Raw genomic sequence first — 134,392 nt, forward strand, 5'->3', positions numbered from 1 at the left:
CTATATATTTTTTAATCGAATTAAATACATGACATGCTGATTAATTCATTGAATTAATCACAATTAATCGCATACATCATTATTTGCTAAGGGCCCCCAAATAATGATTATTCATATAAATAATGCAGAAAATTTTAAATAAATTGCATTATGGTGGCAGCATTGATTAGACAATACAAAAAGTGGCTTAAGAACTCAAAATATTGTTTGTTTTATTCTCACATCACTGAACAAGCCTACAAATGATAGTAATCTGTTTTGCACTACTTTTAATTGTCGCTCTATGTACATGTGCGTGCCTGAGCACCTCACTGATATTCAGCATCATAAACACCCCATTTTTAGGATGCTGTGTCAAGTTAAAAGTAGTGGAAACTTTGAAAATCACGTCTCAAGATTCCTGCATTCTATTGTGTTTCCTCCTCAGTGAATGGTTCTCATTCTGTTGCTGCGCTGCTTGTGAGGTTTGTTGAGATGCGCTGCCACCTATTGACATGGCTCGTAAAAACAGATGTAATTCAAGATGGAATTGCTCATATGGTAGGAAAATCTGTACTTTTATTAACAGAATTTAAAGTGGGCATGATTAAATGTGTACATTTTTTAATGGTTTATTTTTTATAAAATGTATCGCACTACATTAACGTGTTAAAACGACAGCCCTAATAAAAAAATAAATAAAAATAAAAACTCCAAAAAATTTTCCATGTTCAGAAGACTTTTCATTTAAAAATACCATATTTCAGCAAATCTGAATAAATTTAAGGTGGTATAATGGTGGATATAACAGTTTGGTAGGTTTGGTCTTGGCTGACTAGATCTGCAAACGCTGCTTCTGCTGCTGCAGAGCATGTACAAAGACTTGCTACTGCTAAAATATTGTAGTACATATATATATATATTTATACCACGGCTCTGTTGAATGCTTGATTCTGATTGGTTGACAGATATTCTAATGTGTGCAATTATTTTCCAGTAAACACACAGCTATGAAGTAGTTCCAGGTCTTGACTGCATAAAGGTTCCATTTCACTTTGCCAAATTATTTCAGTTATTTAAATGAGCCGTACAGACTACCACAACAAAATAAACAATTAAAACAGACACTGGTTAAGTACATCGAATAAGAATGACAAACAATGTCTATAATATTCTACATTTATTTCAATTTCGGTTGAAAAGCACCTTTGCACTCCTCTTTCTCTCATCTCACCCACACTTACACACACTGACATATACATGCAACATTACACACGCATTTACTCGCGAGCGAAAAACAGAGCCGTCATATCAGCGCACACCCGCATCTCATTGGGGTTAAAAACAGTTGTTAATGTTTACAATAGAAAATCTATATATAAAAATGGTGACACTCGCTGCTCCTGAAAAGTGTGCTTAAACTTACATCTTGGTGATTTTGAAGCGATATTACTTCTGACGAGAGCTGCAACAATTAAAGTTCAGTTTCTCAGTTTCTCTCTTTCGATCACTCAAACACAAACTCTCACACACATGTACAAACGCACTACCTTATTACTCCAGTAAGTGCTCCAGTAAAGCAGTGCAAGCCTTGCAATCCTTCATTGCTAGTTCTAATGTGATGTTTTCGAACTAGCAAATGAAAGCTCGGACTACACACTACAGTAAAACCAGCATTCCTTTTTGCCAGTTTGATGGAGAGAGAGCCACATGCGGCCGCTGTGTGTGTGTCTATGTGTTTGTGTTTAAGTTGATTTGAGTTCATTTATGTTATTAAAAGTTACGTTTACTGTTCAGCCGGTTGCCGCCTCCTCCTTGCCCACCTTACCCAGTTACATTGGTGCCGAAACCGGGAAGGACCCCTGGCCTGAATCGGGCGGGGAAGGCTTGTGATGAGGAGGAGGGTGTGGCCGGGCCGTGAGGGTGCACAGCTGGTGCTGAGTCAACTAATCAGTGGGAGAGAGAGATAAAGGGGAGCCGGAGACGCCAGTTCGGGAGAGAGAGAGACACACACTGCCACTGTGTGTGCGTCTATGTGTTTTATGTTATGTTCAGTTCATTTCTGTCATTAAAGTTTATGTTGATTGTTCAGCCAGTTCCTGCCTCCTCCTTGCCAATCTTTTACATGTTACATTGGTGCCGAAACCTGGGAAGGAGGAGGGATGCGCTGTCAAGGAGTCCTCACCGCTGCCATCTGCCAGGGGAGCAGCCACGGCCGTCTGCCTGGGGACGGAGGGGTTGCTGCCGGCTGCCGAGAGTTGGAGGAACCGATGTCATCCGGCGAGAAAGGGGAGGAGCCATTCCGACTGCCCACCTTACCCTGTTACACAAATGTACTGCATTTTACCATTAAAATATTATATCACTATTTTTGTAACATTACAGAAATAAAATTTTCAATGCAACAAAATGTCCTAAAAAATAAAAATAATCATAATAATTTAATAAAATATTACAATAATTTTTCTTTTATAAAAATAATAAATATTAATAAAATAATAATTATGTATTGGTTTTGGGGTGAAATATAAACATAAAATACAATAGCAAATACAAATTCAACCAATTATGTGCATTTGTGCTTTTTCAAATGTACTTCAAAATGTAAATAAAATATCACTATTTTGTGTCAAATTACTGCAATAAGAGTTGGTTGGGGGGTGGGGCTGGTGGCCAAATACCCACTTACAACACTTTTGCTGCCGTTTTTACAGAAACTAGTTATTATGGTTATTATTATTATTATTATTATTATTATTTAATAAAGGAATAATTTTGCATTTTAGAGTACCACTGTGAAACAAAGCAACACCCCTCTTTTTATTTTTTAGGTTTTGTGGGCAATTGGTGTGTTTGTGTGTGTTTGTGTTTGCAAAGACTATATGTATAAACACTTAGTTAAGTGCAGAGATGCAGCAGGGTTTTATTTGTCTGATCAGGAGTCTAAACGCCATACTGACACCATAATTACATGATTTATGTCATTGTGTAATTTTAAGACAGCCGTGCACCTCTCTTTTTCTGATTCATGAGGTAACGCACAGAAGTGGCTTTTGAGGGCACATCAAATGAATTACCTTGATTCATCCGCTTGATGTTTGTTTAAATAAATGCACTGTGATCAATCTTAAGCTCTTCACCAAAGTTTGTTCGGCTCCAGACAGACTGAGGGAAGGAGCCAGATCTCCACCAGACTGGATCTTCGGAACAGAATCAAGTCCTTTGTGTCCTTTACTCACCTCAGCCAACACTCTCTAAGAAAAGAATTCCGAATCAGAGCTTGCTTCAGCTGAATGTGTGTTTGTGTGACTACTTTGTTTCCAGTTCTATGTGGTGAGGCACACGACCTCAAACACATTACCAAACTCTGCCAGTTCCTCAAGGGGCCGACAAAATAGGTGTGCAAACTAAAAATAAATCTGTTACTGTGCAGCGGCAGTCAGTTTAGTCACTAAGGAGGTTTTTTTATTCTCCAGCTGTACTCGGCGGGTTTTGCCTCATGGTTTCCAGGCATACATTAATTATAGCGCTCACAGGAAGTGCACTGCCTTACTGCTGACTTACTGCCCTTCCCTGCCACTACTCTGAGGGGGTTTTAAAGTTGTCATTTAATGCAGAGATGGGACTGAATGCTGCATATGCAAATTGAAGATACCTTAGCTGGTGTCGAAATGAAAAGGAGGTGATTCATTAATCACTGAGGTGTGTGAAATCATGATGTGTGAAAGTGATTTTTAGTATGAAGGAATTCTGGGTTTGTGGAGGCCCTCCGTAGGGTGCGACTCAGTGTGTGTGTGTGTTTGCTGGAGGGCAGACTTGCCTGCCACTTGGTTCGATGACAGTATCTCTTCATATCTGGACACAGTGCCTACATTGCCACGATAATATTTCTTTATCTCAGGCATTCCGGAGATGCTGCTTAGCTCTCCTCAGAGCGTTCGCGCAGCAGTCACCCACACTCACGGTCGTCCTTCATCTAACCCGTCTTACTCTTCCAGGAGTTGACCCAATTGTTTACACCTCTCATGTTCACTCTGTATCAGTACACCCCGCTATCACCTGCTATGATGCAGTAGATGCTGCATGTGGTAATATAAAATTGAACACACTTACATTAGTGTCCAAGCTAACATAATAGTGTATAAATATTATTAACAAGCAGTTGTTTTGCAAATGTACAGCAGTGTTTCCCCCTACCGTGCTATAAAATCATCCAATCAGAACGTACTCAGTGTATCATTACACAGCCGACTGCACAGCCGGCCAAACGAAACTAAAACAAATGCTGCATATCAGACATGCTCCAATGCATGTATGATTCATCTGGCTGTGCAAACTGTTTCTTTTAAGGTGTTTGCAGAATGCCTCCAAGTGCTGGCTGTAATTGCGCACTGCTTCATGCACCCCAGCCAAAAACAGGCTCATGTGCCACTGAGATTGTTTTGAACTGGAAAATGATATCAAACCAAACACAACACCTGAAACCATATGAAATGAAATTAATCATGTTACTGATTTGAAAACACAAGCCATGCTTGGAAATGTATTGCAGCTCTGCAGCATTTGCAGGTAACATTTGACTGTGTGTGTGAAGCAGAGAAACAATTTTATAATTAAAATTAAGGAAACACTAAAGAGTACCTTTTGAAAAATGTGTGGACAACTTCTTGAGATGTCTATACCTAGATTTTCTCCCCAAAAAATTAAATGAAGAATATGATTTCTATGCCAGAATCATTCCTAAAGTGTTAAATTGCAGAATTCCTACACTACCCACAATCCGGAAGTGAAATACAGAGCCTGTGATTGAAATTTTACAGGCTATCGGAGGCTAGCGAGGTACTACAGCTAACTACCTAGCTAGCAACCAACCAATCAAATGTTAACATTATAGGAAGTTGCAATGAAAAAGCATAAGACAGTAGGCTAGCAGTATTCATGAAAATACAAAAAAATAAAAAAATAAAAAATAAAAACACACACACACAAAAAAGATTTGATTTGCAATGCTTCATGAGATGAGTAGTTTTTTTAAAGATTTTTTTCTCCCCTTTTCTCCCCAATTTGGCATGCCCAATTCCCACTACTTACTAGGTCCTCGTGGTGGTGCGATTATTATATTCCACGCACAACTTAACACGTGCCCCATTGAGAGTGAGAACCACTAATCGTGACCACGAGGAGGGTTACCCCATGTGACTCTAACCTCCCTAGCAACCGGGCCAATTTGGTTGCTTAGGAGACCTGGCTGAAGTCACTCAGCACACCCTGGATTTGAACTCATGACTCCAGGGGTGTTAGTCAGCGTCAATACTCGCTGAGCTACCCAGGCCCCCAGTAGATTAGTTTTGGAGTAGTTTTCTTATGAACACTGTTAAAGGAATAGTTCACCCAAAAAAGGAATTCTCTCATTATTCACTTACCCTGATGCCAACCCAGATGTTTATGACTGTCTTTCTTCAGCAGAACACAAATGAAGATCTGTAGAAGAAGACAGAGCTCTGTCAGATCCTTATAATGCAACTACACAGGTGCCAGAACTTTATCCGTCCAAAAGTCACATTTAGGCAGCATAAAAGTAATCCACACGACTCCAGTCAATCAGTGAATGTCTTCTGAAGCAAATCGATATGTTTCTGTAAAAATAAATTGATAATTAAAACGTAATTAACTTTTAAAAAGTGCTTCCTGCCAGCAGTTGACACATCAGGTACAGTAGCTGCCATGTGATGCTAGCACGTCAGCGAGTTCACGCGAGAATTCGGAGGTGGTGCCTAATTACAACAGAAGAATGAATGTCAGCCAATTTAAAGTTAAAAACGTTTTAATTACCCTTTCCCTAACCCCAAATGTCTATGGAGGTGTCGCCCCCTTTTGGAGTAACCCCACCCTCTTCTGGAGAATCCACGCCTATTTTGGAGATTCCATCCCCAACTGGAGATCTCCGGCCTGCAGCTATACCTACTTGTTGAAACTGGAGCTCACACTTGCCCAACTGTACCAAAAACGCTTCCAGTTTTGGCCACTGGGGGCAGTGCTTCTAATTTCAGTAAGCACAGAGCAATTTTAGCTGAAGAACTTTTAACCTTCTGTAACCAAATTCACAGTGAGATCAGTCTGCACGAGCATTCAGTTGAAGCCACAATACAGCCCTTAAATGACACTCTGCGACCCAACCTGACAGATACTTTACAATTTTAACCAACTGTACCCAATACCAAAAATTTCTCACTCTTTTGTTTTTTATTATTATTACTACTATTTCTGAGTGAGTAGACCCAGACAAAAAGATTCTCACCAGAAGCACATTTGTGTTCCAAAAATGTTTTTTTCATTATGTACAAACCCAAAGATAGTGCGAAACTATAGCTTTGGGTTGGATAGTAGACCTCTAGTGTGTGTGTGTGTGACACAGAGCATTGCTGCTGCTCTAGTATGGCAATCTGACAGTAGGATGATGATTATTGTAAGGATAATAGTCTGCTAGTGTCAGACCCTCAACAAACATCTGACACCATCCCCTCCTCTCCATTCCTGCCCTAACCACCTCCCGGCCTGAGAATGATGGAGGGAGAGATGAGAGAGGAGGAGACAGAGAGAGTGAAGGAGGAGAGGGAGTGTGTGAAAATGGCATGCTCAGCTCTTTTGGTCTGAAGATGTGCGACCATCTGCAGGAAGACGGTGCACGTCTGGATGTCATTTGTCCAGTGTGGAGTGATGTGATGTGATTGTGTATGGGTATGTGTATGTGTGTGTGAATGCCAGCAGCAGTTCTGTAGATGATGTATGTGTTTCTTCAGTGGTGTGATTTGTGCTGTGCTGTGGGGGAACTACACTCACTGACTATCTCACGCACCGCAACTGCATTGCAGGCACAGAAATACCACAACCAAACACACTTATTGAAACCACACTACCATACACGTGCACTACAACCACACACACTCACAACAGACACAAAAACACACATGCAATGCAACCACACGCATCTGCACAATGGCCACATACACACAAATACACTAAACCCCTCATAATACCCATCACAACCACACACATGTCCCATGACCAACAAATTATCACCTATATGGGCTTTGTCCACAATAGTCTACTACAAAACGGACTATTTCTGCAGCATATAGTATAGTATGTGTACTGTGCATAGTTTGTGAATATTCTGAATGCACAAAACCCAACCTGGTCCCATAGAATCCCATTTTTATTACCTACATTTTTACATTGGTTTTATTTACATATGGCGGCAGTTTCCTGGTGGAATGTACTCTAGATGTTCTAAAAACAACTTTTATTCACTTTCACACAAATCACATTATAAGTTCAAAAACACTTTTCACTCTGTTCCTCACATAATGCTATCTTATGACAGCTGAACACTTTTACTATAGCGCTTGACTTGTAAGGAGACACATTTTATAATTAAAGATACAATCAACTGATAGGGTGTTGTACTTGTGATGTGTTTTTCATCTCACATTTGCTTTATATGAAACTATCGGTTAGGGTAAGGTTCAAGGTTTAGGGGTAGGGAAGTCGGTTTTGTTAAAACTTGATAGAGCATTAACCTTAAAAACCTCATCTGTTTGGGAGAAAAATTAACTCGCTTTTAGAGCCACACAGTGAACATTTCACCTCGAAACTGTCATGATATGTGTAATGAACCACATAATATAATTTTACAAAAATGCTGCCACGGACATGCGACAAACGTTAGAAGGTTGCGTGACAGCAATATACCATACAACTGTAATGTTGTGTAAAACAGAAGACAGTATTCATTGCAAACTGTGCAGTACACTGTAAGCAGTATGCTATTCTATTACAAACATAATCATAGGTCTTCCTCACCTAAGAGCTGTGTGTGAATAACTATGGGTGCGTCTCAATCAGTTTCCTAGTTCAGCAGTCAGGGCACTGATCAGTGAGTCCACCATTTTTAGGGCTGTCTCATTCGCAAATTCGTTCCAGTGCACTGAAACGTTCGCTCCCACAAAAAATCCCACAATGCATCGTAAAAACCAGGGAGCATTGTTGCTCAATATATTTCCTTACCAGAAACGTCATCATGTCTTCTGAAGTCTTTCAAGTTGTTAGATGACAAGAACAAGTGTAAACTATGAAGTCCAAGCCTTATTTTCTCTTTAAAAGAGATGTAATTTGTAATGTTTTTCATTCAAGTCATCAATCTTTTAAATATTTGAATTGTTAAAAGAAGGTTTAAAATACACTCTATATATTTGTATTTCTTTATTTATACCATTTATCTGTTACATTTGAATATCTTCAACAAAAATGAATGATAGTGTCATTTATATAGTGGTGGTGCTGATTAATAACAGCTGCGCTTCAATGCACGAGCTCATTAACGTGTTGCAGGTGATTGAGTCATAAGTGTCCCAATATTCAGTGGATCATACCCTTACCAGTGCCCGTATTCATGTTCACGATATACTGATTCACGACATAGGGATCTAGGGAGCTGATTGAGACACAGGGAAAAACATAGAGACATTTTAATGGAACAGCATCTCATTCAAAGGAATGATCATTTCTCCCTAAATTAAATGTGCAAAGCAATATTTTGTGGGTTAAGGAAAGTCACCTCTGTGCTGGTCATGTTTAGTTAGCAGAAGGTTTATAATTGATACAGTATATCAGCCAAAAAGAGTGTTTTATTATGTAGCGCTAGCCACTAATGTGCTGTCTTGGAGTGACATAATTCACACGCTTTTCACTGCACCAACATACAAGTGCTGAAACTACAGCTTAAGGAAAATAAATGACCAAACTAATCCAAACAGACTCATTATATAGGACATCAAAACACATTTTAGTTTTATACACCTATGCTTCTAAACATGGCTTTAAAAACTCATTAATCAGTGGAATGAGAGAAAGAGACGGGTAAAAAAGAAAAAGAAAACTTGTGGTAGAAGCACTTGTGTGCATGTATGTATAGGTGGTTGTTATTTGTTTTTGTGGTTGTTAGTGGTGTGAAATCATGTATGTATGTGTTTGTGCATGTGTGTAATTGTTATTGGTGTGTTTATGTGGTTAAATGTTTTATTTAATTTGGTGCGTTTGGTTGTCCTGCCCAGCGGTGCCAAAACGATCATCTCTGGACTGGCAGGTGATAAATAACACTCTCTATTATGATTAATACTTTTCACCAGAAAGAGAGAGAGAGAGAGAGCAAACAGTCTCAACTAAAACAACACAACTGCCAAACGAGCAGGGAATAATTGTTGCAGTCCCACGAACTAAGATGGAGAAGGAAAAAATAGTCGAACAGTATAGCTCTCGCTCTTTTTCCCTAATGTATCATTATACTACACATTAAACCCATTCTCATCCTTTATTGCTCTTATAAACATAACGAGAGAGAATATAAGAAAGTTACGGCTCAACAAAAGCTATTTTTGAACTGAGTATATTTACTTGAGCATATTTGGGAGTATAAAGCTGACAGCTTGTTTAAAGGAATATTTCTTCTTTTAGTGCTTAGTAGGGCTGTCACGATTATAAAATTCCTCACACAATTAATTGTCAAACTAATAATTTTAAAGCGTTTATGGCGATTAATTGACTGGTTTAGGGCATTCACGATTCTGATGATTAATTGTCATACAAACTGTCATATTTCCGAAGGTGTGATTCATTCAGCAAAAGAAGTCTTTTTTTTTTTTCATATTCAACTTGGAATTATGTAATGAAATTGGGATATATGATTTACTTTAAGGCAGGTGTCTTCAACCTTTTAAATGCCAAAGACCCCTTGGTTGGTAAAGATACTGAGCAGGGACCCCTGTTACATACATACAGAACAGAAATGAAGATTTTTAGAAGAATATCTAAAACAGATCAATATATAATTCCAATTTTTTTTTTTTTTTACTGAAAATCTACACTTTCTACTAGGTCAAAGGTTGAGATTTATGGCAAAAAAGGACTAAAATCTGTTCCTTTTTACTGCCTTTTATATACTTTTTGGACCTTCAAGGTTCTGGTCACCATTTACTTGCATTGTGAGGACCAACAGAGCTGAGATATTCTTCTAAAAATATTAATTTGTGTTTTGCAAAAGAAAGAAAGTCATACACATCTGAGATAGCATGAGGGGGAATAAATGATGAGAGAATTTTCATTTTTGGGTGAACTAAGCCTTTAAAATCTTGACGTTTGATTAACGTCATTGCCAATTACCGTCTCTTTGAGCTTTCAAGTCCTGCCTGCAAGAACTGCCTGAGACTTGAGAATAACAAGTATATTTTCATTGATCTCTGCTTAAAAGTGTAAAAATGTGCCAAATTAAGAAGGCTTTTGAGTTAATACTGATAGATTAAGGGGCCGTTTACACGACAACGTTTCAACTAAAAACGGGAACTTTTTATGCGTTTTGGCTGTTCGTTTACACAACAACGTCATTTTGGGGCTTGAAAATGCAAACTTTTGAATATGGGTTTCAAAGTGCAAGTTTTTGAAAACGATGCCGTTATCGTCTCCGTGTAAACATACAAAAACGCGAATTTGTGAAAACGATGACATTCAGTCTATAGGCATGCGCGCGAGTACTTCAAAACAACGCGCGAGACATTCAAAACTACAATGGCGGACTACAGGACTGTGTTTGTGCTGCTCAAGATTTTGAGTTTATTGACGCTTCTCCAGCAAAGTGTAGATTTACTGCATCACTACTATGACCAGCAATCGCCATCTTCATTGTTTGTATTCACCGCTCTGTGGAAGAATGCTTATGTGCACAGGCGCGTAATGTTTCTTTACAAAGTGACATCGCCAACTACTGGCCTGGCATGCATAATACAGTGTTTTTAGTCATTTTCGTGGATTCGCTGTTCCTGTCCTGTGTTTAATAAATTGAAGTTATGTTAATATGTAAGAGGGCAAAACACATCTATACACATGGTTATGGAAATAGACCAAAATGTTCTTGTCTCCTTTAGCATACTGATATTAATGTATTTTTTTGGATTATTTCATTATTGAATATGCATACATATGCTATTTAATATTTATTAAATTGAGCATTTGTATCTATCTATCTATCTACCTGTCTGTCTGTCTTGCTGCAGCTCATTGCAAAAGTTATGTGCACACTTATTAATTGCATAAAGCCAGCTGTTCAGACCAGAGCTTAACATCACGAGAAAGCTCTTGACATGTTTGTGAGGCTTCCCACATGTCCTGGAAATCCTGGAAAACCTGAAATTTAGAAAATTAGAAAAATGCCTAAATGTCCTGGAAAATATTTTAGTATGATAAAATTGTTTGATTGTGTCACTGACCATGTACAAATACTGATATAGTGCACTTTCTTTTTTCGTTCCAACCACATATTTAGAAAAAAATAATAATAATTAATTCACACCTCGAGGTGGTAGCCTGGTGATGCGGCCTTTACACCACGGAATGTAAATTAATTTAGATTAATTCAACAATCTGAGTCTGCTTATACTGACGTTACCTCATGCAGGGCTCTGTGATTTCCTTGATGCAGGAAACAGATGGAATCACTGAATTCAGTCATAAAAATTGCATTGCAGATTGTCACGGAATTTGACATATTTGGGATGAAAATGTATGTTTTAATGCACAATTAATCAAATGAAAATCTAAATATGTCCAAGTGTGATTATTAAACTGCAAAAGGCTGCAATTCAATTAAATATAGAATCGGCGTGTGCTGGGTGTTTCAAAATCAATATGTGAAGCTGGCTGCTCGTATGCTGAAAACACCTCATCATGAGCATCATGCGCTCTGGGTGTTTGTATGTGTGAAGTAAAAGTGGACAGAGCAGAGCACTCTGAAGCACGCAGCACATACAGACTATATATTTATTTGAATAAACTCATAGTTTTGGGGGGTTTAATAATCACACCGGCCATGCAGCGAACTGCTTATCAAGAGGTGAGAAACTACCGTAAAAACACATAGAAACGCAAACATAAAAGTGCGATTTAAATGGACACTTAAAATAAAATAAAACGATCATGTTTGATGCATTTAAATAATAATAATGTATTAAAGCAACATCTCACATCTGTGACTTTCTTTTGTGCAGCACTTCATTTGACAAAAATGTCTCCAGTCTTGTTTCGGATTGTGCTATGAGGATTTTGTAGAAAAGCACTTCATTTGATAAAAAGAATGCAATTTTGTGTTGAAAAGTGGAATTAAAATAGTTCTATTTTCATTTGATAAAAATGTTAACATAATTTTTTGATTAGACACCATTTTGATGATGAAATTTATTTGAACTGTCGAATACAGAATTTTGAAAAAATAACCTCCAGTAACCACAATTTTAATGGCCTCCCGTGTGTTTTTACTTTAATATTACAACCGTGTAGCACATGAAATCTCCTGGAAATGTCCTGGGAAATTGTGCCTTGAAAAGAGTGGGAACCATGGTTTGTATGCAATATGCATCAGACGGTCAATGAATGACACATGTATATACCGTCTGAGGTTGAGACTACCTGTTGAATGTTGGTGAGACGGCAAAGTTCTGAATTGGCCAGAATAAGCTGTAATGTGGATAAATAATGCAGGGGAAAGAAATGCAGGACGAGTAATTAAAGCAAAATCTTCTCTTTAAGGAATGGTGGTATTGAAAATGAACTTTCTTTCAAATATAAGCTGACCGTTTGATAGTTGCTATGTTGTCCCTGTGTGATTTATTATATAAACACAATTTATCTCATTTCCGTCCATCCTCTTGTCTTCGACTTCTCTCATCAGTTTTGAACGTCTGAGGTCCACACAATGACCCAAGCCATCCATCCCAGAGCAGATCCTCGCTTTAACCCCAGTGTCTGGTCCAGAGAGTGACCTCAGCAGGGTGAAGCAGTGGTCACTGAAGCCCTAATGAGTTCACAGTTTCTCAGCTGAAATGAAGGACTGCTGATTGAACTGTGTGTGCAAGAGCTTCAGGCTACAGGCCGAGCTTTGTGCTCACAGTGCTGCTGTCCAGTGTCACGTAGAGGGCAATGTTGTGGCAAGATGACCTGGATGAAGCTTGAGGGTTAAGTGGTGTCAGGGTGCATGTTCAGCCTCTTCAGCAGTCTGCCTGTAGGCAAAGCTTGAACCCGGCACTCTGAGATGCTGGCAATGTGGTGCCTGCCTTGACTGAGCATGATCAGATAGTGACTAGAGTGATCTCTAGTCAGCCAACAAGAAATGTCTCAAATCATCAAAATATAGGCTTTGTTAGTTGCAAAGCATGAAAATGTGGCCATAGCTATTTAACATATTATTCTGAGACTGTGAGCACTCAATAGAGTGTGACAGTCTGGTTCTGGAGAGAAAAAAATCCCTGATAATTCATGATTGTTTCAAAACCTGTGAGCTCCAAGGCTGTTAATCGATGGTAAATGCTCCTGTTAAAGCTATCAGTCCATGCTAATTCAACATTTTATTTCTAATTATATTTAATAGCGGAATTCCTGGTTAAGAAATGTACTAGCCATGATCCAGCAGTCAAAAATCCACCCATCAGAAAAAATGCGGCGAACAGAGCATGCTTAAACAACCCAGCAGCGACTGCACATTTCCATGACGCACTGTAAATGATGCATTTGAGTTGGTCTTCCTACACTCTCAAACTACTTGTTTATACTGTAAATATATCTGAATATTTTGTGATATACTTTTAAATATATTGATTCTATACTTATAATTTACAACTTTAAACAATAGTTTTATATTTCCCCACCCAAGAATCAGATCAGCACTTGGTAAATGACCAATTCTTCAACTTTTACATTTACAATCACCATTACTATTTAAAGTAATTAGGGCTAGGGATTTGAACAAGCCCTGGTGCGTAACCTGTTCTGCACATTTGTGCAATAAAAGTGTATGAGGCCTCAAATCATGTGGCTTGTTGAGGAGGCGACTTGCATGGCAAGCACCACTTACATTTACCTCAGAAAATGTAAGAATCTCACCATGAAAGCCAGAATGTTTTCTGACTACTGATCATTTTCAGGTGCATGTCTGTGCAGGACGTGTCATGTCAGTGTCTGGCTCCTGCCTCACTCCTATCTTGTCCTATCACAGTTTAATCAGGAGAACTGCTGCTCTTCTCTTCACAAGAGCTCTTATACCATGCTCAGTCTGTCTGAGTCACTTTTATAAACTTGTAGGGCTTAAAATCTAAAACGGCACCTGTTGTTGCTGGCTTTATGGCACTACTGCAGGAAATCTGAAGGCCAAGAGTGAAGAAATCTGAAGATCTGCAGGCTGCTGTGTGTGCTTGGCTGTGTTCAGAGTAGCATACTTATGTAGTATATGTATAGAGTCTGTACTTTATCTATATGCATAGAATACCTGGATGACTACTACATTTGCTAAAATGTGCAGTACTCAACAGAGCACACTGGGACACTGTTTTTCCCAATCCAGTGCACTCAACTTGACATTCCATTTCTAGTGTAACAAAACTAGCAGCAATAAGAAGCAATATCAACCATTATTTTTAACATCTCTTGTTTGGACTGATTATTTAATCATTTTACTTTATTTGAGATATTTTGCTTAAAATTGCATTCAGAATGCAAAATAACCAAAATGATAACTAAACTAGTGATCAGCTGATATGCATTTCTTATTGGCCGATGCCAATATCTAGAGAGCAGGGTGGCCGATAGGTGAATAAAATGCCGATAAATATAACATTACACAATTGTTAAAAAAATCTATTTGCTTTCATTTAGTGCTGTTTACTGTACACACCAAATCTGTGGCGATTTTGCGAGACGAACCTCTGACGGAAGGTCTATGCACACAGTCCGTAAAAAAATTAACTAAAAACTATTTCACTCCTGTACAGTAGGTGGCGCTGTTGCGGTGCTGTTGTTATGCCAGTCTCCTGTCTGCACCTTCAGCTGTTAGAGATAAATATAATGAAGGCTGTTAAAGCATTTAATTACCTAATTTGGCATATCTGTTTCATTATGTTCTTTCCATGGTGTTGGTGCATTTTGAGGAGTATATAATCAGATTTTTATGCGAGTGAGATGAGTAAAGAACGCTGTTGCAAATTTATTTGCACATGTATTTTGCTATGAGTAGGCCTATATTACAATCGGACACCTGAAGCCAACTTCTCTTTTTATAATGCCTGGATTAATGCCTGCATAATATAGCACAAGTTACAGTGATATAAATACACATGGAATAATGTACTTTAAGAATAACAGGTATATTATAAAATATGATGCATATTAAAGAATATAAAAAATACCTTGGCTCTCGGGCTAAAATTATTGCAATACTTTGTTATATTACACTTGCAATAAAAATAGAAATGTGGTTCCGCAGTTCGGTTGTCTACAGTAAAATATAACACTTTTTCTGGGATTTTCTACAAGCTCAGTGCAAACGAATTGCTGAACCTCGCTGCTATTTTTAATGTCATGAGAATATGCACAGTGATATACATATTAAATAATGTACATTAAGACCAAAAACCATAAGCATACTTTCAAAAACAAAACAGGTTTATGTTTGCAGTTAAAAGGGTTCATGAACTGCAATCATTTATTTTTAAGTATATAATGTGTATCAGCTGCATGTATGTTGGTGCCAGCTGATCAGCACCACCAGCATGCTGGACTGAGCAGCTGCAGTGACTGATAAAAAGCTCTTATCTCATTGGTCAGTCAGTTTTCATCACAGTCCGAAGAAACAAATATCGGAACACTCTCCGTAAAAACAACCTTAGGATTGTCAGCAGATGATCTGTTGGACCCAGTGTGCATAGCGCAATAGGAATGCATTGTTACCATAGAAAAACTTGTTCGGAATGAACATTCGAACCGAAAAAAGGGACTTGGTGTGAACAGGCCTTTAAACTTAGAAAAACCGAAGACAATAGAAATACAAAATATTTGTACAAAAGTGACTTTTTGGTTTTGTTTTTATTAGAGAAACATCATTTTAACCAATGAGGCATTGTAGCCAAAAAGATTCAAAATGGTTAATGCATAAAGTAATATTCTTGTTAAAACTAATTAAATGAACACCAGGATGTTATTTACCAACATGAATGAACAGGATATGCAAAAATTACAACTTCACTCACTAGCTTTTTGGAACTCAGTTGATTTTTGTAATAATCCTGAATTATTATTGGGGAGTCAAGTTGCAATTATTATTACCCAGTCAAGTTGATTATTATAGTATAATATTGAATTTATTAATATTTGTTTTATACAATATTAGTATATTTCTGTCATGTTTGCTTCACCTTTGCCTTCTGTAAAGCTGCTTTGAAATGGTGTGTGTTGTGAAAAGCACTATACAAAAAAAATATGAATTGACCTGGAGCCCGTCACACTAAATTCTTGATCCAGATGGACAACTTTGATCCAGGCTGATGTAATATGTGCTTCACAGGAAGAAATCGCTGGATTTGCGCCATTGTTTACTTCTGGTCGCTCTCCAGTGCGCATCCATGTGAGGAATTAGTCCACGCTGCCTCTCACGTGACGTAAGCGCACTGACATGTTCAAATGAAAGTAAAACCAATGAAGTTGCAAACAGCTTTTTCTTGTAAGCAGATCGAGCTGCACTTCTGATTGTACCGCATCAGTAAGCGCACTGGCATGTTTACGCGAGAGGCAGCGTGAACTGATTCACTACATGGATGCGCACTGGAGAGCGACCGGAAGTAAACAATTATAGTGAAAAGGACTTAAATATTCATCTGTTTCTCACCCAAAATGCTTTAGAAGATTGTATGGATTACTTTCCAGACCTGAGATATTCTTCTAAAAAATTGTGTTTGTGTTTTGCAGAAGAAATAAAGTAATACACATCTGTGATGGCATGAGGGTGAGTAAATGATGATAGAATTTTTCATTTTTGGGTGAACCATCCCTTTAATTGAGACTTTGTTGCACACCAGCCTTTTGTGGCAACATACGCAGTCATCCACACACTTCAGATGGCCCCTACTCATGCAAGCGAGCAATTTTAAAAAACGAATCAACCAAACAGAAAAATTTATTGGCTAATAACAATAATTGAAAAATACCAAATATATCGGTCGACCACTAAACTGGACAACACTTGTTGAATAAAACATGCTGTTTAAAAGTTCATCACTGCATAGCACATACTGTTTCACATACTTTTTAAAAGTTGTAGGCAGTACACAGTATATATAGTGCAGTATGCAGTACACTAATATTCAGTTCCAAACACAGGCCTTGTGTGAGTGTTTTCGAGGGGTTTTCTCTCCACAGAAGAGGCTTTGTATCACATCAAAGATGAGGAAGTTCCCAGACGTTTCTCTCTGTACTGTATGGCTTTAATTCAAATTTTGCTAATGCTTCAAGTTCAAAGTGAAGGAATACAAAAACTTTGGCATCTTTAACCTCCCAGTGCCCTTCAGTGCACTTATTTATTAGCGTTCAGCTAATGATGATGATGATGAAGATCATTATGTTGGCCAACCCAGAGCTTTCATCATCAGCATACATTTGTGAGTGCAGTTTTCTATGAACAGTATAAGGAGGAGACACACCACTCATTGAAAAATGATTGGTAGGAATCATAATAAGTTAGGTTCCGAGTGGGATACTAGCTGGCTGAACAATTAATTAAAATAAAATCAAAATCATGATATGATATGATGTAGGCTGCAATTTAATTAAGTTAAATTAAGAGCTTTTCTCTGCATTAGAAGGCCATTGTCAACTCTACTACAAACAGAAACATCTTCCCTTTTCCGCAAAATAAAAGCTTACGCCAAAATAAAGACCTGCATAGATATCCCGCATGCGGGTTAAAAAAAAATTACATAAATATGGTACTGTTTTATAATTATAATAATTGTTGTTGTTGATATGATACAAAAATGCATTTACATAATAATTTCTTAATAAAATGTATTATTTGGTTCCAAAATACAAATATATATATATATGACTGACCTAATAAAATTGCTTATAAACCTCTCATTATGCTATATTATCACCAAATATTAGATTAGATCTTTTCGTCAGCTTTTTTTCTTTCAGTTAGGACAGGTTTTGTGTGGAATATATTGATCACAGGCCTCACTGACCTGAGCTCATATACCTCTTAATTTAAGTGAAAAAAGCATTCTTTATGGGTTATTTTGACTTAATTAAATACCAAATTTGTTTTGAAGAGCTTTTATTTTGTAAAAAAATGGCAGAAAGTCACACTTGTGGTGTTCCCGGTCAAAAATGACTGGCCATTGAAAATTAATGGGGAAGATCACAAAAAAAAAAAAAACAAGACTTATTTTTATTTTGAAATTAACCAGGGCAAGTGGTCTAGTGTTATGATCAAAGATGTGATCAAGAGCCTCTTGCACAGAGAACTGCTTGGTCATTGTGCTGCCACAAAGTTAATGATGAGCAAGGCCCTATGAGGCTTTATAAACCTTAGCTTTAGGAAAGCTTCTGTATATTAGTAAACATTAGCCACATTTCCAATATCGGGCTAAATGAGGGCGTATTAGTGCGTGCCAGGGCCAACTGCGTTCCCATTGTCACTTCCAGGGCTTCATCGTTCCTCCTCGGGGCTTTCTTGGGGCAAACGGCCAATGGTCTTTGGCCCGCTGATTACCCTTGGGCCAAACAAGGCCAACCAGGGATTGAGGCGGGCACAATGTCAAAGGCGGAGTTTCGTGGAACTTGTCAGGATATGTATCCAGCGAAAACGGTACAGGTTCAGGAAAAAAAAAATAATACAAAAATGCAGGCACAATACAGATCCGTTAAAACACACAATGGACAAAGCGGTGCCCAAAGAAATTACTTTCCATGGTTCGGTGAACTTTCAAAGATGGTGTGCTGGGACATCGTCCTGCTGTTAGTGGAGACCACTAACTCGGGACATCATGGCAGTTACAGTCGATGAGTTTTTATCACAAATTATCTTGCTACCTAGCTAATGTTTACATTCAATATAAACTCGATATTCTAGATCAGGGGTTTTCAAACTTTTTGATGCTATGGACCCCCAAATATGATGATCCTCTTGCAAGGGACCCCCAGACTGCTTTCGGGTCCTTGAATAACATATAACGTTAAGGGGCAGTAACACTACACTTAGCGCTCCATTCCCTCCCATTCAAACGCATCCGAATGCAGCTGAGTGAAAATGTAAGCTCATGCGAAAAAATTTCCTACTATATTTCATACCAAAGTTCAAGCTTGGTGAACTCTGAACTATGAATTTGTATGACAAGAGGACGCGCGACCAATAGGAGACCGAAACTTCACACGCTGACCTCTTGGCTCAATTCAGAGGATACATGTTTCAAAGCTGTGAGATTTATTGTTTCAAGAAAGTGAGTAGACTATATATTTGGACATTTTTAATATAAGATTATTTGTTATTTGTGATTTATTATTTACTTACACCAGAAGCCCTCCCGCGTGACATCATATCCTGGTTCGTTGTGCTCTCCGAAAAATTTGCATGCTCAAAGACTAGTGTGACCGCCCCTTTTTGCATGATAAATGATAATGATGATTATTTTGCTAAAAAACTTTATCACGACTATTAATCATGATTTTTCTGCCCTTTTTTTATTACAGGGCTGCATGATTTGGACAAAAATACTGTTGCCACTGCTCTGATATCAATTCAAGGTGTTTAAACTACAAACTATTAAATTATCTGACCAAAATTAAGTCATGTTTTGCCCATGTTTTACTTCCAATATAAGAGTTTCTCTGTAGGGTTTTCACACTTAAATTCCCTTTAAAAAATAATTTATTATTATTATTATTATTATTGTGATGAGGAGGAGGGTGTGGCCGGGCCGAGAGGATTCATGCCGGGTGCTGAGTTTCCCAATCAGTGAGAGAGAGATAAAGGAGGAGCCGGAGATGCCAGATATAGAGAGAGGGACACACGCAGCAGTGTTTTGTGTGTGTGCTTTTGTTATGTTTCAGTTCAGTGTTTTATGTTGAATTAAAGTCTTTTTGATTGTTAATCTGGTTCCTGCTTTCTCCTTTCCCAATGAACGAGAGGCTTGTCTGCCACAATTATTATTACTGCAATAAACAATAGTAATATATTTTTGTAATAATTTAGCAGGCAGAAATGCTATCCGGTCTAAATCCTTTATTTTGATGGTGAAAAAAATTATGGAAGTGTGTATGTTGCTTCTGTTGACTACAGCTTTGACAGGCTCTGGTGCTCCATCCAAACATGGGAAAATGCTCCCATCTCCTCCTTGGTCCACAAAACCCTGGCGCCATGGGTTTATTTTAGATTTTTTAAGCCTTTGTAATGACCAAAGATACTTGAAATGACACAAATGTGCAATTGAAGTAAATCTGGAGCACTTTTTAACGTGCGCACAAACTGAACTCCGAGCACAGCTGTTCTGAACTTCTGTATAGTATATAATGAGAGCACGAGATGAAATTCATGTCGATCGAGCACAGAACTGCTGTAACACCATGCTGCATATGAAGTTTATTCAGCATACTTGCTGCCTAATCTTAATGGCATTTAACCGACAGCGCTGTTGAATGAATGGAACTCTTATGAAAACGGGTCTCAGAACAGTTTGAAAGACACCTGATTTTCATCCTACCTCTGTATAGTCTCCGAAAGCAGCATAATCCATCTTTCTAATGTGAGCCTCATGTAATAAAAGCAGCGCACATACGATACATGCAATACTCAAACTACTGCAGCTCTGTATTTCAGCGTATGCGCAAATGTGAAAATGATTGGTCAGTGGCGAACTTCTGAAGAGAGCGTGACTGGTCAGTTAGGGTTAGGATTAGAAAAATAGACTTCAAAAGAGCTTGTGATTTGGTCTGTCATCCATAGACAGCCTGTAATAAAAATGAGTAACAATTTGCAACTTTACCTGGCTAATAATTTCTGTTTGCTAGCTCACTAATATCACAGACGGTTATGCTTAATTAACCGCGAGAGGCAGAAACCGTGATCGCAGTTAAAATACGATTAATTGTGCATTCCTATATAATGTGCTTTTTTCCCCAGTTTTTTCTGAAATTTTCTGCGCACCCCCTTGTAGCCTCCAGGGGGTCCGCGGACCCCAGTTTGAAAACCCCTGTTCTAGATAACTAGATAACATGATACCTCAGCTTGAGCTTCCCTTTTGCTTGAGACATGGGTGAGGTGTGTGACGTTGGCACCAGCTATTGGCCCCGGCTGGCCAGTTGATAGCCCTGGCTCGCACTGCACACTAGTGTGATAAATAGTACAGCATGTTTTCATATTTTATTTAATATTGCCAAAATTATCCACAAATAATGCTTCTTCACTCAAAAATGAGGTGCATAAGCTCAGGTCAATGAGGCCTACAATCAGAAAGTTCCAAAAAGAAATACAAAATATGTTCTAATTGAAAGAAAACAAGTTGACAAACAGATCTAATCCAATTTTTGGTAATAATATAGCATAATGAGAGATTTAAAAGCAATTTTTAATAGGCCGGTCATTTTTGACCGGGAACACCAAAAGTGTAACAAAGTGGAAAAAAAAAAAAAATAGTTAAATATAAATTTAAAGTCTGTATAAAATTGCCTGAGGCATTACAAAGATGGCTGACAATTGAAGTGACTTGTTTTAACAGGACCATAGTTTGGTTCACTCTGTTGCTGCATGGCAGACAAAAACCAGTGGCCCACGAGCCAGAAAGTTAAAACGAGGTAAAAAAAAAAAGTGACTTCACAGGGTAAGCAGGGTAAGTCTTTCTTGGACATGAAATTATCATAGATTTACCAAATTCTATATCATAATTTTACCAAAGAGATATACACCTTCTAATGCAGTGCTGATTGAAAATAAGGTTTAAGTGGTTTACGAGGACTTTTTTTTAGGTTACAAACTGGTAATTACAAGGGTATTATGCTATAAATGTAGTTTATGAGGACATTTCTAGTGTACTCATAATTTAAATCGCTAAAAAAACATACTAAACGATGTTTTATTGAAAATGTAAAAATGCAGAAAGTTTTTTGTGAGGGTTAGGTTTAGGGGATAGAATCTATAGTTCGTACAGTATAAAAATCATTATGTCTATGGAGAGTCCTCATAATGATAGCCACACCAACATGTGTGTGTGTGTGTGTGTGTGTGTGTGTGTGAGAGAGAGAGAGAGAGAGAGAGAGAGAGAGAGAGAGAGAGAGAGAGTGAGAGAGGTACTGTGCCTAGTGTGAGGTCTGAGGTTGAAAATGAAGTGTACAGGGAAGCTCTCTGGTCCACATCAGCTGCTGGCATTTTTGTAACTACATTAAATAAACCCTCGGAAGGGCTCAGTGATGCATTTTTATTATCACAATTTATTATACACTCCCCTAGCTAACCACAGGTCCAACTGTCATTAACACATTAATTAGAATTTCCCCACTTCGTGTGTGTGTGTGTGTGTGTGTGTGTGTGGGTGTGTGTGTGTGATCATGCTTGTGTGCAGGTGTGTGATCATGCTTGTGTGCAGGTGTGAAATTAACCTTACCTGCTGCTTCCATGAACCACTACACCAGCCCCCCCACCCCCACCCCCCACACACCTCATCATCTTTAAATTCTGCATTGTCTCATAAAACCTGCATATCTTTCTCTTTCGTGTTTTGAAGAGATGGACATACAAACTAAATTAACTGTTGGTGGGTGGGATGGGCACATCATAAACCTTATCAGCATGGCTCATGAATAATAATTAAGTTATGTAACATTTGCTATTGGGTCTTACCTGATTTGCTAAAAGGCAGGTAGGTGGGCACTAGCCATATTAGGAATGCTTTACCGCGTGCACATTTGTTTAGTCCATTGCCGATGCAACCAGTTGGCAGATGTTTACGCTTAAATCTCTTACAGTTGTTGTTCTACGTTACCAGCTACCAGCTTGTATTGTAAACAGTGATGCTGTCTACACTGGATGCGACCACCGTGTTGAGGAGCTCTGACAATTTACTGTATTTGTCCACTGGCATTAGGTGAGTGGATCTGAGCAGGCGTTTTCAGTTCATTATATGCAAGAATTATATACACCCCTGAATAAAAACATGCAGCTTTTGACCTCATATTAGATCCATATTTCATCCAACTGTGATTGCATTAGAGCTGTTTCACCTGTAGTCTTAACCCATGGTTTACTTTTTGGTTTGTTAGTAGCTGAAAAGGCATCTATGTAAATGAGCAAAGAGATGTGTTATCTGATGCTCAGACTTTCTGTAATGTAAGATTGTTCACATACTTTTTCACTCACTCAAGTTTTCACTCACGCTGTGCCCTATTGTAGCTGAAGTCAAGTCATTTACAGTATTTACCTCATGCCTCTCCCTGTCCCTGCTCAGGGACAAAACTTCTGTGTAGAAGACAAAGGAGGTTACACACAACTCCTCCTGTCTCAGTTTGCATAACAAAGTTCTTTAGTGCTTTAGACTCACTCAGTCTCCTTCTCTTTTTACCTCCCTCCACACAGTCACCTCCTCACACTGACCTACCCTGACCTTATTGTAATAAAACAATGTTATAAAATACCCAATTGATCTTTATAAAACCATCAATGTGCTTTAAAGAACAAAAACAAACAAAAACAAAAACAAAACAAAAATAAACTGATCTGAAGAACCTATCATGTAACATTTCAGTGACTCAATTCTTTTGACTCCGTTCACCAAAAAGATTCGTTCAGATTCGTTCACATAGTAGATGCCGACAAATGATGATTTTTAATTAACTGCACTGAACCAAAAGCACTGAGTTATTCACAACCAGAACCTTTATTAAAATGTGCATGTCTACAATTCTACTAAGAGACTTTGGCACTGCAGGGTGTTTAAGCATCATAAGCGTTTCCCCACAAATGACAACAAAGCATATCTATCATACTGTGATTTGCAGTGCATGACTTTTTTTTATCAAGCAATATATATATATAAAAAAAACAATACTAATCTAAAAAATAATTATGAGTTGCAATAATGTCCGTATGTCATTGTAATGTGTGGTCATCACTCACTTTTATTCATACGTAATTCATCCGGCCCCTTTTCTTATTGACGAACTGGACGAACCACATGCAGCTTCTCCTCTCATTCAGCCAGTCAGCAGATCCTCGTTCATGATGATTGATTTATTCATATTGTTCACAAACAAATTTATTAGTATATTCAGCTCGTTTGTGAACGAGATGACCAACTGGTTCAGTGAGGGGTGTATTGTTCATTGGGTCAAACCAATGATATGCTCCTTCATATGAAAATCCACCAAAGCTTCAAAGCTCGAGCTTCAAACTAGAGCTCATTGGCTTTAAAAGGGAGAGTGCAAGAAATTGGACTCTAAATCAAAGGTGAGCTCTGCTACCATTTTATGGTTTCAACTAAGTTTCACAGCACTCACTTTTTCACTTTGCCTCAAAATTACATTCAGATTCTGTCTAATTATATTCATTAGCATGCCAAGCTTCTCAAAAGAGCAATGTTTTTTCTCAAAGTAAAGAAGGCTGTCTAAGATTTATCATGATGGACCTCTATGAAACAGTGAAAAGTGTGAAGAAAGTTACAGTGATCTGAGTGATAGATATTGCTTTCAAAGAAAAGAGCTGATTGATTTTGCTTCGAGTGTTACAGTTCGTAATTATTGCAAGACTGGCTGTGTGACAGAGTTTTCACAAAACTGGCCCATGCCCTTACATTAAAGGCCTTGCTGAACAGAAAGAGAGAGAGAGAGAGAGTGCAGGAGAACACCTTAGAGCAAGCCCTGGAGAACACATGGAACAGTGAGAGGAGTTTTTCATATTTCGTCTGATTCTGCCACATTGGAGACTTTTTCTGGTTTCTCTGCTCACACAGGTCATCTTTTGTGAGTTTTGAACTGTGAACCATGCATACATGCTTTTTTTACCTTTGAATAATGGATCATTCAGGTCATTTGAAGTATCACAGTGACCTCTTAATCTGAGTCTCATACATTTCCTCTCCACCCTCAGTGAACATAACCTATTAGACATCAAGAATCCACTTCATCTCAACACCAACTACCCACTGGTGTTCCACAAGGTTCAGTACTCAGACCACGTTTGCTCTCTCTTTACACCAAATTACCTCATGACTTTTTTTTTTTTTATCATTCTTATAAATGATACTCAATTCTTTCTATCTCACCCTGTCAACCAAGTATCCTAATGTATCACTATATGACTGGCAAGCATTTCTGCTTGGATAAACATCCATCATCTGAAGCTCAATTTATTGAAAACCAAGCCTTTTAAGAACCACTCCTTTCAATACTTTGTCTGTCATTTTAATAGACCACACAATCATCTCACCCACACAGAAAGCCATAAACCTAAGTGTCACGCTGGACCATGACCCATCATTTACACACAAAAATCGAACCACATTAAAGACATGCAGTGTCCTGTGGAACATCTGTCAAGACCTTTTCTTACCATAGAATCTACTCTGGTTGATACAGCCTGGATTCTGGTAAAGTTCCCTAATCCACTCTCACTTACTGCATCTCATTCTTGGCTGGACTTTCAGTGTGTGCAATGGAAGCCTCAACAGCTTATCCGGAATGCTGTAGCCCAGTTGATTCAACTTTTCCAGGCATCCCAGTATATTCAACTTTCCCATTACTGTCACATCACACCACTGCAACACTCCCTCCACTTGTCTAATTGTGCATCAGCAGCAGCATGTCCACATGACATGCATGTATGTGTATTTTCTAGCAGTATCAAGTTTTTGTACTTGCTCTGCAGCAGCAGCATAGCAGATCTAGTCCACCATGACCAATATCCTATCAGTATGTCATACCCTGTCGCGAGATTGGAAGTGAGAACCCTAATGCAGAGAATCAGTTACGGTATTTATTGTAACAAACCAGCATACAAAGAAACAAAGTCCATAATCCAAGGACAGGCTGGAATGGGAGAGTGGAGATAGTATAGGAGAGTAAACAGAAAACCAGGTGATGAAGTGAGCAGATAAATCCACAAGGAGAGTAAATATGGAACCAAGGGAAATATTATCCACTAAACCCAAGCACAGCGTATCTGACTGGTGGAACTTAAACTAGAGAAAAAAAAGAGCTTACAATGACCATTGTCAAGGCATCAGAGATAGCGTTCTCCGTGTGGCACCTGCAAAACAGAAGAGGGAAAGGGAAACACACAGGCACATGCAGCAACACACAGTAAAACAGAGAGTGAAGAAGGGGCAGTGCAGACAGGGTCATGTCATACCCACTTTAACATGCTAAATCTTTCAGAGAAGTATATTTATAATCTAAATTTCTCTTGATTTGTCCGCCACCTTGGATTTTTTTTCCCCACCAAGCTCATCACAGTGCATAATGGGATTGATTACCCAGAGAAGGATACAATGCTATCTTAGAATTTGGCCAAAACAAGTTATGTTATGAGGCATCATAATTACGATACCTACCTTTTGGAACAGCCTTCAGGTTGGGAGTGCACCTAAGATTTTAAATGTCCCCCTCTGGAGGAAGCTCACTATATTTTGGAACAGACCCTTAGCCTGCTTAAGCTTTGTCTGTCGTATGAGCTCCAACCAATCTTTTCCTGTTGGGAGAAATTGCATGGTAATTGTTGGTGCTCGTGTGGTTGCAGATATTAGAGTTATTACGAGCAGCTCTGAGCAGCTTAGGACTTCCCCGTTGGCTTGAATTTGTGAGGTGTGTGGGGTTAAACGAAAATGATTTGACAATCTGTTTGAAGTTGACCAATCAGGAGGCAACAAAAACCACAGATGAACATAATTTGAAAGGAGCAATAAACCCTGTACGATGTGTCATGCAATGTCTACCATGACATGGTCGTCAAAGATTTTACAGAGGATCTTTTAAGAGCTACAGCTGTCAGGTGAGTTGTAGTGCGTAGTTCATGGCTAGCTAGCTATGTTGTTTGCAATTTCTACAGGGATTTTAATTCATTCACACGCAGCCTAGTTTGGTAGATCATGTTGATTATTGGCACGCTGGTAGAATTTAACATTGCTGTTTGTTTTCTGGTAATTGTTTATACAGTAGACAATGACATAAATGGTAGATGAAGTCATAACTAGAATAGTGCAAAAATGAATGATATTGCATCAGAATTCACCGCGTCTATACGATTTGCTGGTAAACTGACTCGTAACGTGCAGGGGCTCACGCCCTCCCAAGCGTCAGAACTCACACCATGTACGCCCGGACTAAGACTGTTCAAATGTCTGTCATTGCACTTGTGTCACTTTCAGAAAGGGAAAAAGAGGGATGGAGGGAGAGAGAAAGAGAGAGAGGCAATGCACTGACCTTAATGTAAAACTCTACTTAATCACACTGCAACCAGATCAATAGAAAGTCCTGGGTGGCCGCCCGTGGTGCTGTTAGCAAAAGCAGCTTTGCAAGGAAGGAGAACTACTTTGAATAACCTTCATTCTTTTTGAAGCAATGCCCCCAAAACACTGACCCCGTATATTGTCTAAAGGCATTCCTTTGGACTGTTGATGGCCAGTTTTTCTCTCAGATCTTGAAGTTTCAGTTCTTGACTGCAGTTGTCTGCATGTTTGCATTTGTGGGTACGTAAGGAGACAGTTTGGTTTTGTGGCTGAATGCTCTGTATTAGCAGATGGAGGTCAGTTGTGTTACACATACTTGGATGCAGATTGTGAGAGTGATGTGGTACAGTGTGCCAGTAGGGATTGATGATGTGCTACAGCTTCCCAAGAGATGGACTAGGACCTGTTTGAGTGAAAGGAAGACATGTTCTGATGATCCAGAAGAGAGACAGAGCTGGACATCAGAGCATGTCTTCCTTTCACTCAAACAGGTCCTAGTCCATCTCTTGGGCTGTGTTTGAAACCTTAATAAGGTATCCTTCACTGCCCATGAAAACCCACAATCCTGTTTATGCAGTTCAGTGGGCGGTTGTAAACATAAAAATGTCATCTGAATGAGCTGTCAGTTAATTTGTATGTGGAATTTGTTTCTATTTATAATTCTATTTCTACCAAGAAATGAGCCTTGTAGTTGTTAAATATTTGCTTGGTTATCTTTATAATTTGTTTTTGTTCATCTGAAATGACATTATAGTGCCTTTGAAGTCTGACACCAATTTCCTTAAGGCTGTGCCTCAGTATTGCTGCCCAGTCAGTCCATGATTTAACACAGTGGTCCTCAACTTTTTTGACTTCAAAGGCCCTCTAGTGATCCCTGGCCCCCTGGTTGAGAACCACCAATTTAACAGTGTTTTTTTTTTTTTTTTTTTTAATGAAGGTACGATCTAAAGAAAATTGTTTCTGACCATTTCTAAGGCACCATGAGAAGGCAGCATTTTTCACAGCCAAGATGAACCATCATACAAAATTCTGCATTTAAAACACTGAATGACCTCTGGCAATGGAGCTTGACAGCAGTGATAACGAGGCACAATAGACTCCAGGTGAGTATCATCATGCGCTCCCAGCTGTGTTCTGTACAAGTACCCAATGGCAAGCTTCCTTTTCATCCTGTATGACACAAACACAACACTTCACCTCATTAGGTTTAAACCACATGATAAAATAGATGCTGTAGACTAATGTGGGTCTAACTCTAGGGCTTACATAGTTACATTAGTCACTCTACCCAGTATAACCCTAAAACACTGCTTCAATCTGTCAGCATACTCGTGTTCAACATTGCTCTGCCATTCTCATCTTTACTATATATTATACCATTGTAAACAAATAATAAAAAGAATGAATACATTTCAATGATATACAGGCCAATATTTTGTGTAATTTCTGTACCACTAGCTTCATGAGGATGGATTGCAAAAATAATGACTCTTTCCAAACAGGTTTCAGAACTCAGAACATTGAGCCAATTTTGGTCTATTTTCACTGTGTCGGGATGCTCAAACAAACAGATAAATGTTTTGGAAGTGCCAACAAGTGACAGTTTTTGAATTTTTCAGGGAATCAAATTACAAATGGCTTACTTATTGTTGTTCACAACTTAAACTCAGATAAAAGAAAAATATTTTAACATTGAAGAAATTCCACACTTCACCTTTAACAGAAATGTTTGCTAAACATCTGTGATTTTATAGCAGGAGTTTCTCATGCATGAATTACTGTATCAAGTCTTTCTTTGCTCTGACATTATATCTCATTACTGTACCCAGCTCAGTAGTCCAGTTACAGTACAGTACTGATGAAAGATATCACATGTATGTGTGTTAGAGAAAGAGAAAGAGAGATATACACTCAGAGAATGAATGAATGATAGAGACCGAGTATCACAGACAGAGAATGGTTGCACTTTCACCAAACAAAGCCACTCAGTTTGTAGCAGTGGCAAAGTACTGAAAGAAATCCATTGTGCTAGCTCTGCCTCAGCTCTGACAGAAATTAAATTGTGTCCAGAGACTTTGTATATAGCAGCACAAGGTCTGAGACAATATTGCCAGTGGCTCAGAGTCTGCTGTCTTCACAGAGATCTCTCTGTGTTTGCAAAAACAGACCATACTACCTCATTCCTCTATGGGAGGGGGGGGGGGAGTGTGCTCACTTAACTCTGACACAAAGTTCCCCATATGACTATCTGGAAATACTTTTAACTTGATTTAATTTTTCAACAATGTTTATGATGAGGGATTGTAGACATATTAACAGTGGTTCAGCCCATGCTGTTTGTTGGTTGACCCGTAGGTTTACTTTTGATTAGTATTTAGACTATATTATATTTCCTTTATGACTTTGCTAGATTAAGCTCTTTCTTTCATGGCAGGATCTCTGTCAGTCTTTCATGAGGTCTGGAATCAACAACATTATAATGTACTTATAGTTTTCTCCACCAAACAGGAAATGATATGCTGGTGTTTTTTTACGTATTTAAAACCGTCCTCTCATCTAAATATCCAGACCTCACTCATTATGAGCACACTATTGCAATAAACAAAATAATAGCAGTATTTTCACTTGCAGCGCAGATGTACAGGTAGATGCGAGGTCTTGTCTGACTTTCTTTTGTACTGAATGAATTGGAGCAGCTGTGCTGAAAAACTCACACAGCAGTATAAACACACAAAGACACACTGATGTAATCAGCAGTGACAAGAGAGACTCACAGATCACAGACTGAAGCGAGAGAATGAGTGATGATAGTGGGAATAGAGTTTATAGCTTTATATTAAAGTAGCACAGAGACATGGTGGAATAGACAGAGAGACCACAGAACAAGACTGATTACACTGAGAGATAGAGTGAGTGTGTGGTAGGCAGGCTGCAGTAGAGCAAGGAATGTTGGCTTAGGGCTGGGCGATATGGCAAAAAAAAAAAAAAAAAAACTTAGGACAATTCAGGATTCATGTCAATTTTTAAACTTTTAAGTGTAGTAAACTAAAAAGTAATTCAATATGAATTAATTTTTTTTTTTAAATTTATTTATTTATTCTAATATTTAGTTATTAGAATGTAAGGCAACCTGGTAAGAGAAATCAAAGTTTTATTCATTATAGAAAACATAGGTGTGCAAGAAATGTTATCTCAAAAGTACTCATCACAAGTAAATCAAACCATTTGCATGTATAATCATAAACCCCTGCAGATAAAATCCAAGACATCATAAAATTCAGTCTAGACAGGTTTTTTTATTTATTTATTATTTATTTAGATTTGGAAATTAACTTATGGATGTGAAAAAAAATGGACATGGAATAAGGGGGGGAAATGCTGTGAAACTTACAAAACTTTGAACTCTGAGACATCTGTATGGTTTCCATTAATGCTGCATGATTGATTGAATTAAGATTGAAATTGTGAAATTACTACTCCACAAAAGGCTGCGTTTTAAAATCTACTAGTCTGCATTCATCTTTAGTCAGAGCTAAAAGGGTTTGCGGTACATGCTGAGCAGCGGAGCAAATATGAGATTCAAATTGCAAAGTTTTTCAAAATGATCACTTCCCAAATGTTGGCTATAGATGCAGTAAACTTGAAACACGTCACTGCTCAAAGCAATAATTAGTGCGTTCGTGAAGTGCACGTAACTGTCAAAAAAGAAAATTTAAAAAAAAGTCCAAACAAATTGAATTAATCGATAAAATCTTCCAGCCCAATGTTAACAGTATTTTGTGCTTTAATGCATTGCCTTGTGTTGCACTGATTATGCTGTGCTATTGTGCTGGTCTGCGCTGTTTTGTTGTGCTGTGTTGTGCAGTGCTGTTCTGTTGTGCTTTTCTGTTCTGTGCTGTTGTGCTGTTATGTGCTGTGTTGTCTGAGTTTTGCTGTTCTGTGTTGTGCTTGCTGTGTTGTGTTGTATTGTGCTGTGCTGTCCCTGCTGAAAAGACCAACATTGCTGGTTCCCAGTGTATGTTGTGTTTTGTGTGCTGGTCCCTCAGCATGGGATGCTGATGTGCTGGATTATCTACCAGACTTCTTAATTAGCTAAACCAGCCTCACCTAAAAGACCATGCTGGTCAACCAGCTTCACCAGCTAGGTTTTGCTGGTGAAAAGCATGGCTATGCTGGTCCACCAGCTTGACCAGCACCAAACCAGCAATAACCAGCATTAACCAGCTTAGACCATCATGGGAACTGCATGATGGTTAAGCTGGTCTTTAAAGCAGGTGTGTTGTACTGTTCTGTTCTGTGTTGTGTTGTGCTGTTCTGTGCTGTCTTATTGTGCTGTTCTGTGCTGTGATATTTTGCTGCTCTGTGCTGTGTTGTTCTGTTCTGTGTTGTGCAGGGTTGTGCTGTTCTGTCTTGGGCTGTTCTGTTCTCTACTGTGTTGTGCTGTTCTGTGCTATGATATTGTGCTGTTCTGTGCTGTGCTGTTCTGTTTTGTGATGTTCTGTGTTGTGTTGTGCTGTGCTGTACTGTGCTGTGCTGTTCTGTTGTGCTGTTCTGTGCTGTCTTATTGTGCTGTTTTGTGCTGTTCTGTTCTGTGCTGTCTTAATGTGCTGTGCTGTGCTGTGCTGTGCTGTGTTATGCTGTTTTGTGTTGGGCTGTTCTGTACTGTGCTGTGCTGTGTTATGCTGTTGTGCTTTTCTGTTCTGTTTTGTGCTGTACAGTGTAGTGCTGTTGTTGTGCAGTTCTGTGTCAGGGTTCCCACGCATCCTGGAAAACCTGGAATTTTGCAATGCAGTTTTCCAGTCATGGAAAAGTCATGGAAAATTAGAAAAATACCTAAATGTCCTGGAAAATAATTATTTGTCTGGGACAATATTTCAGTATAATAAAACGGTTTGAATGTGTTGCTAGCAAGGTTTTCGTTACATGTACAAAAACATGGTAACAATCGGGTTTCGGAATAGGAGTCAAATACACAGACTGCAGGCGGCTGCAGATTGTGAAACAACATTAACGGTTAAGGGCACTTATACCCTCATGATTGATTACAGCTACAGCCAATCGTGTGCTTGGCTACAGCAGCACATGCACAGTGAGAAGCGGCATTCCTAAAACTTCTCATTCATAAACAAACTGAATGACCTGGTACATGTACTGGCTGACTGAATGAGAGGGGCATGTTGTTCATTTACTTCAGCATCCGCCAAGGTAAAAAAAAAAAAAAAAAACATAATTTAAATTACCTTTTATTCCCAGTGTCAAAAATGACTCGTTCAATGATCCGTTCTAAAGGATTCATTCTAAACTCCTCCTTTCAGAGAGCCTACTCTGCTCTGATTGGTCAGATGTCCCAGTCTGTTGTGATTGGTCTACCGCTTAGTGTAGTGTTTGAGGTCGGGTCAAAGCTGTTCGCCAGCAGCTAATGAAGAGCAGAGGTGGGTTTTTTGTTACCAAATTATGTAGGTTAGTACAGGAAGTAAGTCTGGAATTACTAACAACTCGTTTCAGGTGTTCAGAATCGGTTCTTTCTTTTGGGAGTCAATAACTCCATTTGTCGTGCACTTTGATTTTAGAAACTTTGCAGACTTTTTTACATTCACAAACAGCTATATAACACACAACATGAAAGGTAATATTTGAAAAACCATAACAGGTGCTCTTTAAATGAATTCACACTGGTTTGGTAACATGGTGATTTGGCCTTAATACCTCAGGATGTGAATTAATTTTAAATAATTCAATGATCGGAGTCAGCTTATACCACAGTTGCCACATGTAGTATGCAGAAAACACAGAATTCAACAATCAGAGTCAGCTTATACCACAGTTACCACATGTAGTTTGTGGAAAACACAGAATTCAACAATTGGAGTCAGCTTATACCATGGTTACAACATGTAGTATGTGGAAAACACAGACTCTAGTCTTAAAATGGCAATAAAATGCAGAATGTCATGGAATATGACATATTTGGATAAAAATTAATATTTGAATGTACAGTTAATTTAAATAAAAATTGTAATATGTCCTAGTGTGATAATTAAACTAAAAAAGTATCTGATTTAATTGAATAAATAATTTGCAAGTGATGTGCGCTTCCAAATTAATGTGTAGAGCTGTCTGCTCTAGGGTCGTACGGTATACCAGTGCTACGGTAGTATCGTGATACTGAAGCTTAAAAATACTGGCAGTGCCACAACATTTTTTAAACGGTAGTACCATTAATACGATAAGTTATGTTGTATGTGCAGTATTAAATATTATTTTCGCTAAAACCTTCATTTGAATCAGACCTATGTCTGCAATAACATTAAAAATGTAGTCTTTTCGAGTGGCGTCCCCTTAACACAGTGCCCTTTAAGAGCGCAAAATGATGTTTAGAATTGGCCCCTTACATGGTATTGCTTATTTTTCAATGTATGGTTTTCCCATGCTTCAAACACACACACACACACACACATCTGAATCCCAGCGTGTTAATTTGGCGGTTATGTCTCCTAATGGATAAAATGGATTTAAATAAAACTTTGGAGAGTAAGAAACTTTTTAAAAAACATAATTCACGTAACGAGATTTGGAATTATTTTGGGTTTTGCCTGATGAGACCTGCCGTGAATGTCTACAAAGATTTTAAGCCAAAAAACACCAGCAACCTTATTAAACACCTTTGGACACATCCCACTGCAGAATACATACGGGTTAGTGCCACTTCATTAAACCTAAATGCTTTATCTTAACATTTACAGATTTACTGTTTCTCTGAAAAAACAAAATTTGCACTCATTTATTTTTTTCCAATTAGAAATGCATGGTGGCAGTAACTTTGCACTTATGATCAGGGCTCCATTTCCCAAAAGCATAGTAAGCCTAAGTAGATCATAGAAACTATTGGCACCAATGGTTTCTTCAATCAACTTAAGCTTAAGATGCTTTTGGGAAGCGCAGCCCAGATCGGTTTGATCACGTCCCTGAGGCAATCAAATGTGTGTAATGAACACAATCCGAACACAATTTACGCTGCTGTTTACCAGCAGAGAGGGGCTGAAGCTGTTGTAATAATGAAACAGTTGCTCAAAACAGTCTTTTCAACGTTACAATATCTGTATTTTTATGTCACTAACATTAAAATAATCACAGAAATAATGGAATAAAAGTGTAAAGCCGTTTGAACTGGCTGATTTGATATGGCAAAGTTTTTTTTTTACATCAAATTAAAAATGTATTAAGTATCAAGTGTGTCCATTTGAGCCTTCTCCCAGTTCATCCATCAGTTATTTTCACCACTTCCGGAGCAACAAGTGGAATGGCTAGTTTCTAAGAACCATTATGACAAACTGTGTTAAGAATTAACACACTATTGTGTGGTATCATGATACTTTAGCTGGTATAGTATCATAAGATATGATTTTGGTATGGTGACAACACTAGTCCGCTCATACTCTAAAAACACCTTAACATGATCATCACGCGCATGCTTGTGTGTGAGATGACAGAGACAGAGTGAGCTCTGAAGTGCGCAGCACAAACAGACTATATATTTATTTAATTAAATAACAGCTTTATGGGGATTAATAATCACACTGGGCCATGGAACAAACTGCTTTTCTGAAAGCACAAAAACACCAAAATAAAAGAATGGACGCATGTGAATTTGCTTAAATATTACACTTGTTGGGCGCATAAAATGTCCTGGAAAATTGTGCCTTGAAAAGAGTGGGAACCCTGGGCTGTGTTGTGTTGTGTTCTGTTGTGCTTTTCTGTGCTGTGCTGTGCTGTGTCAAGTCAAGACATTTTTATTTGTATAGTGCTTTTCACAACACACATCGTTTTAAAGCAGCTTTACAGAAAATCATGCTTTAACAGAAAATTAAACTGTAATATCTATAAAGTCTAAGAGTCATCGTTGTGTAGTTTGAATAAATTTGATTGTAAATTGTCTATAAAGATAAATAATTAAATAATAAATGTATTTAGAACCCCAGTGAGCAGGTCGAAGGCAACTGTGGCAAGGAACTCAAAACTCTATAAGATGTTGGTTAATGGAGTAAAATAACCTTGGGAGAAACCAGACTCACTGTGGGGGCCAGTTCCCCTCTGGCTAAACAGCAGGAATATAATGCCAATATTAGTTATTTATGTGCAAGTCATGGTTTAAAATTTGTAAACTAAGTAAGTGTTAAGGGCCAGTGTTTATACAAAGATTTTGTATGATAGAACAATATTTTGTATGGTAGAAGGTCACTTAAGTACTGCAGAGCTAGACCATTCAAAGCTTTGTATATAGTTAACAAAATGTTTTAATTAATACGAAATTTAACAGGTAGCCAATGTAACAATAATAAAACGGGACTAATATGATAACATTTCTTGATTCTAGTCAGCACTCTGGCTGCTGCATTTTGAACAAACCGAAGTTTATTTATTGAACTTGCAGAACATCCTCCCAGTAATGCATTACAATAATCTAGTCTTGAGGTCATGAATGCACAAATTAGTTTTTCAGTATCAGCAACAGAGAGCATGTGTCGTAACTTAGCAATATTTCTGAGGTGGAAGAATGCTGTTCTACAAACATTGGAAATTAGATTTTTAAAGGACAGATGGTATCAAATATAACACCTAAATTCTTCACTGTAGAAGACGATGTAACAGTACATCCAGTCAAATTATATTTTAGCAGCTTATTTTAGAGGTTTTTGGTCCAATAATTAGTACCTCTGTTTTGTCTGAATTGAGTAGAAGGACATTTCTGGCCATCCAATCTTTGATTTCATTGATACACTCTGCTAATTTGGAGAATTGTGAAATTTTGTTGGGTTTCGAAGAAATATAAAGTTGGGTATTTTCAGCATAACAGTGGAAACTTATTCCACAATTCCTGATAATATCTCCCAGGGGAAGCATATACAGTATAAGGAGAAAAGCTGAGGCCCTAAAACTGATCCCTGTGGCACAATTCCTCAAAGCGGTAGCGGTCTGCTAAATAGGACCTAAACCATGCTAATGCAATTCCACAAATGCCAACATAATTCTCAAACCTATTTAAGAGAATGTCATGATCTATGGTGTCGAAGGCAGCACTAAGATCTAAAAGCACTAGATGTGAAATGCAGCCACGATCAGATGATAAGAGCAAGTCATTTGTAACTTTAATAAGTGCAGTCTCTGTACTGTGATGGGGCCTAAATCCTGACTGAAATTGTTCATATATATTATTTCACTGTAGAAATGAACATAGTTGGGAGGACACTACCTTTTCTAGTATTTTCAACATAAACGGGAGATTTGAAATCAGTCTATAATTAGCCAATTCTCCTGGATCAAGCTGTGGCTTCTTAATAAGTGGTTTGATAACTGCCATTTTAAAGTTTCTTTGGATATGTCCTAAGGATAGCGAGGAGTTAATAATATTAAGAAGAGGTTCTGAGATTACAGGGAATACCTCTTTTAAGAGCTTAGTTGGTATTGGATCTAACATACATGTTGTGGCTTTTGATGTTTCGATAAGATTTGTTAGCTCTTCATGACCTGTGACAGCAAAGGATTGAAGTTGCTTGTGTGGAAAATTAAGGGGTACTGTTTCCTGTGGTACTGTGACAGACAACTGCATAATTCCAATTTTATTTCTGATTATTTTATCAGTAAAAAAATTCATGAAGTCATTATTATTGTGCTGCGACAGAATATCTGATACAGTTGAGGCTTTATTCCTAACCAATTTACCCACAGTACTGAATAAACACCTAGGATTGTTGTGGTTATTTTTTCTGAGTTTGCTAAAATATGCTGGCCTGGCAGCTTTTAGTGCCTGTCTGTAGTTACAGACACTATCCTTCCATGCACCACAAAATACCTCTAATTTTGTATTCTTCCACTTGTGCTCCATTTTCCGAGCTGCTCTCTTGAGAGTATGAGTGTGATCATTTTACCATGGTACGAGCTTTTTTCTTTAATTTTCTTTAATCTAAGGGGGGTGACACTATCAAGAGTGCTAGAGAAGACTGTCTATATATTTTCTGATATTACTTCAAGTTTTTCTAGACTTTTTGGCTTACTGAATATATGAGATAAATCTGGAAGATTATTAGTGAAAATATCTTTAGTGGTCGAAAGAATAGTTCTACCTAAACGATAGCGTGTAGATTGAGTAACATTGGCTGATCGTAGCATACAAGAGAAGAGGTAATGATCTGAGATGTCATTGCTCTGTGGCAGAATTTCTATAGTATCAATATCAACTACATATGACAGAATTAATTCTAGCGTATGATTATGGCAATGAGCTAGTCCTGTCACATTTTGTCTGACTCCAAGAGAGTTTAGAATAAATCGATAAATGCTAATCCCAATGTGTCATTTTCATTATCTATGTGAATGTTGTAGTCACCAACAATTAAGGCTCTGTCCACAGTAACTACTAGATCTGATAGAAAATTTGCAAATTCACCAAGGAAATCAGAATACGGCCCAGGTGATCTATATACTGTAGCAATGGCAAAAGACGACAGAGATTTTTTTAATTGCATCTGACAGTGTGACATTAAGCATTATTAGTTCAAAAGATTTAAGCTTCTATCCTGTCCTCTGAGTAACACTGACAACTTCACTGTAAATTGCAGCAACATCTCCTCCTCAACCCTTCAGGCGAGGCTCATATTTATAACAAGAACCTGGGGGAGTAGATTCATTTAATCTAATATATTAATCTGTTTAAGCCAGGTTTCCGTCAAACAGAGCGCATCCAAACTATGATTTATAATAAATTCTTGTAAAATTAGTGCTTTGATTAAAATGGATCTAATGTTTAGTAGTCCTACCTTTTATATGATGATCTTCAATGTTTTTGTTATTTTCAAGTTTTACCTTAATCAGATGTTTTTTAAATGATTTAGTGAGGGGTTTGTGTTTGGTAGTTCGGGGAACAGACACAGTCTCTATGTGATATATAGGAGATACAGTCTCTGTGTATTGTAGTTTATGTGACCTGTGTGACATCTCAAGGCAGCTAGCAGACGTTCAGATTAGCCAGTTTGTCTGCTTCCTGACCTGGGTCCCAGTTAGTTGAATACTATCACTTTTAAGACAATGAGCCAAATTACTAGAGAGGGGAATGGCACCTTCCCTGGAGGGATGGAGTCCATCTCTCTTTAGCAGGTCAGGTCTACCCCAAAAACTCTTCCAATTGTCTATGAATCCTATGCTATTCTCTGGACACCACTCAGACATCCAGCCATTCAGTGACACTAATCTACTATAAACCTCGTCACCACCATGAGCAGGGAGGGGGCCAGAGCATATTACTGTGTCTGACATCATTTTTGCTAGTTCACACGCCTTTTAAAATTATCTTCAGTGATCCCCGACTGGCGAAGCCAGACATCATTAGTGCCGACATGAATAACAATTTTAGAAAATCTACTAGCATTAGCCAGCTCTTGTAAATTTGTTCTAATGTCAGACGCTCTGGCACCAGAAATGCATTTAACAATAGTGGCTGGAGTCTGTATTTCCACATTCCTTACAATAGAATCTCCTATAACAAAGGCACTTTCAACATGATTCTCATTCAGTGTATCACTGAGTGGGGAGAATCGATTGGAAACCCTATCAGGAACGGGAGAGTAGTGTCACTTTGCTGAGTGAGAATGCTGCCAAGACATCACCCAAACGCCCTGCTGCAGGGGCTCTACAACCGGAACCAAAGTGTGTGTGTGTTGCTCACTTTACTACCCACATCCGAAACAGTATCTACCGGCTTCTCTTTCTCACTGATCTCCACTAGCATTCGGATGCATGTCTCTAACTCATTAACCTTCTCCATGAGCCTGAGTAATTCCTTACATTTGTCACATGTGAACCTCTCACTGCTGACGGAAGAAGCTATAGTAAACATGAAGCACGTGGTAAAATGGCAAAGGAGAAAACAATGAGCGTAGAGGAATAAGCAATGCTAAGCAGGCTAGCAAGCTACAAACAGACTTGTGCAGCATGCCAGCAACAACCGGAACAATGCTGTGTTGTGCTGTGCTGTGCTGTGCTGTGCTGTGTTGTGCTGTGCTGTTCTGTGCTTTGTAGTGCTGTGCAGTGTGTTGTGCTGTGCTGTGTTGTGTTGTACTGTGTTTTGCTGTACTGTTCTGTGCTGTGCTGTGTTGTTCTGTGCTGTGCTGTGTTGTTCTGTGCTGTGCTGTGTTGTTCTGTGCTGTGCTGTGTTTTGCTGTGCTGTGTTGTTCTGTGCTGTGCTGTGTTTTGCTGTACTGTTCTGTGCTGTGTTGTTCTGTGCTGTGCTGTGTTTTGCTGTGCTGTGTTGTTCTGTGCTGTGCTGTGTTTTGCTGTGCTGTGTTGTTCTGTGCTGTGTTTTGCTGTGCTGTGTTGTTCTGTGCTGTGCTGTGCTGTGCTGTGCTGTGCTGTGTTGTGTTGTGTTGTGCTGTGTTGTGCTGTGTTTTGCTGTGCTGTTCTGTTCTGTGCTGTGCTGTTCTGTGTTTGTAAGGGGGCAAGTTTATTGTTACTATTTAAATATTTTCTAACATAACACTGTTTTTAAAGACATCCAAATATTTACCAACCAAATTTTAGTATAAATGAGGATGAAAATTGATTAACAAAAAGGCTCATTACAAATATTGTAGACAATACACCGTAACATTTGGGGTTTGCCAACAAACTTTACACCATGTTGCCATGTTGTTCTTTAGAATGACAAATGCTGTAAAATTAATCACACATCAACATTTTAAGTTAGAATTTATGCAGCATAAGGAACATGTACAGGTCTTGTAAATGGTCACCATTTCTTTTAAGATTGTTGCCATTATTAAGTAAATGTTAGTAAACATTTGTACATTTAAATGGTCCTGTAGTTACAAATACATTTTTAAAAGAACAAATGTATGTGTGTTAGAGTGTGTCTCTTTATTTGTCTGTGTTTGTTGTGTTGTGCTGTATTGTTCCAATTTTGGATTTTTTTGTGTTATTTTGGTGTTACCGACACTACTACTGTATGAAGTGGATTGGTTTTGTGATGGCCGCTGTTCTGGGATAAGGAATGATGTGTGAGCTAACATATTAACATCTGTGTACACACACTTATGCACTCTTACACACTTGGCTTTGAAATTCTTTCTGTGGGCATGCATCATATTCACACACATTCTCCTTATATATAAGAGCCAGAACCATCCAAGCCTTTAAGCTTTGAGCACTGTAATGCTCTACTCTGAACTTACTGTTATTTCTGAAATTGTGCGATGACAGGAAGGAAAATGTATGAACACACATATGCTCCACCTGTCCTTCATGCAGTCTAAATCGCTAACCTCTATTCATCCCTCACATTTAAAACAAATACACACTCACTCACATGATCACACCCTTCTTTCCGAACGGTCCTGTTTTTGGTAGGTTTGAAATAGCTTCATTGTTTCACGGGAATTAAGGTATTTTGAATGGTGATAATATTTTTTTTTTAATTATAAACTTGCTATGCTATTGCTAACATGCTATGCTATAAAACATGCCATATTCATTTGGCCTGTCAATCAATAAAATATTTGTTTCTAATTAATTGCATGATGTGACGATTAATTAATTTAATTAACTGCATATCAGAATCAGTATCAGGATGAGCTTTATTGCCAAGTATGCTTATACATATAAGGAATTTGTCTTGGTGACAGAATCTTCCAGTGCACAAACAATACAACAACAAGACAGAGATAATAGAATAAAAATAGAAAGTGAATAGAAAATATAAGTATATATAGAAATACACAGTAAGACAATATATATATATATATATATAATCTTTTATTTATAGATGCAAGGGAATGTATGGCAGAAAAGGTATGGTATGTTGGGTAAATATAAATAGATTACATTTTTTTAATGAGGCAGTTTTAACTGTTCATGAGAGGGATATACTGAGGGAAAAACTGTTCCTGTGCCTGACAGTTCTTGTGCTCAGTGCTCTGTAACGCCGTCCAAAAGGCAACAGTTCAAAAAGGTAGTGGGCTCGGTGAATGGGGTCCAAAGTGATTTTTCCAGCCCTTTTCCTTACTCTGGAAGTGTACAGTTCTTGAAGGGAGGGCAGGGGCAACCAATAATCCTCTCAGTAGTCCGAACTGTCCTTTGTAATCTTCTGATATCTGATTTTGTAGCTGAACCAAACCAGACAGTTATTGAAGTGCAGAGGACAGACTCACTGACCACTGAGCAGAACTGTATCAGCAGCACCTGTAGCAGGTTGAACTTCTTCAGCTGGCGAAGGAAGTACAACCTCTGCAATGGAATCAATGTGGGTCTCCCACTTTAGGTCCTGTGAGATGGTAGTGCCCAGGAACCTGAATGACTCCACTGCTGCCACAGTGCTGTTTAGAATGGTGAGCGGGGTCAATGTTCAATATACATTATACTGAGAAAGGCCCCCAAGTAAAGATAGTTTAATATGTAATAATAATATAAATAATCAGTATTACAATTCAGATAATACAAATACAGTACATCATATATATTGTGGCAACAGTCAAGAGTTTAGACACAAAAAGTGTCTTTAAAATAAAATATTTAGTTTTAAGGCTATGCAAAGGCTTCAATTTAATTAAATAGTTTGCTCGTGCTGCTCACTTCAAAGTTGATGCGTGCTACTCTGTCCTGTCTGTATTGTGTTTGTGCATTATTACAGTGTTATCAGGCAGTTTTGTGTTCCACAAATCCCTCTCATGCTCAGAGTACAGATGTGCTCAAAGTTCGGTTCCGTTTGCTTACGTGCACTCAGCTAAGCAGTTGAATTATTGAAAAATAATGCATTCTTTTTCAATAAATCTAGTTTTTTTGTCCCTAAAACTTTCTTGTGAGTGGAACTACTTCCTTCATCCACGGATTCAGCTTCTTGTTTTGGCACAGCCCGAGCCTCCATTACTAGTTCGAAAATGTCACTTTAGAACTAGCAACAGAGGCTTGTGCTGCTGGAAAGCACTTACTGAATTAATAAGGAAGTGTGTGTGTGTGTGTGTGTGTGTGTGTGTGTGTGTGTGTGTGTGTGTGTGTGTGTGTGAGAGAGAGAGAGAGAGAGAGAGAGAGAGAGAGAGAGAGAGAGAGAGAGAGAAAGACAGAAAATTGAGAGAGATGGTGTGTTGAATTACCTGTTTTTACCTGTGCATCACTACAATTTGCCAAGATGTAAGTTTAAGTATACTTCTTAGCAACAGTGTAGTAGTGTCGCCATGCTTGTATTTAGTTTTTTTTCCGTTGCTACACAACTGTTTTGTTAAGTTACGGGGATCCATTTACATCAAGGCTGTGTCCACCTCACGAGTATGTGTGTGTATGTGTGTGTGTCCGTTTGAATGCGAGGGTGCTTTCTACAGATATTAAAAGTTATTTAGGATAATATAGAAACTGTTGTATTGATCAAGTTGCAGGGGTGCGTTTTAGGGCTGTCAAATAAAAAGTTACATTTAGAATATTCAACGACTTTAAGAAAAAAATGCACATTCGAATGCTAAAACTGTGTATTCGAATTTTGGATTTGTGCCAAGCACTGACGATGACTTCAGATCAATCGCTTTCTTGCGCTAAAAAAGGCTAGACACAGTGCAACAAATACAGTTTAACAGAAAGCAGGTGTCTCAATAAGCTTTTAAATTGAATTTTAATTAGACACATCATCTAAAAAACAGCGCTCCTGCACAAGATATTGAATAAACAAAAACAAAGAAAAACAAAGATGTTTGTCTAGTGTGCGTTTACATAGAAAAACAAATGGATGGTTGCAAAAGCGTTCGGTGTGAACAGCCCCTTACAGTTGGTGGAGGTACTTGGCCATTGTGTCTTGCTCTCTTAATAAGCATTTATCAGATTAAGCAATGAGTTTTTTAAATGCTTTTCAGGAAAGGAGTTCAACTTGGAAATGTGTGTCTCGAGATTCTCACATTCTGTTCCAATTTGTTGTGTTCCATCTGTTTGAACAGCCCCTTGCCTTGGCTCATAGTCTGAGCCACTTCACCACCGAGTTCAGCCGAATACCACTGCTATCTGGGAATATTGCTACCCTACATACACTGTAATGAATAAAAAACAATGTGGTATTTCTTTGTTATTATTACATTTGAGTCTGGGGTAGTATACTGTGGCATCAGTAAGTGTGAACTGTCTATTGAAGCGTTACCCCCCCCCCAATTTTTCTTTTGACTTAACATTTGAAAATATGGACTGGCTAAAACTTTTTATTTATTTATTTTATGCACATTAGTTGAAATTTGAAAGCTCTTTTTTTTTAACAGCCTTGAATGTTATTTGCAGTAATATAATGGTGCTGTATGGTTTATGTACTTGATATGCCCTATTGTGGACTAAGGAAACAATGTCAATTTTAAAAAATCAGCTGACTTTAACATTCGAATATTAATCAAATTTTAAATATTTAAGGTAAAAATTCAAACTTAGTTTATCTGCCCAGTTGACAGCCCTAGTGCGTTTACATCAAGGCTCTGTTAATCACGACTCGAGTGTGAGTGAGTGTGTGTGAGATAACAGCGAAAGAGATGCAAGGGCAATTTTCAACAGAAATTCAAACAACTTCAGGACTGTCATTGTCATTATTATCCGATGTACTTAACCAGTGTCTAATATGGTGTTTTAATTGGTTATTTTGCTTTGGTAGTTTGTACGGCTCTTTGAAATAACTGAAATAATTTGGCAAAGTGATATGGAACCGTTATGTGGTCAAGACCGGGAACTTCATCATATCCATGCATTTACTAGAAAATAACTGCACACCTTAGAACATCTGTCAACCAATTAGAATCAATCATTCAGCAGACCCATGGTATAAATACAAATTATACACCCCTTGGGACAGTTATTTGTTGACAGTAGGGTTGGGAACCGAGAATTTAAAAAAAAAATACCGGAATCCTATGATATTCGTGACTTTCGGTTCCTTTAATGGTTCTCCAGTGAGCAATTTTCCGCAGATGTGGCTGGAACACCGTCCTGAAATACTCTGACAGTGTTTCCAGCAGTGCATCTCCTCAGCAGCATTGCCCTCTACTGACTCTACAGTGTAAAACACACAACTCTACCAATGCTCTTTTGAATCTACAGCACGAAACATACACGTTTCCAGTATAGTTCGATTCCCAAAATAATTATTCTAAGGAGCCGGTTCTTTCAAATCTACAGTGCGAAACATGTGGTGCTTCCGGTATAGTCCGATCCCGAAAGAACCATTTTAATGAGCCGGTTCTTTTGAGTCTACAGTGCAAAACATAAGGTGCTTCCGGTATTGTCCGATCCCAAAAGAACCATTCTAATGAGCCGGTTCTTTTGAATCTACAGTGCAAAACATACACACTTCCACTATAGTTTTTTTTTTTTTTTTTATCTGCTGGGGTTGGTATCAGCAGCAGTGTGTGTTTGCATGGCTGTGGTGATGTTAAATGGGCTGAATTGTGTAATTGTGTGTGTAGGGCCAGGGACGTCTATAACTGCTCTCCCGAACTCTTTCTGGACACACCTCATTGCTTATCTGGTTCCCAGTTGACATGATTTGCCTTGAATTTATCATATTCTTCTTTATGACCTGTTCAAAAGCACATGCAGCCCTACAGTTAATCTGGAAGCTGTTGATGATGCTTACTTTATGTAAGCTTTATTTTCATTTAGCAGAACTGTTCGCTCTGCTGGTTTATGCTTTGCTAAGACCAGCACCCACCATGCTAAGGACTGGTGCAAGCAAGGTGAAACTATGTCGCTCAGGGAACCAAACAGATGGTGACACATACACGAACACACACTTTACTGGACATCAGAGCCCTCACACAGACAGACATATTGTCCCTCCCTGGGTAAGAACAGCATACCCAGTGTTTCTGTTGTGTAACTGTACCACCCCTCCCCCATCTGAAAACAATACAGATTGTTCTAGATGTTGATTAATGGCACAGATATAAAATGTAAATGTTTGCACTATTGTATGTGTCCTCTGCTGTTGTGTGGAAATGCAGGTCAGACATTTTAAAGGCAGCAGTGTGCTGAGCAGGAGGGATGCTGATCAGCCAGGGGACAGCAAATGTATTCAGATTATACCGCTACTCAGGACGCATCTCAAAATCTCCCTGTTTGATTTTAGCTCATTTATCATTATTCTCTTTGGCAAGCACAATGTCATCCGCTCCCAAAAGAATTATAGGATTGCGCTGCAGAAGACAAACAATTTACTGGCACTTTGCCTCACTGAACAACACTGTCTGCCTGCCAGCTCCCATCCATTTTTCTGTTCACGCCATACGTCACAATACACAGTACAGAAAGCGTTTGGCAGCATGTGACAAGAAACTATACACACAAAACACACTGAAATAAGCATCACATAACAGAAACACAAATATATGTATACACAGCACAGACAAACCCCAACATACGATTCAACAAAAATATACAAAGAACTGCTGTCACATCACAATTCCATCTAAAGGTCATGTCTTTTGTTTTCTTTTGAAGATGAGCGAGAGAGAGAAAGTGTGTAGATGGAGAAGGTAGTAAAAGGAAAGGAAAGAAACACGAATGGTGGATTTGGCTGCGTTTCTTTTTTTTTTTTTTTTTTTGCAAACTCCCTGTTGGTTTTGGTCGCAAATGAGCTGTGAGGAGTTGCTGCAGGCCTGGGAAGAATGAGAGAACAGTGGAGGAGAGCAGGAAGGAAGGATGGGGTGGGGGTGTTGGGGGGGAAGCAGCCTGACAGCCCAGCCCCTTTGTCCGACTCTTGCTCTGTCCCCCTCAGCCACTGCATTCTCCAGACATTTACATTATTCAAAGATAAATGCATTGTCAATTCTGTGTTTCCACACACTAGATATGTGTGCTGCTGCGCTCCCAGTACTGCCAAGGGTCTCTCACCCCTGCTGCCCACAAGACATGCTACAAATGAAATCAAATGGATACTGCTAGAGTGTAGAATAATTTAACCTCACAAAGTGTGTGTGTGGTTGCACTATGATTAAAATACAATGTACCAAAGCTGTGTGAATTTATCACTACAATGTCACTTAGAGTTTTTGCCCTAGATTGTGTAAGAAATGGGCAGTGATTTCAGACTTGCGGTTCAATATATCTCCATATCATTTCTTGTTGTGCATAAATGAGGTTGTACCTCTGAGAACGTGATATTGAGTAAGTGCATTACTATGTTCTTGCCACTAACAGATAATAACCTGTTCAGCAGCCCTTCCTCGTGCATACATTATACATCAGCATACAGTCATGACGTATGGTCGTCTGTGCTACAGTTTGCACAAACACAATGATCACTCTCTCTTCCATGAAGATAAACACCCTGTTTTTCCAATATTATGACATATCTCCCAAAAGCTCCATTATCATTAAGCTCTGTGTGTATGTATGTGTGTGTTTCAGTACATTCAGAAAGTTTATGTGTGTGTGAATCCATTGAGAATTGACTTTCCTAATGAAGGCAATCTTCGAACACTCCTGAGATCCCCTCCAAACGATGTGGGCTTTCATCAGCCATTTTGTGTGATCATAACATGGACCATAATGGACCGAATCTGCCCACCACTAATTACCCATCTGGCCCACCCCCTAAGATAAGCTCCTCTTGCTCAGCCCAAAGGCCTCCTGACTGGGTAAGAGCCCACTCGAAAGGGCCCAGGAAAGACATGGAGATCCTAATGCTGATTAACAGCATGCATGGCCCATACATGATTTGATGGGTTGGACTAGCTGTCATACCAACTTCAAACAGGACAGAAATCAGTACTGTTGTGATACACTACAATGTTCATTTAAGAGTTGTGTACGCTGAAAGCAGGAACATCAACATTACCCTAATTCCTGTCTGTTCTGTCTCAGATATTTGGCACTTTGCCTTTTTAAAGCTAAATGTCAAACATGACAACTCTCTGAATAGTTTTAAAATATAATGCATATGATAAGTTAGTAGGTTTGGTCTTGGCGGGCTAGATTTGCTTAGGCTGTGGCTGCTACAGAGCAAATAAGACTTGCTATTGCTAAACACAAAGACATATTGTATCAAAAATGTATGACATGCTGCTGCTAAACAGTAGGAGAAACAACCCCCATGAAGCAGCTCTAGACTAACGGTGCTTGGGAGGAGGAAGGTTTCAAAAGAAAACTCTTGTAGCACATTGCAGTGAAACTGGCTTACCTGCAAACAGCTGACGTGATTAAAATGCTAGATAAAGAGGGAGTATGCTAGTTTATTGGCTAACAGATTACATGTCAAAGAATGTATCAGATTGGGCCACGAGACTGGCTAACAGATTACATGACTGGCTAACAGATTGCAAGTTCAAGAGGACCCATGAGCTTGTGCCATATAGAATTTCATGACTGAATTTAAATAAATATTCCAGGTTCAATACAAATTAAGATGAATTGGAATAATAAATAAAGAATAATCTCTAATATTCTGGGTGGGCCCAGATCCACCACGGCCCACCCTTGGCTATGCCACTGTATGGAACACAAACAGCTGATTTGTGAAGAATTTCCTGATCCTTCTTTTCAGTAAAATGGCAGCTGAGAGTGATTCTGATTTGGACAACAGCATCATAAAAGTAGCCTTGAAGCCTCCTGCATCAAATTCCAAGTCTTTTGAAGGCATTTTAGTGAGAAACAGCCTGGAAATTTTCAATGAAATCCTTGTTGTTTGTTATGCGTTCATGAGAGAAGTGCTCGTTCACACGAGAAGCAACAAGTGTTCTCAAGTGTGAATAATCAACAGACATCATGATTTTCTCTGAAAAACTGAGAGATGAAGACTGCAGCTCGACTATATTTACAAAACCCACTGTAGCTTAAGTAAACTGCGCATTCAGAAAGTATTCAGACCCCTTAATTTTTTTTCACATTTTGTTAAGTTGCAACCTTATGCTAAAATGCTTTTAATTATTATATATTTTTTTCACATCAATCTACATTCCATACCCCATAATGACAAAGCAAAAGCCAGATTTTTTATAACTTTGCAAATTTATTGAAAAGAAAAAAACTTAAATATCACATTGACATAAGTATTCAGACCCTTTGCTATGACACTTGAAATTTAGCTCAGTTGCATCCCATTTCTCTGGATCATCTTTGAGATGTTTCTGAACTTTTATTGGAGTCCACCTGTGGCAAATTCAATTGACTGGACATTATTTGGAAAGGCACACACCTGTCTATTTAAGATATCGCAGCTGAAAATGCATATCAGAGCAAAAACCAAGCCATGAGGTCAAATGAACTGCCTGCGGAGCTCAGAGACAGGACTGTGTCAAGGCACAGATCTGGGAAAGGCTACAAAAAAATTTCTGTTGCATTGAAAGTTCACAAGAGCACAGTGGCCTCCATAATTGTTAAATGGAAGAAGTTTGGAGCAACCAGGACTCTTCCTAACACTGGCCACCCAGCCAAACTGAGCAATCAGGGGTGAAGGGCCTTGGTAAGAGTAGTGATCAAGAACCCGATGGTCATTCTGGTTGAGCTCCAGAGATCATTTGTGGAAATGGGAAAACTTGTAGAAGGACAACCATCACTGCAACACTCCACTGATCTGGGCTTTATGGCAGAGTGGCCAGACGGAAGCCTCTCCTCAGTGCAAGACACATGAAAGCCTGCTTGGAATTTGCAAAAAAGCACCAAAGGACTCTCAAACTGTGAAAAACAAGATTCTCTGGTCTGATGAAATGAAGATTCAACTGTTTGGCCTCAATTCCAAGCGTCATGTCTGGGGGAAACCAGGGACCACTCATCACCTGCGAGGGTCATTGACCTGTTGGAAGGTGAACTTTTGGCCCAGTCTGAGGTCCTGAGCACTCTGGACCAGGTTTTCATTAAGGATATCTCTGGAGGAAACCAGGCACTGCTCATCATCTGCGCAGTGGTGCCTTGTTTCCTCCAGACTTGCGCAGGTGATGAGCAGTGCCTGGTTTCATCCAGACACAGTGAAGCATGGTGGTGGTAGCATCATGCTGTGGGGGTGTTTTTTAGCAGCAGGGACTGGGGGAATTGTCAGGGTTGAAAGAAAGCTGAATGCAGCAAAATACAGAGATATCCTTAATGAAAACCTGGTCCAGAGCACCTTCCAACAGGTCAGTGACCCTAAGCACATAGCCAAAACAATGCAAGAGTGGCTTAGGGACAACTCTGTGAATGTCCTTAAGTGGCCCACCCAGAGCCCGGACTTGAACCCGATCGAACATCTCTGGAGATTCCTGAAAATGGCTGTCCACTGATGGTCCCCATCCAACCTGACAGAGCTTGAGAGGATCTGCAAAGAAGAATGGAAGAAAATCCCTAAATCCAGGTGTGCAAAGCTTGTCGCATCATACCCAAAAAGACTTGATGCTGTAATTGCTGCCATAGGTGCTTCAACTAAGTACTGAGTTAAGGGTCTGAATACTTATATCAATGTGATATTTCAGTTTTTTATTTTAATAAATTTGCAAAGTTATCAAAAAACTGTTTTTTGCTTTGTCATTATGGGGTATGGAAAATAGATTGATGTGAGAATTTTTTTTTTTTTTTTTAAAGCATCTGGTTCCAGTAAGCAACGTAACAAAATATGAAGGGGCCTGAATACTTTCTGAATGCACTGTAGCTGCCCATGTAAATGTACTCACTATGTCGAAAAATAAAAATTTTTGGTAATCAACATTATGATTACACATATGCTGTCAATTGAGTTTAACTAGTATTGAACCTGGAATATTTATATAATATAAAATATATCAACCATTTTCCAAACACACATATAGTTTAGGGGCTAATTCTGGGTTCTTAAAGCTTAAATCAGTATACAGATGTTACATGCTCTGAAACTGATTATAAAAACCATCCATAGTGTTAAAAGTGGCTGATTTTAAGCACAAATGGGGTGTGAAGTTGTGCTCGAATAGAGCAGGATGTTCATATTGGAGCTCTACCTGTGGAAGTGAGTATGATAAAGATCTTTTCTGTGCTCAACTAAGCGTTTACTCAAAACGGCTCTCACATAGGTGTCTCCCACTCTTGATAATTTGTTTAATTAACCATTTTTAAACTTCCTTTCATGGAGAGACTGCCATGTTTAATACCCAAACCCATGAACAAAGCTGTCCGCCAGCCATTTTTCATATTTAATAGTTGGAGGCAATTTTATAGAAATAACGTGTCTGGGATTACAAATGAAAAGTAGGGAGATTCATTCTTTATCATGCAGACAGATTAAATTCCAAACCCTGTTACTGTAATAGGTGCACTTGTAACTTTGCATAAATTAGAGCACTAATTACATCAGCCACTGTTTTAAACAAAAGAACACAGCTCAAAATCCAGAGGTGTAATTTATAGCAAAGCCAAGTTCATTTTCCAGAACAATCCATTTCTTTGTGCGTCTGCGGGCTAATATAATGATGTGCTGTGGAATTCATAGTGTCTGAATCTCTCATCATAGAGCCAAATAAATATAAATGAAGATGTGTTTATTCCATCATGATTTCCCACTGAGAACTCCATAAAGGATGACATCCATATGGATTGAGGGTGGGGGTGGGGTGTGGTGTTTTTATGTGGACTGGTATAGTGCTTCTGTAATTTATGGCATCTATCCTGTGTGATCAGTTTGTCTGTCAGGTTGGTGGAGGAAAAAGGGAGGACCAGCCTCTGAAAGAGAGAGAGACAGAGAGAGTGAGAAAGACAGCATCATGTCGGCTGGGTTAAATCTCCTAATGATAAGAATAAATCAAATTCATCAACTGCTGGTGAGTTGAAAATATGCTGAAAATGTAGTACATCTGGAAATATAATGATAACATTATAGTGATGCCACACACAACACAGAGGAAAATCGTTCTCTTCATTAAATGAAAAATTGTGCTGCAGTAATACAATCATCCATATTTTCTCTTCATGTCAGTGTGGAGGTGGTGTACATCTCATTCACATAAAATACTCAAGTCACAGAACAGAATGTTTTGATCTTTCTAGCTGATCCAAGTACCAATGTGATACTGCTATTTCTGCAGAAGAATTTTTTGTGTTGCATTTAACAACCATTGGCATAACACTGCATTATGAAACTAACAGATTAATCAGTAAATCTATACAAATATGCATGATCATGCATGGAAAATTACAAGTCATCATCTCCCCATGATTCATTGCCATTGAGCCATCCTGCTAACAGTCAATGTATGTTTTCTCTATTTGTATAGGTATGTATAGAGAGAATTTACAGAGGTGTGTGCGTGCGTGTGTGTGTGTGTGTGTGAGCGTGTGTGCAGACACATAGCTCGCAACTATTAGTCTTCATTATTTTCAGGCTTGTGCAACTAGCCTGATGCTGCACCCCAAATGAATGCCATAATGTAATATGATGATGTTTGGAGACCTGCTAACATTAACACAAACCCCACCACTGTTTTTCACATGGTCTTTTTCTCACACTAAAAACAGGGAAATAGAAGGAAGGATATTGCTCCACAACTAAACATCACAGATTTGCTGTTTCAGCAATGTTAACAACAGCAAATCCAGCAGACATGTCTGACCTTTAGTAATGACTCCTAGAAAGACCAGGACTGATATACTATTGCCTAGTAAAAGACTCACAAGTCAGCTCTGCCTCTTAATCTGTGATAATGACTACGCTGTTCCTGAGGATTTTCTGAGCTACATTTCCATTGTGTTCTTGGCTTAAGGGGTTCTGATTTAAAACCCAGGGCTATTTGGGATAAAGGAGAATATTGTGCTGAGTAATATCCATTTTTGACTTATTTCTACTTGAATCAACCCTTTAACATTTGTCCAGATCTTTAACCATTGTGAAAGGGGCTTATGTCACCCTATTTGTCTTCTCTTGATTCTGTTTCATTTTGAGGAATTTATGATTTGTCACTCCAACCAATTAAAAAAAAAAAAATTAACATTTCTTTAGTCATTAGAAAGAAAACTACTTACGGTGACTGCTAACTCCATCCATCTACTGTAGACATGTCAAACGTTTTGGCTTGGTTAGTTGTGTTGCGGTATAGTTCACCCAAAAATGAAAATTCTTTCATCATTTATTCACCCTCATGTCATCCTAGATGTGTGACTTACTTTCTTCATCAGAACACAAATGAAGATTTTTAGAAGAAAATTTCAGCTCTGTAGGTCCTCACAATGCAAGTGAATGGTGGCCAGAACTTTGAATCTCCAAAAATCATATAAAGACATCTTAAAATTAATCCATAAAACTCCAGTGGTTTAATCCATACCTTCAGAAGCAATATGATAGGTGTGGGTGAGAAACAGATCAATATTTATGTCCATTATAAATTTCTACCTTTGGCACAAAGAATTTGAATTGTCATAAAACAAAAGAAGATTTATAGTAAAACAGCACTTACATAAACCTATCTTATTTCTTCAGAAACCACTGGAGTCATATGGATGACTTTTATGCTGACTTTATGTGATTTTTGGAGCTTCAAATTTCTGGTCACCATTCACTTGCATTGTATGGACCTACAGAGCTGAGATATTCTTCGAAAAATCTTTATTTGTGTTCTGCAGAAGAAAGAAATTCATACACATCTGGGATGGCATGAGGGTGAGTAAATGATGAGAGAATTTTCATTTTTGGGTGAACTATCCCTTTAACCTGGTCATGTGATTCTTTCCAATAAAAGTTTTGTTGCAATACCATTTTATTTCAGTCAAAGTTCAACACAGATAATAAATTGTAGATTTTGTTTATTGTTTCTTGATTAAAGAAGCCAATTTACGACATAAAAATTAAGGACTCATTGGTTACATTTTTAAAAGTTTGAGTGACAGCAAGATGAGAGACTCTCCAGAGGTCAAACCGATCTTATCACAGGTGAGGTAGGCTACAGATAACAGTGGAATCCCATTTGAACTTTTTGGTTAAATAATTGGTTCTTCTAACAAGGAGTTAGTTCAGTGGATCAGTTTAGGCAAGATGACTTCAAATATAAGTTCTAAACTCTTAAATTTAACCCATTATTAAGTACAAATTAAAGCTCCATCAAATAGCAAAGCTGCAAGAATCTCATTGACAATTTGACCTTAGATGAATGGCACAGTTACAGTTACACTATTTAACATTGATGCACATTAATAAGGGACAGTACAAAGACAGTACACAATCAGTAAGTTGTTAATAAATTCAATGGCCCCAGGTGCTTTTATCTCGATAAAACGGTGTTTTGGGAGAGCAGGTGGGATCTCTCTTTCTCTCTTTCTGCTTCATCCGCCGGTTCTGGAACCAGATCTTTCAGTTCTTCTAGTTCTGCTGAGGTAGCCTACTTGTTGAAGTGAAACTCCTCTAATTCAGGGAATTGTTTGGTGGTGAAATTTGCGCAGGCGATGCTTGTCGATTCGTATGCATGTCTGCTGCCTGCAAAAAGTGTAGATAAACGTGTTAGAAAAACTGTCGCAACCCACCTGAGACTGAGAGAAACTTTGCAAACTTCCACACTGATTTACGCGCATTGTGTTGTCGCTTTTCCTTACATATTATGCCAGAGTAATACTCGGAGAGATGGGTGTCCACGGTTTCCGCGCAGCATGCATAAACTACATTTAATCCTAGTTCAGGACCCGCACATTACTCGCGTTTCTATCATGATGAACTTCAAAAGAACCTTGAAGCATGTCCGAGGTTAATCGGGTGTTGACAGGATGATCCAAAATGGTTCTCGTCAGTCTCTCTCGGGTGCCTCCGGGGTAAGACGAGGGCGCAGCGCAGCCTTCCTCTGATCCTGACAGTACTTGGCCGTGAGAGCCATCAAGTCTCCACCTGGATAACGTCTAAGAACGAGGTCATTGCGTCTCATCAAGCGTCATTTTAAACGGTGAATGACGGCGTAGCTTGTCTTCATACTGTACTTTCTGACTCAACATGTAAATATTGCCTACAACAACGAGGGGCGGGGCTTCCCCTAACCCTGTCCAATCAAGAGCGACTCGTGTGTTGGCTGGCCTGGGGGCTGAGCACATGCTCACACTAAATAGGTAGCCTATCTCAGACATTTAACTCAGTGTGTGCTTCTCTGCCTAATGAGAAACAACTGAATTTAGTATTTATTAGACTATATATTTAAGCCACCCCCCATTGACAAGGACCTTCACCTGTAATTATTTCATATGAATTTTGGATGCCCGCGAAATGGTTTGTTGAACTTAAATAGGCTGCTATTGCAGACGTCTCCGGGGCCTCAATGTAAAATTCATAGGCATAGCCCATTATAATCAAACCTCACCATTAAACTAATAAACTAATTAACTAATAAACTAAACTAATAAACTAATAAACTAATCCAAACAGAAGTTAATGTCACTAGCACGCTGAAGTCCATTTTAAGCTACTTTTTAAAACTATAGCCAACATATCACATAGCCAAATATCACCTATTTTATTATGATTATTGTTGTTATTATTATTATTTGTGTTGAAGCTTGATTAGTGAATGACACAAAATAAGAATAATAAAATAAAGATTCTAAAGGCTTCTTTCATCATTATAACTTGTGATAAATTGAGTGGTTGGCTCTGCGGGTTTGTTCCTTTTGAGCTGAAGATGGACGCAGCGCATCTGGCTTCTCCCCTCGGAAGACTCGGAACTGCTGTCGAGGAAAATTGTGCACAATCAGTGATTGATGACCTCAAGCTATACCAAATACCCCTGACAACTGCAGCGCTCAAACTAACGTGTTATCGAGTGCACTATTTTTCTGCAATGTGTGATTACGATCCGATACTACCGTGTCAGAAAACAGCGTAATGACTGACCTTTGTTTAAAAATGAAGGTCGAATGTGTGAATTAGTTACTTCTTTCTAAGACCGTTTAGTCTACTGGCCCAAATAATATGAGCACCCACCAAACCGATCTCACGTTAAACTCGAAACCTAATAAATCGTACGAGTTTACACCCCCACTGTTTAGCCGATTACATAGACCAAGAAGAAATGTATAACATGGTTTTCAAAGTCAAGAAGCTAAACGTATTGAGAAATTTGTGTTTTAGACCTCAGCCACAGACAATGGACTCTCTTGGCCTACTGGACAGATATATTATGCCTGGATGTGTGTGTTTTATATACCAAGCCAAATAAATAAATAAATAAATAAACATTTACTTATATCGTTGATTATTAAATGATCAGTTTGATGTTTGAAATATTCGTCTTAGGTTTTAGGTTTTTAAAGTAAACGTAACATACTGGTTTTGCTCACTGATAGGGTCGAATTCCCGGAAAATTTTCGTTATTATATTCATGTAATATATGTATATGTATGTATATAGATATGTTTAAGATTATTAGTATTATTTAAAGCATGATTCAGTTAACATGACCTCCGTAGTGATTTGGCCACTTGTAACAGAATCTAAATTTTTTATTTAATTAATTATTCATTTCTGGTTATTTGTCTTTCACCAGTCATTATTATTATTCTTCCTTAATGTTATTCGAAAGCAACCTACAAGCTCCTATTCAAAGAGTCTGTATTAGCCTACTCAAGCAACTTTTAGACCCCCCCCCCCCCCCCAAAAAAAAAGATGTTCGTAAGGTGTGCAGGCTACTCATTTTCCTTAAAATAAAAGATAATACAAACGTAAAAAGAATAATAATAATAATAATAATAATAATATAAAATAAAAATAAAAAGACTGCAAATAAAATGAAAGGCCCTTATCATCAAATTGCTTTTCTCAGAAAAGACCTGCCTGCCCCAATTGTGTTTCCTCCAGATGTCAGGAGATATTTTCTTAAGCCCGTTTTGGTGGAGTAAAATAAGTTAGAGCACAACAAAACTATTTAGCATACAGTATGGCTGAAATTATGACAAAAGTGGCATATATCTACAGAAAACGGATAACGTCTTAGAATTGCCGAATTTGAAAATAAGAAGCCTTTATTGTTCATATAAACACGCTTTTCACAGTACGGACATAACTTTTTTTAGAACTAAATTTCTGTATTTTTGTTGCATATTTTGCATCCCAATTTGCTCTAGTCAGTAAATCTGGGTTTTAATACATAGTCGGACAGCTCTCGTGGTTATTTTATTCAGAGCCGAGATGGATTGTGAAAAATGTCCTTACCATCTCAATGATTGAGCCCTTTGCGTCTCTTTGGCGGCATGTCTTTCCAGCTTTAAGTTCTCTCTCATCCATGCCATGTTTGCAGCCCGAGTGTGTTTTCAAAGTCTCTCTCTCTCACACACACACGACAAAGTTTGGCCTCTTGCAGTTTGAAATGTGTTTCCAGAGTTGAAAAGCAAAAAGCTTTGTTCATAAGGAGGTGGAATCAGTAGCGAGACTGAAAGCGACGAGTTTTTGATTAATGAGCTTTGAAATGCCTCGCTAGGGGGAAGCTGAGAAACAGCCCATTCTGTTAGAGACGGCTTGCCAATGCTTACAAAGGCAGTGACGCTTTAGGCTATTCATTAGCACATCATAAGGTGCATTTTGAAAATACATAGAATACATAGACCTATATTTATTAATGCTCGCGCAGTGGTGCAATGTTGCGTTTACAGTTTATAAAACAGAACACTTGTTATGTGACTTATAAGGTAGCTATCAGAATTTCTATAGAGACCCACTTCTAGATATCCCAGACTATCAAAATTCGAGAACAAATATTAGTAACATTATATTTTGAAGATGATGGTCAGTGCAACGACGCATCGCAACGAAAAACGCCAATAGCTTTTAATCGATTGGATTTAGGTTAGGTATTAGACCAGTTTTGCAAAGAAAGATATAAATTTCATATTTATTTCATGGGTAAACAGGAAATTTGGGATGAGTAGAATCTCAATGTATTAAGTGATAATAATAAAATAATAACGAAGAAATAAAGTTTCGATGTATATTGTTATACAGTCCTCTTCAATTGAATGGATGATGGTGAGCGCGAAGGTGCCTCCTTTGTTTACTACCCCTTATGTTTCCAAAATGGCGCCTCAGCCGTGTGAGTTGGGCGACATCCAAGTTGGAAATCTATTCATATTCACAAACTATAAAAAATAAGATTTTAATTGAATTATCCTAAATGCGAAAATGAAAACCTGAATGAACAGATTAATGGAAGATGTGCAATTGCATTTGTTCATCTTAAGCACTTTATTTACAAAATGTTTAACACAATAAAATATAACATTTCCATATCGTTACCATTTCATCATTTTATCCATGGATTGTGCAACTTACAAAATAACATTTATAAATGATGTGAGGACGTGATCATTACGTGCTGGTGTATTTAAACAACATATTAACCATTACGTTGGCCAAAAAGTGTCAAATTACCAATGATTATGAAAAATAAAATTTTCGAGATGCCTGCCTTGTTAGCTGTGTGTGTGTGTGTGTGTGTGTGAGTGCAGAATATATATATATATATATATATATATATATATATATATATATATATATATATGAAATATACTAGCCTCACAAAATCACCTTGTTTGCACCAGTTCGAGAAAAAAAAAAAAATGTCAATGGGCTCTGCTCAATAATTTCTGCAATTTCCAATATAAATAATCTACACGAAAAGATAAATAATGTATTTCAAAATCGATCAATAATAAATATAATACTCAGTCAAGATAAGTGTTTGTCATACAATCTTGGAGGAAAATAATAAATAATGGTACTTTTTAATGAGAAGATTCGGTAGTGCCCTTGACTAACAGACGATTTAACGAAGAGGCAATGATTTTATTTTTCTTTACAAATCCCATCTCTATAAAGATTGATGTCTAAACTGTCAAATCTACATAACTTACCTTCAAGTAATAATTTATGGAAATTCGTTTGCCCACAAAACTCCTCCGAGAACCAAACAACAGACAACAAACACCCCTGTGCATCTTCAACAGTCAAGAGAAATGAACCACAGCTATTATTAAAAAATAATTACAATCATTGCAGTAATAGTAATATCAATAATAATAATAATACGGGATAATACGTTATGTTTCTCTTGAAGTGTAATTTAATAAATTAGTTTAACTAGTGAGGTAATAAAAACGCGACGTTGCGCTTGAGCACACAGATGGGATCCTTACAGATGCGTGAGTTTGGGCGCATCCTGCAGCCTTCCCTGAGATGCGTGGTGAGAGCTGAGGTCTGTGTATGTGGGGTGGGGGTCACACGGTCCGTGATGATGGTTGCCCGGAATCTGAGCGGCACAGCTGTAGTCCACACTAGCGGATGAGGGATGGGGAAGATGACCGAGGTTGAACATAGGGCCCGAGGCTGGCATTGAATCAACGAAGTTTCCACCAACATACACGGGACTTCCTTGTAAATTAGCATTGGCAAAGCTGCTGTTCCCTTGCATGCTGTGGTGGTCGTATTCTGTACCCGGGTACCTTTTCTGTTGTGTTATGCAGCCGCCTAATGGCGCCGTGTAGGCTGCCAAGCCGTACATATTCTGTTGCGGTTTGGCGAATGACGGAGGAGATGGCGCGTCGTAGCTCAGGCTGTTTACATTTGGAAGATGACCAGAATATCCAATGTGATTCGAGCCACTTAACGGCGGGCTTCTGTCCGGAGAGTGTCCTAAGGGAGAGTGCATTATACCCTTCGATTTCTGATCTTTTTTGTACTTCATCCTCCTGTTTTGAAACCAGATCTTTATTTGGCGCTCGGTGAGATTGAGCAGATTAGCCATCTCCACTCTTCTGGGGCGACACAAGTAGCGATTAAAATGAAACTCCTTCTCCAGCTCCACGAGTTGGGCGCTGGTGTAAGCAGTGCGCACCCGTTTCGAGGCAGGGCCAGGTGGACTCTTGTCATCGCAGGTTTCTCCTGAACATAGGCAATAGATATGTGCAATGCATTAATTATGTTACACCACCTATTACATCACTAAAAGGCCTAAGAGAGACTAAGTCTTCTGTAAACAAAAGAAACTGTCATATTGGTGTTTAGCAGTGTAGTTATATTACCCACACACAGGCCATACCTGCAGTTGTGCAGTTGGTGCTTTTCTGCTTTGAGTTGTGACGGGTCTCTTTCATCCACGGGAAGATTTGCTTGCTGATCACTGGGGTGGTAGTGCTGGAGCCAGTGTTGCTGGGTGATTTCTTTTTTGGGGTGGAGTTGGTGTTAGGGCTGGGTGAGCTAGCTGCTAATGGGGCATTCTGCTGTTGCTGCTCACTGATGTTCTCTGGCTGGCTGTTGCCCTGGCTGGCACTTGGTCGCATACAGCTGCCACTGATGTCTCCATTTTTATGTGATGGCGGCCGAACTGATGTGGTTTGAACGGAACAGACTGAGTTTTGATAGTCATTCTCTATGCTGGAGGAGGAGTAGCCCTGGTGAACAGGACCATATGTATAGGAGTCAGATTTAGGGTAGGAGTATCCTCCAAAGAGTCCAGCATTATCATAATAAGTGGCTTTCTGCATTTTGGTCTGCAAGTTTCAAACTAAGAGAGCCTGTCCAATTGCATGGACTCGGCAGTCACGTGATTGGAGCTTCCCACAGATTTTCTCTCCTTCGACCTGCTAAAAAAGACCATCAGTCAATTTGAGCAAAGACTTCATGAATCCATGTAAAACATTCATAGAAGAACAGATAGATGTGTTGTATTCTGGAAGATGCTAAACAGCAATGTGCAATTCCGCTTATTAATAGCCTCCATATTTGTGTTCACAGAACTATGCCTTCTCGTTCAGGCTTAACCCACATGTATCAAACCAGTTCCAACTGCAAATGAAAACATCCCACAGGATCTGTACCAAGAATTTACAAATCTTTCATCTTAGCATTTTCTAGTGTGAGATGTCAATTTAAATTCTATTTCCCCTCCTTACAGTGTGGATCTACTAAATGTTCTTTTACAATCCTTGGATTTAATGCTAAAGATGGCAGTGCAAAGTGAGGTGTAATTCTGTGAGAATGGAATTGTATTGTTGACTCTAACAGTAATGTTTATTTGCTGCCTTTGCTCAATTTAGCTATTCATTAGCTTCTTTTAACATCTTGTGCCTTGAGCTAAAGTGTTCATGCTCTTTTTGAGCATATGGTCTTTTGTCTCTTTGGACATTAGTTTTGAACAAAGGGTGAACACAGTATCACTCTTAACTTACATCAAAGCTGGCAAACAGGCTTACAGTGTCTACAACTGGACATAGTTGTGCTTTGTCACTTTTAAATTTCTACTTAAAAATAGTTTTTGCACTTTTTAAACAGTTAAACTTGTTCTGGTTCACCATATCAGTAACAGATGGTTTAATGTGCCATCTTTCTTCTGAGCATTTTCTTCACAAATTTTCACATCTTGAGAAGGATTCTCCTGTGCTTGCTCTCTCCAACCCCTTCAGCTTTTCACTTTCAGAACTTTAGGCAAGAATGCAACAAGAGGGTTAAAGTTTAACTTGTGCCAAAAGTTCCCCATTGAGTGAAATGTTACAACAGCAGAAGAAGAATCAGCGTTTCTCTTGGAACAATATCCCATTATTTTCCAAGCCACTGCTCAATACAAGATATCTTTGCTTTTTTTTTTTTTAAGGCATTCAAATCTCCTTCCAGCTGTAGAACATACTAAAAAAAATCATTATCAGCTATGTATATATTCCAAAAAATATACCATAATGTAATAATAAAAAAAAAAAAATAAAAATAAAAAAAAAAAGGTGAGCCATATTTGCCATTAAGGATGAAAGCATACAGAGTTAACTCTGTTTGAGACTATTTATTTAGAGTAAAGGGGAAAATAGCACATTACCCATTCATTGAGTGTTGTATGGTTTAATACAACTGCTGGCAGGGCTCCATGAGCAGTATTTCTAGTTGTGTGTATTGCTTTTTTGAGTGTGTGTGCTGTCTTTAGTTGTTGCATTGACAGGTTGTTTGTGAATTATAAGGTCATAAATCCACGAAACACCCCCAATGTATTTGTCCTTTCTAAAATTTGGCAACTAGAATATGTAAACAATCACATTTATATTGTTTATTATGCAGATTTCCATAATAATGAGACTAAATATAACGTTTTTAATTCCCAGTTTTCTAATTAAATATTTTAACTTAAATGGTATTATTGTAATAGGTACCACGTTGGATTTGATCCCCACCACTTCCCGTTGGTTTGAGTTGTGAGAGTAGGTGACTCACCAATGTATGCTAATAAGATCACAAATGTGGTTTGTGGCAAATGCTCAGGTGCAATTTGGCACCTCTTTCCACAACCCCAGGGCTCAATGTGCATTATAGCCAACACACAGTCTTTCTTTCTTTCTTTCTTCGTCGTCTTCCTCCTCCTAGTCTCCTTCTAAATATAGGCTTTTAAACAAGTGACTGTAGCTCGCGTCCAATACAGTAGTTATTAGACAGCCTAAAGCTCCGAGCGATACATATCAATGCACCTGTCATTGTGGAGCCCGACAAAATTTATGACTGGTCATGCTACAGCCGTAAATGCCTAACAGAGGGGTGCGAAGAAAAGCACTCCTCAAGACTTTGTACCGTCAGAGGGGTAAAACTCTAAGCGTAGGAGGATGGCTGGGGGTAAGAATGCCCCGCTAAAGCCAGAGCGGACAGCCCGCCAATATAAATCCAACAACTGATGTCTAGTTCACACACTGCCCTAAAATGTTCTTAACCTCTTGTGATAGAGCACAATTTTTCACAATTACGCGGAGAGCTGTGGGGTGGATTTTAATAAAGGATATACTCCAAATCGAGGAAAGTGTGCGGACGGGAATACACGCTGAGCTTTGTTTTTTTTTTTTTTGCTGTTGTTGTTTTTCAGTGTAATATCTTTGCTTGTGTATCTTATACCTTGGGGGTAGGGGTAGGCCTAGTGCAGCAAAACGTGTTTAAAATAAACGAGAAACGAAATGTTATACTTACAGTGAATAAGAATTGTTCTGAAATAGAAAACTTGTTTGATTTTGTAAGTGTTAATTTTACAAGCACGTGTTACCTTTACTGATCCACGTAGCAGAGGCTACAAGTAAAAACTATTTTTGAATGTCAGTACAAAAGTCGAAAATATTAATACATGTTAGAGGGAGAAATTTCTTACCACAGTCTATAGCGTTCTGTCCACTCTTTCCCCTCAAGCGATCTTCATAATTCGGACCGCGACCTGAAGAATAAAAACAATGTATTGATCTCAGTTGTTGATTGGATTTTTCATCTCCTCGTTTTCTGTAAGATTGGACACGGCGGCGCTAATAGATTCTAAATGTTATCAATGAGTTCACGTATTTGATACAGATTTTTCGATTGCATAGTGATATTTAGACGTCTTGGGCTCTTCTGAAGGATTCACGTTCTCTCACGGCCGGACAATCAACGTTAACAGTTTTAGGACCACGCATTTATGTCACGTTTTTTGATATGCTGAGTGTCCTTAATGTTTTTAAAATGAAATATAAAATGAAATCTTACTTTTGCCCCTTTAAGATATAAGGAATAATTGTACTGGTTTGAGAACAATCAGAGCTGTAGCCGAAAGAGAGAGGGAAAAAAACCGACATAAGCGATTTTACACAAAGAGAAGCTGGCCAAAATATTTAGCACTCATAAGCCTTTTGGGTGACCTTTGGCTTCCTCTCCAATAACTCACTGATTAATGAACAACGGACGGAAGGGGCTAAAGTAAGTCACAATGCAATCCACACCACAATCCACAATTTTAAAACCAAGCGAGAGCCCGAAGACGACATTTTAATCCACATCATGCCAGATGTTCCACTTTGAAAATCCCTTCGAAAATATGAGGCGAGGACACCAGTTTATAATGGGCTTTAGGATTACTACTGCTGCTACTACTACAAAAGTAATTGCTATTTTGTTATGGACCGCAAATTCGGCAAATGACCGATTATAAGAGAAAGCCTGTAGCCTGTATTTTAAGCTTGTGTGTCATGGTCAAAGTCTTTATTAATGGGATAAATGTAGCGAACACTGCGGCTAAACATGGCTTGCCTTTATCAGGCAACTGTGTTTTAGCCCACGCACTCCCACGGTAAGTTTGGTACTCATAATAGAACAATGGGTTGTTTAAATAATGGACTGTGGGGTCTGTAAAAATTACATGAATATCTATTACTGATTTGCATGCCTTGGTCTGCTTCTTTGGAATATATTTGTAATATATAGCTATAAATGTTAACTTAAATTCTGTCTCGACAATGACGTTTAAAAGGATGTCATGTTTGCGTGAAAATGCAGTCTCAAGATCATTTCCTATGAAGAATCCGAAACAAGATTCGGTTTGTGTCTCAGCGAAATGAAAATATTTGTCAGATATTGCAGAGAGAATTCAAAGAGCTGAATGTATTGTGAAATATTTAGTGAAAGTCGTTTAATTCGTCCGCCATTTCCTTGTGAAAATAGTGCATATTTAATTATGAATAAAGTCATAATGGCTAGACAAAAAAGTTGCAATTTGTTTAAACATCATATAGGAATCCGAGCTTAGTTGCAGGGGGCTTTGAACATCAAAGACAAATTAAAAGAAAAATAAATTCCAATAAGGGAATAGTTTAGGCATCATGTAAGATCTTAATGTGAAAAGTTTTCAAACGTCTAGATTATCAAGTATTACAAAGTATGCTAAATGCCAAAATAATCTCCAGTAGATCTTATTAATTATTTGTTTGTTTAATTCATGCGAAATGTGTGTCCGAGCCGAATTTAAATTTATGTATTGCATTTATATATTTCGTTTTTGCCTGTTTAGATACCAATAATTTTGGATAAATGATCGACTAAACAGAGAAACTGAAACGATTTGAATATTTAGAAACAACAGAATAGCCTAACCCACATATATCATGTCTAACGTCGCATTGACTATAACACAAATTAAAGTGATTAACGATCTCACAACGTGTGATGACACAGATGTTCAGTTCCTTTTCATGGCAAAATGTGTATAGCTGGTAAAATATGTATAATAAAACAGCAACTGTAAAATTGTATGCTTTACAATCCAAGTTAACATTCCAATGTTTATTAATGGTTGCTCGAAGCTGTAAATCAGTCCCACAGATTTTCCTCAATGTCTTCAAATCCTGCTTGCTTAGTTACTGTAGCCGACGACATTAATAAAGATCAGCTGCTTTGAATGGAATAAATCATATTTTTATTTCGGCCTAATGTAGACCCTCTCTTAAAGGTTACGTTTTTCCATGCAATTGCTTACCTGTGAATCAATTTATTATATAGTCGTGCTTCTTAGTCTCAATATATCTTAGTGCAGCTGCTCGGATATATCCTTCACCCTTTGTCTATAGACAGTACTGTCTTAAAACTGATCTCGCGCTTTTCCAGGCATTTCCATATACCAACGCACTGTATTCCCGAAAGAATGGGAGCCACTCACTCAGCTACCAATAAAAAGCCAAGAAGGTCTTCTTATTCCAAAGCGAAATATTACTGGCAATCAACCTTCCATTTGAAAAAAAAAAAAAAAAAAAAAAAAAAAAAAAAAATTCTACGTTTACAGAGGCAGGCTCACAGAATGAGTCGACATTAGGATATTTCGGAAACCTTTATCATGACAAATAAAGGCGCTGCCTTAAAGTACAAGCATATTTGTTCACGTGATCTGGATCGCAGATTGTCCTGATTGAGGCTGTTACCCCACCAGCTTCACTTCAAAAATACATTTTAAAATCAAGACCACTAACATTCACTCCATCCGCGTAGCATTGTAAAATCACACATAGCCTAAATATTTCCCCCCAAAAAATCCTCTCCATTCTCAGTCACTTTATCAGTTTGTATTGGTAAAATAAAAGCTATTGGCTATTTCTGTTTATTATGGGCTTGAAACTTGTAACTGAAAAAAGACTATAGGCTCTTTTATATAAAATTAAACAAGCATAAAAAACAGTAGAATTTCTTTCTGTTATAAAAAACATTCTTTTTTTATATCCAAACCACTGGATAGTTCAGTAAATATCTGACTGTTCTTCTTTGTATCACCCTTTTCACCTTTTTATTTATTTCTGTTTTTGCCTTTAATGCAGTGCATTTGGATCAGACTGATCTTCGCCACAGCAACAACACTGTGAATTGTTCAGTGAAATTAATATGACGAGTATTATATATGTAAGAATATCTTTTTTAAACTGCTTTATGCTTACTGGTTGCAGCAAAATGCGTTTGTTATAGGCTGCGAGAACCCATGAAGTATTGTTTGACGATTACGGTTTTACGCAATGACAGCAATGTATGACCTGTTCAGCCAAAGAGATTCATCAAAATCATCCCAAATTCTACATTGTTCTTCTCATAAAGCCAGGGGTGGATTGATCTATATCGGTGAAAATTCAGTGTAAATGTACTTTTAATTCTTGCAGGTTACTAGTTGTGAATTGAAATCATTTCATTTTTACTTTACTTGTAAATACATATCCTGTACCTTTTTTTTTCTTTTTCTTTTCTTTTTTTTTTTTTTTTTTTTTTTTTTTTTTTTTTTTACCAGAAGACAGAATTTTAAGAGGCTAAATACATGTCGGTTATATGTAATCTCAATCAATTGAAATGCTTGTTTTGGGTGTTCAGCTGGATGGCAGTCTGGAGATGAAACGGTTGGGAACGCGGCCGAGCGCAGGGTTGTCCTGAGGAGAGGATGCGAGTCGTCTCCCCTTGCAGCATATGTTCACGGGCTAATAAAAGTGAAAGATTTACAGTCCACGCCCGGCCCCCAACAGCCTCTCACCCTTTCTGGAATTACTGAGCATGATTTACAACGATGCAGATCACCGTCATCTCTCTCCAGCAGTTCAAAACGCTTTAGGGATAGATCTACGATCATAACGCACCATTACAAATAAAAACAAGTGTGGGTATTGTTTGTGTGTTTGTTTAAACGTTAATGGCATTTTTCTGCTTTGTTGTTTTGAATGGATTACTTTTTTGTTGTTGTTGAGGATTATTGGTAGGCTACCCAAAATCGACTTATTACACCTCAATTATTACTATGTGATTATTTTTTCAGACACATTTCAAGACTGGATTTAACCCTGTGTACTTTTTATCTCCCCAAACACATCCGTCCCCACAAATGGTCGCTAAATTGGGAAAGAACAGCATCTCTGACGGATTATAAATCACAAAGAGGCCTTCGCTGAAGCCCTTGCGGCTGAGCAATAAACCAACACAAATGCACATCATGTCTCGTGCACAAATGCATCAATATGACATAGACTGAAAATTGTCTGTAAAAAAAAAAAAAAAAAATCAGTATTTTATGATAACAGAGTAGAAATGTTCTGAACAATGATGACTCTAAGACTTTATTGATATGACAGTTTCATTTTCTGTTAATGCATGAGCCTCTGTAAATCTGCTTTTGATTTACAGAACGATGTGTGATGTGAAAGGCGCTGTACAAATAAAAATGACTTGAACGCTCTTCAATTTTTGATACAGGTTTAAAATGGGATCACAGCATTCGAAAGGTAGCTATTTAAGAAAAAAAGCACCACGAGTGTCGTCCGCGTCTGCGAGGAAGACTGAATCACAGGATAGCCAACCATTTATCAAAAATTTTGACAGATATGTTTATTCGCTATCTATCTCACTGCAAATATTAATCTTAAATGTTTACCTACCGAGCTTCCATTGGCTAAAGGGCTGTACGAACGTGCAGTCTACGGTGGCGTGAGATACCGGACCGTTTCCATATTATTTTCTTGGATCTCTTCAGTTTTCAAGTCTGATAGAGTCCTCGCGATTAATGACGACGCCGTGTTTCTAGGGGACTTGCTGCATTAATTATTTAGACAATCACGTGGTCAAACAAAAAAAGATACAGAACGGAAGTATATAGAGAACTCTATCTTGAGAAGTCGACAGCGCGGTTTGATATATCTTAACGGGTTGTCTCGATGGGCGAAGACATTTTCGGCGAACAGCTGGAAATCAAATATGGCCGTTTGAGAAGCATTGTGAGAGCGGCGGTAGAAGTCGGTGCAGTGTCACTGCAAATGAAACTGCGTATGGCTCCCTTTTATTCTGTTCAGACATCCAGGTCAATGCTCAGAATGCCTTACTGAAAGCTAAGACAAAGGAGATATTTTCCCTGTCTGTTTTTGCACGACTTAAGAAAGAAATGTATTTATGCAACTATGCTATGCATCCCGATTGCTGCTTAATAAAGCTGTTGATAAATAATAATACAATGAATGCATTAATTTGAAGAGAGTGTGCGTACAGTATGATTATTAATTAGGTGGTCTATAAATGAACACACACATGTTGGTGCAGCTATCATTGTGAGGACTCTCCATAGACATAAAGATTTTTATACTGTACAAACTATAGATTCTATCCCCTAACCCTAACCCTACCCCTAAACCTAACCCTCACAAAAAACTTTCTGCATTTTTACATTTTCAATAAAACATCGTTTAGTATGTTTTTTTAGCGATTTAAATTATGGGGACACTAGAAATGTCCTCATAAACCACATTTATAGCATAATACCCTTGTAATTACCAGTTTGTAACCTAAATAAAAATGTCCTCGTAATCCCCTTAAACCTGCCCACACACACACACACACACACACACACACACACACACATATATATGTATATATATATATAGCTTTTTTTTACAGAAAAAAATAACAAAACGGGTGCCAGAAAGCTATCTGGATGTAAAATAATCACAGTGAATGGCTGTAAGTTGATGTTTTGCCTATTCAGGCAGCAATAAAGTATTTTTCCCCATTCGCTTGTGTACTTTTTTGTTGTTGTTGTAATCTCTCCCTTTCTATCGCTCTCTTTCTCACACACATACCACACAGGCTACATACAAGACAAATCGACACAACCGCGCAGGCGCGCACAAACATACGCACACATGCACAAAAGCACACAAAGGCTTGCTCACAGATTTTCAGTAATGATGGACAAAGATTTAGGGCACAAACAACACAAAAAAAGAAAAATACCCAAACTAAGAGAAAATTTGTTTAACACTCAGAAGAAAAATAGCATAATAATAATAATACAAAAAATCTGTTACTGCTGTTTAGGAATAACAATAGTAGGCTAATTGTGGCTAATAATTTACTCCAGGGAACATTTACTTGTTTTTATGGCTCATGAATGTATATCGAGTTTATCAGGAAGGCTTTGGAAGGATCTATTTAGTAGAGTTTTAAAGAATCAATTAAACACACGGTCTTACGTTTCAGCGTTCTTGCAATGAAACTCAAATTTGCCACTGCTCTGTGCAAGACTTCAGTTCTGTAATGAGATGGACTGCTTTGCGTAAAATCTGGCTCTGACTCTATAATTAATTTGTGGAATTTTATTAAGTCACAAAAAAATAACAATAAATAAATAAAAAGATAACTTCGAAATGATATAGTTTCTCACGCAAAGCTCTGAAAGGCCTTATGCACGGCGTCACAAACGACTTAAAGATTAACAGAGAGAAAAATATTTCTTGAAAAAAAAAAAAAGAAAAGAATTTGGTGCATCTGAGTGCAAAAATGACTGAAAGAACAGGCTGAAGGTCCGGCAGGTCACGAGTTTAGAGGTCAGTGCTCGCGGCTTAAACGCGTCTAATGCAACAGAAACTGTGTCCTCTGGATGAACCTGCCCGCAAGGCTTTTGTCGAACTTCTGTAAAAATACCTTTTCATGCTCTCAACGTGAAGGCTTCAGTGTGAGGGCTTCTTCGCAATGCATGTGCGCCTCGTGTTTTTGTTCAAGGAGACAAAGACACCACAATGATAGCAGAGTGTTTAAGTTTAATCATTGCTGTACAATCTCTCACATTTCAGACCCATCTTCAGTCCCTTGAAAAAAAATAAAAATAATAACTTAATAAAAGTGTATGAAAGTGCTTAATAAAACGTGATTAATCCGACTTTTTTTTTCAACAATACAGTTTCTAATTTCAACACAGAATACGAAACAGAGTGAAACCTTAGCATGATCTTTATTTAATTATTGCAAAAAATGCTTGTAGAAAAAAATGCACAATATACATAAAAATGTAAGAACCAAATTAAAAATGAATTTGATAATCATGGAACGGATACTAGCGTAACAGATTTTTTAACGTTATATTTAATAAATAGAAGTTTCAAGCATCTTGAGGAATAAAAATGTACATAAAACGCAGGATAAAAAAGATGCTATTAAAGATTTTTCAATTTTATTTGTTTCTTTAGTTATATTGTTTATAAAGATGTCAAGTGGGATTTATGGCCGAGGTAAGGCATATTCTATGCTATTATATATTCTAGTCAAAAAGAGACATTTCTGTGGATTGTGTTTTTAAATCGAATTAAATTTAGAAACGCCCAATTTCCGAAGAATGATGCTTTCTTGAAAACGTCCTTAGAAAGTAAACCTTAATGTGGCGCGCAGCAGCGAAGTTAACGGACATTTCTACAAATAAATAATTTTCCAGACAACGAATATATATATATATATATTTGTATTATTATTATTATTATTATTATTATTATTATTATTATTATTATTATTATTATTATTATTATCATTAACTAATTTTATTTATTTTATTACTTGCACCCAGTCGACTCAAGTAAAAAAAAAAAAAAAAAAAAAGATATTCGTAATTTAATATATGCTGGACATTGTCTTGCTTAAGTTCTCTGTAATAATTAAGTTAAGATAAACTGACGCGCCATAGACGCACACTTGCCATAATTGTTTAAAAAGAGGAGAAAGGTGGTTAAAATACAGAGGGGATTTATTAAATGTGAATAGTTTTACTAAAACGAACCAAGCTCTTAAATCGTGAGTTGACTGACGTTTTACTGTACCTCGAGGTGGCATGTGAACCATCATTCGATGCCCATATCCAATTTGCTTCAGTTACAAAGAGTTACAATGTTGGAAGTATTGAAATGTGGGGTTTTAGGAGTCTTTTACACTGTATTTAGTCAAGGTGTGTGCTTCTGGTTCTCAGTTTTTGGCACTTGTAACCAACATGCCACGGTTTGCTACCATGCAGTGTAAAAAGAAGCATTGTCTATTACATACAGTTCATCTGTACATCTGCAGGGAGGAAAAGATATCCACTTATAAAGTTGTGATCTCTGTTTGGTTGTCCTTCTGAGCGTGTTGTGCATGCTGATTCCCAGCTGATGCAGATCTTCCTTTCGTGTTAGGTAGTTTGTGGTCTTTTTTCCATTTCATTCTTCTGTTCTGAAACCAGATTTTAATCTGTCGCTCTGAGAGACAGAGGGTATGCGCGATCTCGATGCGACGCCGTCTTGTTAGATACCTGTTAAAATGAAATTCTTTTTCTAGTTCCAGAGCCTGCTGTCTTGTGTAGGCTGTCCGAGAGCGTTTTGGTTCCGCTCCTGTGTAATTCGGGTTCACTGAGAGAGGGGGAAAACATACTTCTGTTAGAAAGTGAACCCAGTCAAAACAAATTTCCTTTTCAAATGAAATAGCTCTCACAAATATCTTCACTTGTTTTAAATCGGTTACATTTTAACATCCAATAAATCTTACAGTTTCAGTGAATGGATATCAGAGTTTATCGTGGCTAAATTATTCAAAACACAGCTTTGGGCCAAGTGGACTCTCAATGCTACAAAACCGGCCAGCACAGCTAGCGGCCTATTTCCTTAGCAATACAAATTTATGGCTGGTGTAATTGGCGGCCCCTTCAGAGGAACCCATAAATATTTCATTGAATGCTTTTAAGTGTGGCTGAACGGCAGAATGGGGCTGGCCAAGCAGACGGTAACGAGAGTTAATCTTACCCGTAGTAACATGGACTTTCTTCATCCATGGATAAACTACAGCAGGCGGCTTGGCTGGTATCCCGTTCTGGCTCTTTGTGTTTTGTTGTTGTCCACAAGTCCTCGGTCCCGATATTTGGACCGCAGGACACTGCTCTCTCTGTGCGGGGAAAGGGCTGGGGTGGCTGGCTTGATCCTGCACATGACCCCGCGGCTGCACCGATGAGCCCTGGACAGTGTTACAGCTGTAAGGCTGTTCGGAGTAGTTTGACCGTGAATAGATCCCGGGATGCTGTAAATCTGTGTCCTGCGATGGACTATAGTAGCCTGAGCTCTGTTCAGGTATATAACTGTTCTGAGAATATTCCTCGCAAGGAGGAAATTTTGGATCCACATACTTGGAGTTCACCATGTACGAACTCATGGCCATTAATTTCTGAAGGTAGAAAATACTAATTTTTCTCGAGTTGTCTTTTTTTCCTCCCTCCATAAAGCCCTCCTACTTGCTGTCAACTGAATAAAGTTAGGCGCCCATGTGACCAGCTTGGCCAATCGAGGTGGAGAGACTCCATCAACAGAGCAAAAGCTATGCACACCTAGTAGCAAATTTCACAAACTTCACATTATCTCTCAATTAGGATGCCTACAATATTCAGTCTGATGGAATAAATCAGTTTGCAAGCATACATTGATTCTCCGCGTGTTAAAATAAATAAATAAATAAAACATCCCGTTCTGTCTGTGTATTAAACACAATGCAATGCGCGTTATCACTGTGTATGATCCCTGGACATTATACAGATTTAATGATCTCATATAAAAACATGTCTGTGCGTCACATGTGTATGCATGTGGTCCAGAGAGTAAATTAATATTCAACTAAGGTAAATCAAAGTCAGCCTAGGGATTTTGACCTATAAAAACAAGACAAAAGACAAAAACGGTCCAAGGCACAAAAAGAAGCGCATAAAGCCAGCGGACAATTGATGGAGACCGTCTTTGTGATGCAGAGGTCACTCAGAAGTTACTGGAGTCTCATCGTTCCAGCGCTTCTCATCCTTTCAGTTGGCTGTATAGGGCGCCCTGGTTCGCCATCAATGCGTCGTGCCAATCAATAATCAAACACCACATAAAAGAGAGTAACCGCTTGGCAGCTCTTAAGGTAGCCTAACGCCAGGGAGCAGTACATAGCCTAATAGCCCACACGGATTTGCAAAGTTTGGTAATATTCATGCAAAATAGTGTCAATGTTAATTTTTGCTCTCTGTGTTATGGATGAACATTTTAAGGCACACACATTGAGTAAGATTTGAGCGCTATTTTTGTCAAAAGGTTGTTGAGACATTCAGTAAGAACAGGTAAAGAGAACATCTATATTACCATGTATTAAAGGCAATGCTAACTCAACTGATAAGAGCATTTTATGGCAGATCAAAAGATGAATATCATATAAACATAAAATACCATCATATAATATTCCACTTTGTACGAAACGGTTTCTTCGCGATCAGCTTCCATTGTTGAACGCACATATTAATAATTTTACCTATTGCCTATTACCCGTATAATAAGTGAAATCATTCAGTGGTCAAACAAACCACACAAAGTTTTATTCGAAGTTCTTGCATCGACCATATACTCCCCAAGAATCGAATCTGTGACCCTAATTCTTCACACAAATTCGGTTCTACAGGGTATATATAGACGACGGCATGTGTCTTAGGAAAAAAAGATTGAATATTTTAAATACGCTGAACCCGCTATCGTATGTCTCTAAAAACAAATTATGTGTAGTTCACTTCCAATGTCACTGTACATTTAGCTTAGGTTGGACTATTGTTTGCCGTATTGGTTGAGCTTTGGTCTGTGCTTTTTCACCAATAAGGATTTTCCACCAAGAAGAAATCTTCAGATGGAGTCCCAGGTTCATTCCAGAGCCCTTGTGCACTGCGTTCATTCTTATGTGTTGATAGTTGACTAGCCTCATTAAGTCTTTTACAGAATATCTCAGAGTAATAAGACATACAGTAATAGAAAGTATCTAACTAGGTAGGCTACATGTTGAGGGCTTCTCACTGTGAGATGTTGTCATGGCAGTCAAATAAATCAGGTGACCGGCCTTAAAACTGTGTGCTGTTTGGAGACCGAGATAAAACATATAAAGGAAGCGTAAAGGTCGAGAGGTCAAGCCGAATCATTTACAACACACATCACAAAGTTTCATTATTTTTCGCAGGTCGACAGCGGCAGCGGAAAAGCAGTATAGTTAATGGATAATACATGACCTCCAGTGATAACCAGCTCCTGTGGCCCTTCGCGCTCGTTCTCAGAGTCAAGGTATACCACAAAACCTTGCCACAAAAAAAAAAAAAAAAAAAAAAAAAAAAAAAAAGGTAAATGTAAGATTCAAATGCAAAATTCATCATACAATCAAATACATTTTCAAGTATTAGAATAATAAGCACTTTTCTGGGTAAATCCAGATTTGTTTAACATTTACTTCGCGTGAGGTTCTTTTCTTATAGACTGATTTAACAATAAACAGAATTTTTTTTTCTTTTTCGAAATTAATTCGAATTAAATGCGTAATGCGTTAATTATGCGTAATTTGCTAAATTTGTTAAGAATAAATATTTTAATGGTGTTAAACTATTCTGCGCTATTCAGAACGTTTAGGTGCTATGAGTTTTATAGGACAAAAGGCAAAATATTTAAAATAATTCTGCATGCCATCCAGACATTATATTTATTTAAATGAATTCATTTATTTTTGCACGCATTTATATTTGCCGTATCTGGATAATTTGCGTTCAAGTCATCTGCATTTTATATTTTGTTAGACAGCTTGACCTGTGTTTCACCTTGCTTCGCGACTTGTTCATGCGGGTCAAAGCCGAGTTACTGATGAACAAAAGAATGAGAATGTCACCATTTGTCGCGACCTTTTGTTTTAAAGTTTATCCCAACTCCTGCTATTTATTATTATTATTATTATTATTATTATTATTATTATTATTATTTTAAATAAAAAATCGGATTTTAGCGATATGATTTTTTTTATTTATTTATTTTTTATTATTTATTTTTTCAACGTTAACCTAGTTAGAGATTTGTCTCTGTACGCAGGTCGTGGATTCAAACAGCCATTCATTTTGCACACATTTTTAATGAACATTCTACTTAAAACCACTTTAACTCACAAGCGAATTAGTCTGACTATCAACGAATGGAATAGAATCTACGAAATATAATAATTAATTTTAGAATGTACTAATTTATTGTAAAAGGGATTAGTATTTACTGTTTTGTCTTATTTATTTTTAATTGTACAATCTTTTGTTTTGCTAAATTTACGAGATTTTTTACAATTTTTCACACAAAATGTGCCTTTTGGAGTGGGGGGGGGGGGGGGGGTCTTTTAAGGCCATTTAATGCAAGCTTTTTTGAACAGGTCTTTCGATATTTTCTAACCAACATGAACAGCCATTGTGCCAAAAATAGGGATAATATTTAATTTTAAAAGTACACTCGTGCATTAACAGTTATAGGCTACTTTAGTGCCAAATTGGCTGTTTCTTTTGCGTGGGGGCGCTAGAGAGCCTAATAATAAAACCTTAGAAATTATGCTTATTAAAAACTTATCTTATACGCCATAAAAGCGCTTGTGTCTATTAAATCTGATGTTTTCGTTTTCCAATTTGTCTCCCCGAAATTAACACTTCACCGTCTAATCATACGCTACACAACATGCGTAAATAACACTTCTATAACAACAAATAGCATTTATAATGCTAAGAAGAAATAAAATGATTACTTGAAATTGTATCGTTTATAATAATGTGCAGATGAATGACGTAATGAATAAAAACTCCGAAAATAGGTGCATTTCATGCTTGGAATCCATAAAAATTCAAATATCCTATACATGATGCATTACTAAATAACGAGAATGTATAGCAAAAATAAAGAGCCGCTTGCTTCTTTCCATTATTTTCTCATATTGTCTGAAATGTTTTCACTTCATTTTAACAATACTTCAATTCATATATACTGTGAAAGTCCTGGTCAGCGACGATAGCATTATGTTATAATGTGGCGCCACAACTGCAGCAAAACCGGACTGCAGCATAACATTTACGTCATCTTCATTACAACCTGTTTTTTTTTTTTTTTTTTCTTCTCTCTCCAAAGTTATCCAACCATCCAAAACCGCGCACAACCACGCAAGAGGAGTTCACAGAAACAAATCCACACTGGTTTGCAGGCTGACTATAAGAAACACAATTCAACCCTGCACAAGTTCAGTGACAAGTACTGAAGACAAACTTACCTTCAGAAGCTATCTTCTCACGAAAAGCGCACCGATATGGTTGTATATCCATGATCTCAACAAACGTGGAGCCTCTTTCGTCTCTGCAGCGATACTCGGATCTTTTGTAAACCGTCTGAACGACCTTTCTAATATACAATGTGAATTATATTTTGGCTTGTCAACTCCCTGGCCATAAAACAAAGTTTAATGGTATCACGTGCTTCCCCACAGCCATTCATGACAGCGCGCGGGTGCCATAAATAATCCTGAAAGTTGCACTTATTCAATAATGGCGATTACTCTGATCTCAGGAGGAAATAAAGACACGTGAATTCAAATTCACTGCACCGGGGGAAAACACTACACTGTCGAGAACAAGAGATTATTTCATGAATCCATGTAGGCTAATATTTCGGCAAAGGCTAATGAAAATAGTGGTTCTTACCCAATGCCTTTGCTCCACACTGCTTTGCCATAGCTCTCTCCGCGACAAATGAAGTGTTTGTGAAATCTCTGACGTGTGAACTAATGTGAGTGTTTTTATGACTGTAATTTTAAGGTAATAAAACAATAAATTTATCCCTGGTGAGAGCCATACAAGAACCAGCGTGAAAAGGACACACTAGCGCCATATGGCGAGTTCTCGACTTATTTGAACTCACAAATAACAATTGTGAAGGTTTCTGTGCATGTGATATAAATGTAACAGTAACACTCATTTGAAATGTAAAATCTGAATGTAAGTTTTCACACACACACACACACACACACACACACACACACACACACACACACACACATGTTGGTGCGGCTATCCTTATGAGGGCTGGCTATTGACATAATGATTTTTATACTGTATGAACTATAGATTCTATCCCCTAACCCTAACCTTACCCCTAAACCTAACCCTCACAAAAAACTTACTGCATTTTTACATTTTCAATAAAACATCGTTTAGTATGTTTTTTTAGCGATTTAAATTATGAGTACACTAGAAATGTCCTCATAAACTACATTTATAGCATTATACCCTTGTAATTACCAGTTTGTAACCTAAAAAAATGTCCTTGTTAACCACCCAAACCCGCCCACACACACACACACACACACACACACACACACACACACACACACACACACACACTCACATGTTGGTGCAGCTATCATTATGAGGACTTTCCATAGATATAATGATTTTTATACTGTACAAACTATAGATTCTATCCCCTAACCCTAACCCTACCCCTTAACCTAACCCTCACAAAAAACTTTCTGCATTTTTACATTTTCAATAAAACATCATTTAGTATGTTTTTTAAGCGACTTAAATTATGGGGACACTACAAATGTCCTCATAAATCACATTTATAGCATAATACCCTTGTAATTACCAGTTTGTAACCTACAAAATTGTCCTCGTAAACCACATAAACATGCCCACGCACACACACATACACACGCACAAACGCACATCCACACACACACATCCACACACACACACACATACACACACGCACACAAACGCACACACATACATGCACACACACATACACAAGTACACACATACACACGCACACACACATACACACACACATACACACGTGCACACACACATACACGCATATGTACACACACATGTGCACACACACACAAACACACGTAAACATGCACACACGTACGTATTCACACGCACACACACATACAGACACATACGCACGCACACACACATACACACGCTCACACACGCACACATACACACGCACATGTACACACACGAACACGTAAACATACACACGTGCACACACACGCACACACACGTACATGTACACACCTGCACAGATACACACCAACACACGTACACGTACACACACACAAACGCACACACACGCATACACACACTAACACACGTAAACACACACGCACACATACACACACACAAACGCACACGCACACATACACGCACACAAACACAAACGCATACGCACATACAAACACAAACACACACATGTACACACACGTGCACACACACATACACACGCACATGTACACACACACACATACACACACGCACACACACGCACATGTACACACACACACACACACAAAAGCACACACACGTACACAAACACACACACAAACACACGCGCACAAACACACACGCACACACACACACACACACACGACACACCTCTTTAGTAACATTTCAGAAAGTGTGGAATTTAGGCTATTCACTACAGACTGTTGCTGAGAGTATACAATTTCTCTTACATTACAATATCTTAAAAAGTTGCACTGTTAAATGTAAACCTCTTACTGTTAGCCTTGGGAAAAAATGCTGACGCATGTTACATAGTTATAACTATTATTGAGGCAAGAATGAAGGAGCATTTCCTATCACACTGTAAGAGAGCCAGAAGTGGTCACATGGCTGGGCCAACCAATCTCAGTCACAGGAAATGACCTCGAGGAGAAAGATGCAGTTTGCGGACAAGCAAAGTTCCAGAGTGTTAGACAACAGCACCACCTGCCGGCCAGATCACAAATTGCCTAGGTGTTCGGCACGTGGCAAATGTTCTTCATCATGGCACATTTTTGTGTTCAGTAATGTCGTCCTAAGGGCTGTCAAGACAGCAACAGGGCACTGAAACACTGCAGTGAAATCTTATTTTATTTTTAATAGCGAGATTTCACTTGATAATTACAAAAACTATTTATTTATTTATTTTCATGTTTTTTTTTTTTTTTTTTTTTCAAAAACATAGAATCGCACTAAATAAAACATCATTGGCGTACAAAAGCAACTTCAAAAACATACAAGACAACTGTATATTACCACCATATTATACGACAAACTTTAAGGTATCTTGATCTCGTCGACACAACTGTGCATAACAATGTTTAAGAATGTTTACTTTTGACAAAAGTTGTAATGGTGACAATGCACATTTTAGTATTTATTTAGAATCACTGAATCACAAAATGAATGAAAAGAGATTGGAGTAGAATGCATATCGCATGGTTATAAACTGGAAAATGTTGTCCTTTTAAGCTTCCACACCGATATCTACTGGTGTTTGTGTTCTAAAGGGACAGCTGTGGGTTGGTGGTCATTAATGGCACAACAACAGTTTGTGTATGAGAAGAGAGACTATTATTAATTAACTGTTAGCATGCATTTGAATTTTAGATTGTAACATATTTTATTGCTATAACGTGTGTTCTATGTGTGTAGATGAGTAGCTTAAGCGCTGGTTTCAGTTCGCTCATGTGTTGGCCTACACTCTTCGTTTTGCCGCATTGCAGTGAGGTTGTAAATACTTCTCCAGCGGCCTGTCAGTTGACTGTGAAATACTGTCTTTGTTCCGCAGACCCTTTCTATCTGCCCCAAGAACTGCGACATTCTCACCATTAAAAGAGGGAGACATACGCATAACAACTGCCCTTCCAAAAACGAGTTTTCAACTTTTAAAATATAATCTTAAACATGTTTTAGAAAAGAAAATAATCTGGATTTCTACTGGAGCTGGTTCAATTTATGTTATACAGGATTTTATGTGTAACGACTAAGTAGCTGAAACAAGTGTGCACAAAATGAACAGTTATCATTTTAAGGTTTTCGGGAGTTTTTAAAGTTCAGAATTTTTGGGGCAATTCGGTTTTTATTATTTATTTATTTATTTATTTATTTATTTATATTAGTCTAGGCTATTTGAACAAAAGCGATACTAAAATAACCAAATAATGTCAGTTAATTAATTATTATTATGAAGATTTTACAGTCTTTGCTATAAGGTTCATGTTTTTTTCACATTCAAAATTACATATGTAAAGTTAGGTGATTCGCACTGAAAGAGTCCATTCCTGTAATATTACCTGCGTCGACAAAATAGCACTCTTCTAGGTTTAGCGCATATTAAGCTGGATACGTTGTCTCTTTTTCACGATTAACCCATTCGATTTGTCTTTCGATTGCAAAAACAACTAATACCATGTAAATTTGTTTTAGCATTTCATAATTATCTGTCACAATCTGAAATTATTATTGCAAACCAACTTGCTGATCGTGTAGCTTTACACTGACACGATGGCATATAGTATAGCATATAGTTGCGTATGTGTAATTTCATGAGATATAAACTTACCAAACAATGCCCTATAATCCATGTCTTCCCTCCTGCGCTGCTGGTGAATATTTTGAAGCATGTTTGATGTCAGACGTCCAGTACTGTAGGCTAGCTCTGCTTAGAAATGAAACACTTTAAACACACATCTAGCTTCTGAGAAAAAAAAAAAAAAAAAAACGTGATGCATGTTACCAAAGCCCTGAGTATGTCTTTCTCGGTCTCTAATACAGAAAGCAGTAAACGGCAATTATATGACCACACTGTGTATTTGGATTTGGAGCCTTTTGCCGCAGAATGCGGTGAAAAAAATCGCTTGGGAAATCAGGAAAGGGGGTCATGAAGACGTTTGCATCCTGCACATGACCAGTGGCATCCAATGACAGGCGAAAACAGCTCATAAAAAGATCTATTACAGAGCTGTAAATTGTGTTCTAACAAAAAGGAATCTGGGTTGCCGCAAAGCCTCTAGTTTTTTTTTTTTTTTTTTTTTTTTTTTTTGCACATAATGACTGAGCCAGCTGCACTTCTTCAGCAAAAAAAATAAATAAAAAAATACAGCCACAGACATCTGCTAAGGGATGAGAGAAGGAGATAGAGGGAATTTTTAAAGATACATTTTTTTTATCTGCAATTCTACGCAAACGATCTAGAATAATTAAGAGTCTTAAATTGAAAAACCTAATTATAATTATGATAAAATTATTGTGTTGCATATTTATGCATTTGAGTGTCTGCCTGCTTTAGAAAGAGAAAAAAAAATCAGTCAAACTTAATGCACAATAATGATGCACATCTAAGATGTGAATACATGTATAAACAAACAGTGATGAAACTAGATATGTATATAGAGAAAATATTTTATTGTGTAAATATGCTAATAGTAATTGATCTTTAGCCTGTATATTAATTATTTCTAATTACTTATTGTATTTTATTTAAAGGAGAAAAATAGCAATGTGAAGTTCAGAAAATGGTTCTCCGATGTACCTCAAGAAAAATTATTATGAATTAAGAATTTGTGTGGCATATTACCATCAACTTAACTTACAGATATTGCTTTAATATCAACTCGAATATTTATAGCTATCAAGGACTTTCAGAATCATGGTAAATAATAATTTGCAGTCTTTTATAGTTTGAGCACATTTGACCGCACATTCTGTTTGTGTGTCTACTTTAATCCCAGTCACTATTCTGCATATTTTTTTTTTTTTTTTTTGTTTGTTTGTTTGTTTTTTCGTGTGGGTCAAAATGACTGGTACTAAAGAGCAGTTCTGTGGAAGTGTGAGAAGATCAATATAGGCTATATATATATATAAACAGTCGTTTTATTTATCAAGAAATTGTAAAAATGTGTTACCACAAATAAAAGCCCGTGTAAGGAAATACATTTTTAAATCCCTTTGTTTATGCTTAATTTTTTTAATTATAAAACAATTGCAAACCAAAATAAAATATACCCAAAATCCTAATTTTGCAGTGCATTCATTACCATTCATGTTTCCAGGAAATTTGATCGAGCTTCTCATGTTTATACTTGGATGCAACAGTTGAAAAGCTGCAGTTTCTTTGGTTTTCCTTGTAATCATGTACTTTATGACAATTCTGGCATTTTACTGTGCAGTAGTGTGTGTTGTGTGCATACGTGCTAATATTACATTTAAATAAAAACCGAGCATAAATTTCAGAAATTGAACAAAAACTCTTTAACAGCTTGATTGGGGTATGCCTCAAATGTCCATGATTCTCTTCCAACAATTTATTATTTTCATCCAAGCATATGCATAGAATAATCTCATTATAGTCCGGAAAATTAAAATGCCGTTTTTGGGGAGAAAACTCAGGCCTACAAACAGTCTTGAAAGCAACGCCTTGTGATGCAACCGTAATTTGAAAACTGATTTCGTGAAAGACAACCTTGAGGTCTCATCCAAGGGAACATCTGAGATGGAGGCGAGCGCTGATTCAGCGCCAGTATTACTACCGGGCGATTTACAGGCTCGGTATTGTAACGACCCGGCTTCTCGCAATGTCGTAAAGACCCGCTGTCTTTGTAAGTTATCGTGTGCGTAAAATTTAGAGCGGTCGCTGTGACACTTAATTCCACTAGGATTCGGCTGGTAACTGGCGTTCTGTGTCGCAGGTTTCACAAGCGGATAAAATGATTGGATCAGTTTTAGCCGTCGCCAAATACCAGCATATGCCTACCGTTCAGCGTCTTGTGGAAATGTTGATCCGCAGGAGAAAATGTCTCGCCCGGTGTGTGCTGTGAAGAGTTGACAAAGCGAGAAGTAATTGACGATGTCAGGACGTTACATAACTATACCAGTGGAACCACATATGATGGAGAACTGCTGTTTTTAAAAAGCATATATGGTGAACAGGCCCATAGCCAGATGATGCGGTCAGGGAGTGCTCCAGCATAGCTCAAAACACATTTGCTTTTAATTTTTACATCACATGACAAGGAGAGAGGGCGAGGGAGAGGAAGTAAAATTCGAATATTGTTTTGCTTGTTTGCTCTTTGCCATTAATGCATTAGGTTTGCGAAAGTCTATATCTGTAAGAGTCTATTAACTGTTCTGTAAGAAATGTCTTGCATTACCGAGGTTATAATTTATATCTAGAAAGCAATAAAACATTTCATACTAAGATTAATTAGATTTCGTTTAAAGTGTGTTTTTTTTAACATAACAACGAACTCACCATTTTCTGTCATAAATGTGGCTATAGGCCTAAGTCATGTGTTTCTGTTTGTCAGTGTGCGTGAGTGCTTCATATACGCAAAAAGCGATTTTTGTTATATGTATGCTATTGAGATGATGGTTGGCGCAATGTTGTTGTTATGCTAAAATAAATGTTCTGTGTTGTTCTGATTTTCTCCTGTTGGCTTATTTTTTATTTTATTTATTTTATTGTAATTTGAAAAGAGAGAAACCATTATATCAAAGAGGAAGTAAAATAAGTGTTTTTGTTTAGTATCTCGAAAACTCGAGTAAGCCCGTTGTTCTCAGTCATTATCAACAGCACAAAACTTTTTTTCTCTCTTTTATGATAACCCCAAACCTCCTAGAGACACTCTTAAGATCTCAACCGCGAAATCGTCATAATATAGTACATATTATCCACTTTATCCATCTATACATCCATATATGGACAGGCAGTAGCTAGTGAGACAGGGGAAATTCACTTCCAGCACCTATACGATCAGCACTGGTGCCCCCCATTTGTGCTCTCCCCACTACTCTTCTCCATGTATACCAACGACTGCACCGCCAAGGACCCCTCTGTCAAGCTCCTGAAGTTTGCAGACAACACTACTGTCATCGGCCTCATCCAAGATGACGATGAGTCTGTATACAGAAGGGAGGTTGAACTGCTGGCTCACTGGTGCAGTCATAACAACCTGGAGATGAACACGCTCAAAACAGTGGAGATGTTAGTGGGCTTTAGGAGGAACACCCCAACATCGACCCCACTCACCATTCTGAACAGCACTGTGGCAGCAGTGGAGTCATTCATGTTCCTGGGCACTACCATCTCACAGGACCTGAAGTGGGAGACCCACATTGACTCCATTGTGGAAAAGGCCCAGCAGAGGTTGTACTTCCTTCACCAGTTGAGGAAGTTCAACCTACCAGAGGTGCTGCTGATACAGTTCTACTCAGCGCCCATTGAGTCTGTCCTCTGCACTTCAATAACTGTCTGATTTGGTTCAGCTACAAAATCCGATATCAGAAGACTACAAAGGACAGTTCAGAATGCTGAGAGGATTATTGGTTGTCCCCTGCCCTCCCTTCAAGAACTGTACACTTCAAGAGTGAGGAAAATGGCTGGAAAAATCACTCTGGATCCCACTCACACACTACGTTTTTGAACTGTTGCCTTCTGGCCGACGCTACAGAGCACTGAGCACCGTCAGGCACAGGAACAGTTTTTTCCCTTAGGCTATCCATCTCAGGAACAGTTAAAACAATACTATAATTACGTGCAATACACAGCCTAGTCAATTATATTATTTAACATATCCTACTGCATTTCATTCCCTTGCACTGTATATAACAGATTTGTATTTGTACATACTAAATGTATATTTTTGTCTTATTGTGCATTTCTATATATACTTATTTTTATTATTTCATTATTATTATTATTATTATTATTATTATTATTATTATTATTATTATTATCTCTGTCTTGTTATTGTATTGTTTGTGCATTGGAAGCTTCTGTCACCAAGAAAAAATCCTTGAAGCATACTTGGCAATAAAGCTCATTCTGATTCTGATATATCTATTTAGCCGTATACTGGCCTGAAATAAGCCCATACATTGCTGCATGGAGAGCTTTACCGACGCACTAACAGGACAAATTTTTTTGTTCGTATATTTTTTTTTTCTTTCTCCTCAGCCCACAGTTCAACACCAGGACTATGTATTCAAAACTTATACCTATAAAGTGTTACGAATCTACCTTAATCACACATAAGCTGGAAAAACTGAGCGCAGATATTTCGCCCGAATATATGTAGGCTTATAGTAATATCTGTGTAAGCTCCTTTATGGAGGTGTAAACAGCAGCACTGCCACGGGCATTCCATCATTTTCACTGAACAACGATGCCCTCTAGCGGCAATTATGTACACATATATTTTATTCGCATTCTTTGTAAATCCCAGAGATATTCATAATGTATTTCTCTTTTTCAGTCACTTTTCAGGATTTTAAATGTTTTCAGATTTATCTGTTAAAAATCTAAAATCGGCGTGCTGTAACATATGCCTTCCGCGATTGTCATGAAATAGACACGGATATTTTCAATAAACACAATGCTCATCAAGAATATCTGAATAGCTGTTTTGTCGACCTTTTCCATAAAATATGTAAATCTATATTTCATTATTTTTTTTGTTTGCATTAAATTACAAATTGCAATTTGTAGTCATGAAAGGAAATGCATTCCGTGAATAAACGTGACTTTCAGTATGCTGGGGGTCGATACCACTTCAGTCTCACCATCAATATATCGACCAGACGCCCCGTGGAAAAGTGTCTACGTTTTTGCTTGCAGGAAACAGATACAAAGAACCAGTGAGGTTAGTTTCAAAGAGGAGAACAATTACAGTCCTATACCATAAAGTCATTTAGACCAGACGTCTAGGTCTTTCAATAGCTTTATTGGACCCAGTTTCTTCCTGCTCTAAAGCAATTCTTGGTACAGGTTTGACGATAAATTGGGGTTCATTGAAACACCTTTTCCTAATCACAAGTTTTTATCAATATTCCCGAACAATTAACCTCTATTTTGTGGTCACAAAATTCCTATAGTCACAAAACATTTTCAGCAGCATATATATATATATATATATATATATATATATATATATATATATATATATATATATATATATATATATATATATATATAAACATCAGTGCTGCAAATTATCTGTAAATAAGCACATTTTTCAGTCTAAGTCACACTAGCAATTTATTTGTAAAAATTGGTTTAGAAAAGAAACATTCTTTCACAACCTGACCCAGTAAATTCACGATTTGAGTACTCGACAGCAAATCCACTATACAGCATTGGAGACGAGAACGAGGCTTCACAATGGCAGAATAAGATACACTACAATTAATAAATTCGTTTACTTCATACCTTAGGCCTTCTAGATGCATCTACCACACGCAAGTGACAATATATACAAGATGAGATTCTCTGACTTAAATTCCATTTAAAAAAATAAAATTAAAGACAAGCAGAAATGTAATGTGGATGGACGAGCGTGGAGTGTTGAGTTTGCATGCATTATGGACAAAGAGACCAGCCGAATAATTCCCGAACTATAAGACCACGAACTCTATCCTAATTTAAGTATTATGATTTTTTGAGTTGGGATATGTAGGCTAACTATTTTATACTGCCTTTTAGGGTACACGACACGTAAAACATTTTTTTGATTCTCAGAGCTTTAATAAACTAATCCACCAGGTTGCAGAGAAACCCGTTTTAGGCGTTCAAAGCCAAACGTCTATATTTTATAATTAAAATATATGATTTCAGCAAACCTTGTGCGTAAAATTAGCACGAAATTCCCAATTTCAAGGTCACACAAATAGTAGCTTTTTTGTATCAGACATATGTACCCAATATGCCGGTGCAATACTGGATAATTCAGTCGTGAATTCTAACTGAAAGAGACTAAAAAGAACACAAAAACAAAATTTGCATCTTAAACCAAGCAAAGTATTACGCTTTTCATTGAAGGTCTTTATTGCTTCTCTCCCTGTTCACCTTCTTCATTTTCATTCTTCTGTTCTGAAACCAGATTTTAACCTGCCTCTCCGTTAAATTCAGGATTCGTGCAACTTCATAGCGGCGATCCCTCGTTAAATACATGTTATAAAGAAACTCCTTTTCCAGTTCCAGTGTCTGATATTTGGTGTACGGACATCGTTTTCTTCTTGTTGAACGTGCATGGATCCAGTTTGCTGCAGGGTTTCCTGTTTAAAAAAACAAAAACATGAACATCGTGTAAATAAGCTTACCATCCCAAATTGCTGCTCAAATAAAGGGAACAAAGTTAATATTTACCTACTGAAATATTGTGTAATTGGTGTTCGAAATTATTGATTATTTGTATGCAATTATTTCTACAGGTTTGTTTGAAATAGACACTTTATGCCGAGGGCATTTCTTCGGCCCGTGGAAGAGTCCGGGCACTTTTATAGGTTAGTAAAACCTCCAGTTTATAACAACCTGCTCGTACAGTTCAACGGTTGTAAATCATGGTGCAATTCATTTACTTACTTGAGTCAACTTGTTGTTGTTGTTTCTCGTCTTTCGCCTTACCGTGACTCGAAATATCATTGCCATCTGTTTCTTCAGTAGCTTTGTCAACGCAGTCGGATCCAGCACTGCAGCTGAACTCAGGAGCTACTGGTGTCTCCGCTTCAAACTCTCCGCTTTCAGCCCTTTTCGAGGGTAAACTTTCAGTTTTTGTCCCGCTCTGCCGACTGTTGGTGTGGAAACCGGAAAAAGAGATATGGTTTGATACAGGATCTATCCAGGAGCGGACGTATCTGTTGTCTGTCAGATGGGTCTGGTGAACGTAAGGATGGTAAATTCCGGACACAGCAGTAGAGGGTTGATGAACCGAAGACCGGGACGCAGGGAACACGGCTGACTTGGGAGCGAAGCTGCACGAGGAGAAATCCGCATTTTCCCCCACACCTGACGGCCTCGCGGGCGCGGTGTGTGAACCCTGGACATAACGCGCTCCGTACACATCCTCCGCCTCGAGCCCTATCATAGAGTCCACATAATAGCTGCCCAGAGCTGAACTAGTCGACATTTTTCGTATATCTTCGAACTCATATAAACGTTACTCTCTAACGGAAACCTTGCCTCTGCACAATCATAGTATTTTTGCTGCCTTATTCTTCAGTGATTGGTTCCATGAATCACGTGATCATATTTACTATAACAGAGAGTAAATCAGTCCGCTGATAACGGTATGTTTGATTCTTACTCTAAAAATGAAATAGAAATTACTTTGATGTTAGGATATTCTGCATTCTGAGGAATGCAGATGTTTTTCACGCGCCATTCAGAAGGAGGTGTTACAGGTTTATTTTATTTTTAACAGTGGCAGGTTAACACAACCATTTATTTCAAAACCAGCACTCACCATTTACACCTTAGCACATGATTCCAGCAGAGTGTAAAATTTCGTCATAAGGTGTCATATGCTCTGGCCTTGTAAAGTTTTTTTTTTTTTTTTTTTTTTTTTATAGAGTACTGAGTTGCAAGTCCTCGTAAAATAAATGTAATAACATGCTGTAAAACAACGAACCACTGCAGCTTCACAGATTCTCATATTTTATAAACTGTCCGAACTGCTTCAGTGTTAAGATCTTTAATTTGAGAATGTGGTTAAATTGAAAGATTGACACCGGAAGTAACATTTGTATATTTTGTATTTACTGAAAAGAGAGTCATAGTATTTGTATGTATATCAATAACATTTTACGAGGTGCATTTGATTATTGATGCCTTAATAAAACAGACTCTTGGCGTTACAGAGCGTCTGGGCCTACTTGTCTATCATTGGATAATATATATATACAGAGAGAGAGAGAGAGAGAGAGAGAGAGAGAGAGAGAGAGAGAGAGAGAGAGAGAGAGAGAGATTTATATTTCTGGATATTATCGTCCTTTGACATTCGACATTTGTACCAGAAATTACTGATTTTAGAGAGAAAGATAAAGAAAGATAGGCATAATGCTGCGTCACATCCTAATGAAATGAATATAGGGTTCAACTATGTGTATTGTGAACAAATTAGAAAGAAAGATGAAGAAAACAGAAATAATAAATTATATTACAGTGTAATATAGCCTAATACGTTTCTCTCTCTCTCTCTCTCTCTCTCATTTTAGGAAAAAAAATCAAATTAAAAATTCAAGTGAAAAAAACAACGTGGCAACATGTTATTTGTCGACGAGTTCAACGACAATTTTGAGCATTATTTGTCTGTGTTCGCATTTGTCACCACACATCTGATCCTCTGCGCATGAAGAGTAGTGTGTGACATTGAGTGTTTGTGTGTATTAATGTAGGCTACATTAGAGACAGGGGTTTTTAAGGTCAAAAATCTTTAAGGTCAATAGGCTTCTGGTGCACTTTATGTTGTACAACTTTGGGCTGTTTACTCAAATGTTAATACATTTAAGACCAGCAGGCTATTTTTTTGCGAGTTATCTTTTGGCCATTTGCAGGCTGAAATTAAGGATACTTTTGTTATTATAAAATTAGTTTTCTACAAAAACATACTTAAATCAATTCCTTGTTAGATTAATCCAGTGCAAGGCAAGTTAGCATACCATGGTCTCCCCCTCGTCCCCGCCGTTTAGAAATGTTTTTGGGCCTTTATATAATAATGGACAAAAACACTTCTAATTCACAGAACTTGTTAAATGTATCGGATCAATGTAAGAGTATCAGTGGCTATATATAGGCATGTGCCTATAGTTATTCAGTAGATATATATATATATATATATATATATATATATATATATATATATATATATATATATATATATATACACTATGGCCATTGAACTTTTAAAATAAAAAGTCAGTATCATAGGTCTGATGATTGACAATATGTCAGCAGCAATTTATTTTATTTAAATATTTTTTTATATAAACGCCTTTTGACAGCATGCATTTATTAATTTAGCTTTACTAATTCATTAAGCTTAGATTTTGAGTTGAATTACAACGTCTCGTACAAACTGTCTCGATTGCTATTTAATAACTTATATTGGTTGATTCGTATGTAATAAATTACAGACACTTACGTGTTTTTGCAATTCCTTCTTTGCTGTATTATGGCTTTATGATTTGACCTTATTCCCGCCTATGCGGTTATTGTAAATGTTGACATGCATAACATATACATTTTTTTCTTGAACAAAACTAACTAGGTTGCAATTAGTGGAGTATGCAAATCCAGACATGATCCCCTGAGTAATGGTTTAGATTAAACTGTAGTTTTATTAACACTACGCACAAAACGCTAATACGACATTATCAGTTTATTAGTCCACTGACCACATGCCACAAACATGCACTGATAAGACATATTCAAACATCCACTATACAGAACCTTTTATATGTACTGATTTCAGATAAAAGTACGCTTTTGATGGAGGAAGAATGGACACTCTTCACTGTCAGTGTGCTTTCACGTTCAGAGCACTTTTTGTCTCAACTGTTTCCGCGACAAGTTTCTCTGTCCCCGCTGGAAATGACACAGCCAACATGGTAAAGTCCTAACAACATTTTTATACCCTGTGAAACATATTAAAGTTACACAGCGATTCAAATTCAAAATGTAATCAATGATGCAGCAACAATCACAATATTGGAACGTGAAAGTAACCAAAACAATGTCCACAGTCCTCATATCATTATTATGCAGGAGACCATATATGGGCCGAAAAGAGGGGGGTGAATTTAGGAAGTGCACTTGTTTGCATGCTCACGAAAAGGTGAGATTGGAGGTAAGTTCACGAATGCGATTTTCCCTGCTCATCTTCTTAAGTTTCATTCTGCGGTTCTGAAACCAGATTTTCACTTGTCTGTCAGTGAGGTTGACGCTTTTGCTGATCTCTAGACGGCGCTCCCGAGTCAGGTACATGTTGAATAAAAATTCTTTTTCTAATTCCAGGGTCTGGTGCTTTGTATATGGACATCTTTTTTTCCTTCCACTCTTCGCAGTTAACCAGTTGCTCGTCGGTGTGTCGCTTTTGGATTCTGCAAAACAAAAAGACAGTGATTCAATAGCACAATTGAGCCGCCTACTGACTCGCATTGGGTTACAAAGAGGAAAATTAAGAAAGGCTGGGTTTGTCCTTGGACAAAAAATATAAATATATTACATGTTTGTCAAAACGGTTTGTTAAAATCCTAATCCTACTCGCTGTAGATCATTATAAATTAGGCACTGAGACAAAACAGCTGTAATGATCTCTGTGGCCACGTTTGGTCTTTCTACACACAAATAGTCCCACCCAAGTTTAACAGTATTCAAGTGTAGACTATATCTTTACACTTAAAAAATAAATATACGTCTTTAGTTTAACTTCGTTTAAGTTTAATTAGGCTACTCCGTGTTATAAAAGGTTTAAAACAATGTAAGTTTGCAATGGGCTAGTTTCATATCCAACTTACCAACTAACAGCGATTTTACGGCACCATAAATATGATGTAACCTAAATGTTCAACAACAGGTTTTAGAAAATATCTTTTCCTTTTTTTTTTTTTTCTCGTGCTGTGCGGAAAAAGTCGTGAATACATTTCACCGAGGCTGCTTATATTGATCAAAGATGAATGCCACTTGCAACAAAAGGTATTTGATGTTAACGCGCTCTCGCAGCGCCGTTTCCTGTTAAGGCTTTTACTGCAACTTGACTAAGACTCCCATTAAACATTACGACTTTCGGGTTGTTTGTGTTTTATATTGGGTTTTATGATGCTGAAGCGTTCGCATTACACCAAGACTCGATTAATCCTTTTATTGTACCCACCTTTCCTTTCCCTGTGTGGCAATTCAGGGCTGGAGACAGATGCTTCAGTAGAGCTGTTCTTCTGCTCCTGTGTGCTGGCTTTGGGCTCTGGACTCTGCGCCGGGGAAGAGCTCCTGGTGTCCCGTTCGTGCGAAATCTTCTTTTCCACCTCGACAAAGGGCGTTGACTGCGCTTTAGGAGTCACCCTGTTCAGCTGCATTAACGTCGTGTTTGGGCTCATCGTCTCGTTGTCATAGTCCTGGTTTTTCGCCGTCGCATAAGTTTGGCTTAGTCTAAAATAGCCAGGTACCGGAATCTCTGGACTGTCAACGGAACACGATTCGGTAATCAGGTTGGAGTACGCGGGCATCTCGGACGAACAGACTTTTGCTCGCTTGTCGGTGTACATACAGCAATTAGTCTCTTCTTTTATACTTTGTGAAAATGTGCAGGTGGGCATCTGGTTAAGCGGTTGCGTTAATCGGCAGGACCTGCTCGGATCTGCCCAGTTATCAGTTTGAGGTATGTACGAGTGGACGTTCATGCCCATGTTTTGGTGGTTTATTTCCCCACGTTTGCCAAGAGACGGCAGGAGTCCACAGGTTTGCATTCCATAGGTTCCCATTTCTGCAGTGGATGGCATATACATGTTACTGCTGGAGTAAAAATCTGTTCTGCACGCCCCAATCAAAGAATCTACTAGAAACGTGTTAGCAGCAGGAGAGCTGTTTTGAAAGGACATTTTTGGAGAGTTGCTTTTTTTTTTTTTTTTTTTTTTTTTAGGAAGGAGAGAGGTGTCCTCTGTAAGCTGACATATCTAGCAAAACAATCCCTGTGTAACCCAGACAGTCTCTCTGCAACAACATGACACTCTCACCAATGAAATTTGAAAATGGCCTTGAGACTCAGGCTCTTCCCCATCACGTGGACGCATTGACACATGATTTGAAGTTTCAGACGTGGTCAACAGCGACACCTAGAACAAGGACTTGAAATTGGTTCCAGGACGGTCAAAATAACGTTGTTACTGTGCTTTTCTGCTTAAAATAATGATAAAAGACGTGGACTATAGACTGTTGAAAAATAAGTATGAACAATGAAAATAAATTGCAGCAGTTAGCATAGCCTGTTTTGTACTTCTTTAAATTCCGATTCAAGGTCAAGAAGAAATGCCTACAGATACTTTAGGAAGGTGATGCAGAACAAAAAGAGCCAGCGGATGTGGTGCTAAACGCCGCCGACCACGTATTGGATGAAGGGTGGAAATTAAACTTGTGATTCACATCTGAAATAATAATAATAACAAAAATATGAATCATATGTCTGTGTCTTTATCATTATTTCATTGACACAAATTATGTTGCCTGATCTCCAGTTAAAACATTTGCCAGACGCAAAGAAAATTTAAATGTGGTTGTAACTATTTATCAATTCACATATTATCATTTTCATTAATCAGATCATTACTTACAGGAAAAGATAATAAATCCAATAAAGAATTCCAGCACTTGTTAAATCATAATTATATATTTGCCAGTTAATGTATTGTATCACATTATCAGGATGAAAATGATTATTTTGTTGGCTATATTATCAAAATGTAAGGCTTGTGACGCTTTTTGTACAGTTGAACAGTTTACAGGACTTTTCTGTTTTGTGAAATTATGCGATTGTTTCATAAGTACAGAGTGGAGAGTTAGGATACTTTTAACCTACTTTTAAATTTAATGATCGTTTGTCATTAAAAATGTAAACACATTTACCCGGAAATAAATTACATATAATTATTCAGCTATAATATATGTCAGTCATTACAGATATATTAGAAAAATAAATTCTGTAGCCTCAATTACTAAAAAAATAAAAATACGGATGTTATCAAACTATCTCTGCTTTGCAACTGGTTATATTGCAAATCTTCATGTGCCCTGGAATTATTAGTAATGTGCATGTTACAGGTGTATAACGTATCTTCATAAAGCAAAATTATTATCGTTCTCTTCCTAAAAATAGCCTACTGAAATATAAAGTGGGCTATACTACGGCGGCATGAATGCGTTGATAGAAATAAAAATGTAACAATTATAAGTATAGCCTACATATTTGTAAACGCAATAATCAACATTTACTTAATTAAAGTATAAAGACATAGAACACATCCAGGCACAAGCTAACTCGTGGTCATGTACATATATGGGTTTTCTAACATAGGCCTACATTGTTGATGTGTGTTTGTAAACAAATGTTGTCATAACGACGTACCGACCTTGCAAGGATTAGATTGACATTAATACTGATAGCACTTTCAGATTTACCCAAATAAATGAATAAATAAATAAAAAATACAGATTGCATATGTCAGAAGCCTGACGACTGGAAACAGACACCAGACAGATACACAGTTTTTAAATATAGAAGTATATGTGGGGACAAATATCTAGACTACCGGGCAAAATGAATAATTTGTCTCGGTTTGGAATTTAAAGAAGAACCATTAGAATTATCCATCCAACACTAAACTCTAGTAAATGGCTTATAATTACATCTCTGAATAAAAAAATTAATAATAAAAAAAAAACATATTTTTCTTGGGTTCACCCTTATGTAAATTAGTTGTCATTTATAAAAATAGGCCGACCATTTTGGTGGATGCAGTAGAGATGCGTGCACCCTTATTTATAATTGTGAAGATACAACAACAACAAACGTTTTTAATAAATTATTCGCACAATATATTTGAAATAAATTCAAAGTGTTCATACATAGTACATTGTGTTGTTATGAATCATGCCTCTTTAATGATTTTAGTATTATTTATAATAGTACAATCTCGAACTGAATAAGAAAATAAAAAACTGGAAAAAGCCTTAAAAATACATCTGCTAGAATGATAATAATTATATAATATATTACAATAAAACAACTATAAAAATAATAACAATGGTAATGATATAATAATAAAGTTTTGATAATGGTGCTGTTGATGTATGACGTGTTTAGTGAAGGGTAAGTTCCCAAAACAGGGACTTCGAGTGAATGTATGCTACACATAAACGCGTGTCAACACGCTGATCTTTTAGACTGGTCAGAGAATGCCATCTGAAATTGTCTCTCCAACTTTGAAAAGAGGAAAATATTCCCCATACGCAACTGATAGTTTGTGTGCGTGTGTGTGTGCGTGTGTGTGTTTTTGTGTGGTTAAAATGATGTATAGGCTAATGGAACAACAGTTGTCATTAAGACTAAGAGTGAGAGTGAATAAGCATAATAATAAGAGGCACTATACTGTACATTCACAATACACGGGCGTAAAACGATTAGATCGCATACCCCGCTCAAGATCATAGTCAGTCATAGTCAGAGTCATGTTCTTACGGAGACTATACTTGGAAAACACTGCACCAGGCCCGAATATTTGCTGTAAGTTCGCCCTCTTGTGGCACCAAGCAATACCAACAAATTGTAAAAAAGCAAAAGGCATGTCCAGATATATATTTATATTTCTTATATCATGTAACTAAAATATATTTGAAAACACACGACAATACTGGGGTGAATTTTAATTGTATTTCATTGCTAAATTAATACCTGAATATGGAAAATACATATGGCTGGATGTGTCTGTAACAGTGGGCTATACAAATATAATATTTAGAAAATACACATATGGGGAACACAGTTAGCTTATAGGATTATTCGTTTAACTTTGCATTGCAGTACGTAAAGATAGCACAGTACAGGTGGCAGTTTTCGACTGCATTTATGGCATAGCCTAATGTTAATCACAAAAACAAAACAAAAAAATAAATAAAAAAAATAAAATAAAAAAAAAACATGTGACTCTTATATTTGTATAAAAACACTTACATTAATTCTTCTGTTAAAGCTTGTGCATTATTTGAGCTGTAAATCTGTTTAAATCGTTTTTACGGTAGTTTTAGGATTCATGGCGTTACGTTGTCATGGCAACATATTTGCTAAATTTGACACAACTTTACACCGAAAAGGTTAGTAAGTGATATCATCACACTAAGATCATGTTAAAATGCATATTGTTTACGTCTTGTGGCTATACTTTTGAAACAGTGAGTATTTTAATGCTCAAAAACTGGCCCCCATTGACTTCAATATTAAGTAGCATACCTCACTGCAACACAGCGTTTTTATTTATTTAAATGAAGGCAACAGTCGAAATTTTATTTTGGTGGTAATCAACATTATGCCACAAATGCTGTCGATGTAGTCTAACTTGTATTACAACCTGCATATTCCTTTTAATTACCCATCACCCCTAAAACAGGATACAAAAATTGTTAAACATACTGCAACATTGCTTCATACTGCTACCAACAGTCCCAACATTTGTTTTTTTTTTTTTTTTTTTTTTTTTTGGTTCTTTAAGAAAACATTGAGACACTGAAAATGTAAAATTAACATTTGTTGTATTGTGGTTTCATTTTCCGTTAAGGGTGAAAAGAAATAGAAAGGGATCATTAAGGTTTTGTGTTACATCACAGCGTTTCACCGAGTTAAACGGAGTCCATGTTGAGTAGTCGTTAACCCTGTGCAGTTGTTAGTCCAGCATGGGTGAGCAGTATGGAGATGCATGCCGTTGAAGGCGGATCAGTGTAGCGGCCATGTTGGGCCGTGCTGCACTGCGGCGTCTCTGAGAGGGCGTAGTTTTTCAAGGAGAACCGCAAAAAGGCGCCTTTACTTATTCATAAGGGTTAAAGGTGACGACCTTGACATACAGAAGTTCAAATATAATATTCATATTTAATTTGATGTTTTAAAATTATTTACGATAGGCCTATCTAACGTTGTAGACAATATATGTCAATCTGGCTATGAGCGCCCATGTGCTTTGAGGTACATGCCCAAAAAAGGTAGAAGCTTGTAGCACTAGGTGATATGTAACGTGTAGAAGCGTAATTCAAAGACTACAACATATTATATTTTCCCTATTTTCCGTTCACATTTTTAGTTTCATTGCATTTCACTCTATAAAAAATAAAATAAAAAAAATAAAAATAAACACATCTGCACCCTTTGTGTTTCAGGGCAAAGTCACAGTTGAAGTGGATAGAAGGTCCAATAGCCCCAATTTAATTTACTGCCCAGAGTTTATTGTACTGTCTAGACTGTTCAAGGTTTAGTAAACAGCCTTAGTGTAAAACAACATACAAAGAAAAGAGCGATAAAGTTTTCACGCTTTGGCATTGGAAAATTATTTCTCTTACTTTCCCTTCTCCCCCTGTGATATTTAAAACACTGTATTCGTTCGAAAACTACTTTAACTTGTAAAAAATAAAATCGACTATGCTAGCAATGTCAGTTTGAAATAAAAATAAAATAAAAACAACAACAACAACAACACTTTTGTTGCTGTTCTACGCGTGTAATACCACTCACGTGGTCACGGCAATAGATACATCTGCAAGTAACTTGCTGTATTTTGGTTTATTTAATACATCAATACATTACATGCTACTGACGAATAAATGCATACACATCTCTACCTCAGTGTAATTACGTATAGATTACTGTAACCAAACGAATGTGTTGCTTGCGTAATGAGAACTGTTACTTGAATTTAATGTGTTTAAATGAGCAATGTATAATATAATAAATAAATACAAATACAAAATGTTTGCATTTCAATGGCATTAACATAAACATTATTAGACAAAAGTATGAGATTGTCGAGGTACCTATGTTCTTGACAATAGATTAAAAAAATATTGATCTTCTGCCGAAGCCAACAGAACAATGTTATGATTTTCAGAACAATGGATTTCCAGTGAAATACTGGAGACGATCTCGGTTCAATTTTTTCTCTTTCATCCTTCGGTTCTGGAACCAAATCTTCACTTGTCGATCTGTAAGATTGAGTATTCTTGACAACTGCAGGCGTTTCTCTTTGTTTATGTACACATTGAAAAAGAATTCTCGTTCAAGTTCTCGGATCTGGTATTTCGAATATGGACATCTCTTTTTTCTGGACTTTGTCGTACCTAAAAAAGAAACGTAATTTGATTACATTACAGTGATTTTGAATTCTAGCTCTGCTACTATCAGATGTTTCATTAGACGACATTAGAAGTTGTAGGCTACCTTAATACCTCGAGAAAACACACTTCACAATTTCACAAATTTCAACGAAAAAAAAATCTGTATCATCAATACACTTAGGCTACTAATAGCGAACAAACTCTCAAAGAAATGAACACACACGCACGCACACACACACACTTACACAGGCACAAACACTGTAAGCGAGCGGCTCTCACGCGCACTTACAAACTTATACACGCACGCGCACACCAGTAATTCCTAGTCGTGATTTCTACTCGATTAAAGTGGTTTAGTTAAGTTAAAGTGTGTTACAATAGTTTTGCAAATCACTAAAACAAGCAACATGCTCGTGGTTATCTGGATATCTTATAGGGACTCTTTAGTTAGGAAAAAAGATCTCATTAGTTAGAATCATTATATATATATACGAACACAACGCTTGCATTGGACCGCGAAATCACTTTCCCATCGTAAATATTTTTTACAACAGCAAAGCGAATCTTACTAGCTATATAAAAACTTTTGCATGCGTATAAAGCGGCACGTAAAACCCAACCGATAAAGTAATAAACAACACTGAACCGCCGTTTAAGCGTGGACCTACTTGAGCCGTTGTTCTTTTCTTCATCGCATGTTGATATTGAGGATTCCTCCTCTGTGGTGTCAGTAGGGTCTCGTTTGATCTGCTCCGCGCGATCTGTAGACACTTTATTACATACAGCATCTCCGGGGACACTGTTCTCTGGCTTTTGTTTGGACTGCTCGGGGTTGGGCTTCCCAGGGTTAACAGTCTCAAAAAACTGATCAAATCCTTGTGGAAGTACCCCGTTTCGGCCGACGTTGGTGAAGAAACCGCACGAGGAGTTACTGCTGCCGTGATGGCTATACATGGAATCGTTTTTAAAAATCATTTCCGCTCTGTTGGAAGACTGCAAGAGATCTCGGTGCATTTTCTCGTCCGTTGAATAGTACGAAGCGTAATTGCCCCTGCAATGCCATTTACTCGGATGATCCAGTCCATAGTCCCTGAAAGACACCTCACGAACAGGTTGGACTTGAGCTATGTTCGAAGAATAGGGAAAATTAACTTGACACGATGTAGTCTGTGGAAAAAACGACGGAACCGATGAGAAATCAGGCGCAGAGACATAGTATGGTAAATACATATTAGATGCACAGTTGCTGCGATCATCGTAGTCGGTCATTGCTCGTTTTAGCCGTAGAGAGCAGAAATCGGCTGCTTGACTGTGATAAACTTTGCCCATCTATTGCAGCATATGTGTGTGGGGACAGGGCTCGCGAGGGAGAAAAAAAAAATCGGAAACGTAAGCTGACGTGCAATTCATCTTGATCGATTCTTGGGGTAATTGTGTCATGTGATCCGGTAAAAAAAAAAAAAATACCATATATCAATATCAGTCATTTAGTCTGTCCTGGGCGACTCGTAGGTAAAATCATGAGGCAGGTCATTGGTTGCCTGCATTTTTTTTTGAAACACCTAGTTAATTTCCTTATGTGTATTACGAGGCATTAGTAAACAATCCCAGAAATACCACGTCAAAGATTTTGTTCAAATCATGCACTGCTTAATAAAAGACCGTCAACACCACATTCATCAATTTATTTCCCATGCCTTGCATTAAGTTGTATGATTCATTCGCTTATTTATTTTAGATTTTTCCTGTGTTTCCCAACAATTTACTCCTCATGGTCGGGGGTACAAAAAATCCTTTGATTACCGAAGCAAACATGTATTTGTGTTGTATCGTATTTGTGCAAAAATGTAATGTTTTCCCTCTCTCTCATTCCGTAGACTGAGAATTTGAGATTTGTAATGCACCGTACGTTAATTTACTCATACGAGGTATAGATGTTTGTTAATATCAGAATTATTACTTCTCTTTTATTATTTCATTATACCGACCTTAGGTTCGATAAAACACGTCAGTTGAGAGTCAGAACAAAAGAAAAAGGAAAGAAAAGAAAGGAAGACCGGGAGGCGACAAAGACACCAACAGAAAAGTAATGTATTTCAAGTAATCTGTGTAATGTTTTTTTCTATGCACAGTCTACAGCAACCTAAAAATATCTAGAAACGACGTAAACAGAGTGAAAGCACACTTTTCCAGACACGACATGCAAATTACACAGAACTACCCACAGTCTCGTTTTAGGGTTCAGAAGTCATGGAAAGAGCATTGTAAACTGTACCTTTACATTTGAGCGTGAAGTTAAATCTGCATTTTACTCCGATTTCGTGCTCCAATGTCCAAATTCGTGGCAGAATCCCATGACTCAGGAATGGAACAGTAGAGAGAGGAGAGACACGGCGGATTCACACTGCCAAGTACAAAACAACTGTTCTGGCTTTGAACGTCTGAAGTCTGAGACAATGCGCACCCGGCAATCATCAATAACCGTCAGCCAAATCATTTTATTGCACAGACAAAAGGATGTGCTGTAGAGTGAGTATGTTGGGTGGATGTAAATTGTGACTGCTACATTCCTACTGAGAGGTGAAAACAACACATTTTCAGTTTTTTTTAATTTATTTATTTATTTATTATTATTATTTAGATAGGCATATTTATAAATAGGAGGCATAAAACTTAGTGCTGTTAAACAGCTGCGAACCAAACCCTTAAAAATTACATAATTTATATATATATTCATATATTTATATATATAATTTTTGCTAGAGACCATTGGCTAATTTTAACATAGCTTCTTGATACAGATTGGAAAATTAAATTTGTGCAATGCCATTCCAAACTGAACATGTTTAAAACATTTAATTTAATTTCAGGAATTTGATTTAACATTTAATTTAATTACATTTTCAGCTAAATAGAAATGTAACTGAATCGCGAGGGAAAGTTTTTCTTAAGGAATAAAGCTTAATTGTGCAAGATCAGTATTTTCCCCTATGGTTCTTAATCAAAGCTGCTATGAAGAACGCGAAGGGTTACAGGCCAACAAAGATAGATTTGTTTACCATCCGGTGTCCAAATATTTCTTGAAAGCAGACAAAACAATTTTGCAACAATTTGAAGAGAACTTTGTTAACTGTATTGCGTAGCAGTGCATCACATCAAGGTATATATCCCTGTTAACTGAACGGGAACACAGGATTCTAAACCATATCACGCGTTTTGTCTTGTTGACGTGAGAGTTCAAAACCACGCTGCCTCTTGCAAAACTCGATTTTGCAAAACGTACTGTCGTTTCAGTAATATTTCAGAATTTTGAAACCAATCTCCAAATAAATTTAATAAAAACATAGATGTATTTAGGAAGATTACAAAATGTATGTATTTCGGTGCAAGAAAGTCACTAACTTGACCTTAACTTTGTGTTGGCGCCCCAGTTTCTAGAGCGGTCTCAGAACGTCTAGCAGTGCTCTCAGGAAAGCAACCTCATTTTGTTTGGGTCTTGATGTGTGATTGTTCAAATGTGTTTTATTTATTTATTTATTTATTTGACTAGTCATTTCACATAGTCTCAAGGCTCTCTTAGATCAAACGTACCTATCCATTATATATATATATATATATATATATATATATATATACTGTATACACTCTAGACTATATATTATTATAATTGATTATATATTATATGCTAATAATAAACATATGTTTATTCATATATTAATAATGATGCGAATTAAAATGAGACACTTTAACACAAACATGTATGTAGCTGCGTTCAGATTTTAAAAGACTAGTTTGCTTCGGTCTATAACGTTTATACTAAAACCTTTTGAGGAATTATTCTTACATCTTAAATACTGTACATTTTCTATGGATGCTTTCCTTTCTGTCTGTTTAGACTACAGCCTAATTTTTACTCATATTTACCAATAGCACTTTCCAAATAAATGTTGAATGTAAACATGCAGGAGAATAACCATTGCAATAAAATAATAAAGGTGGGGATAAAATGCCTATAATTTGTGTACAGTTTGGGATTTCTCAGCGTTAACGTAATGTTTAGTGTGTCACATGTCTTGTCATGGGCTGTTATTCAAATATTGTTTCTCGTATTTGCAATAGGTGAGGTTTTTCATCGCACCATGAAACTGTTTCAAATGCCATTTAGCTTAGCTTGTTTACTCGACCTAGCGTGCAACTAAACATTAAACCACAGAATAACCAACTCCCGCACACTTGAAACAGTATAGCCTGTAATTGTTCACAGTGTCTGATTTCAAAATATTCCGTTATTAGGTCTATAATCAACAAGTTGATTTTTGAAAATATTTGGATGCAGTTTAAACTTAATTTTAAAAACGAAACATAAAACGAGATTATGTAAATAAATTAAACATTTTACATTGTGTTAGCATAATTACATATCTCCCTGCCGTCTATTTCTTTTCTTTTTTTTTCTTCCTTTTTTTTTTATTACACTAGTGAGGACTATAAAGTGAAGCTTAGAGCTATAGATATGACATTTAGTTTCCTTGGCAATAATTCACTTGCGATTTACTTCGATAATAATTCTTAAAAGTCAAAGATGTTGGGACACTTGAATTTGTCTTTTGACAATAACTAATTGAACTTGGTCTCTCCAGTCACGAGGCAGTCCAGCTTTTTCTTATTAGACCATTTCAGAATCATCATCTAAATTACAAGCCACAAAACCCACAAGAACGCCAAGAAGTTTCATGCAGCTTTCACGGAACACTTCATAAATATTACACATAACACTTTTTATTTTATTTATTTATTTGTTTATTTATTTGAGAAAAAGCCAAATCTGCATTTTCAGATCACAAGATACAAATTAGAGTCTAATAGCATTATTCAAGAACTTGGTACGTTTCTAAAAAAAAGTAATGACTTTAAGAAACAACTGTTTGTTATCTGCCAAGTGCATCTTTAGAGTTTCAAATGCTGGCAGAAAGGATGTTATGAAACAAATATCATATTTTAGTACTCTGAATTTGCTTCCGTGCATGCTAAACTATACAAAGCATTCTTTTTGATAACATTTTGCGCCCTGTAAAGCAAACAGGCATTAAAACTTTGGAATCCATCAAGTTTTGTCATTGTCATCATAAAATATCCACCAGACACAAACAAATGTAGCAAATCTATGACAATAAATATTAATCTCAATATACTCAGTTTGAATAGTATTGTAAAGTACAAATACATTTCTCATAGGGGCTTGGCAATAAGTATTTTCCATCTAAAAGCGTTTGGTGGACTTGAATCCCCGTTAGAAATGTCTCTAAGAATGATGTCGTCACCAAACAAACAAACCCGCAATTGTTCACATATATTCTTAGTAAACAGTGAAGGATTGCTCGCGCATCATAAGTCTTTTTTTCTTCATTCTGCGGTTCTGAAACCAAATTTTCACTTGCTGGTCGCTCAGTTCCAATCTGTCCGAAAGTTCCTTTCGTTTCTGTCGGTTTATAAATTCGTTTATCATAAATTCGTTCTCCAGCTCGGCTAGTTGTGGCTTCGTGTAAGGTTTTCTCTTTTTTCTGGATCTCACTTGTGATGGACACCACGGTAGTCCTGGGAAGGGGAAAATAACGAATGAACAAAATGGTGCACTTTCTGTCACATTTTACTGCAGCATTCTGTATCTTCATCTAAAGACCTTAACCCCCTGAAATGCAACACAAACTACCCACCACCCCTTGACATATTGTTGGACATGGGTAAGTATGCAAACAAAGTAGTGCTGAAAAATGAATGTTTGCAAGGTGAAGTGCTGATTTAAAGTGAATCTGATCAAATATACTGTACGTAAATAAAGCAAACTGTTTTACATCTCACATAAGAACACACTTGGTATAAGGAGAAAAATGCAGTGAAATCAAGGTCACAGAGTGACAGCTAGGCACTGTGTGGATAGGATATGAAGAAAAGGTCAAGAAGATGATGCGTACCATCGGAGAAGGCTGCTCTGATACTCTGGGTGCTCACTGATTCTTGGACAGGAGCGCTGGAGTTGACAGACTGCTTTGTGCCATCGGCCACTGGATGGTCAATGGATTTTAACTCATTCTGTTCAACCATGTTTTGCTGTCGCCTTTCCAAGTTTGGAATGTCATACTTGCCGGCGGAGCTAATGATTCCCTGCTCCCTTGCGAACGTTGGGTTAGGTCGACCTGGCTCCTCTGACTTGCGGCTGACATCTTGAAAATAGTACCTCCCAGATTCCTCCAGCGAGACCTTGTTGTGATTGTTAAGGCTAGCGCTCACAGTGGATGAATTGCTGAAATACGGCTGAGAGTAGCCACTGCAGGCGCGGCTGTGGGCCGGAGAAGTGCACGAACTTGGAGAACTCCACGGGAGCGAGCACACCTCTCTTCTACCGTAGGATATCTGTGGAAGCCCAGATAGATGGGCTCCATTGCCTCGCAAATTTTGGAGATACAGGGAGTCTGGGGAGGGAAAATTCAGGAGGGGAGAAACATAGCCAGAACTGAGAAGATTGTGCTCACACATTTCTGATGAGCTCGCCCAAACGCTTCTTACAACGGTTTTAGTTACCCCTAAAGAAAACGGGCAAGGTAATTGTTGATTTGTTAATGCGCCATCACGTGACGTGCGAAGGAAAACAATTAGCCCCGCCCATGTCGTTACAATAGTGCGGCATAGTCAGAAATGGATATTGCATTTGAAATAAATACATAAAGTAAATACAAATAAATCACAAAGAGCCAGTCACCTTATCAGATTGCCATTTAAACTCAACAAGCTTGAAAAAATATACTAATAACTTATTTGTATATTTTACTAATAATGTACCACTTGAAACTAAAAGAGCTTATATTATACGATAATATATATGCAAAGCACACTCCGCCCTTTATAGAAATGTGCATTTAAATTTAAAAAAGAAAATGACTTACTGTTCTGTATGTCTTCCATAAACCTTCATGGTGTACAAAATGATAGCTGTCATTATTAATTTAGGCTACACAAAGGGTAGCCTAATGTTAATTTGTTATCCGGCCTGTACTATCATTTAGGCTGCGGCAAATGTAAATATAATTAGAATTAAAAGATTTGGTGGGGTGTAGTTATAACAAACATGTTGGCCAAGAGAATATTGATTTCTCAAAGGCAGATTTAATAATGAAACTAGAAATTACATAAAAAATAGTATAGCCTACACTGGTCAAAACAAACATCTAACTTCCCCAACACAAACTATTTAAACGTTGGTATTTCGTTCGTATATTTTGTTGAATAATATTTCAGATACATTAGGCTATATTTAATCATTGTTATCTATATAAAAAATAAACTATGCAGCACATTAGCAATTGTTTCGGATGTTTATTGGGGAGCAGCAGGCTATAGGTTTTCAAAAGAGCTATATTTAGGTTTTATTTTCTCTACACACATGAAACCAAATAGTGCTAAAATATATAATCTTTGAAAAAAAAAAAAAAAAAAAACATTTTATTAGACGTTAAAAAAAATAAGCTTTCAAAAACGCGTCTTTACACATTCTTAATTAAAATGCTTTATTTTAAAAGCTTGCATTTTTATGAATCATATTTGTTTAAATAATCGAGGCAATAGTGGGCCTATTTAAATGTTTGCTACTTGTTATCTGTTAAAAAACGTTGTTGAGCAAATGGTCTATATATTTAAACAATTGGACACTTTTATTAAGGGAAAATATTTGTCATTTGTGCGTACATTGGTCTTGAAACGCTGAGTTTCCGTTATCGTTGCAAAAACTAAACACTAAGATTCAAAAAACAAAATCCGGTATGCTCCGAAGTTCTTCAAAAAATATATGAAGGTGCTATTGAATGAGGAAATAATAATCCAAAAAGAAAAAAGGAAAATCAAGGTACACTTCCAGATCAAAAATATTTAAAAAGCCTTTAATAATACAGTTAAAACAGTGGAAAATAGAGGGCTGCAAACCTACGAGTATCGGCCAAAATGACTTCTTATTGTTATAGCAATTGACAATAAAGGCTTTTTAACTATATTTTTTGATCTGGAAGTGTTCCTTGATTTTCCTTTTTCTCTTTGGACTAAACACTATAATTTGGACATCAGGCTATCTAGGCAATATCTGAATATCCTTGTGTCCAACTAATATAATTTAAGGCATAGGAATATTTAAGTATAGGGTATGCAGAATCATATTTTTCTCTTACCTCCAATGGTTTGTCCAGGTGATAGAAAACCAGTTTTAAAGAAAGAACGCGTTTGCACGTGCAGGCAATGTGACTATTGTAAACAGGCCATCTCCGGAAAGAGTGAAGACGGAGCAACCTACCAGTTTTTACGAGTCCAGTAAATTCATGAAAACCTTTAAAAATGGGATTCCTTTAGTCTGTTTCACATTCTGAAACGTGGCGCCTCACTAGTATAATCTTAAATAACTGTTTACATTAAAACGATTCTGATATGAAATATCAGAAGCTATAGTTCAAGGTCAAAGTCCAGACGCAGATTTACCAAAACAAGTCCAAGTGCATTTAATTAGAAGGGCAAAGTATAACCGTTTGATATCGTCTGGGGTATATTTAAATTTTACTCTGAATAATAAGATACTCTAATGAAACATTCCAAGCAGAAAACAGCATGAGTGAACAATTAACATTTTCTTTAAAAGCTGAAGTGCCGCTGTTGTTAAGCCCTTCCGCGTTTAACGAGTTCTCAGCCCTCCGAGGGAAATGCTTTCTGACCAGACGTATGGTGTGTAGAACTTTATAACGCAACCTCATTGACATTTTTCCATTTCCAACCGATAGGCCTACATTTCACGAACCATATTTATGAATAAAAACTCACGGCACCATTCTCTATGAAAATACCATAACAGTTACATACATTTTCAAAATGGTTTAGATTTGTGAAATTCATAATTAAACGAGCGTCTATTTGAGGTTAATGCCAGTTAAACGCTGACCGGTAGATGGCGAGACAGCTTCATGAATTGGTGGCAGCAAGTAAGCTATTCCTTTCAGTCAAGGTCGAGTCTGACTATGTGTCTCAAGGTCAGTGAGAAGACCCAGTTTAAAAAGGAGAGAAAAATAATGGTAACATGTTTCAGATCAACTCCTTTTAAATTGTATGTTTAGAGTTCCGGCTAACGGAATAGTGTTTAGCCTATGCCTATCGTTTTCCAAATATTTCATTGAAATAAATAAATAATAGGTAAATTACTCATTTGTCGACTTTATCATAACTGTGTGCATGGAAGTGATTCTATAGTTAACTATAGCTTTACATTTGCCTTGAGTCGTAAGGACACTATTGCAAAACAAATGTAACAATGTTGATTTTGGTTTCAGATGTATATTGTTTCAGATGTATATTGTTTCCTATTTACTCATGATTAAATAGCACAATCGTATAATTTTTAGCAAGGTTCAAAATTAGCCACAGCTGTGTTCTACGAACACAGTGTGTTCTGTGTTCTTGTTAACGTTTTAGCGGGAAGGATGAAGAAGACCTTTTTTTTCTCTCTAGCCAAACATGTGAAATCAGTGACTCATAAGAAAACATCACAGTTAAATCTGTTTTTTTTTTTAACCTTCCCGTGTTGTTCCCAAAAACTCATTACAGAATAGATCATTAAAAGTAAATGTTAAAACTAATCATAAAACAGATCAATTAATGAAAGAAAGTATAAAGTGGCATTGGAAACTACTACTTCCACAGAACGTACAAGCAATTCTATAACAATAATTAGAAACTGTTTTTCCTAAATTATCAAAATTGTCTGCATAAACTTCGATTCAGATTGCACAAAAACACATCTTATATTTAAATATAAACACACACACACACACACACAAATATATATATATATATATATATATATATATATATATATATATATATATATATATATATATATATATATATAGGCCTACACTGTAAAATAAATCCTGTTAAATTTGCGGTAAAAAAAAAAAAAAACTGGCAGCTGTGGATGTTAGAATTTCACTGTAAAAAAAAATACGGTAACCACGCTTCAGGCTTTACCGGATGTAATTCTGATGCCTGCACTGAAAACCCTAACGTTGTCATTACTGGAAATATCAAGTTGTCTTAATTAAATATTACTTGAAAATGTCAGGTTTTGGGATCATAACTCAAATATTAAAGTTGATTGAACTTAATTATCTTTAAAATCTATAGACTTTTAGAGTAGATAAGATTTTAAGTGTTAATTCTCAAACTTTTGAGAACAAAATTGAGGCTATAGGGAATACTCAAAATGCTTTGTGCTTGAATTATGTTTCCTTGGTCAAAGGGAAGTTATTGGGGCAATTAAATAGTTGTAATAAAGACTTTATAAAGGTTTTAGCTCTTGTGTAGTATTATGTTGTTTTGTTGCAAATAGTTGTTTTGTGTGATGTCACCATTATAGGGTGATCAGTGTCCATTTGGACCCTGCTGACCCTCTAATTCTCTTTGTGCATGTGCGGTTAAAGTGTAGGTATATATGCATTTCTTTGGAGAATATCTAGTTAACTCAACTTATATATTCTATACGAACACCAAATTAATAGAACTTAATTACATATGTTTCAGAGAAGCCATAACTCAATTCAATTAAGGGAACGAGTTTATTCAATCAAATGAGAAGAGTCAACTAATTAGGGTTTTCAGTGTGAATATTTTACAGTGCATTACAGTTTATATTATTAAATGATATAAACTTAATAATTTAACCTTCTGAAACTGTAAAAATCTGCTTTTCACTTCATAATGTATTGTTACTCACCGTATAATTTACAGAAGAGCACATGATGACATGATGTTCATCAATAGTGTCTTTTCCAGGGGCAATGGCCAATAAACATGAAGAGACAGTGCTCAGTGTCACTCACACAAACACTAAACACCATCAGGGTAACACATGTGAAATTTAAATAATGCAGTAAACATGAACTAAACTACATCAAATATAAAACAGAACATCCCAATGTATGTAACTGATATTAAAAATAAGAAGAAACATAACTATTCCCATAAAATATAATGAAATATGATGGGTCATGCAGGGAATTGTGGGAACACCAGATTATTGTTTTTTACTGTAATTTTAACAATAATTTACTGTAAAAAGTACATGTACTCTGGTTAATCATACAGTAAACTCATACTTGTTACATGTAAAAAAATTAATTTTTACAACATTGTATTGTAAAATTACATGTATTGACTTTTTAAGTATATTATAATTTTTTTACCGTATATTTTAAGGTAACTGCCCGTTTACCAATTAATTATTATTATTATTATTTTTTTACTGTAGCATTTTTACAGTCTTTTACCGTTAAATTTACGGACATTTTTACAAGTGTACGTGTAAAGAGAACAAAGGTTTATAAACTCTTTTTTACAGAGATAAAAATGAGCACATTTATGGATTACACTTTAATAAGAATAAAAAGGATAATATATATATATATATATATATATATATATATATATATATATATATATATATATATATATATATATATATATATATATATTATCCTTGACTCGACGGTTTTGAAACCATAGTGTCTTTCAGACAAGTTGGTAGAAGAGGCGATTCGCCGTCTCTTCTATTTTGTAATGAACTTAGTGTTGGTGAATTCGAGCTCGAGCTTCTTCAGCTGCAGTTTTGTGTAAGCAACGCGTTTCTTTCACTCGCTGCTGCTCCCTCTGAAGAAATATAAAATCATTTCAATCAAATCTGCTGTTACATTGTCTTTCTATTATAAAGATTAACAATGGTGTTTTATTTATCCCAATCCCAAATCCACGTCTCCATTTTAAGAAAGCTTAACATTAGGCCTTATTTAAACCCCAAAATAAAAAAAAGGCTACGTGTACATTCCTATCTAAATAAACCTGTGAAATAAACCTCCTTGAAAGGGAACATTACATATTTACTTCAAATTAACTTCAGATTGGAGTACTAAATCTATCTAAATCTAATATTTTGGTTCAAATTATTGTCTTAACTTAATAAAAAAAATTATTAAAAAAATTAACAATACAAAATAACATGTTTTTTTTTAATTATTTTTATTTGAGCATATAAGGCTCTTAATTTTCAAATGAGGCCATTCCCTGCCTATGAAAAGATACATTGGACAAACCGTTCATTTTGAATGGAAATTCAATTTCTTTCGAAGGCGTGCATCTAATGATTTCTGCCTTTTAAGGTGCCCAAGAAAATGCAATTTTTTGTCTTTATAAAGAGAGGCGCGGAGTCATTCACAGAGCAGAACATAGACTCGATCTTACCTGTTAATGATGGCTTCCAGATGTGCGGGCTCTGCGTCTGGTCTTTAGAGCAATAAAGTTGACTGCTCCAATTGTTTGACAAGTTCCATGACTGGTGGCTTTCCGTTGACAAACAAGTCTCATGCCGGAGATCTCCAGTCATTGCTCTGTGAACAACAGGTAAATCAGTATAACCAGGTATTCTTGGGTTGCCGTAGCCCTGGTAAAAAGCAAACTCCTTAGCCCTGATGAAGGCATCGCCGTAGTGCGTTGAACTGGTATAAACTGTCATGTCCATATGGTTATTGGCTGACTGTTTCATGACGCTAGGCTGAAACACAGCGTTTTGAGGCACTTTACAACCATAACAACTTTTTCCGAAATGACACCCAAAAGTGACTGGGGCATTGGTGCTGGTCTTGGCTGGAAGAGAAACGTAAGACTCGGAGCATACCGAAGTCGGAGAGTACACCGAAGTTCCTGACGCAGACCGCCGGCTTGAGTGCGCCCCGAATGCAGTAGGGTAAAAACTTCTAAACTCTCCATCTAATCCCACTGATTCCATATTTACTTATACCTCGAACACCGAACATATGACGTGTAATTTAACAAAACCAATAAAACACGGTACGCAGAGAACGTCTCCGTTGACAGTTAAGCTTTTCTGTTTATTTTCCGGACTAATTACGTTGGTAGGAAAACCTGGAACACGATTGGCTAGCTGTTACCATGTGACTTGCAAAGAGATACACTGAATTTGGACAATCCCACATTGTAACACGGATTTGTATGTGCAGTCTGACAAACATCCAAGCAGTGTACCAACAACAAGTATGCATTTTTGTGTCTGAATTACCCTCGTGGCCTCGTCTGTTAATAGAAATAATCATACACACACACCTCCAAAACTTTGCTGTGCAAATATAAACTTAAAAGCATTTGAACCGTCTGTGCTGGGTAGACTTTTAAAGATGCAGTTTATTCCATAATGAAACAAACACAAACATTACGAACAAATAAATAAATACTTTAAAGATATTTTCTTCTATATTTATTTGATACATTAAATATTTGACGCCTATCAAATCACAATGATTGACACACAACAGTGGGAATTTAAATATAGTCTGTGTCCAATACAAGTTAAACACAATTGACAGCATTTGTGACAACATATCCCGCCGTTTCTTAAAAAAGGCAAAAATAAACAAACAAAAAGTTTCAAAATTGGAAGTGAATGAGGCCTACTTGTAAACATCAAAATACTCACTGTTTCAAAAGTATTGCCACAAACCATAAACCATATGCGTGTTAACATGATTTTAGTGGATAGAATCACTTAACCTTTTTTGTGTAAAGATATATTCAGTGATAATATTTCATTACGACGAAGTAACGCCGTAAACCCTGTAATCCCGGTTAACCACGGTTTAAACAGTTTTACCGCTCAAATATTAGCCTACACGAGTTTAAATAGAAGTGCTTTTTATAAAAAATAAAAGCTTAACATTTCTGCCCTCCAAAATATGCCCCATTCACTTTCATTAAGTGCCTCACTGTAACATCAAAATTATTTTTTGTGGGAATCAACAATATGACACAAATGCTGATGATTGATCTTAACTTGTATTGAACTCAGAATATTTATTGACGCGTATGGAGATGGCTACTCTCTTAGTTTTAGACCTGCACAACTAACATTATAATGTAACTGTTTATATTTCTCTCTTTCCCATTCGTCTAGGTCCTGAGTTTTTGAATTGCCATAACTGTCCCTTGTAATTCTGAACGCAACAATTATGAACAAATTGTGCAAGTGCTTGATGCTCTGTTTGTTTGCTTGTCCAATTTAGTAAAATCGGCTGTATGGGTCTTGGGTCCATGCATCTTTCATTTGATTTTAGTGTGTTGCATTAATGAAATGTAGGCCTATGATAGGCCTACATTTCAATAATGCAATTAATTAATAGGCCGCCCATTTTTAGGATGGAACCGATAATAATATTCGAAGTCTTAAGGTCAATGTGTAGCCAATGTATGAAGCAACCACTGGAAAGTAGTTCAGATATTAATAGTCCGCATGTTAAATATTTAAAAAGATTTACTTCAACTGCATCGTGAGGGCAACTGAACCGGCGACTGTAGTAATATCTTATTATCACAAGGTGGCTCTGCAAGCTCATATAGATCTGGGTATCCCAAAATATAGTAGAACTTAAAGACCGATTTATACTTCTGCGTCGGACATAAGAACTTGAAGTCCTTAATGTCTACGGCGCATTACTAAAAGTTCAAAATCGTTCGTAGATTAACGAGAGTTAAGTTCATTATATGCGACTTAAACAGATCTTTATCTGATCTTTCTGTTTATCAGAGACAAATAGACATTTAATACATTGTATTTTAATAATTGTAAAGCTATTGTACACTATTCCCGAGGATACAAAGTCAGGTAAAATGCTCATCCTCATCCTATTTCTTCCTCCAATGAAGATTTGGTAGTACACACGTCCATCACAAATTGCATGTTGCAAATTAACAATTATACTTTAAGTATATGGCGCTAGTTCTGAAATGATCTATGAAGGAAGTGTCTCTCTATATCGAGAAATAGGCATATGGAGAAGATCAATACAGCGAATCAAACAAACTGTGCACCAGGGCAAACTTTCAGGAAAAATTCTTACCAGCTGCCAAACAGCTTCTTACTGCCATTGGTCGACGTCAACGGTAGGTGTGACCTGGAGCTACACCTACTTTGAGGCCCACAGCTAATTCCGGTTCAGTCAGTTAAGATCACAACATTTTCCCGTCTTGTAGCTAATGTGCATGCACATTCTCGTGTTGATTGACAAGCAATGTCTGTATCTAAAATGTGATTAGCTATTTTACCTGTAAGTTGGGACTTCCTTTCTACATCCGTTGACTGCTGGGGGCTTAGAGCTCCTTGGCTGGGCATTCCAATTTCTCCCATTAATTTTAATAGAAGTGGATATATATAATAAATAATAAATAGAATATTTATTGCTAAATAGTCTCTGATGTAGCATACAGTACATGAAAAATTACACATTATCTACTGCATATACAGTATATTACTTTAAATCATCACTGAGTAGTAAATACAACTTCATTTACTGATCTTGTGTGAATTATACTCAAATAATGATGCATGAAGTCATTGATAACACATTTTAATGTCATATTAGTTGATGTTTTACTTGTAGTCTTGTGCATCCTCATATTTAAATGTTCCTCTAAATGCCTCCCCCAGCAGTGTGGCTGGTCTCTGAATGTTCGCAAACAGTATGTTGTTGCTCAGCTCTTTGGAAATTCTTTCTGAACAAAGAAGAACTTCCCGTAAGTGTACTGGAGCCTTAAGTACTCACTGAAGAGATGTGTCTTCAGCTGTTTTTTGTATGTTGATAGTTCTTAACAGATTGTGTTGTGTTAGGAAGTGCATTCCACCACTGAGGAACAGAGAATGTGAATAATCTGGAAAATGAATTTGTGCCTCATTGCAATGGAATCACCAGGCACTGCTCATTCTTTGATCGCAGGAAATGAGAGGGGACATAGACCTGGAGGAGTCAATTGATTTATGAGGGTGCAGTTCCATCGGCTGTCCAGAAGGCCAAAGTAAAAGCCTTGAATTTGATCCAATGCAGCTACAAGTAGCCAGTAGAGTGAGATCAAGAGGGAAGTGATGTGAGCCCTCATGGATTGGTTGAAGACCAGACACACCACCATGTTCTGGATTAACTGCAGTGGCTTAATTTTGCTACTGGTGAGGCCGGCCAACAGAGCATTGCAATAGTCCAGTCTTGATATGACAAGAGCTTGGAGCAGGAGCAACACAGCATATTCAGACAGGAAGGGTCTGATTTTCCTGAAAAAATTTCAACACATTTATTGAATGACATTTATTGAGAGCTCCTCTTAATCTTCACATTTCATCTGAATAGGATGAAAGGGGGTTAGGACACAGTAATGTGTTTAGATTTGTGAAGTAAAAAATCTAGTTTTTATTTTGAAGTGAAATTTAAAGTTAGACCCTTAGGGTGTGATACCCCCCACAGAACTGTGGCAGAAATCCTCTAGTGGCATATTATAGCTGGTGTTATTATTATTTAGATTAATAATTGTTACAATTCATGAGTTATTATTTAAAATGTATTATTAAAAAACATAATTACAGAGAATATGTGATACATTTATCATATATTTTTGTGTAATATGTACAGTATTTAGTATTTTTCAAGTTTGTGCAATGGCTACTAAATTAGTAAATGTTTCTATTTATATTCCATGATAATTTATTGGATGATGCATCATTATACTGTACGTGCTAAACTTATGTCTAAATATGTTACCATTTAAAAGTTAATACACATCGCTTTTAAGGGGCCGGAAAGCTGTGCAGCACGAAAGTCATAAGCCAAATATTGTACAGTGCTTTAAATGGGACAAGCATCAAATTCTTTAATGTTTTAAGCACTTGAAGCAAAGTTTCCTCCACTTAATGGTTCACTTGACCACAGCGCAGTTGCCCAACATCCAGTTTTACACCATTGTGGCTGAATACAAGCACTTTTTTCAGATGTTGTTTATTATTATTATTTGTCTTAAATTCTGCAGTTTAGCAAAGGTATACTCCAGGAGCACAAATACATGTGAAAAATATCACCCTCCACTTTTAAAGAACATTAGAACATACCTTTAGTAAATTCACATCAACAGTGTAGTTACACAGTGCCATGTAATACTCCTGATAAAGGTGAAGAGACTTTATTTAGAGTAGCACTATATTTTGTTTTTGATGGTAATGAAAGCAAAGCTGAGAGGAATAGACTTATGTCATTTGCAGTCTCCTTGGCTCATGATTTGATGCTGATTACACTTCCTTGTGCTTGATGCCTGCACAGAGCACATGTGCAGCAGATGTCAAGATTTATATTGAAAAATGAGATTGTATCGCTTCAGAAGTCATGGATTAAACCACTCTTATCTTGTCGATTACCTTTATGCTGCCTTTATGTCCCTTTGGAGCTTGAAAGAGTTAGACCCTATTGACATGTATTGAATGGACAATAACACAACATATCCCTCAAAAAACTCTTTGTGTTCCGCAGAAGCAAGTCACACGAGTATGAAATGGCATAAGGGTGAGTAAATGATAACAAAATTAGTACTATTACTAACTTATTGTACTAATAGTTACTAATAAGATATACCTTCACAAGACAGTAGGCTATTAGAATACAATCAGATTTTTAAGCCTACATCAAAAATAAAAAATGAATACATACAAGACAGAAGAACTAGCTTCTGAGTACAAAATCTAAACATAATACTTTCGAAGACAGCAAATGGAAAAATAATTAGCTTGAAAATAGCTGCATGCACCCAATTGCTTACCCTGCTCGGATACATTTTTAGAACTAGTGAACCCACCTGTTGCAGATATAAAAGTATAACCAAAATTCAAGGATGTGATATAAACAAAATGCACAACAAAATATGAACATGAATTGCTCACCCAAAATTCGGTCATCATTTATTCACTCTCATGTTGTTTTAAACACCAGTTTAAAGAAACATTTAGCTGAATGAACAAGCTGATTTTTCTAACGAAAGTGAATAACTGGGGCTGTCGAGCTTCAAGCACCTTAAAAGTAGTCCATATGACTCATGTGCAATATTCCAAGTTTTCTAAAGTAATTTGATAGCTTTGTGTGAGGAACAGACCAAATTCACAAAGGCTGTCCAATAACCTTCTTATGAGACGTTTTCTTTTTTTTTTTTTTTTCACAGGGGTGCTCTTGACAACTCAGAAAGCCAAATCCTCTGTTGGTTCACATTAAAATCTCAAGACATTTTATGTCTCATTGGAGGCATTTGTATACCAGAAAGTATAAAAACAAAAAAAATCTGAAAATGTAAAAACTATTCAAGTGAAATTCAGTGCGCTGCACTGTATTGTGAACTGTATCAAAACTGTCCCGTTGTGTGGTGCCTGAGCTCCTGGGCACGTTCCTGTTTGCCCGTATGATTAATCCGCCCCTCATCACATGGAGACAGACTCATGCAGTCACCTGCAAGACGTCTGCAAAATCACATGTAAACTTAATACAGTTTCTGTCGCAATGACTTTGCAGTAGGCGTATTTGTTAAAGGACAATTCCAGGTTCAAAACAAGTTAATCTCAATCAAAAGCATTTGTGTCATATTGTTGATTACTCCAAAAAAATTATTTCAACTCGCCTTCCCTTCGAGGTTCGCAAAAATCAAGATTACTGTGAGGCACTTATAAAGGGAGTGAATGGGACAAATTTGTGTAGAGTTTCAGAGGCAGAAATGTGAAGCTAAGGATTTTATAAAACACTTCCATAAACTCTGTTAAAACTAGTAACGTTGTTAAAATAATAGTTTTTATGGTCTTTTTAGGGTTTGCAGTGTCTATAATTAGCATTTAATCAAATGCATTGCTTATGCAGTATAACAGTAATTTTAAACTATGAAACTTAATGTAACCAATTGGAGAAATTTAATGTAATTTAACTCTAGTCATAAATTGGACTTGGCCCCTTTAAGAGTTTTGCAACACCCCATTTTGGCACCCTTGTGTTGTGCATGTGTGCTGGTTTGAAATGTGAGAACATGTATTGCACAAGAGAGCTTCCAGTTTTGTTCATCGGTTGAGAATTCTTGGGTAAATATAACATTTTACACAAAATGCTTATAAATTGCATTAAATATGTTCACGAGAGTCATAAATTAAAATTGAGTGTTTGTTATGGATTATTTTTGAAGGATACATATAGATTGCATGTGTTGAGTTGGACCAAGTTTTTGTATATATGTGAAGACTGTGTATGTAAATTTAGTATTAATCTTATTTTATTTAAAGGTGCAATATGTAACAATTTTCATGTAATATTCGCCTTTTTTTTTTTTTTTTTTTTTTTTTTTTGCCAATGTGGGAACGGCTTGTAACGCAACTTATAAAATGAGCCCTTCCCGGATTTCCTAGGTTGCCTATTAAAGCCTGTAGACTGATTTTCATGTGAAGGGAGCATGCTCCCGAGAGCCTTGCCTCAGTAATAGCTTCTCTCCTGCGTCAACAGACAGTCTGCAACACTAGGTAATGTTATCTTAGAGATGGAATCCAGCAAACGTCCGGTTCCCAGTACAACACCGACTCCTACACAAACTCAGAGTAAGCCAAAAAAAAAAAAAAACATTTATCTACTGAATCCCGTCTGTCTAAGCGGGAACGTGATCATGGTCGAGTGAAAACTAGAGTGAACATCAGCAGGGCATTTGATTCCTGGAGGGAACTTTGTTTGTTTTTGGGGATCAAAACGGACCCTGAATTGGCATTCTTCTTATTGGACAGGTAAGCTTACATAACTGCAAAGCATGTGAAATATAGTGCCATAAGGATTAATCTGTGTAATTTTACTTGATAAAACTTGATTTTGCCTGCACAGTAACTGTCCTAAACAATGTTAATCTGTAATTATTCAGCAAGGTAAACTACAATAACACATGAAATGTGTTAACAATGGTCTAGATAATGCAAAAAGACCCATTCATTAGTGTAACGTAACTTGGTTATACAGAAAATATATACAATCTATTATTATAAAACAATAGAGCATCAATATATCAAAATGACAGTTGTGACGGAATAATGAATTCTGTCAACATATTTATAATGTACAGTCTATTTTATAAACAGCTACTCTCATCATCCACCAAATTTAGCTAACAGATATTGATAATAGGCTATCGTATAAATGCAGTCAATGTATCATGCAAAGAAAAGTGATTACTTCAAACTACAGTCTTGTATAGTCAGACCTATATCCACACTTTGTTTTAGCCCTGTTCCAGCACTGGAGAGTCAAATATCATATACAGTCTCAAAGTTTGTAGTAAAACAATCATAACTGTGTAATTTTAATTATGCTACCTCATCTGTCAGCATGAACGTGGATCACGTTCAGTCTCTTTGTACATTACATCATTCTTTTGGCCGATGCTTGCTCGCTCGCTCGCATCCCTATGGAGTGTGTGCACGAGGTCGAGCACAAGCAACAGGTAGCTGGCTGCAGTTCACTTAACGGCCACAGGTGTCATTAATAACAAGGGTTTCTGAATCTTACATACTGCACCTTTAATGATTTATAGCCCAGAGTGTTTTCCAGTTTAGTGTATAAGTGTAATACGTATTATATATGAAAATATTAAGTGGTATTGTTGAAACTGAAATGCATGTCCTTAAAGCCTGGTTAAAATTAAGTAAAATACTGTGAGTGTTTAAGCATGTGTTAAATGCATAAAATGCTTTGAGTGATTTAAGCATGTGTTAAATGCATAAAATGCTGTGAATGATATAAGAATGTATTAAGGTGATGTGTTGAAGTTTATGGTTAAGCTAATGCCCTGTTTTTACTTCCTTTTGCCATAACAGTGGCGGCCCATGCAAGTCTAGGCCTTCAGTGTGATTCATGCCATTAAGAAAACACAGTTTCACAAGGAATAAGACACCGTATATCTATCATACATTACGCCTCAGTCCACAAATAATACCAATTGACATTTTAAAAACACGTCCACGCACGAATGCCAGAACCAAGGAGGTCTAATACCAAGAAAAAGCTCTCTAATAATATTTGCGATTTAAATTTTGCTTGCAATAAATGTTGTTTCGTCAGGGTACACAATTACTTTTCAAAACTTGATCCAACACTGAATGCTCAAGCAGCCTAATTTACACTTAGAAAACACCTGATGTTGCTATAACAATGCAAAAAGCTCTTACCAATTGCTTAAAGTGAAAATTAGTCCTCATTTCCTGTTTAATTAATCAATCGCACGATCATGGAGACATCTCAGGTTTTTAAATCCATAAGTGTCTCTTTCTCAATGGTGATGTGATAGTGACAGCCAACTCGTAAGCAAGCTCTCGCGCTCTTCGCTTTCAAATTATGTACATCTCTTAAAGCTTGATTGCATCACTCAAGGCCAGCTAGAAGGCCTCCACCAGGACATATCCTAAAGATCACACCCACCAAGAGCAAATAAATCAATCTGATTGGCTGATGAATCTGACAATCTGATTTCAGATGCCTATTCACTGCAGTGTTGAGGGATTCTGTGGAAATTCTGAAGGCCTGACGGGTTTGGAGCTCAGACTCATGCGCTGCTTAAGCTAAAGAGCATGGCTTCGGGCATGTGATTTGTGAAACAGTTGTAACACTTTGCTTGTAAACCTTGATAGGACTCAAGATGGCGCCGAGTATGGCTGCTGCATTGCGAGCTCCGAAACAACACTGTAGTGTTTTGTTTGTTTTGTTTAAAATTCTTATGTTTTTTGTCTTGGATGTTGTCTGCCTTATTGTCTTTGACAGACAAACACTTTTGGACATTGGTTCTGGAATTGCACACCGTAAACCGGACTTCAAATTCCTCAATGCTGACCCGCTGTTTACAAACACACCAGCGTAGCCCTTTGTCTGGGCTGCCCGGCCGCGAAAACACAAAGGAAAAGAGGAAACAGAGACGGTGTTTTCATCAGAGTAAGACGTCATGCAAATCGACCCCCGCTACCCAGTATTCTACTGGCAAATGTTCAGTCTCTAGACAACAAGCTCTGCGAGCTGAGAGCGCGGATCTATTTCCAATGAGAGACGAGGGACTGCTGCATTATCTGCCTTATGGAAACTTGGATGTCTGCTGAGATTCCAGATTCAGCCATTGAACCCGCGAGGTTCTCCGTGCACCGAGCGGACAGAGCGAAAGGCCTCTCAGGTAAAAGCAGAGGTGGTGGTGTATGTTTTATGATCAACAAATCCTGGTGTGATCAGAGGAACGTACATTCTATCAAGTCTTTCTGTTCTCCTGATCTGGAATTTCTCATGCTTCTGTGTCGACCATTCTGGCTACCGAGGGAATTCACAGCAGTCATTATCACTGCTGTGTACATCCCGCCACAAGCTGACACAGACTCAAGGAACTCAAGGAACTCAAGGAACTGTACGGGATTATAAGCAAGCAGGAAACCGCGCACCCTGAGGCCACGTTCATTGTGACCGGGGACTTTAATAAAGCCTGTTTCAAATCAGTCGCACCAAAATACCACCAACACATTAGTTTTAACACACGAGGGGACCGGGTTTTGGACCATTGCTACTCTCCCTTCCGGGACGGCTACAAATCCCTCCCCTGCCCACCATTTGGCAAATTGGACCACTCTTCCATTCTGCTTCTGCCCGCTTACAGGCAGAAACCGAAACAGGAAGCACCCACCCTCAGAACGATCCAGTGCTGGTCGGACCAATCAGACTCTACGCTACAAGACTGTTTTGATCACGCAGACTGGGAGATGTTCCAGTCTGCCTCTGATGACGACATCGAGCTTTACGCTGATAGCATAACGTGTTTCATCAGAAAGTGCGTAGAGGACATCGTTCTGACCAGAACAATTCGGATCTACCCGAATCAGAAACCTTGGATTAATAGTGATGTTCGCGCGGCACTTGATGTGCGGACCTCCACTTTTAATTCCGGGAACACGGAGGAGCATAAACAAGCCAGTTATGCCCTCCAAAAAACTATCAGAACAGCAAAACGGCAGTACAGGAACAAGATTGAAGGACAGTTCAACACCACCAACTCTAGAAGCATGTGGCAGGGAATTAATATCATCACGGACTTTAAAGGGAATAAAAACTCCGCCGTGAACACCACTACCTCTCTCCCGGATGAGCAAAATACTTTTTATTTTCGTTTTTGAGGGAAATAACACCGCCCTCGCGGAGAGAGCTCTCATGGCCGAAGCTAAAGAGGTTAGTTCACTCTCTGTCTCTGTAGCGGATGTAACCCGATCCTTCCGACGGGTGAATATCTGCAAAGCCGCGGGTCCAGACGGCATTCTAGGTCGCGTCATCAGAGCGTGCGCGAACCAACTGGCTGGTGTTTTTACAAACATTTTCAACCTTCCCATCTCTTTGTCTGTAGTCCCCACATGCTTTAAAACGTCCACCATTGTGCCTGTTCCAAAGCAATCCAAAATCACTTGCTTAAATGACTGGCGTCCTGTTGCTCTGACCCCCATCATCAGCAAATGCTTTGAGAGACTAATCAGAGATTACATCTGCTCTGTGCTGCCTCCATCACTAGACCCATTGCAGTTTGCTTACCACAAAACCGTTCCACTGATGATGCCATTGGATCTACAATACACAATGCTCTCTCCCACCTGGAAAAAAAGAACACTTATGTGAGAATGTTGTTTGTAGACTACAGCTCAGCATTCAACACCAGAGTGCCCTCCAAGCTTGATTAGAAACTCCGGGCTCTGGGCTTAAACAGCTCGCTGTGCAGCTGGATCCTGGACTTCCTGTCAAGCAGACGTCAGGTGGTTAGAATGGGCAGCAACATCTCCTCATCACTGACCCTCAACACTGGAGAGAGAAACTGATGTTCAGTCTTCAGAGAAACTGATGTTTCCTGTACAGGTTGTGAATCACTGCCCAGAAGATATCTGAATACAGGGCAGAACTAGACTTGCTACTCTGTCTTGTGTAGAGAGCGTGAAGTCCAATGAGATGTGCGAGGTGAGATTTCAGAGAATTTCTGCTGATATTGATGAAATCAGTGTAAACACAAAAGACAGTCAGTTATTGGAGGACAGCTCCAAAGGGTTTCTCAACAAGCTACACATTGGAGGTACTCCTGAACAGCAGGCAGAGCTGAGTGATTTGTTGATGAAGTACTCTGATGTTTTTGCTCTCAAGGATGAAAACTTCGGTTTTACGGACAAAGTGCAACATGAGATTCACGTGGTGGATGTACCGGTGGCCCAGCCTTATCGGCGTATCCCACCCACTCAGTAAAGGGAAGTCAGAGGATATATCACTAAGCTTTATAAGAAAGGAGTGATCCAAGAAAGCACTAGTGTTTATGCTTCACCTATCATGCTAGTTAGGAAAGCGGATGGCAGTATCAGGCTTTATATCGATTACAGGCAGCTGAACTCAAAGACCAAGCAAGACACATTTCCTCTGCCTAGGATAAATGAAACTTTGATGCACTACAAGGAGCAAATTATTTTCTTCCATTGATTTAGCAAGTGGATATCATCAGGTTGCTGTCCACGAGCGAGACAGGCGAGACAGGCACTGTGCTTGAACCTGCCTCTGATGGCCGTGTGAACATTTGAACCCTTTCGCACATACGATCAAACCAGTGTGATTACACTAGGCTAGGCTCAGACGCGTATGATCAAACCGGTGTGATCTGCATTCATGCTGCTGTTTACCAACAAAATCGTTTGTCATAATGACTGAAGCTGTTATCATAATGAACCAGCTGCTCAAATAGTCTTTTCAACATCACAATATATTTATTTTTATATGTTAAAAACTTTCAAACAATCTGCACACTGTTTTGATGCAGCAATGCGGCCATGTTTTCTGACATCAAAGAATTTACAAGCTATTTAGTCCACTCGAGCCTTCTCCCATTCCATCCAACACAACTACTTCTGGGGCTAGGAGAGTGGAAGTGCTAGGTTTTTAGAACCTTCTATGCTCCTCCTTTTGAATGCTTTTATGACGATACACACTCAGAATCCCATCCTGCGTTGTGACGAAAATATGGTGACGCGCATAGCTGGCAAGCGCATTCGCTATCACATCTTATCTATTATAATGAATCATTATAAACATCTAAAAACCACATTATATGTTTGATAATATATATTCTGACCTTCAGTGCACCTGCTGTGATATAATCTGTTCTCAGTGTATCTGCTGTGAAGTGTAAAGTAAGATTTATTTTAATTACTGCGTGCATTAAAGAACTCACGCTGGGAGATCCGTCAGTACAGGAGAAACTCATGTGCGAGAAGGTTAATTTTGACTGACGTTTTCACAAAGTTCACACAAGTGTTTCCAACCAAGGATCAGAGGGCTGATACCACTGCCAAGATCCTTCTGAAAGAGTGGTTCATGAAATGTGGTGTGCCTGAACGATTGCATTCTGACCAGAGCAGAAATTTTGAAAGCAATGTGATTGCTGAGCTGTGTAAAATATATGGTGTAAAGAAATCCTGCACCACACCTTATCGGCCTCAGGGTAATGCTCAGTGCGAGCGCTTTAACAGAATGCTCCATGATCTATTTACTTACACTTCCCCCTGAAAAGAAAAGGCATTGGCCAGAACACCTTCCTGAGCTGGTTTATGCTTATAATGTAACACCACAAGCACCCACTGGATACTCACCACTTTACTTGCTGTTTGGAGTCAACCCACATCTTCCAGTAGATGCACTGCTAGGCCAAGAGCAAACTGTGGACAGAAAAAAATTATTGGTTAGTGATTAACCAAGACAGATTGAGAGAAGCTCATGAAAAAGCCAGGGGATATGCTGAACACAAGGCTGCTGAGAGACTTGCCCCTTTGAATGACAAGGTCTATTGCCCTGTGATTGATGTGGGTCAGCAGGTATACTTGTGTTACAGACCTTTGGGTAGGAACAAAATTTCAGGATTCATGGGATCCTACTGTATACAGGGTCATAGATGTACATTGTACCACACATACTATTGAGCCCCTTGATGGTGGTCCTATAAAGAGAGTCCATAGAATTGACTTGCACCCTTGTGATAACTCTGGTCCTGAGCCAGAGGTGACTGAAACCCGTTCTCCCACAACACCATAATCGAGCGGAGAACCTGTTTCTGAGCAGGTTGAGGTTGTACATTCTGATCCTGATTTTGTTTTGTTAGAAGAGGTCACATATCCTAGTCTGCAAGAGACAAAGAATGCGAACACTGAAAACCCTGTGTCAGCCGCTGAAGCCCTTATAGGTGAACCTGTACTTATTTTAGGTGACACTGAACAACAAGGTTCGGTACCAGAGAGAGTTGAGTCTTGCAATGACACAGCTCCTAGAGTGTCTTGTCCAGAGGGGGTTGAACCTGACACTGGCATGGCTCCAAGAGTGTCTGAACTAGAGATTAAAAAACCTGTACCAGCACCAATAAGAACTAAAAGAGCCAATGCTGGCATATAGTCAAACCCATTTAATGAGCCAAAATCAGCATGCAATGCTGTTACACTCAGTCCTAAAGTCTCCTCTCATGTATTAACAAGCCTGGATAGTGTGTTCTTTATAGAAGCTGTTAAAGAAGTGAAAAATATCCATTAGTCATCGGGGACAATGACATTTAGCAGGGGAGAATGTAGCCAAGTGGAGAAATTTCATGTAATCTAACTCTAGTCATAGGTTGGACGTGGCCCCTTTACAAGTTTTGTGACACCCGCTTTCCGGCACTCTCGTGTTGCGCCTGTGTGCTGGTTAGAAACGTGAGAATGAGCTCCCAGTTTTGTTCATTGGTTGAGAATTCTTTGGCAAATGTAAAATTTTACACAAAATGCTCATAAATTGCATTAAATATGTGTTCAAAAGAGTCATATGTTAAAATTGAGTGTTTGTTATGGATTAATTTTGAAAGATGCATATGGATTGTATGTGTGGAGTTTGACCACATTTTTGCATACAAGTGAAGACTGGGTATGTAAATTTACTATTTATCATATCTTATTTCATGATTTATAGCCCAGAGTGTTTTTCAGTTTAGTGAATAAGTGTAAAACGTGTTATATGTGAAACTATGAGTGGTATTGTTGAAACTGCAATACATGTCCTTAAACCTGGTTAAAAATAAGTGCAATACTGTGAGTGTTTAAGAATGTTTAAGCATGTGTTAAATGCATAAAATGCTGTGAATGATATAAGAATGTATTAAGGTGATGTGTTGAAGTATATTGTTAAGCTAATGCCCTGTTTGTATTTTCTTTTGACATTAGCCACTACCGTATTTTATTATACCATATTTCAGTTTCTGTATTTTCTTTATTCCTTTTTTTTTTAAATTATTATTATTATTTTTTTAAATATATATATATATATATATAATACGACCCCGCTGTTTTTTCCCTTTTTAATAAACAGCTGTCCGAATAAAACCCCAAAAGATATTTTTGTATCATGTGGTGATTATTTTCAACCCACTGGCTACATACATTTTTATGATTGTTTTAGAATTAGATGTTGAACGATTTTGGATTTTGCAGATACCAATAACTAGGTGTAACCGATTAAATATTGCATACTTTAAAATGTTTTTAGTTTTTGCTTGCTGCGGGGGCAGGCAGCCCATACATAAAGACTACAAGAGCCCAAAATTAATTAAATTCTCAATGCAGTTTATTGTGCAACCAAAATAATAACCAGAAGAAAAAAAAGATGCATAATGTGTGACTTTTAACTTTAAATGAGCAAGAAATACACTGGAGACACATAATATACCATTTCCAATATTTATTTTAAAAATAGTTAAAAAAAAATAATAATAAAAATATAAATGAAAAATGTTTACTTGAAATAGTGTCTCTTCTTAAATTCTTTAAATATATATATATATATATATATATATATATATATATATATATATATATATATATAGTAAAGTAAAGTAAAATCATTGTCTTGGTGTTTGAAAAGACAGTCAGGTACTTTTACATATGACAGCAGTGTTAATTTATGTCTGTGCTCCCAGCTGCTTGCAAAAAAGGAAAGAAGGGAAGCAAAACATCCACTTACAATCATTTACAACATACTACAATATAAACATTATAAAGTATTAACAGTGTATATAGTAAATATGAGCATTAATTCATCAACAGTAGATCAACAGCAATTGCTTCACTGTAACAAATTTCTGTAATTTTAATGGTAAAAGACTGTAAAAATTCTACAGAAAAAGAAACATGTGATGAGGAGGAGGGCGGGGCTAATCAGCCGAGGCGAGGGATAAGTGCAGTGGAATGCGGCAGTTCGGGAGAGAGAGAGAGCCACATGCAGCTGCCATGTGTGTGTTTATCTTTTGTGTCTTTTTGTGCCAGTTCCCGCCTCCTGGAAACGGTGCCATGTAGTCCTCTGCCAGCTGGACGGTCTCCTCCAGCGACGCCGGGCAGTAGCACTGGACCCACTCGGACATTCCTTGTGGAAGCTGGGCGACGAACTGCTCCAGTACCACCAGGTCGACTACATCCACAATGCCGTGGGTTCCCCCCGCCAGCAACCATTTCTGGCAGGCATCCCAGAGCTTCTGAGCAAAAGCGAACAGGCGGCCGTGCTTCCCGAAACTCAGCAACCAAAAGAGCTGATGGCTTTGTTCGGGGCTATGACCAACCCGTTGCTGAATGGCCTTCTTTAGATGTTGATAATGATGTTGCGGCATCATGGATGTAGTTGACCTGGTGGTACTGGAGCAGTTTGTCGCCCAGCTTCCACGAGGAATGTCCGAGAGGGTCTAGTGCCACCGTCCGGCATCACTGGAGGAGGCCGTCCAGCTGGCAGAGGACTACATGGCAGTATTTCCAGGAGGCGGGAACCGGCTGAACCGTCAAAATAATGTTTAATGAAAACAAAAAGACACAAAACATAAACACACACGGCATCTGCATGTGGCTCTCTCTCTCCTGAACTGCCACATTCCGCTGCACTTATCCCTGTCCTCGGCTGATTAGCCCAATTGGGGGCTGGGTGTGCATAGTCACAGCCTGGCCCCGCCCTCCTCCTTGTCACAAACCGTTAATTTATTAACGAGTATTAACTGTAAAATATACAGTAACAATTTTTATATATTTTAAAAGATAATACAGTAGTTTTTACAATAATATGATGTAACAATTAAATATTTTTAGATGTAAAAAGTATGATTTTCCTGTATAATTAATGGTAAATTTACATTATGTTTAACAAGAGAGTACATGTACTTTTTACAGTAAATTATTGTTTACAATTCCCTGCATGACCCATAATATTTCATTATATTTTATGGGAATAGTTATGTTTCTTCTTATTTTTAATATAATTTATGTACATTGGGGTATTCTGTTTTATATTTGATGTAGTTTAGTTAATGTTTACTGCATTATTTAAATTTCACATGTGTTTGTGATGGTGTTTAGTGATAGTGTCTCTTCATGTTTATTGGTCATTGCTCCTGGAAGAGACACTATTGATGAACTTCATGTCATCATGTGCTCTTCTGTAATTTTTACAGTGATTAACAATACCTTGTAAAGTAAAAAGCTGATTTTTACAGTTTCAGAAGTTTAATATCAAGTTTATGAAATTTCTTACTGTATATTTAACAGTTTTTTTTTTTTTTGTTTGTTTGTTTTTTTTTTTACATTGCCATCATGGTTTTACCAACAGCAGTTTTAAACTGTAAAATTGACAGGTTGTTCTGTAAAGTTGTTTACATTTTTACTGAATTATTCAGGCATTTTTTGTAAAAACAACAGGATTTTTTTTTCTTTTCTTTTTTTCTTTTTTTCTTTTTTTTTTTTTTACAGTGTTGACATAAATGCACGGTATTCAGCATTATTAAAACATACTTTCTTCCTTTTCCTTTGGGACACCCCAAGTCAAAATCAACATGAACTCAACAATTAATAAAGGTTAATTAAATGCTCAAAAATGCTCATGCTGGATATGTGTCTTCTTTTTTATAACACCCTATATTAATAATCATGCATTAGTCCATAAACAGTGATAGAGACGCCATTACAATGCCCTACATGTAAGATTTCAGTGATTGTTTGTTTCCCCTGCAGTCTGTGAAGCAGTGGTTGTACTCAGAAACCCTCCATCTTCACCCACAGGGAAGAAAAATAAAAATCAGATTTACTTCGAGAAAATGATGTCCAAGAATTGACATTCTGTAAAATGTATGATCCAGCATTAAACAGTTCAAACAAATCTAAACAAAAGGTAGGGTAAATTAGCAATTTACATGTGCAAAATTACATCACAAGATAAGCAAATTATGGGGAGAATGCTTTGCAACTCTCCTCACTCCCACATAATCTTACTCATATTGCTTATTTATATGTACTTATAATTTTATCTAAAAACAAAAACAAAAAAAAACAAAAATAAATAAATAAATAAATAATAAAAAAAAAAAGTAGGCCTCCTGAACAATAAAGACGTTAGGCATCGACTACAACTAATTATTTTTTTGATCACAAATGCCTTATTATATTGACAAAATATTATTTTTGTCTTCCTCAAGAGGGCGCTTACTGGCTGAAAAAGCAGAATTGGGCTGCATGCAAAACTCAGGACATTTTTGATTTGGACAGGAGAAATTTGTACACGAAAAGTATGCTTATTTAAGTCTATTAATTTCAAGGATTAGATGTATGATACCAATGGAAATCCGCCGATGTAATCGCTAGAAAAATGATTTTTTTTAAAAAAAAATCTTACAAACGACGGCGATTGGTGCATCCTAACAGCGCTGATAAAAGTAACAAGTGCCACGTGACAACACCGTTTACGTAGCTTCAGAAGAGGTAGGACAATAATGTACACATAAATAATTAAACTAAGGGCCTTAGTGTGGTAAAATTGTCCGAATGATGATTTTCTGAAAGTTGGTAGGGACACGTCTCTATTGTCCCTAACTAAATCTACTCCTATGATAGTAAGTGTGTTTCAATGTCATAACATTGTGTGAGTAACAGCAAATAAAAAAAAAATAAATGAAAAAAAGTATTTATGAACTAGTCTGCCGTTTTACTTGTTATTTGTGTGAACGTGAATAAAAGTCGCTGTTGTAGAGCCTCTAGTGTTCATTTTACCAGGAAACTGCTGTAATTTAAGGCTTCAATACACGTTACACAACTTAAAGGGATAGTTCACCCAAAAATGTAAATTCTCTCATCATTTACTCACCCTTATGCCATCCCAGATGTGTATGACTTTCTTTCTTCTGCTGAACACAAATGGAGATTTTTAGAAGAATCTCAGGTCTGTAGGTCCATACAATGCAACTTAATAGATCCTAAAAAAATAGTATGAATGTGTATGCACATTCACTTTACTGTACTGTAGACTATCAGAGGACGATTAGCTATCCCAGATGAGTTTGGTCCCTGTCAAGTTTTTTCTCTCCTTAAGCTAAACATCTTATGGAGATTTTCCTTGCCACCGTCGCAATTAGCTTGCAGCTGGCTTGATGACGTTAATGCATGATATTCTATAAAGCTGTTTACTAAGACAGGCACGATTTTCTGTTAAGCTGCTTTGAAACTATGTGTATTGTGAAAAGCGCAATAAGCCACAAATACAATTATTTGACTATAATTCATTTTTTTGGGTGTACTACTGTACTTAATATTATTAAGAATTATAGAGAGAGAGAGAGAGAGAGAGAGAGAGAGAACTAAAGGTCCCGATCAGTTTGTAGAAACGATCATTTTAAAAGTCGTTTTATTTTACTTTTCATTCTCGAATATTATGAGCAGGCTTTGCAATAATCAAAATGCATTTATATGCATTATGGCAGTTTCATTTAATTGACGAGTTAATGGACTTAATTTACGAACTCGTTATTAGAGAATTTAACGATGCTTTTGGGAAACGTGTCGCATAAACAACATTAAGTAGCCTACTATTTATGTGCTGCTTACGTTCTACTTAGTGCCTCGGGAAACAGTAGGCCTATTTTGAATAGAGCAATAATTGAAACTACATGCATTTAAAAGTAGTCTGTGCATGGCATGTAGGCCTGTGTGAGTAGCCTACATGACTAGTAACAACAACCTATAGTTTTCATAAGTGTAACTAACATAATTGCGTGCAAAGAATAATGCATTATAGAAAGAAAGAAAGAAAGAAAGAAAGAAAGAAAGAAAGAAAGAAAGAAAGAAAGAATTGCAGATGTGCTTTCCAAACAGGAAAATTTTGTTTGGCAGACTCACAACCAGTAGCAGTTGAGGATAAATTAATTAAACCACAAGAAGGCATCTTAAAAGAAGTCTATATGGCATTTTGCAGCATATGGCAGAGTTTACTATGGTACAGGAATTTGTACCGTTATCTTTCGAGGAGCTGAAAGTTACGAAATCATATTATAATTAAATACTGATTATACTAAAATAAATAATTGTGGCTTTTAGAAATTAAAGGACAGGGATCCAAGATAAATTAATGATTGTACTGTGGATCATTATTAGGGGCTCTGTAGTTACCTCTTTGCCTACTGTGTTCCTTTGGTTTGAAACAGATACACACAGAACAGAATGTAATGACAGAATATAACGACGGCCGCATCCGCACTTTACTCCATCTCCTTACACTACAACATCTGGTTTGATGTCTAAGAACAGTGCAATAGCTGTGACTGCCCATATGCACATACAATGGGGATACTGGGTTTTATTTATCTATTCCTGGAAAACTATTGGACAATCACATAAGTGTTGTAAAATAAATAGGGCCTATTATTACTTATTCTCAATATGTCTACAAAAAGTTTTTTTTTCCTTTTTTCTTGTTTGTCATGTCAATTCAGTGAATTCATAATTGTTTAAATGAGAATTCAATCAACACTGTTTTATACTCGAATATAATGTATATTGGCTTTGTAATAGCCTAAGCATAAGCAAGAGGCTTTATTTTTGTGCCCCATCTCTAAACTGGGGGAGAAAGGTCCGTTTGAGCACATAACGGACTTGTGTGGTCCGAGCTTTTAAGAAATACAGATCATATCTAAAGTGCAATTTAAGTGCTACTAACGTTCTACTTACCTGCCACAGTCTCTAAATGTGTTGAGGTTAGGCGTCAAATATCCTGCAATACTTATTTATTTATTTATTTATTTATTAGAAGGCGTAGTTACAACGATCTAAACATGGCAATGAGCAGAAAGTTATGCTTTCGGTCGTATTAAAACTATAGGCTTGCGTGTCAATTATATGGTTTCTATGCAAGATCTATGGGATTTTATAAAGGGTGTTGGCTGGTTACAACACACGCCGCACTTAAGCTGTTGTATCATCTAAGGAGAAACTGGCGAGGGCGCCAAAGAACGCGAAAACTATTTAGCACGCCGTCTCAGTCACCCTCTCTCTCCTTGAAGGCAGCGCGCGCTTAACCTCGACATCACTAGCCGCTCACGCCCCCATGTGCACACTTGATTTGAGAGCACAGACTATATTCAGGATCACATATTAAAGAGTCTTTTTACTAACTAAAATGTAACAACCGTGCCCTTATCATGCATATTATGCATATTTTGTGTGTGTGTGTGTGTGTGTGTGTGTGTGTGTGTGTGTGTGTGTGTGTGTGTGTGTGTGTGTGTGTGCGTGCGCGCGCTCTCGTGTGCGTGTTCAACGATTTTGCCTTCCATTGATCATAATTATGATGGCTAATGACGGTTTCTAAACAAGAGATACAATATTCAGCAATAAACAGCGATTAGAATTAAACGAATATTTTTTTCTCGTCATAGCTTTTGGATCAGTATTTTATATCTTGAAATTTAAACAGGTTCGTTTAATAAACAACATTATCACTGACAGTCATTTTTGTACTCGTGTAGTAAAATTACGATGCCATTATGAAATTATTAAAGGAAAAACAGCATCTCGTCAAAAATAAATAAATAAATAAATAAATAAACCAGCATTAGGACACAATAGACAAGAAAGGTTAGAAACTGCTGCCAGTAAATACATAATTTAAACATCTATAAGCCATTTTTACATTGCATTATTTATTTATTTGTAGACACTTAGAGGACGAGCTGCTGTAAACATTCATCTGTCACAGACAAAATAATAAACAAAAACGGCATTTAAATAGCGTCACTGGATGTAATGTGAACCACATCTTATTTTGTAATGAACAAATGCTACAACTGTTCGCAACAGGATCTTCTAATTGGATGTAAAAAATAAATAAAATAGAAAATAAAAATAACTAATGCATCTCATTCGAAAATATCAGTGTGAAATAATCGAAAGAGAAAGCAAAAAGAAATGCAGAGCTCAGAAAGAGGGAGTGGGAGAGCCAGAACAGAAGGAAGGAACAATAGAGAATCAAAGCATAATGATATTCCTAAATGAAGAGGGAAATGTTGCCGCGCTCATTTTATTAATCAGACTGTCAATTTCACCCCAGAGGCCAACCCCAGGAGCCATCTAAAACAGACTCAGATCAGAAGCTGCTCTCCTCACTTGTCCTCTCTCTCTCTCCCACCTGGAAATACGAGTCTGGCCGATCAAGGGCCGATGACAGTCTCTCTCCTATTTATTTGCTTATAAACCTGTTACAATAAATGATCATTCGAACAGCGTCTCGCGCACATTTAAGGACGAAGGAGCAAACCACTTTTTGATAAATGACTTTCTGGACCGGAGAGGATGCGCGGGTCATTTTGAGCAGTCATTCGTTGCCCGCTCTGGCACTCTTCTGTTTCTTTCTTTTCTTTTTCTTTTTTTTTTTTTTTTTTTTTTTCTCTCGTCCGGCTCATAAAGGTGTTATATTATTTAGAGGCAGCAGCTGAGCTGAATGCGGATTAGGTCCGCCACTAGACATCGGAGCACCAGCCCTGGGACTTTGGAATTTTTCTGCACGACTTCATGATGGAGAGGATAAGAAAAGAAATGATTCTGATGGAAAGGGGACTACACAGCCCAGTGGCAGGCAAGAGGCTCTCCAACCTCTCTGACTCGGCCGGGAACGCGATGCTGGAGGCCCTGGAAAATTCTCAACACGCAGGTCGTCTCAGCCCGAGAATAACTTCCGCCTCGCTCCACGGTAGTCTCGGGGATATTCCCACCAAAGGAAAGTTCGAAATCGACAGCTTATTCGGAAACCACCACAGCAGCGACAATACATCCTCCACCGAAGTGTCGTCCTCTGAAAGCAGGAAGAAAATACATTTTTATCCTGAAGTTTCTCCAGACTCCGATATGAACAGCGATGTGGAGGTGGGATGCCCGTCTCATCGCTCACCGGGCAGTGTCAGCCAACATAAAGAAAACAATAGCAAAGGTACAAATATTTACACAGAATCGTCGACCAGGTCACTTCATAAATGTGTTAAAATGCTATGTTTGAATATTAGAAAGTTTTGATTCTGGGACAATATTGATTAGCTACTCAATTCGGATTTTGCGTTGTATTTTGCAGAGAAGCCATTTTTACAAAGTCTGTTAAAGTAGGCTAATGGCACATTTTGTTATTGTTTTACTGAATCTCAAGCTGTCAGCATGTCCCTTTAACGAATGAAATGATTTGTGAATTAGTATTTTTGAACAGTATAAATACCGTCTTAAAAAGAAACCAAAATAAAAGAATATTATCTTTTAAATATTATTTTGTGGATATGTTTGTCTTGAAATGACGATTCTTTGTAGGATTCATTTTGGCTTCAGAAATTAGAATCGAAATTCTGATAAACAGAAAATGTGTTCCGGTTTCATGGAATTTTATTTTATTTTTATTTATTTATTTATTTGTAAATGCATCACAAATCATATTTGATATGCTCTTATATTTCATAAATTGCATAAATGAACAGGAAATGCACACAAAAGTGTCTAAAAATTCAGAAAGATTGATTCATTTATTTCCTATTTATTTCAATATCCGGTGTAGGTTTTTCAGACAGTAACTCTGGAACATCCAATACAAGTTCATCGTCTGTCTCCAACCTAAACGGCAATTCCATCGGTAACTCCAGCAGCTCGAGCGCGGACCAGGTGAGGAGGTATCGGACTGCTTTCACACGAGAACAGATTGGAAGACTGGAAAAAGAATTTTACAGGGAAAACTACGTCTCAAGACCCAGGAGATGTGAATTGGCCGCAGCACTAAACCTTCCCGAAACAACAATAAAGGTAAGAGTTTAACTCTTCTTTACCTTGTAGCCTATGTTTGTTTAAAATGTTCATCTAGAGCACAGTACGAGTAAACAGACACACATAAAGGAACAAACATGCAATTCTACAAAAATGCTTGTTTTCATTTTAAAAGATGAATCCATTTTCTTAAGTAGAGAAATGCAGCCTATTTGCGCTATATATATATATATATATATATATATATATATATATCATGTTTTAAACACGCATACTATATAAAAAATAATCTATAATATTTTATATAAATAATAATGATTTGCTTTTGTCTGATGCAGAAACTTTCAAGAGGGTTTCATTTGCAAAAGTAGGCTATTCGGGAAATGACACAAATTATCTTCTGATAAAATAAAATAAAATAAAATAAATATCTTTATCCAATACTGCTCTGTAAAATAAATTTCAGATGAGTGGTTCCTGAAGTTGTTTTGTCAGTTATTCGGAGCAGGACAACTGTAGTGTTAAGTTGTTTTTGTTCTCGCTTCTAACCACTTTTCACCTGTTCACTAATTGTTTCCTGTATGCTTTTGTCTGTAGGTGTGGTTTCAGAACCGACGAATGAAGGACAAGCGGCAGCGGTTGGCCATGTCCTGGCCACATCCCGCCGATCCCAGCTTCTACACCTATATGATGACGCATGCAGCCGCCACCGGAAGTCTGCCTTATCCTTTCCATTCCCACATGCCACTACACTATTACCCCCATGTCGGTGTCACGGCAGCAGCTGCTGCGGCAGCCGCCTCAGGAGCCGCTCCATCGCCTTTTGCTACCTCTATCCGTCCCCTTGATACTTTCCGTGCGCTCTCTCATCCCTATTCGCGCCCAGAGCTGTTGTGTAGCTTCCGACATCCAGGACTATACCAGTCACCCGCCGGCTTAAACAGCTCCGCGGCGGCGGCAGCGGCGGCGGCGGCAGCAGCGGCTGCGGCGGTCAGTGCACCCTCAGCCACGGGGCCGTGCTCATGTCTCAGCTGCCACAGCAGTCAGGCGGCCAGCGCACTTGGCTCCAGGAGCGCCAGCTCTGATTTCACCTGCACGGCGAGCGGGCAGAGGTCTGAGAGCGGATTTTTGCCATACTCGGCAGCAGTTCTCAGCAAAACTGCGGTGCCCTCACCAGACCAGAGAGAAGAAAGCGCGCTCAATAGATAGCTCATCACTAAAATAAATCTTTTATTTATTTGAAGCACATGTAATTTTGTTAATTTAAGGACAACATTTCCATTCCAGTAAGGCCTCTATTGTGCCCACACTTATAAGATAGCCTACAGTGTTAAGTATTAATACTGGAGGCCTTTTATCGTGTTTCCACACACAATACACACACATGAAATACACACAAACATTACGTTATAGAAGCTATAATGAGCAAGTGGGCTATTTGCATTAAAATGCAGTTATTTATTTTGATAGTCTCATTTGAAATTTCAGTCTCTTTTATTATCATCGTTATTATTAACTGTATGCACATATTATTTTCGATGAGATTAGATCACACCGTGCAGTATATAGTATATACACTGGATTTTCAGTTTAGTTTCAGTTAAGGGACCTGGCGCAAGATAATGATGCTGTTCTAAAAGTGTTGCTGCTCGAGGGACTCTCCCTGATCCAGGAGTGTGGCGCATAAAATCTGCACTGCTTCTACAATGTCATTTCTGCTGTTAATAATGTGAAGATTATGACGAAAATT

At 37.5% G+C, this 134,392-nt stretch overlaps 7 protein-coding genes across 17 annotated transcripts; 1 reads left to right on the forward strand and 6 right to left on the reverse strand.

The window, feature by feature from the left end:
* Window positions 1-57,224: 57,224 nt before the first annotated feature.
* Window positions 57,225-79,646, reverse strand: LOC127448357 (homeobox protein Hox-D3a). Of its 8 annotated transcripts, none has more exons than XM_051710820.1 (4): window positions 79,524-79,646; window positions 62,393-62,455; window positions 59,324-59,867; window positions 57,225-59,166 (listed from the first exon to the last, which is right to left on the reverse strand). In XM_051710820.1, exons 3-4 carry the CDS (start codon window positions 59,766-59,768, stop codon window positions 58,418-58,420), a joined length of 1,194 nt encoding a protein of 397 aa, XP_051566780.1. In that variant the 5' UTR covers window positions 59,769-59,867; window positions 62,393-62,455; window positions 79,524-79,646; the 3' UTR covers window positions 57,225-58,417. The 8 variants fall into 8 exon arrangements, with proteins under 8 accessions (XP_051566780.1, XP_051566782.1, XP_051566779.1 ...); XM_051710822.1 differs by lacking the exon at window positions 79,524-79,646 and adding an exon at window positions 66,942-67,399 and having other exon boundaries at window positions 59,324-59,864; XM_051710819.1 differs by lacking the exon at window positions 79,524-79,646 and adding an exon at window positions 66,942-67,399.
* Window positions 69,085-72,637, reverse strand: LOC127448365 (homeobox protein Hox-D4a-like). Of its 2 annotated transcripts, XR_007898508.1 has the most exons (3): window positions 71,091-72,637; window positions 70,140-70,700; window positions 69,085-69,140 (listed from the first exon to the last, which is right to left on the reverse strand). XR_007898508.1 is itself a non-coding variant. In XM_051710833.1 (2 exons), exons 1-2 carry the CDS (start codon window positions 71,557-71,559, stop codon window positions 70,399-70,401), a joined length of 771 nt encoding a protein of 256 aa, XP_051566793.1. In that variant the 5' UTR covers window positions 71,560-72,637; the 3' UTR covers window positions 69,890-70,398. The 2 variants fall into 2 exon arrangements, 1 of the variants encoding a protein (XP_051566793.1); XM_051710833.1 differs by lacking the exon at window positions 69,085-69,140 and having other exon boundaries at window positions 69,890-70,700.
* A 5,290-nt stretch (window positions 79,647-84,936) lies between the features above and the next one.
* On the reverse strand, window positions 84,937-86,932 carry LOC127448364 (homeobox protein Hox-D9a-like). 2 transcript variants are annotated; one of them, XM_051710832.1, is made up of 2 exons: window positions 86,361-86,932; window positions 84,937-86,011 (listed from the first exon to the last, which is right to left on the reverse strand). In XM_051710832.1, the coding sequence occupies exons 1-2, from the start codon at window positions 86,860-86,862 to the stop codon at window positions 85,767-85,769; spliced, it is 747 nt and encodes a 248-aa protein (XP_051566792.1). In that variant the 5' UTR covers window positions 86,863-86,932; the 3' UTR covers window positions 84,937-85,766. The 2 variants fall into 2 exon arrangements, with proteins under 2 accessions (XP_051566792.1, XP_051566791.1); XM_051710831.1 differs by having other exon boundaries at window positions 86,319-86,932.
* Window positions 86,933-89,067: 2,135 nt separating this feature from the next.
* Window positions 89,068-91,931, reverse strand: LOC127448361 (homeobox protein Hox-D10a-like). Its single transcript, XM_051710829.1, has 2 exons — window positions 90,607-91,931; window positions 89,068-89,833 (listed from the first exon to the last, which is right to left on the reverse strand). Exons 1-2 carry the CDS (start codon window positions 91,325-91,327, stop codon window positions 89,559-89,561), a joined length of 996 nt encoding a protein of 331 aa, XP_051566789.1. The 5' UTR covers window positions 91,328-91,931; the 3' UTR covers window positions 89,068-89,558.
* Window positions 91,932-96,049: 4,118 nt separating this feature from the next.
* Window positions 96,050-98,088, reverse strand: LOC127448363 (homeobox protein Hox-D11a-like). The gene is made up of 2 exons (XM_051710830.1): window positions 97,265-98,088; window positions 96,050-96,599 (listed from the first exon to the last, which is right to left on the reverse strand). Exons 1-2 carry the CDS (start codon window positions 97,923-97,925, stop codon window positions 96,367-96,369), a joined length of 894 nt encoding a protein of 297 aa, XP_051566790.1. The 5' UTR covers window positions 97,926-98,088; the 3' UTR covers window positions 96,050-96,366.
* Window positions 98,089-101,473: 3,385 nt separating this feature from the next.
* Window positions 101,474-109,557, reverse strand: LOC127448352 (homeobox protein Hox-D12a-like). The gene is made up of 3 exons (XM_051710811.1): window positions 108,915-109,557; window positions 102,569-103,066; window positions 101,474-102,191 (listed from the first exon to the last, which is right to left on the reverse strand). The coding sequence occupies exons 1-3, from the start codon at window positions 109,456-109,458 to the stop codon at window positions 101,953-101,955; spliced, it is 1,281 nt and encodes a 426-aa protein (XP_051566771.1). The 5' UTR covers window positions 109,459-109,557; the 3' UTR covers window positions 101,474-101,952.
* A 21,861-nt stretch (window positions 109,558-131,418) lies between these two features.
* LOC127448354 (homeobox even-skipped homolog protein 2-like) lies at window positions 131,419-133,851 on the forward strand. Of its 2 annotated transcripts, none has more exons than XM_051710815.1 (3): window positions 131,419-131,864; window positions 132,453-132,681; window positions 133,240-133,851. In XM_051710815.1, exons 1-3 carry the CDS (start codon window positions 131,419-131,421, stop codon window positions 133,849-133,851), a joined length of 1,287 nt encoding a protein of 428 aa, XP_051566775.1. The 2 variants fall into 2 exon arrangements, with proteins under 2 accessions (XP_051566775.1, XP_051566776.1); XM_051710816.1 differs by having other exon boundaries at window positions 131,419-131,833; window positions 132,440-132,681.
* Window positions 133,852-134,392: the final 541 nt, after the last annotated feature.

This window comes from Myxocyprinus asiaticus, chromosome 11 (genome assembly GCF_019703515.2).
Source record: "Myxocyprinus asiaticus isolate MX2 ecotype Aquarium Trade chromosome 11, UBuf_Myxa_2, whole genome shotgun sequence".
Taxonomy (NCBI): Eukaryota; Metazoa; Chordata; class Actinopteri; order Cypriniformes; family Catostomidae; genus Myxocyprinus; species Myxocyprinus asiaticus.

Coding starts and splice junctions, on each gene's coding strand:
- LOC127448357 (XM_051710820.1), bottom strand. CDS start 59,768: ATGCAGAAAGCCACTTATTATGATAATGCTGGACTCTTTGGAGGATAC. Junction 59,167..59,323: donor CACCAACTGCACAACTGCAG/GTATGGCCTGTG, acceptor GCCTATGTTCAG/GAGAAACCTGCGATGACAAG.
- LOC127448365 (XM_051710833.1), bottom strand. CDS start 71,559: ATGGAGGGAGGAAAAAAAGACAACTCGAGAAAAATTAGTATTTTCTAC. Junction 70,701..71,090: donor GAAAGTCCATGTTACTACGG/GTAAGATTAACT, acceptor CCCCTCTCTCAG/TGAACCCGAATTACACAGGA.
- LOC127448364 (XM_051710831.1), bottom strand. CDS start 86,862: ATGTCGACTAGTTCAGCTCTGGGCAGCTATTATGTGGACTCTATGATA. Junction 86,012..86,318: donor ACAACAACAAGTTGACTCAA/GTAAGTAAATGA, acceptor TTTTTTAAACAG/GAAACCCTGCAGCAAACTGG.
- LOC127448361 (XM_051710829.1), bottom strand. CDS start 91,327: ATGTCCTTTCAAAACAGCTCTCCTGCTGCTAACACGTTTCTAGTAGAT. Junction 89,834..90,606: donor GCCACACAGGGAAAGGAAAG/GTGGGTACAATA, acceptor TTTGTTTTGCAG/AATCCAAAAGCGACACACCG.
- LOC127448363 (XM_051710830.1), bottom strand. CDS start 97,925: ATGGGCAAAGTTTATCACAGTCAAGCAGCCGATTTCTGCTCTCTACGG. Junction 96,600..97,264: donor AGAAAAGAACAACGGCTCAA/GTAGGTCCACGC, acceptor TTTCTTTTTTAG/GTACGACAAAGTCCAGAAAA.
- LOC127448352 (XM_051710811.1), bottom strand. CDS start 109,458: ATGGAATCAGTGGGATTAGATGGAGAGTTTAGAAGTTTTTACCCTACT. Junction 103,067..108,914: donor CTGGAAGCCATCATTAACAG/GTAAGATCGAGT, acceptor TTCCCTCCCCAG/ACTCCCTGTATCTCCAAAAT. Junction 102,192..102,568: donor CAGAGCAGCCTTCTCCGATG/GTACGCATCATC, acceptor TCCCCTTCCCAG/GACTACCGTGGTGTCCATCA.
- LOC127448354 (XM_051710815.1), top strand. CDS start 131,419: ATGATGGAGAGGATAAGAAAAGAAATGATTCTGATGGAAAGGGGACTA. Junction 131,865..132,452: donor TACACAGAATCGTCGACCAG/GTCACTTCATAA, acceptor TTTTTCAGACAG/TAACTCTGGAACATCCAATA. Junction 132,682..133,239: donor TTCCCGAAACAACAATAAAG/GTAAGAGTTTAA, acceptor TTTTGTCTGTAG/GTGTGGTTTCAGAACCGACG.